The sequence below is a fragment of the Medicago truncatula genome, chromosome 2 (genome assembly GCF_003473485.1).
Source record: "Medicago truncatula cultivar Jemalong A17 chromosome 2, MtrunA17r5.0-ANR, whole genome shotgun sequence".
NCBI lineage: Eukaryota > Viridiplantae > Streptophyta > Magnoliopsida > Fabales > Fabaceae > Medicago > Medicago truncatula.
In genome coordinates this window covers 45,645,263-45,787,543 of record NC_053043.1, presented here as the reverse complement: position 1 = coordinate 45,787,543, position 142,281 = coordinate 45,645,263, and the positions used below count along the sequence as shown (strand labels likewise).

The 142,281-nt window shown below is 32.9% G+C and overlaps 9 protein-coding genes and 1 long non-coding RNA gene across 26 annotated transcripts in view; 5 read left to right on the top strand and 5 right to left on the bottom strand.

Moving 5' to 3' along the window:
- The first annotated feature begins 5,700 nt into the window (after positions 1-5,700).
- LOC11413241 (uncharacterized) lies at positions 5,701-6,558 on the top strand. The gene is made up of 2 exons (XR_003009246.2): positions 5,701-6,309; positions 6,405-6,558. It is a non-coding gene; the product is annotated as an uncharacterized lncRNA (long non-coding RNA).
- Positions 6,559-18,185: 11,627 nt separating this feature from the next.
- On the top strand, positions 18,186-27,149 carry LOC11417361 (uncharacterized). Of its 4 annotated transcripts, none has more exons than XM_024776720.2 (14): positions 18,186-18,343; positions 19,441-19,540; positions 20,471-20,598; positions 21,433-21,586; positions 21,685-21,794; positions 22,466-22,549; positions 22,630-22,678; positions 22,764-22,855; positions 23,239-23,365; positions 23,560-23,633; positions 23,715-25,141; positions 25,577-25,690; positions 25,766-26,503; positions 26,728-27,149. In XM_024776720.2, exons 2-13 carry the CDS (start codon positions 19,448-19,450, stop codon positions 26,332-26,334), a joined length of 3,021 nt encoding a protein of 1,006 aa, XP_024632488.1. In that variant the 5' UTR covers positions 18,186-18,343; positions 19,441-19,447; the 3' UTR covers positions 26,335-26,503; positions 26,728-27,149. The 4 variants fall into 4 exon arrangements, with proteins under 4 accessions (XP_024632488.1, XP_039686753.1, XP_003597140.1 ...); XM_039830819.1 differs by having other exon boundaries at positions 23,557-23,633; XM_003597092.4 differs by having other exon boundaries at positions 23,236-23,365.
- Positions 27,150-33,024: 5,875 nt separating this feature from the next.
- On the bottom strand, positions 33,025-37,162 carry LOC11417561 (AP2-like ethylene-responsive transcription factor TOE3). 4 transcript variants are annotated; one of them, XM_003597089.4, is made up of 10 exons: positions 36,494-37,162; positions 36,237-36,262; positions 36,096-36,126; positions 35,907-35,994; positions 35,539-35,684; positions 35,204-35,248; positions 34,987-35,090; positions 34,721-34,848; positions 34,264-34,377; positions 33,025-33,509 (listed from the first exon to the last, which is right to left on the bottom strand). In XM_003597089.4, exons 1-10 carry the CDS (start codon positions 36,946-36,948, stop codon positions 33,240-33,242), a joined length of 1,407 nt encoding a protein of 468 aa, XP_003597137.2. In that variant the 5' UTR covers positions 36,949-37,162; the 3' UTR covers positions 33,025-33,239. The 4 variants fall into 4 exon arrangements, with proteins under 4 accessions (XP_003597137.2, XP_013465270.1, XP_013465269.1 ...); XM_013609816.3 differs by having other exon boundaries at positions 33,025-33,506; XM_013609815.3 differs by lacking the exon at positions 35,204-35,248 and having other exon boundaries at positions 36,494-37,160.
- A 14,741-nt stretch (positions 37,163-51,903) lies between these two features.
- Positions 51,904-59,395, bottom strand: LOC11419094 (DNA repair protein RAD51 homolog 2). Of its 5 annotated transcripts, XM_039830814.1 has the most exons (14): positions 59,217-59,393; positions 59,029-59,142; positions 58,658-58,810; positions 58,171-58,274; positions 57,967-58,030; positions 57,783-57,838; positions 56,512-56,592; positions 55,302-55,361; positions 55,130-55,221; positions 54,941-55,060; positions 53,888-54,031; positions 53,007-53,193; positions 52,230-52,279; positions 51,904-52,078 (listed from the first exon to the last, which is right to left on the bottom strand). In XM_039830814.1, the coding sequence occupies exons 1-12, from the start codon at positions 59,352-59,354 to the stop codon at positions 53,153-53,155; spliced, it is 1,167 nt and encodes a 388-aa protein (XP_039686748.1). In that variant the 5' UTR covers positions 59,355-59,393; the 3' UTR covers positions 51,904-52,078; positions 52,230-52,279; positions 53,007-53,152. The 5 variants fall into 5 exon arrangements, with proteins under 5 accessions (XP_039686748.1, XP_039686747.1, XP_039686750.1 ...); XM_039830813.1 differs by having other exon boundaries at positions 51,904-52,279; XM_039830816.1 differs by lacking the exon at positions 52,230-52,279.
- Positions 59,396-68,577: 9,182 nt separating this feature from the next.
- Positions 68,578-72,642, bottom strand: LOC11422134 (uncharacterized). 2 transcript variants are annotated; one of them, XM_039830811.1, is made up of 4 exons: positions 72,035-72,642; positions 69,794-70,665; positions 69,155-69,697; positions 68,578-68,858 (listed from the first exon to the last, which is right to left on the bottom strand). In XM_039830811.1, the coding sequence occupies exons 2-3, from the start codon at positions 70,652-70,654 to the stop codon at positions 69,416-69,418; spliced, it is 1,143 nt and encodes a 380-aa protein (XP_039686745.1). In that variant the 5' UTR covers positions 70,655-70,665; positions 72,035-72,642; the 3' UTR covers positions 68,578-68,858; positions 69,155-69,415. The 2 variants fall into 2 exon arrangements, with proteins under 2 accessions (XP_039686745.1, XP_039686746.1); XM_039830812.1 differs by having other exon boundaries at positions 69,155-69,694.
- Positions 72,643-74,871: 2,229 nt separating this feature from the next.
- LOC11420108 (paramyosin) lies at positions 74,872-79,381 on the bottom strand. Of its 2 annotated transcripts, XM_024775853.2 has the most exons (5): positions 79,149-79,381; positions 76,845-78,861; positions 75,868-76,326; positions 75,199-75,330; positions 74,872-75,102 (listed from the first exon to the last, which is right to left on the bottom strand). In XM_024775853.2, the coding sequence occupies exons 2-4, from the start codon at positions 78,841-78,843 to the stop codon at positions 75,206-75,208; spliced, it is 2,583 nt and encodes an 860-aa protein (XP_024631621.1). In that variant the 5' UTR covers positions 78,844-78,861; positions 79,149-79,381; the 3' UTR covers positions 74,872-75,102; positions 75,199-75,205. The 2 variants fall into 2 exon arrangements, with proteins under 2 accessions (XP_024631621.1, XP_013465267.1); XM_013609813.3 differs by having other exon boundaries at positions 74,872-75,330; positions 79,149-79,380.
- A 2,642-nt stretch (positions 79,382-82,023) lies between these two features.
- Positions 82,024-109,133, top strand: LOC11408882 (serine/threonine-protein kinase EDR1). 3 transcript variants are annotated; one of them, XM_013609809.3, is made up of 17 exons: positions 82,024-82,280; positions 84,036-84,440; positions 85,963-86,166; positions 86,551-86,739; positions 87,020-87,264; positions 88,420-88,527; positions 93,285-93,374; positions 94,112-94,207; positions 94,765-94,863; positions 96,598-96,718; positions 103,382-103,613; positions 104,491-104,614; positions 104,716-104,735; positions 105,165-105,321; positions 108,313-108,601; positions 108,692-108,764; positions 108,856-109,133. In XM_013609809.3, exons 2-17 carry the CDS (start codon positions 84,186-84,188, stop codon positions 108,936-108,938), a joined length of 2,385 nt encoding a protein of 794 aa, XP_013465263.1. In that variant the 5' UTR covers positions 82,024-82,280; positions 84,036-84,185; the 3' UTR covers positions 108,939-109,133. The 3 variants fall into 3 exon arrangements, with proteins under 3 accessions (XP_013465263.1, XP_003597130.2, XP_013465265.1); XM_003597082.4 differs by having other exon boundaries at positions 82,025-82,280; positions 103,325-103,613; XM_013609811.3 differs by lacking the exon at positions 88,420-88,527 and having other exon boundaries at positions 82,025-82,280; positions 103,325-103,613.
- Positions 109,134-110,724: 1,591 nt separating this feature from the next.
- On the top strand, positions 110,725-117,090 carry LOC11413989 (uncharacterized). Of its 2 annotated transcripts, XM_039830810.1 has the most exons (12): positions 110,725-112,030; positions 112,091-112,317; positions 113,987-114,269; positions 114,353-114,559; positions 114,640-114,888; positions 114,970-115,587; positions 115,669-115,922; positions 116,004-116,168; positions 116,254-116,358; positions 116,450-116,516; positions 116,611-116,706; positions 116,793-117,090. In XM_039830810.1, the coding sequence occupies exons 1-12, from the start codon at positions 110,765-110,767 to the stop codon at positions 116,895-116,897; spliced, it is 3,642 nt and encodes a 1,213-aa protein (XP_039686744.1). In that variant the 5' UTR covers positions 110,725-110,764; the 3' UTR covers positions 116,898-117,090. The 2 variants fall into 2 exon arrangements, with proteins under 2 accessions (XP_039686744.1, XP_024632484.1); XM_024776716.2 differs by having other exon boundaries at positions 110,725-112,317.
- Positions 117,091-119,928: 2,838 nt separating this feature from the next.
- On the bottom strand, positions 119,929-124,333 carry LOC11419093 (protein LIGHT-DEPENDENT SHORT HYPOCOTYLS 10). Of its 2 annotated transcripts, none has more exons than XM_024776079.2 (2): positions 123,633-124,333; positions 119,929-120,277 (listed from the first exon to the last, which is right to left on the bottom strand). In XM_024776079.2, exon 1 carries the CDS (start codon positions 124,147-124,149, stop codon positions 123,646-123,648), a length of 504 nt encoding a protein of 167 aa, XP_024631847.1. In that variant the 5' UTR covers positions 124,150-124,333; the 3' UTR covers positions 119,929-120,277; positions 123,633-123,645. The 2 variants fall into 2 exon arrangements, with proteins under 2 accessions (XP_024631847.1, XP_003597127.2); XM_003597079.4 differs by having other exon boundaries at positions 123,627-124,331.
- A 15,145-nt stretch (positions 124,334-139,478) lies between these two features.
- The window catches only part of LOC11413239 (phosphoenolpyruvate carboxylase 2), a 5,141-nt gene continuing 2,338 nt past the window's right edge, over positions 139,479-142,281 (top strand). The window contains exons 1-7 of the mRNA XM_003597076.4: positions 139,479-139,646; positions 140,166-140,560; positions 140,999-141,083; positions 141,373-141,595; positions 141,742-141,845; positions 141,946-142,033; positions 142,185-142,281. The exon at positions 142,185-142,281 is cut by the window's right edge and continues 58 nt beyond it. Coding sequence (XP_003597124.1) covers positions 139,479-139,646; positions 140,166-140,560; positions 140,999-141,083; positions 141,373-141,595; positions 141,742-141,845; positions 141,946-142,033; positions 142,185-142,281 — 1,160 coding nt within the window. The remainder of the gene's footprint in view (positions 139,647-140,165; positions 140,561-140,998; positions 141,084-141,372; positions 141,596-141,741; positions 141,846-141,945; positions 142,034-142,184) is intronic.

Genomic DNA, 142,281 nt, shown 5'->3' with positions numbered 1-142,281 from the left:
CCGGTGAACTTTTCAATATCCCACTTCAAACCCATGATACCTGGCTATTGATTTGACCTTTGCCCCACGGTGGGCGCCAATTGTTGTGAATTCGTTGAGAAAAACCACACCAATAAAAACTTGATGCGTGGAGCAAATTAATACCAAGTAATCAAATCAAGCGGGTAGCAAATAATCCAAACAAAAAACAGCAAGAGTTAAAGGAGAGAGAGAGAGAGAGAACACAAGATATTTGTTTACCCAGTTCGGTCTAATGATGACCTAGTCTGGGGGAGAGAGCAGCTCTCCGTTCCACTATAATGAATGAGTTTCTTTACAAAGAGATAATGAGTTTCAAGAATCAATCTTCAAACCTAATTCTACCCAAGTCTCAGCCTCTTCTCGTGACCAAGAGACTCAATCCTAATAGTGTTTTGTTCAAGGTGAATCAAAACAATCCCAACCCTAGAGTTGTTGCCAAAAGAGATTCTCTATAAACCCTAGTTTGTTTGTTGGTTTAAACCTTGTTTTTCTACACACTTTTATCATCTGATACAAGGCTGTATTTATAGTGGAAAGTAAACCCTTATAAAACTGAAACAAATCTAACTGAAAATACGTTTTATTTTTATCTTCAGCGCGACCATCGTGGCGCAATGAGGCTTCATCGTGGCACGAAAAATCCAGTATCTTCCCAGGAATCTTGCTTCAACCATCGTGGCGCGATGCTTCTCCATCGTGGCACGATGCTCCAGATTTCTGATTTTAAGTTAACTCTCACAGTGTCTAACACATAGATTGTTAGCAAATGAGGTTTCGAAAATTATCTTATGTGTTACGACTACAAAATAGTTCTGGTAAATTGAGGGACTTTTAAACAAACATGAGGGTTCATAGTGAAACTTCCACAATCTCAAATTACACCACCACAACAAATACTTTAAACCATAGTTTTAAAAACCGAACCGGTCCGACCGTGAACCGGTGGTGTGGCCGGTTCGAGCTACAAGATGGATCGGACATGCATTTAACCCGGTAAGAACCGGTGTGACTCGGCCAAAACTGATCAAAATCGGTGACTCGGCCGATTTGGTGAACCGGACCGGGTCAATGCATCAATCTTGATTTAAAAAAAAAAAAACTGAAAAATAGAAGAAAGGGAGACAATGAAGAGCAGTGCAGCGTAGATCTGAAGCGGTTGTGTGAATTTGTTTGATAACATCAAATTTAATGGAAGCAACTCAATCCAAAATATTAAAGAGGTGATGAGATGGGTAGAAATTTAATAACAGAAACTTAAAAAATGAGTAAGAAGTATGTGAGATGGATGGGAAGAAGAGAGAACGGCGGCACGGCAAGATCTAATCCTTCATGTTGTTGTTTTCGGGTCAGCATACAACCATGAGCCAAAAGCCCATTTGCTTTTGTGAATTCAGCACACAAGTATCTTCTTTTTCTTTCTATATACACGTGCCACTAACATATAATAATAATAATAATAATATCATCTCTCCACTAAAAAAATACACATTGTATGTTTTTTTTAGGAAATCTATAGATTATGTTAATATTAATATTAATTGATATCCAAAACAAAATTTATTTCATGCAAACAAATATAACTGTACTCTTTAAAAAAATATAGTTATATATTTATCCACTGTGTAGATCTTTTATTTCTATCTTGCTTCTCATCAATTATATATAATAATTGAACAGTTTTTTTAAAGGGAATCAAACACTCTTTTTTATTTTAAGGAACCAAGCACACTCTTATCATTTAAATATTATTGTCCGACATCTCAAATATTTTAATAAATATTTTTGAAAGAATTTTTTTATTTTACTATATTTATTTGAATATGTATTACTCTATTCGTCCAAATATTTAAACACTCATTTGATTTTACTTTTGTCCTTAAATGTAAACCTTTTTTAAATTACAACACTCATTAATTATTTTAGTTTCTAAAGTGACCGAGTCACCGATTCAATCCGAGTTAATCCAGTTAAATAACTATATAAATTTAATCTAAGGACCGAGTTATCTAACCGAGTCATCCGAGTGGTTCCGATTCAGTCATGCGGTTCGACCAATGACTCAGTGATTCGACCATTGACTCATTGACCCAGTACCTCTGCCGAGTCGATGACAGAATCGAATTTTAAAACTATGTTTTAAACCAAAAGCATCAATTGACATTTTTTTACACTGTTTTAATAACTTTTCGAAAAAATGATAACAAATGTTGTTGGGGTATTATTTAAGTAATCAAAAGTAATATTTTTGCTAAACATTCATTTGGGATGACAAACTTCAATAGTGATCGATAATGGCTACAAATTAGCTCACGTCACCGAGGATGAGAACAATTGCTCAATTCATTTGGTTCATTCTTTTTGGGCAATTATATACCACTCTAGTGTACAACTGAAAGCAGAACAGTATATATGTTGGACCTAAAATGGTGGTTATAATAGTTGAGATAAGTTTACTTGATGCTTGATATGACCAAAAAAAGAAATGTTACTCATTTTTCCTGTGGTTACGGTGGACTCACATGTCACCATCATTGTTTTATCAAGGCATCTGCCTGCATTACGACACAAGAGGACTCCATCCGAAATAATTTATAAGCTAAAGTCACATTGAGAAATTTAGTCAATCATATAATTTCATTTTAAAAAGTGTATAGTATTAAGTAGTTATCCTTCTAAGATATAAATTGAATCATTTGAAACAAAAATTAAGTAAAATGATAGGTTTCGGGAAATAGCTAGTAGTATTAATTATCACAGTTTTAAGGTCAGTTTTTTATTTGTCAAGAAAAAATATTAAGTTCAATTTTTCCTAAAAAATAATAAAGGATAGTTTGTTACATATTAAAATAAAAGTGATTTTGATAAAAATTATTTTAAAGTTTTCTTAATTGTTGGTTTGGAGTGGTGTGAAATTTCAATTTTTGGTTTTGAAAGTCAGTTTTAAAACTAAATATGTTCGGATAAAATGAGATTGAGATGATTTTTTTACTTAACTTCAAAACAACTTTCAACTAAAATTCAAAACCGAAAACAATAGGTTTCAAAAGTTATGTTTCTGTTTTAATTCTAACATGTCATCGCCAAACTCCACCACCTATGAATCGTCGACTAGTACACCAACCATCATTCTAACCACCACAGATCATCACTCTTACTACCACAAGTTATCACTCCGACCATTGCTAGCCGCCACTTCAACCACCACCAACCACAGTTATGACCACCTCTGATCACCACTTTATCCACCTTCGATCTCTAAACTGACCACCACCAGCTCTAACCACCAATATGAGCATCGTCGGTCATCACTCCGTCTACCTTTGATCACTATTTTGACTATCATTGACTGCTACTATAACTATCATCAATCACCACTTTGACCATCGTCAACCACTACTCCATCAACCTATAACCACTACTTACTACTATTAATTGAGATCTTACCTCTACTCTGACCACCACTAGTCACCACCAACCATCACTCAGGCCACCACCTATCACCATTCTAATAGACGTTGGCCAACAACTACTATTATTAAAGTTTGAATTCATAAATTGTTGTGAGGACATTTGAGATGTTAGGACATAAGTGCGAGTTTGATATTATTTACTCCTCTACATTTAATGTGTATGAGTTTTGACTCGATTGTTTAAAATAAAAATCTTAAAAAAAATAATAAATAAAATAAAATAAACAAGGCCATTGCAATTCGTAAGGTATATGATTCAAAATCCATGTTAGATTCATGGATGAGGCAGGTAAAGGGTTGTGGGTAGTTTAGGTCGAGTTAGGCTTTATAAGGCGTAAGTGTGATCTTTCAAAAACATTAAGGAATTCTTTTTCTAGTAATATGTTGACACTTTGATCAGACCAACATTTATCCTTCCCTCGATATCAAAAAGATGTAGTCTACTTCAAAAAAATACTTGAGTTGACACAAAGATGTTGAGTATAAAATATAGACACACATAAAACACATATCGTTAAATTATTTGAAAAATACATATTATTATTTTTTCTTTCTACATTTTTTAATTAAGTTTTTTATAAATGTGCTCAAATCTTACGTTCAAAATCTTCTAACCACTATTCAGGTGGATATGTGATCACACAATAAATCTTCTCTATTTCTCATCACTTTCTCTCTTCACAAACTCTCTCTTACCTATTTCTCTCTTTCCAACTTCTCTTCTGAACCAAACACACCCTAAAAGACAATTAGAAGAAATTTTCCTATTAAAACAAACACTTCATACTCACTCTACATAAAAAAAATAAAAAAAAAAGTAAAAAAAAGGAAAACTTATAGTCTCACTCCCACAAGGACACAATCATATCCTGCATAAGTCTATGTTGTCATCTCTCATGCATTAATCCAATGGTTGAGACTATTTAATTACTTTGGCTCTATTTGGTAAAAATAGCGGATAGCTGATAGCTTATAATTTATAGCTTATAGCTGATGACTGATAGCTTATAAGCTCATTGAGGTGTTTGATAAAATGAGCGGTTCACCTAGCTGATAAATATAAAATGATATAAAAGGTATTATTAATTCATAATATAATTTATATAAATTGATATGTAACTATAAAATAAAAATTGATATTAAAGTATTAAGGAATTCTTAGTTTAACTTTTTTTTAAAAAAATTTATAAATTTAGAAAAATACTTAGCTACAATGCCTATCTAATATATCTTCTATATTATAAATCAAATTTTATTCACTAAAATTTTATTTGATATTTATTTTTATTTGAGTGTTTATACTTTACCCAACAATTGAAGGTTATCAAAATTCTTAAAAAAAATTGACAGTTATCATAATATATATTATTAATAACACAAAAAAAAAAGTATTATTAACAATAATTGATAGATATAATGAATGATATCTTCTTGATTTTATTTTTTTTACGGGACCTTCATGAAATTTATTTTACTGAATTATTAAATGCATTATCAATCAAGTAAGGTATAAATAGACATAAAACTTTTTTTTTCACAAAAGACTTGAAACAATTTTATACGGTTCAAAAAAAATTATACAGTTCAAAACAAGGAGAAAAAAAAGTGAGGTATATTATCATTTAGAAAAAATTCACACAGCGGAGAGGTATATATATGTCACTGAAATGTGCTAAGCTAAGGTTAAAGATATTCGTCAAAACAAAATATATAAATGTAACTAGCATTAAATAAATTATAAAGGGGTATAAATGGATTTTAGATAAATTAAGAAGTGTAAAACTGAAATTAAAAGTAAGACGCTATAAGTTATAAGCTCAAACGCTACTTGAAGCAGCTTTTGAAAAATATCTTATAAACTCTTGAAATAAGTTATAAGTTCATTGTAAAAAAGTTTTACCAAATAGAGTTTTTTTTAGGCTAAAATGCACTTTTGAACACCTATGTTTTTCATGGTAGCAATTTTGACCCCCTTTTAAAAAAATCACTTTCCAGCCCCCTAACTTCTCCCCCTTTTGCAAATCTTAGGCCCCTTCTGATTTTGACCGGGTCAAAGTTCAAGTGGCCACTCAATGGACGCCATGTGGAAAATTTTTGAATTAAAAATATAAAAAAAAAACTCCACATATTTTTTATTGAAATTAAATAATTAAAATAAATTAAAAAAACACCAAAAAATTAAAACAAAAAAACAAAAAACTCAAAAATTAAAAATTAAAAAAAGCAAAGCCACATGTGTATTTTAAAAATTAAAATTAAAAATTAAAAAAAAGGTAAGGGCAAAGGATGGAACGTGACTAATTCCAGAAACAACATATTCATCCCCTTCACTAACATATTCATCATTCTTCCACTAAAAATTCTAGAAACACAAGACACTACCTCCTCCACTCTCTTCTCTCAAAAACACAACACAGGAATAGCCATCGTAGTCATCATCTTCACCTTCAACCTCATATTATTCATCCTTCACGAACCAATTAACGGTGTCGTTAACGGTCACGGTCCAGATTCCGATGACAGTTTTGTTAGCGGTGAAGAGGAGTCTGAACGTTCCAGACCAATTCTCGTTAATCCAAACGCCGTCAAATCCAGCGTTGTTGAAGAAGAGAGTATGGTGGCGCCGATTCTGATGGTGGTTGATGTTGATGATGTTGATGGGTTTGAATATGTGAAGATAATGATTGATGGTGGCATTGACGAGTGCGGTGGCGCCGGAGGTGGAGAATATGTTTGTGGTTGTGGTGTTGAGAACAAATTCAGAATTCATAGTTCTGGGAAGTTAATTTGGGATTTTTGTGGGTTTTGAATTTTTTAGGTTTGTTGATTTTTTGTAGATTTGTTGAAATTGTTGAAACCGTTGTTGTTATTGGGTTTGTTGGATTTGATTCTCTTTTTGTTGTGTATGTATAGAGGAGAGGAGATTGAAGAACAACATGAATAAGAAGGAGATGAAGATGGTGTTGTTGGGTGAAAACTGAAAACCATGAGATATTCACGTGGCTGTACCTTTTCCATTTTTTTTTATTTATTTAATTATGTAAATAATTAGCTGGTTTTTTTTTAATTGTAATTCATTAAATGCCACGTGGCGTCCACCTAAAGGCTACTTGGGCTTTGACCGGGTCAAAATTAAAGGGGTCTATGAGTTGCAAAAGGGGGCAAAGTTAGGGGGTTCGAAAGTGGTTTTTTTAATAGGGGACCAAAAATGCATTTTAATCATAGGTTATCAAACAGACCCTTTATACAATTTTGGTTCGAAAGTGGTTTTTTTAATAGGTTATCAAACAGGCCCTTTATTTTATGTTTTCTCTCTCATTTGTGTGATAGATCCAACAGTTGTGATTACCATAGAACAGACTCTAGGATTCACTAAAGAGGATCCCTCCCATAATCATAACATATGAAACCCACTCTCAATCGTCTCCCTCCCCTATCACTTTCAATTCTTATATCTATAGCTTTCTTCTCCTTTTATTCTTCTCTCTATTCCTCCATTTTAATTTGTTTATTAATGTAATTAGTGTGAACATCTATTGTCACCGTGTTGAGTTTGAATTTGTGTCAATGGTGAGAACTTTAATGCTCAGGGTTGTTAGTGCTTATTCGGAAATTGGGATTATTGCATATGATGAGTTATGTAGTGTACGTATATGAGTATGATTTGACCATAGTTTTTTTTGTCAAGTAGTCTACCGGTTAGAAAATCACCTCTTAGGTTAGGATGAATAGGAGGTGTTCTCGTTCAAACTTTTGCCCATATATAGGGATTTTTGAAGTCCAAGACACTCAAATCCAGAACACTCCTTGTGGCAGCTACCCTAAAATATATTCATAAAATTATATCCCTATGGAATATGTAAAATTTCTCAAGTATTGTTGTCACAATGTGATTAACTAATGTCTCTCAATTAAAAGTATTTTCAAATATTACGTACAAGAGTGTGACCACCAAAAAGAGCAGCAATGTCTTGATCACAAGCCCCATTGTGGTGCCGAAGACATCCCTCAAATGATCATAACTACAGATTAATTTACTTTACTCTAAGCAAAAGAAAAATAACAGCATTCCTACGATTCATTTAAACTTCAAAAGACCCTCTCGTGGTGGCTCAGGTTTGTCCTAATATAAGAAAGAAAGAAAGAAAAAAACAATTTGAACAAACCACATTGCAAGGTATAGAAGTATAAAACCAACCTCTAAAAAAACACAAAACCAAATCAAATTATATAGGCTTAATTGCAGTTTTGGCCCCTATGTTTCAAGAAGTTGTGATTTTGGTCCCATAACTAAATAAACTACAAAATCACCCCTTAAGTATTGACTTTTTTGCAATTTTGGCCCCCCATGCCAATTTTTACCAAGTCAAAGCTAACGTGGACGCCGCATATGTACAACAGAGAAAGTCGTAGGAAAAAAAATACAACAGAGAAAGATTGATGATGTTCTTATATATGAATCGAAATTAGTTATTCCACTCCAACATTCATTGGTCCATCCTAACATATAGATCATGAGAAAAATTAATCCAAATTGGAGCCACAAGGAGTCATGGCAACACGTGAAATCATTGCAACGGTGACATAGTATTTTTTATTCGTCTTTAAACTGTAACCGCTCATCAAATTAAACTATTAAAATCAACTAAAAGATCTTTAAATTATTCTCTTATTCAACTATTTAGTCATTTGGTTAACAAAACTTGTTGTACTTCAGAATAGTTTGTGCATTAAAGTGATGCTGCATTTTTCATAGTTTAAAGATATTTTAGTTGATTTTAGTAGTTTAGAGACTGAATTTGTAAGAAGTAATAGTTTAAGGACAAAATTAATATGAGAACCTTTTTTTTGAAGAGTTAATGTAGGAGAACTTGTTAGTTGTTACACTTTAAGATGAAAAATATGTGAAAATAAAAATGATGGTAATAATTTTAAGCAACGAGAGTTGGTAAAAAAAGCACACTTAAGTTTTGTCCTTTTTAAATTTACAGGACCCAAACAAAACAAAAATACATAGATTAAAGCTAGAAAATATTATTACCAAAAAAAAAAAAACTAGAAAATATTATAATTAGGTACTTTCTTTTTTCACCTTATTAATTTCTCACGAGTCTTATAAATTTTGAATTTTATAAGTCAAATAATGTAAACCCCCTACAAATTCTTCCGAAACACATTAAAATATTTTTTATTTTTCAGATTTTATAATTCAAATAGTGTGCACGAGAAGAGAATACGGTGGAAAAAGTATTGCCATTGTTTTTGGAGTGGCTCCAATAGCACAACTGGCAGTATCAATCCCATTGTTAGCTACATGGGCTTGTTCAGAAACGTACCACATTGTTCCAAAAGTCCCACTCCTTTTCGTTTTCACCATCTACACCCAAAGATCGAGGGGTTTAAATAGAAAAAGGTGAAATTCAACTCATAACTAAAACTATATTTCTTTTTCAAATTTTCAATACAAAACACCAAAAATCACCTCAAACAAAGTCTAATATTTTGTGGCTTCAAGAAAAGGTCTAATATTTTGTGCTCTAGCAAGGAGCGGACAAACAAAATACAGAAATTAGTAGCTTGAAATATACCAATATTTGATTTTAGAAAATACAATCATTAAAGAAAACTTTTCTTATGATTTTTTCGTTATGGAATTTTTTTTACCCATAGTTTTAGGATTTTTTTTGTTTGATTGGACATAATCTTAGGATTGTAATTTTAATGTTTTGTTTGTGAGTTTGAAGGAGAAAGGAAGACTTTAAAGAAGAAGAAAAAAAGGAACAAATGAAAGAAATAGAAAACGAATTTTGGAGGTTAATTTTTCTTCATAATACAAAATAATTCTCATTTGGGGGGAGCTAAAAAATTGTATTCAAGGAGGGTTTGAGGGTATTTGAGTGTTTATATGAATTCTTTGAATTTAATCTAGGGTTAATTAAGTTTTTAGTCCCTATTAATATACCGAATTTCGTTTTTAGTCCTCATAAAAAAATTTGACAGTTTTTGTCCCTATAAAAAAAGTTAACACGTAGTTTTAGTCTCTATTAAATTAAAATTTGTTTAATTATGCTTAAACTTCTAAATTTTGGGAAAAAAATTTACATACATGTTCATAACATCGTAAGACACTCTTTTATAAAATCTTTTAGTTTTTTAACATTAATAAATTAAATATCAATTTTTCTAAAAGCCAATTTTCAAGATTATATTAATGAAAATTTGGACCTCATAACAAAATTTTGAGCTACTTTTGTGCGGTGGAACTTTGTATAATGTTCTAAATAAGTATGTGAAAAATATTTGAAAAGTTTAAGCACAGTTAAGCAAATTTTAATTTCACAAGGACTAAAAGTATGTGTTGGTCCATGTTAAATTAAAATTTGTTTAATTATACTTAAACTTTTATATTTTTAAATGATTTTTAGCAGACGTGTTAAAAACATTATAATAATCTCTTTTACAAAAAATTAGAATTTTTTAACATGTAATGAATTAAATATAATTTTTTTTAAACGCCAGAAATTCAAGATAAAACTAACGAAAATTTGGATCTAAAAATAAAATTTTGAACTAACTTATTGCGGAGGAACGTTTTATAATGTTTTAAACAAGTGTGTAAAAATTCATTAAAAATTTTAAAATTTTAAGCATAATTAAACAAATTTTAATTTAACAGAGATTAAAACTACGTGCTGAAAAATTTTATAGGGACCAAAAACTGTCAAATTTTTTTATGAGGACTAAAAACGAAATTTGGTATATTTATAGGGACTAAAAACTTAATTAACCCTTTAATCTGTGTTGTTGTAATATTCTTAAAATTAAAAATATATTGATCATAAACATTAATTTATCATTCTCTAAATAAACCTTTTAAAAAATGTGAAAGATTTCTCCATGTCCTTATATTTCACACGCCTAAATTCATCTCTTACCCACCCCTCCAAACTCTCAAACAAAGCATAATGAGAAGTTATGTTGAGCGGGAAATTTGGGGGTGGAAGAGAGGGATTTGTTATTGGTCTCTTGACTTTATCAATGGTCTTTTGCTAATTTAGATGATTGAACATGTGTTGTCGGTATAAAATTATTTTACATCGACAGATCACAAGTTGTCCATAAAACAATAAACTAACATGTTTATTTAAATTACTAGATTTAAAGTTATTACATTTAATCAAACTCATGACTTTATCGATGGCATATTGCTAGGAGTGATAATTGAGCATGTGTTTTCGATATAAAATTGATTTACACCACCAAATCACAAGTTTTCAATAAAAAGTTAAATTAACATAATTATTTAAAGAAAAATACCAACATGTGCCCTAAGGTCACGTATTAATGTACTAAACATAGAAATTTTATATTGAAAAGTAAAAATTGTGTTAGTTTCTTTCTCAAAAAGCTAAATATTTTATGTGAATTAATTTTTCTCAATAATTACTTGCTACTTTTATAAGGACAACTTACAAACAGTTCCTTGTGTGCTGTTTTTGTTGTTGCCAATAAAAGAATGACATGTGGATTAAATAGTGTACACCACAATCAGCAGTACGCGGGAGATAATAATAAAAAACCTAAACCTTCTTTAGTTTTTTTATTTATTTGGGAAAACACCTCCCTCTACTTATCTGCACCTCTATATTTGTTATTTATTTTTGAACCAAATCTACACTCCTCATGTTATCTCTTTTGTGAAACAACGGCGGCTTATAGTCTTCTCCTTTTTTATTTTTGTTAAACTTAATTGAAGTTATGAATACCCTATCATACCCGCACAACATCTCTATATTAAAGACTATGCACTGTTAGCACGTGTTTAGTGGGTTCCACTGTGTGATAATAGATCAAGTCTCGATGTACATTAGTGGGAAAGAGAAAATATGAAATTATTTTATTAAATTGGTATGTAAAACGTGAGCGTGGTTGAGGTTGAGTGGAGATGGGTTAACGCAATGAACTGGGGATTGTATTATCCGTTGTGTACTGCTAGTTGTGGTGTACCTTATTTAATCCACGTGTCATTCTTTTAATGGGAAACAACAACAACAGTGTACAAGGAACTGTTTATAAGTTTTGTCCTTTTTATAATCCTTAACATATGTTCTAAGGACCTCGATGCATGTGGTACCAAGTTGGATTTCAGAGATAATTTTACCGAGTTATCTCACCAACGTAATAAACACCGACAATTACATTCTTCATAAAAGACTCAACATGATTATGTATGAATGCATGGACTTTCAAGTAAAGACTCGACAATGCACAAATCAGCAATTCCATATTATACAATTCACACCATCATATAATATCTTCATCATATTCACCATTTGCATTATCAAGCATTTACATCCATACAATCAACAGGTCATAATTAACAAAGAGTCATCACCAGCATTCATCGCCACAAAGAAACAATATCGTTTCACACAACACAATTCATAAATAGACGACAATCCACCAATCATGATAACCATACATTATACACCAATCAAATCTTGATTCATTCTTATTTCATCATGTAATCATGAATACAAAACCATTTGCTAGTTATTCGATCTTAAAACCTGATTTTGAAAAGTTAATCTATTTTCACAAAATCGCTTATTTTCCCTTTTTCTCAACAAAAGTAGGATCTCAAGTTCTTGCACATCATTAAAACCTCCCTACATATCATCTAGCACTAGGTTAATCAACCATAGCATTTTCGTTTCACAAAGTTCCTCCATTTTTCCAAAATCTCAAAGTTCGTATCTTTTTCATCATATTTCAAATTCAATCATTTTCCAAAGCAACACCATGATAAACTACTCATAAAAGTTCAATTACACTTCAATTAGATAGGGTTAAGTATTTGGGACTCATATGGATGCATTTGGATCCTTAAAAATGCAAAAAATCGAGTTTTCGGGCACCTACTCAGGTGGCACGGTCGTGCAGACCAAGTGAGAACCATGCACGGTCGTGCGGACTTGACAGCACAGAATTTCCGATTTTTCAACTTTCAAGTTTTCGCGCGTAAAATTCTGATTTTCGACCCGTTTTCGATCTCGTTTTCGCCTACATGTCCCCATCACTTAAACCATTCAAGTTTCACCATAAAACAATGTTTTCCCATCTCAAAACAACTTAATTCAATTCTTTCAAAATAACTTAAAACGACTATTTACTCAAAAACCCATTTTTCTCCCTGTTGGTTTATATGGCCAATAAGGTTATAAGTTAGGGGGTGAATAACGCTTTTAAAAAAAATTGGATTTTTAACAAAAAACGATTTGAATTGATTTGACTATTGGGAACTAGCTTGAACAATCACAACTATAAACAATAAAGCTATGTGCTAATAAGATTCAACATATAATTGAAAGATTCACAATACAAATCTTATTACAATCAAAACTTAATGATTCTTGAACAAATTACAGAGCTTAAACAATTTAAATTCCAAACCTACAGTGAAATAAAACAAGCTATCAATCAAAAATACAATGTATATGCAATTTATGAATTGTATAGGAATTGAAACTAATTGATCCAAGCACAATGGTAAAACCTAACTCAAGGAGTTAGATCAATTTTTATCAAAATCACTTAGATTAATTATCAATTTTATATACTATCAATTAACATATATTATACAAATCTTATATACTATCAATTTTATTATACACTAATATTTTTATAGTTGTTCACCCGTTCATCCACGTTTCGGGCTACGTCAACTCTTCTTGGTAAAAAAGCGTCTCCACCAAGGTCATATACTAACAGTAACAATGTTGAATACAAATGTGATTACAAGAGATCCTTGAAACTACCCTGGTTCTTCACCTCATATCTAACCACTCCCCCAAACTTCAAATACCCTTTGAATTTGGTGCTTCTTGAATCTTCAAATCCTTGATTACCTATGCATCCCTTCGAACACTTCACTCAAGTCTTCGATACTACGTCTGGTAAACGAATCCCCTTGGACTTGCAAGAACAAATAGAAAGACCCCCAAGACCTTTGGAGGTGGAATGAGATTATTCACTTCACTTTGGAGTCTTGATTAAGCCCAACCAATCTCCTTGAAATAACCAACCGACAATCCCTGCTAGCACTCTAGCAAATCAACGTGACTCAATGTGCAAAGTGATTCTAAGAAAAAGTGTTTAATCTTGAAGAATTTATGAACAATGAGTTTTTGAGACCTAGAGAGAATAAATGCAAATGATTCAATAATTTTGGTGTTATGAGAAGGTGAGTATATGTATAAAGCGAGGGCAAGTGCAAATCTACATAAATCGATTCACTAAATGTATGAATCGATTCAGACAGCTAATAGACAAAAATGAAAACAAGAAGAATGCTATGAAGATTGAAGCATATCATGTGACATTTAAGTTAATTCAAAGTGCCCATAATGAAGGTTGATATGACTCAAAAAAGTTTGAATCGATTCATGGAAAGTCAGAAACATTTTGTGATACGATTCACACATTTTTTAGTCGAATCAAAAGTGAATCGATTTAGAATTTTTTTGATACGATTCATCCTAAGGCAGAGACATTGGGTGATACGATTCAGGTGTGTATGAATCGATTCAGCCTGCAAAAAACACAATTTTGACAATAGAAATGACTAGCCTGAGTTACAAGAAACACATAACATAGGACAACTAAAGGGATAATGAATCACAATGATTGCTAGATGCCTTATCAAGAAACTAATGAAAATCAACAACTCACTAAGACATCATCAAAACAAAGACTATTACTATTTCTAGGAGCAAGCTTCACTCCCAAACTATCCTACACCCAAAACTTACGATTCCAAGCAGAAATTCTAATCATCCTAACTCAACACAACAACATCATCGATCCACTTTAATTCATCAAAATCGTTTTTTTTTTCTTTTTTTTTTCTCTTCATTCTTGACCTATTTCACAAAAGTCATAAGTAACACCACAACTTAACCAACAACACATTTATCATCACCTAATTCATGATTTATCATCACCAACATGTACCCAACAACATTCATAGCATACAATTCATGAATTCATCATAAATCAACAACAACATTAACATTTTCACCAATTTAAGCCAAAACTTCAAATTAATCACTTCAACACACACCAAGAATGAAATTTAAGCATCAACAACAAATTTCACAAACCCAAAGTCATCACTTAATCATGAGCACGAAAACTAAGTAGATTATAGCTTATTAAGTAGAGCAAACCTATCCACCCTTACCTTGTTTCCTCAAAAGCTAAGCCAATCTCCAAGAATCTTCACCCTCTCCAATGAATCCTAGTTTTGTCTACACTTTTCTTCAAATGAGTTCTTTATTTTCTCTTCTATTAGTCTCCTCTTTAACTCTCTATAGCCTCTCTTTCTATTTGTGAAATGTGTGAATGAATGAGTATAACCCTAATTTCCTCTCATGAGTTACGTATATACACTCCTCCTCGATGGGCTATGTTACTACAATTAATAATGAGCCTTAAAATTCTTACCACTTAATTCTAAAGTTACTACACATTGGAACTCTTAAAAACATCTCATTATTACCGTCTCAAAATAATTACCACAGGTTACTGCTAACTTAGTGAAAATAACTATTCACACTAAAATAATCCTCATTCTAAGATTACTAAAATAACCTCATCCAACAAATGACACAAACAGGTAATAAACACAGATAAACACACATAATAAATAAATAAAATAATCCTAACGAAAAATAGGCTATTACAGACCACACCTTGAATTTTTCAAAAACAATTTATATAATTGGTATATATCTATTAAACTAATTTAGTAAAAAAGATAGTAACTAAACTTTTTTTGAAAAGGTAATTAAAGAAATAAAATATTTTTGGAATTTATTATAACAGGCATAGAGTTTAAAGTTTTTTCCTTCATAATTTTCAGAATTTATAAATATATTTAATTTTTAATATTATTTCTTATTTATGATTTTATATTATTATAAAAACAAGTTTTTTTAATTATCTATGTTTTTAAAACACTCCCAAAAAAATTATTATAAATCAAGTTGAAATAAATCATGACAAAAAAAAATGACTAATACCTCAAATTCGTCCTTGAATTTTAAAAAATCGGCCAAATTCGTCCCCGAATTTTACGAAATATCTATTTAGTCCCTGAATTTTACAGACGTCCATCAAAATGGTCCCTCCGTCCAAAAGCTCCGTTAGTGGTGATGATGTGTCCTCTTGCTAGCTGTGTTGTCATGTACACGTGTCAACAAGGCAGCCACGTGTACAAGGACTAATTTGATGGAAATGGTAAAAATTCGAGATTTGACTTTTCCATGTAATTTTTCATGTGTTCCAATTATACCCCGCTATTACATAAGGATCGATTTGAGACTTACTGCATAATTTGAGGACTAATTTGATGGATTTTGTTATAATTTAAGGGCTGATATGATTGATTTTATTTGCAGAGAATGAGTACAAGGAGATATGGCATGAGAGGACCTGCGATTTCAAATGACATAAATAAACAAACATTATTGAGGGTCCTGCTCCACAAAATTCAACTGCTCCTAGAGTTATTAGAGTTCCAAATCCAAATTACAGGTCATCCGCTTCTACTCAACCCCTATACATGGAGTTTATCCCAACTCTAGGATTTCCAAAGCATTTATGCTTGTTTAAATTATGCTTTTTGAACTTGTTTAGTTTATGCTTTTTTGGATATATAATCACTTAAGAACATCAAATGATTTGATGACTTGATGACTATGTAATGTTATTTTTTTTGGCTATGTAATGACTTATGAACATCAAATATATGATTTATGATGGTATGCAGATGTCTGTCTTTTTATAATCAAAGTGTCTGTCTTTTAGTTTTTACTTTGTTCAGCAAATGTATGCACCAAGGATCACAGTGATATATGTTGTGAAAATTCAAGGACCTATTTGATGGTATTTTCACTAATTTGAGGATCGACCAACACCATTGTTTTCAAAATAACCTAGTTCTTCAGCTTCATCAACCCACATAAAAAATTTACAATTTTCACTATCATCCTATACAATCAAAAGACAAAATCAGTACTATTTAAACAAACCATTCGCACATCACATAACCATTGTTAAACAAACTTTTGGCAGAGGGCAGACATAGAAAGGCCTTCCTAGATTATTGACGGTGTTGGCTTTTCTTACAACACAAATTCTAGGACACCAACATTGAAGCTCTCTCACCTCATCGTTGTACATAGAGCTTGAAGATGAAGACTGACTGTTGTAGTTGTTTTTGCCCATACGCCCACCACTCATCATTTCTGAGCACCGAATTTTCAACAATGACCACTGGTTTTTGAATTTCGAATTGAATAAAAAAAATAGGGTTTTAAGTTTTTTGAATTGGGGAAGAACATTGACATCAATTCATGTAAGAAATTTAGGGGATTTTGAATTCTATGCAACAAATTATAACATTAGGGTTTCAAATTTTTATATTTGGGGAAGAAAGAGCCGTTAATGAGGAAGAGGAGAAAGAGCTATTAATGAGAAAGAGCCGTTGGCAATTTTATGAAAATCCATCAATTTGGTCCTTGGCAATTATGTAAATCAATCAATTTGATCCCTGCTTGCGTGACATCTGACGTGGTAAGCCATGTAAGAGGTTAACGTTACACGTCACCTCCGTTAACAGACCAACTTAACGGAGGGACTGATTTGATTGACATTTTGTAAATTCAGGGACTAAATAGCTATTTTGCAAAATTCAGGGACGAATTTGACCGATTTTTAAAAATTCAAGGACGAATTTTAGGTATTAGTCCAAAAAAAACATTGTTTCTCCCTAATTTGTTTTTCTTTATCATAAAAAACAGTGATCAACAAGATTCTTTAACCAATACTAGTTACAAAAATAAACAGACAGATACCTTTTTTTTGTTTTGAAAGATATACAGGCAAATACTTGACTTCACATAGTTTCCTAAATACATATTAAACGGTAACAAGAGTTTATTATGAGCTTTCTTTTAAAAAGAAATTCATAATGAAATTCAACGCTTTTTAATGCTCATGAATCAGGAGAAAAGATAAGATATCATAAACGTGCCATATCTTTTGTCCAAAAAAAATATCTATCTCATCATGTCTCAATTCAATGTTTGACACGTGGTATGGTGATCTTAAAACTTATTGTATTTTGTCTCTTTAGTTACTATAGTTATTTTAGACAGAGTAAAATTATCCTTAAAATAAAAAGACACGAGTAAGATTTCAAACAACAAGATGCAATAAAAAATAATTTCTTCAAGGGTATTTTTGTTATATACACATAATATAACATACACTTATTTTGCTTATCTGACAAATATAATATAATTGTTTAATAAATCGTTGTATGAACAATACATTGTAAATTCTTTTAAAAAACAATACATTGCACTGTAATTCCTTCAAAAAAATAATACATTGTACTGTAATTGTAATATGTAAAGATTTTTAGATTAAATATATTTTTTGTCTTTAAAAATAGCAAATTTTAATTTTATTCATAGAAGTGTATAAAATGAAATAAATATACTGTAAAATAAATAAATAAATATTGAAAGTCAAAGAGGGGAGAAGAAAGGGCAATCACAGCAATTAACCCAAACTTGAAGGGCAATAGATTATGACGAAAACGACGTTTGAAGAGGGAGAAGCAAAAGCCAAAAAAGTGACATCCAAACAAAGCCTTCTCTCATATTTCTCCTTATAAAAAAGCCAGCTCGTGCAATTCTCTTACCCTTTTGTTTTGCTCTCTCGCTCGTAATCGAACAATCTCATCCTCACAGTTTCGTATTCTTCCCGATCTCACCACCACTGTAAGTCTTCATCATCCACTTCCAATTCCTAACCCTAATTTCTAGATTCAATCCTAATTTCACAGATCCCTAATTCTTTTGATTTCATCGATCGTTTTTATACCGAATTATTCAGCTTTTTATTTTTTTTTATGCTTAGATTCATAATCGAGTGATTTATTTTGGATTTTGATTTTGTTAGTTTTTAACTATTAGGATTAGGTATTGGATTTTCATTTTTTCGCTGTTTATGTCATCGACCATTTTATAGTTCGTTATTCAGTTTGTTTTTACTGTTTTTTTATGCTTAGATTCATAATCCAGTGATGTATTTTGGAAGTATTGAACTCTTAGGATTAGGTGTTTTGATTGTTAATTTTACTGATTTTGATTTTGTAGGATTTTGATTTTGTCAGTTTTAAATAATTAAATAATTTCGATTAGGTTTTCGATTGTTAATTTTATCCGATGTGTGATTTTATGCTCTGATTAGTGTTTAGTTGATCTGATTTTATGCTCTGAATAGTGTTTAGTTGCTCTGATTTTACGCCCTTCAAGTTTGGGTTAATTATATGTGATTTTGTAATTTTATCCGATGTGTGATTTTATGCTCCGATGGATTTAAGCTCTACTTTACTCCTCTAATCTATGATTTTTTCATGAATTTTTTCAGAATTATCTTAAAGTGACTGTGGCACAGTGTTAAATTTATGGATTTAACTCATATGCACTGTCGGTGTAAAGATTTTTTTTTTATATTATAAATGAATCGTAATCGTTAGATCTTAAAAACAGCTTGACTTTTATTATAACTATGTTGAAAGTCATACATATTGATTCTTGTGATTTGTTGACAGCATATCAATTTTACACAAATTTATTTGTTTTTGTTGCATTAGGGTCTAGATGATTGTTATAACTCATATTTGTGATTGGATTCCTTGGTAAAATTGTATTGTCGGTTCACCGAGTGTAGGAAGTTCCTTTTATATCAAAAAATTAGATGCAATAAATTAAGGATTAAGTTTGTGGTTTATATTGTTTATAATGTCCCCTTGTCCATAATATTTACTCTATAGTGATGATGTGTGTTTTCTGATCTACTGATTTTTTTCCAGAGCAATCATGAGTGATGAAGGAGAAAGGACTTGTCCTCTTTGTGCTGAAGAGATGGATTTGACAGATCAGCAATTGAGACCATGCAAATGCGGCTACCAGGTTTGATTTTATTTCTATGTTCTTTTTATTAGGCATTAATCTGAAGGTTTTTATATAATCTGTTGGATGCTGTGTTTTTTTGAGGTTACTTAAATTTCTTTAGCAATTGTGTCACTTGGTTTTTTGGTCTCTGATTTTTTTTTTATATCTATTGATTGATGTTTTAAAATTTGGCATTCTTCAATGCTCACTATTGTTTGCGGGCTCAAAATCAAAAGATATTATTGTCTGTCAAACCGATTGGTCATAGGATCCTAGAGGTGGTCCAGTTCAAGCCTTGGAGTTAGCCAAGCGCAAGCCGCCTGGATTCATATAACCCAATTTCATTGTGGTTCAATAATCGTTTGGATATTTTGGGGGTAACTTTGTTGTGAAACAATTAGTGGTGGGATCTATCATGTGTCCTGGGTTATAGTTTATGGCTTTGCTGTTTTTTAAGTTGGGTGAGTGCAATTATCTTAACAAAAATGTTGGGTAAGTGTGATGTTTTTTATTTCTTGCTGTTTCAGGCAGGACAACATTCTCTCTTTTTTGTTGCCCGTTTTTGAGGCTTCCTTGTTAAAATATTTTTGTGACGGAATAAATTTTTTAGCTTATAAAAACACTTTTTATCCCTTGCTGGCAATTTTTATTCTTAGTCTATTTTATGTAGCATGTAGTCATGCAAGGTTGGCTTTATTATTGAATCAAATAAACATTGTTTTATTGATTATTACCACTGAAATGAATTTTGTGGTTACACTGTACACTGTTTGGTATGAGTTAGAATTTTTACTGATTAGAATAAAATGCCACTCCCTTCATTTTGTCGTAAACCAATATGTATTTAAGATACAGGTGCCGTTGTTTGTGTTTTGTTTCCTGAGACATGCTTATTTTCTATATTCATGAACAATGAGGAATGCCGATTGTATCTGTAATTGGTTGCAGATTTGTGTCTGGTGTTGGCATCACATAATGGACATGGCTGAGAAGGACGAGACAGAGGGACGGTGCCCTGCATGTCGATCTCCATATGATAAGGAAAAGATTGTCGGGATGGCTGCAAACTGTGAGAGGTTATTCTTTTAACAGTACATTTCTGTAGGCTTGAATTGTTAATTCTTTTCACATCCTCTTCTCCCCCTTTATAATTATGTATGCATGCATTTGTATAACTATCTATCATATCATATCTTTTTAAATAAGTTATAATACCATACTAGCATCCTGTTTGGATAAACAACTTATTTGCAGCTTAGAGCACAAATGCTTATCATGATAAGCGCTTATGTATAAGTTTGGATACACTATTTTATAACAAAAGATACAATAACGTTAAATTGTTTTTGTCTATGTTATAACTTGTTTTTATAAGCTATATTAGAGAACTTATGAAGATAAGGTGACAAAAGCTTAGAAAATTTGTCATAAGCTGTTTTCGTAAGTTCTCTCAGACAGCCTCACGAAACTTATGTCAGTAGATAAGCTCAAGCAAGCCAATCCAAACAGGCTCTATATGTATAGGATTTAGAGCTTTTAAGTGTTACTTTTATGTTTCGGATAGAACAAGGTAGATCTCAGTTATTATGGGCTTGTTTGGTTTTATAAGTATTGTTTCAAATATTCTCCTTTCATTTTTAATTGCATAAATTTCATCTTGTTTTTGATTTGTTTCCTGTTTTCAAAGATTGTTTAGTCTATTATCTGTTCAAAACATTGAAAACTGGAAAGAAGTGAAAACATGGTGTTATTTTTGTGATAAAAATCGAAGCTATAAAATGATGGCTAAACAGGTTTTACCTTCAGTTTCTTAGATCTCGCTAGTTAGAAGTTTTTTTTAATGCTTCCATGCTTGAGTTATTTTTTTTATTTTTTTGTAATTTTCCCTTGCCGATAATATCTTTGCTTAGATTGGTGGCTGAAGTTCATATGGAAAGAAAGATGAAGAGCCAGAAAGCAAAGTCGAAATCATCTGATGGACGGAAGCAGCTCAGCAATGTGCGAGTTATCAGGCGGAATCTTGTTTACATAGTGGGATTGCCTCTCGATCTGGCTGATGAAGATGTAATATTTGTACTTCATCTGCTTCCAGTAGTTATGCCTTTCAATTTCTCCCCTTGTTCTAAGTGGAAGATTTAATTTTTTTATCGACATTCATGCAGCTTCTCCAGCGGCGGGAGTATTTTGGTCAATATGGGAAGGTCTTAAAAGTTTCAATGTCTCGAACGGCAGCTGGTGTTGTTCAGCAGTTTCCGAACAATACATGTAGTGTGTAAGTTTGTGTTCTATTCAGTTGTGGCTTAGCTTTTCTTCATTAGTGGTATTTGCATGATTGTCATAACAGCCATGGCATGATGGTAGCCACTATAATGGGCATAGCAGAGTTGCTCTTGGCAACTCCTGAAAGTTAGCGGCGCTACTCTATTGGTAGCCAAATTCTTTGTTTAAACCTCTCTGAAACCCACCGCAATCTAGTAGAAAAAGTTATCAGCCTTGGCCAGTTTATCATCTCAGTTGAGGTACTGAGTCCTGCACAAAGCATAATTTTTAAATGCATAAATTTTTATTGAATATATATGTTAGTCAGAAGAATTGAATATATATGTTAGTCAGAAGATATATAGTTCATAATTTGTTGGTCTAGTGGAAGTGATCCTTACATGTAGTTTGGTTTTTGTGTAGCCTTACAAACTAGTTTATAAAGTTTATATTAGACTATTCTCCATCTTGTCAATCATCCTTACTAGTTCTCCTATGGGTCTTCTCCACACATATTCAAAACCATTTCGGACATGATTTTCACTGTGGGAGCTACCCAATTCTCCCCGAAAACTGTATTTGTAATTATATCTTGTCTTGGTGACTATTAATACATCTTGACATTTTCATCCCTCATAATTTTATTAAAAGTTGCAGCTCCTAAGGACGGGTTTTTGGTTTCAGATATATTACTTATTCAAAGGAAGAAGAAGCAATTCGATGTATTCAAAATGTACATGGGTTTGTTTTGGAGGATAGACCTTTAAGGTATCAATGTGCACTTGCTGAGGTCTTTTTCGTATGGGATGATTGACCAGTTCCTTATGTTATTGTTTTATACATTTCAGGGCTTGTTTTGGAACAACTAAATATTGTCATGCATGGCTCAGAAACATGGTTTGAAAACTACTAATTCCTACATAGATTTTTACCCTTTCCTTGATTAGTTAAACTTTTAATCGTGGATAAATCTGATGAACAGCCTTGCAGCAATCCGGATTGTGTATATCTTCATGAGATTGGCTCTCAAGAAGACAGTTTCACAAAAGATGAAGTAGTTTCCGCATACACTAGGTATTTCTGTTAAATTAACTTATTAATTTTGATGTGGAGCATATTATGATTTGGTTGTAAAAATAAAATCATATGTTGCAATTGGTTCAGGTTCATGCCCCTTGTCATGTTAGCATTTCTCATCAGCATTTAGTTTTTAACTAACAACGATAGATCTACCTTACCTTTTTGTGATACTAAACTATTTGAGCATAGCTGAAATTTTCACTGTCAATATCATGTTGAGTATGGTTAATTATTTGGAATCTGAAACATGATGACTGTCATAAAAGGGAAGGATTTTTTAGGGCAATTGGCATGCTTGAGCTATTGCTTAAATTGTGTTCTCGTAATTTGTGCTTACAATGGTTTAGTCATTTTTTTGTTTTTGGTTTTTTAAGAAGTCATATTCAACAAATTACTGGCGCTGTAACCAATATGGAACGGCGGTCGGGGAATGTATTGCCTCCTCCTTTGGATGATTGCACAAGCAACACTTCAGGGAAACCCACTGTAAAAAATTCTTCAAGTGTATGCATTTCTTTTCGTGCTACCTTTACTTCTTTTCTATTACATTTCCTCTGTTTTTGGGTGTTGGCCGTTACAGCATCACTTCCCTGTGCCGATTCAATATTTTGTTGCTCTGTCCGGATTGACTATGCTGCGAAATTCACTTCACAGCTGAACATGTGAATCACTAACTTTTTATTTTCATTATGGAGCAGAACTCTGTTGGCACTGCAAGAGGTTTGCCTCCTAATGGAATTCCTGCAAAGCCTATGGCTCCCCATGCTGCATGGTAATAGAGTCTTGGATTTAGATTGGAATGTTGAAACTTGAGATTTTTGAAGTTAATTAACATTTGAATCTGTGTTATTAGGGGTTTGCGGGCTACAAATTGTCAGCCAGCTGCTGGCGGTCCAACCGGACTATCCAAGCCCAAGCCTGATTCAATCAGCAGCACTCTACCTTTCTCCTCGGCTGTTGCAGGCACAGTTCAAGTTTCATTGCAGAGTGATACAATGAAGAGGCCTTTGTCAAGTGATGGGCGTCATAGTATAATGCCTGGAGCCAAAAATAATTGTGTGGATGTCCTGGCGAATGTGGGCGAAAAAACACTGGCTTCTGATGTTTCTTCTGCTCCCGTGAATTTGAACACCCAGCTGTCATTAGCCAGAGATAGTTGCCGAGGGTGTTGTACAACATCAAACACAACAAAGTCTATTGACGTCACAACAAATTCAATTGGCAGCTTTAGCCGTAGTGAAGCAATTACTGCTACCAATGAAGAGATTCAAAATTTGTCCAGCGAGGTGTCTTCTATTGACCTTGATAGAAATGCCCAAAATGAACATTACAACATAACCAAACCTAGCAGCCCAGCTCCTGATGATGCATTGGTTAAGTCTATGCAATCTCAAGGATCAGAATATAATGTTGACAAATATAGAGACGAAATAATTACAAATGCAGACAGTAAAGCCTCTATATCAGATAATAAGGTCTGTAATTCAAAGGAACAATATGATTTGAAATTGGATTCTCAATCTGAGGTAGCATCAGGTTATGTTGAACTAGAGGATGATGTGACATCTTTTGATAGTCAGAGACTTAAGGATCCAGAAGTTGTTTGTAATTCTTACTTGCCCAACTCATCTTTCCCTCGCGTCGCAAGTCATAATAATCCTCATCCTCTGTCGCATGGTGAACCTTGTAATGTTGTAAATGCTGGTTCTTTAGCCACAGATAATGAAGTTGGGTTTCAACCACTGTTACATGGATCTAAAGCATTATGCAATGGCTATTCTGAGAAATTCGACAGCACCAGCTCTTACAGGTTGCTTCGTGATGAAAGGAATGATCATCACATTGGAAGATTAATTAGTGAAGCAGTTAATATTGGAGGTGATGCTGCTACAGATAAGGGAGAGAGTAGTATAATTTCAAATATATTGTCCATGGAATTTGATGCCTGGAATGACTCGGTATTATCACCCCATAATTTGGCCAAGTTGTTAAGTGAAAGCACTGAAAATCAGAATGGTACGCTAAAGAAATCTAATTCTTGTGTTCAAACCAATCAATCGAGATTTTCTTTTGCAAGACAAGAGGAATCCAAAATCCAAGCTTTTGATGTGAATCCATCTCATGGTGCCAACCAACAATTTCTAAAAAGCGGTTCACTTATCCAAGATTTCGTAGAAACGGACAAGATTGGTATTGCAAATGGCTTTCCTGCTACTAATAACTTTGAGGAATCTGAAAATATAAGTGGTCAATTTGCTGCTTCTTTCAATAAGATTTCTGGTGAGTATTAATAATAACTTACATAAACTAGCCACTGTAGATTTTTATGTAGCATTTCTTATGATTGGCTTCTTTTTCTGATTTCCTACTAATGTTATTCTATTTTGTACCTATTTTGGCTTGAAATTCTTCTTTTTGAGCAATCTGAATTTTAAAAAAATATCTTGCTTTTTCGTGGGATTTGCTAGAATTTACTTTTGATAAGTATGGCCACTAGTGAAAGTGTATTCCTGATTGAATAGAGTGCCTGTAGAGCATCAAAATTTGTGTTGTCATGGTTGAGAGAATAACTATTCCTCAATGAAATGCATTTACTCTTAAATTTCTGGATAACATTGCCTTCCAATTGCGTGATGATTTACAGTAGAGTAGATAACTGGTTATGATAATGCCTCCAAGTTGGAAGACATGAAATGATTTTCCTCTATTTTTCAGCTGTTCCAAAAACACAAATTTCAGCGCCCCCAGGATTTTCAGCTCCAAGCAGGCCACCACCTCCTGGTTTTTCTTCTCATGAGAGAATGGGGCAGGCTTTTGACTCAACTTCGGGTTAGTTATTGCTTCGTTTGATTTGTACCTACTTCCTGCAATATTGGTTGATTTTATTTGTTTTCCTTTTGACAGGGAATTCATTGCTTGACCCTTCTTTCTTATGGAGAAATTCATATCAGACACCATCAACTGGGAATTTTGGTGGTGCTGGAGACATTGAGTTTATGGATCCTGCTATTTTGGCTGTTGGTAAGGGGAGGCTTCAAGGTTCACTAAACAGCCCAATGCTAGACATGCAATCCAATTACTCCCCACAGTTAAATTACTTTGAGAATGAGGCCAGACTTCAGTTATTAATGCAAAGATCTCTCTCACCACAACAAAACCATCGATTTTCGGAAATTGGGAACACCTTTTCTCATCTTGGTGATTCTTATGGCATTTCTTCACGAATAGATCAATCTCAAGTCAGTAATTTGGCATCATTTCCTCAATTGGCTCTCCAGCAGTCTAGAAATGCGGTCTTGTCAAATGGCAATTGGGATGGGTGGAATGAGATGCAGAATGGAAATAGTATGGGTATGGCTGAGCTTTTAAGAAATGAAAGACTTGGGTTTAGTAAGTTTCATAGAGGATATGATGATTCAAAATACCAGATGCCAAATTCTGGGGATCTATACAACAGGACATTTGGGATTTGAATTAGTTGGCTATACTATCTTTCTCAATTTTTGCCATGGCAAAGCTAAGGCACAAATGGAAAAGCTCAATCTTTCCAGCATTGCTAAAGGTGGTCGAGCTGGCTCTCGACATGATTTGTCTAATGGACTACCTATGGCTATGATGATACTCAAAAGAAAACTGCAACTGGTAATTTTTCAAGCTTTCTCTTGATTTAATTTTTGTTATGGTTTAACTGTCTTTTAATAGCATAATCTATAATGTGTGCATGAAAATATCTTCCACTAGTTGTCAGCCACGAAAATGTCTTCATCTAGTTGTCAGCCAATATATATTTGAACACGGCAACTTTGACTTTGATGTTACCTTTTGTAAAAAAACAATCACTCAGGTTTCCTCCCTTTTCTGTCTAGTTCTGGATTTGGTGAAGCAAGCTGCGTGGGATTTAAGAAATCAACGATGGATTGGAACAAGATCATTAGCACAAAGACCTTAGTCAAGCGTTCTCTTTATAAGTACAGACAATGGAAACTTGATGATTGACAGTCAACTATCAGCTCTACATTTATTAGTATTGTAATTTTCTTTACTGAACTTGTGGATATAAATAGAGGTTTGGTGGGAATAATTCAATGGTGATAATTTTGGCAGCAGCTTTGCATCCTTCATATTTGATATTAAATTTTTCACTTTTAACTATTTAAAATAAGGAATTTATTCTGAATGTGTAAAACCCTATTGTCACTTGGGAAAGGTCTAGTGTCTTCTTTTACGAAGATCTTTTTTCCAATGTTTCTCTTTTTTTATGCATAATCATTTTAATGGCTGTTGAGCATTTTTTGGTTTGTACATCCAGGACGGGTATGAAGTCGAGCTATTTTCTGGTTTAGGCTAATTGTTCTGCTCTGTTGTGTATCATTATTCTGGTTTTGGCTAATTGTTCTGCTATGTTTTGTATCATTAAAATAATTGGTCGTTGGATTAAGTATCACTTGAAAATGAGTTTATAAGTGGGGGATTCATTCATCACTTTAAAAGTTAGTTTTGTATGGTTGTATTAGGTCCAAATGCAAATGAATTAAAATGAACCAGCATGTCATAACATTAGTGAATGAGAAAAGCTAGATTAATAGAGTTCGATATTGCACCCGACAGAAGATTAACTGGCAAAATTCTAGGAAGTACTAATTAGTTGTAATTTTTAAATGGTCGAGAAAAGGAGAAATAATGGACGATAGTAGAACACATGAAACGACGAGTCTAGTTAGACATTGTTGAAAACAATGTATGTAATTAGATATACTAAGTAGAAATAATATCTACAGCCTCTGCAATATCAGTTTTTCGTAACCTCCAACTACACATGTCAGCATCATCAATAGGAAGTAAGCATCATTCACGGAATCTGGGAAAAACAATACCAGTAAACTTTCGACAAAGGCATTTGTGGTTGCCATGGCGGTGCAGACGTTGCCTTAGATAGTTAACGTCCACTTCATATTGTCCCGTCTTTCACCAAATAGGAAGCATTGAAAATGAAATCATAATGAGACACTCTCTCTTTCAATTTTACGTTATTTTCAAATAAATCATTAGTTGAGTTGATTTCCACGTTTACAAAAAATATCTTTTATTAATTATATACTTAGTGAAATTGTTAAATGATTTGAAATTCAATTGAGACGGAGAAATTTCAACACCGACGCTTTATGTAAGTGGCGTGGCGTACATAAAAAAGTAATTTAATAATTTCATGCGTTAATAATTTAATAATTAACGCAAAAAGATATGATTGGAAAACAATTTATGAGACAACAATAGGACTGCGAGTCTCAATGTTTGGTTCATGTCGTTTGATTAACTTTTAATTTTTATTTAAAATTATTACATTCAATTAGATAGTTTTTTGAGATGTACATTCAATTAAATTGGTGAAAGTATTTGATGAGCGGTACCAAAAGTGTTTCTTGGATTGTCGTTCCATGGTTACCAGGTTTCTTGGTGCTGCCTAAATTGGATAATAGGTCCGACCATGAGTTGTGTTCCCTCCAGACATATACCAACTCGAAGAATGAGAATTTACCTGCAAGGTTCTTGACTATATCTAGGTACTTTACAAGTTGAAATGCTTGAAGAATTGTAGGATATCCACATTCGGTTGCATACTCGATTTGAAGTGAGAATTCAAACCTTCATTAAGTTGTGTACTTCGCATGTCAAGTGTTAACACTTCCTTCATATAACATGCAGCCCATTTATCTTAATGGCATAAGTTGAAATGATCCAAGTTTTATCATGAAGATAATCATTGACCAGTCGAACCATTTTTTCTCAAAATCCGCTTCAATCTCAATATCATACATGCACTCTTTGATATCTCTTAGCAAAAAACTTCCTCCATTCATCAAGCTCCCAAGATGTTTAACTCCATTCTGAAACAAGTGCCATGTGCATAAACCATGATGAGTCTCAGGCATCACATCTTCAAGTGCCGTGGCCATTCCTTGAGCTTGGTTAGTGAAGATAGTTGTCGCGTCATTTTTCGGAGATCAAGGCTATTTGATTAGCTTTTGACTCACTAATTTATTTCACGACTGAACATTTAATTTTTTTAAGAAAAGGGGAAAAAAGTTCAAACTACCCCATTTTGAAAAGATTTAGGGTTCGGGGGTTAGTTACATAAAGGGAAGGTGTTAGCACCCTTTATGTCCGTAGTACTCTGCGGGAACCTCTTGGTTTTTATTTAATTTTCGTGTTATAACTTGCTTGCTTATTTTGAAAAGAAGGAATTAAAGTGGAAAATAAAGACCTAAATATTTACATTTTTTATTGTTTGGAAGGACATGGTCCTCTGCCTACGTACCCGTGAAGGATCAAAACCTCGTAGTTCGGGGTAGAAAACAACATTTGATTGGTTTTGTGTTTTTTATTAGCTTTGAAAAAAGGTTTTTAACAGGAAAAGCCAAGTGGCAAAATAAGAATTGGTTTGTATTTTTTAGGTTTAAAAGAAAATGACTTAAAGTAGACTTAAAGTTGATTGCAATTTTGATTTATGAAAGAAATAAAATAAAGACGATCACTTGATTTGGATCAAGGTTTGTTTATGAAAACGTTTTTGTGATTTTTGTTATATTCGGAATAAGATAGAACTAACGGAGCATAAGAATAAAAAGCGCGGCTACCCTAAGTTAGAAATATAAAATCTATGACTATTACATAAAAAGCCTATTTACATTCTAAGGTCTGCAATAAAAATTAGAATGCTAAAAAATAAATAAATACGAAAAAGAATAAAAAATAAAAGTAAAAATGGTCCAAACACACGGTGGGGGTGCAGTAGTAAACAGGGGTATTGCAGGAAGCAAAAAAAAAAAGAATTGGGCTTAAGGAACCGAATCGGGTCGTGGGTCACGGGTCGAACCAAATGGGTAGAACCGGTTTGAAGGATATATAAGGGTTGTAAACCCTAAATTCTCTCATTTCCTTTCCCTCCTTCTCTCTCTTCCGTCTCCTTCTCTCTCTAGCTCTCTGTCCTCTCTTTTCCCTCTTCTTCTCCGACGGCAAGGTGAGGGGTTCCGGCGGTGGTTGGCCGGCCAGTGCGGCGGCGCCACCACGCCGGAACCCTAATTTTAATTTTTTTGCATTTTTTCACTTATCTTCTCCTACTCCCTTTTCTTTCTTCGGTTCTTAAACCTAGATTTTTGAGAACATACACACAGGGACCTAGATCTAAAGGTAAAAGAAAGTACTACCTTTTTTTATCTTGTGAATCCGGTTCTGTTATGGTGCTGGCTTTGCGATGTAGTGTGTGTGTGTCCGGCTCCGTGTGTGTTTCTTCGTGTGTGCTCTGCCGTGTGTGCTCTGCCGTGTGTGGTTGTCCCGTGTTCTGTTATGCGATGTCGTGTGCTTCCTCCCCTTCTGTTGTTTTTCTTGTGTTGTGCAGGCTCTATATTTATAGTGCTGGGCTGAGGCTAGGGTTTGTTAAAAATCCGCAGAATTTAGGTGATTGGGATGGAATCGGATTTGGATGAAAGATGGAGACGCGTTTGTTTTACTGGATTTGCTTCAGATGAGGCGTGAACTGATTTTGGATTGGAATAGCATACGCGTGATGCTGTTATTCTGAACCTGGACACTTTTGGATTTTGGACTTTTTTATGGATATTAACAAATGAATAAAATAATAAATGAGAAAAAATAAGAATAAATTAAATGTAGATTTGACTTTTGGATTTATCTCAAAAAAAGGTAATTTGAATTAAAAGAAATATTGAGTTATTAAAAGAAATAAAATTAGGATTAGATTAAAATAAAAGATGGAAATAATTTAAAGACTGAGAGAAGAGGGCCCGATTCGGAACTTTATGAGGTATTTCAAAATACCTCCCTGCCGAATTTTCGCTGAAAATGTGAGTCTGATCCGAGTTCGGAGACGTGTGTCAGTGGGACCTTAGGTCAAAATTTGGGGTATGACAATAGTCTTTGGTTTTTTGTTGTTGTGTGCTTGTAAGAATGTATCTAACAACCATCTAAATGACTCACTTATCTCGTCAAACATTAGTGCGGCACCAAAAATGATTGTACCTCTATAATGGTTAAAACCAGAAAATAGAGCAAGTGGTCTATTGGCATGATTGGTACAATATGTGGTGTCCAATGAAACAACATCACCAAAATACACGTAATCCAAAATCATATTTGCATCACACCTAATCACATTTGTAATTTGTTCTTCTGTATCCATCTGATATGCATGAAAGAAGGATGTATTCTCCAACGACTATTGTTGAAAATATTTTGAAAGACATCCAACATCACCCGTACACCATACTTCTTTGTCTTTTTGCAGTGATGTAGTTTTTTACATCCACCTGCGTAAATCCAACATTCGCTCTATGCCCTGCTTGTGTAGTCATAAGCTGAAATGTAGCCTTCTGCCTTAATCCAGAGTCACCGGCCAGATCAATTTCATATGCTTGTACTTCAGTTATCTTTCTACGTGACCGAAGCATGTGTGTTGTCTCTTCTATTATTAGATCATGATTATATTCTTCTACAAAGTCATGGATGACCAACTTTCCATTTTTTAGTGAAAGTGAAATTGAAACTCTTGCTTTGCAATTCATTCTAGTCTCGGCTCTATGAATTTTTCCTTGATATGCATTTTCTCTCTCTTTATTCCGTAGCCCTTCCTTACAACAAACTAACCTAACTGACGATATACTACCGACTTTCTTCTTGTTTTCATTACGTATTCTAACTCCAAAGCCCACACGTAAACTATAAGCAAGATAAAATTGACAAGCCTTATCCCTATTGTCAAATTCCATTCCAAGTCTTGGCTTCCAATCAACATTTGAAGATGTCATGTTTGATCAAAAAAGGAACCTGACAAGTAATTAAAAGAGGACCAGACATTAAAAAAAACAAAATGTATATCTCTAATAAGAGTATAATCAAGTGTATAACCATTTAAAACAAAGGAGAAGTGTACGGTTTTTCCCTTTTCAACTTCTGTGATACGTGTTTTTGCGTTTCCCTTTTCACTTCTTTCTTTTATTTTATTGTTCCCTTTTTTTATTATTTTTTTTAAACAAAGAAGTGCCACGCGGCGGCTTTTTACTGGTGGAAAGACATGTGCCTTTCCCGCCACAATGGCACTGAAGCCTCCCCCAAATATATTATAGTTTGCCGTTTTTGAGGGAAACAAGCTTATAGCTTTTCTTTATTAATCAAAGAAGTTATACAATGTAGAATATTAAGATGCTACTCGAAACTAGCATAATATAGTGCTTCCTTAGCTAAACTATGGGCAACACTATTGGCCTGTCTCTTGATGAACTTCACATCTGAGTTCGCTAAATCAGTCATCAACAAGTGTCTACAATCATGAATTATGGCCATAAAATCAGAGACACCATCCCCTTTGTAAATACTGTCTACTACAACTTTAGAGTCTGTTTCAAAATTCATATTTACCATATTATAGTTTGTTGTTAAAAAAAAAAACTTATTCAAGAAGTTTAAATTTCTTACCACTTAAACCAATTTATTGTTTATTGATTTTACCAATGCTATATGTAAACTGATAATTAGAAGTTACAGCCGAAATGTTTAGGTAAACGAACTTTTTTGTGATGCATTTGTTAAAAAATATTGTCACAAAATTAATGACCATTTACTTTCTTCACTATTAATTAATTGTTTTTCAATTATACTTTATGATTAAGTGTCTTGTTAATTAGTGCTTACGGAACACTCTTTAAACATTCTAAATTAAGTAATTATTTTTTAAAAATATTAAGACTTTTGATTTCCAAAACGTTGATTGCACAAAATTTTATAAAAAATTGTCAATTAAAGTCCTTAACTAGGGCACCGAGAACACTTGTTAACTTTTCCCTGTAATTAATATCAATTTCATCACGACATATTCCACCATGATTATACCAATACATAATAAAAGACACTTTAATGAAAATAACATTCTCTCATTTATTTATACATTTTTCTACTGGAAAATGTTAACGAGTGTCTGCGAAACTATTTAAAGCCCCGAGACACTCGTAAACACGACCATTTTCTTTAATAGGTGTGAAATGACTAATTGGGTCGTGTTAAACCAATGTTTACAAGGCTGTTGCAACAGTGTCTACTATTGATCTTAACAAGCAGAGTTGTCGGGTAATTGACGCAAAAAAAAAAAAATATCAAAACACGAAAAAAATATGATCAAATCTCAATATTTTCAAGGTTGATACACAATGTGCGTAATTAATGGTTTAACCAAGATAAGCAATTAAAATGTCATATCTCAGTAGACATCAAATCCTAACTGAATTATACAATTGAGTTTTAACGCAAATGCTTGTTGCGTCATGCCATTCATATATCTTGTATTATTATTACAAATACAGAATATAGGCTATGGTGGTGCCTGTGAGGACTTAACCTGGTAATAGTATTGAGATGATGCATTGCTACCAGGAGTGAAACAGAGTGACTGGGGAATTGAGTTGATTGGTTGTGTTTGAAAGATTGCATTTGGTGGAAAGGTAGCTGAAATGGAGAATCCTGATGATGCTGCAGAAGAGAATTGTGGTACTGGGGAAACAGTGCCTTGATTATGCCCTTGCCACCCCCAGTTGGGGTGTCCTTTTGAAGGATCAATGCCAATTCTCTCTGCCCTTTCCTGCTAAATATTTCAACAAATATATATTAATTAATGCAAAGTCAAAAAATAAAATTAATGCACATTGTACATCCCTAAGAATTTAATTGTTTAATGTCAAAAGTCAAACTTCCCACCTTGTTCTAATGCCAACACTGAGAAGAAAATAATTTTGAAGTGTGTGTTTGTTTTTCAGATAAAAAGCCAAAAGTGATTTCAAATGCATAAAATTGATATTGACACGTTTGGATGGTATATGGACTGATTTTAATTTCTAGTTAGAACTCTAAACATGCTTTTTACATTCAAATATACTATTGTTCAAAGAAAACACACACTTGTACTGCTACCTCCGTCCCTCAATACTTAGCTATTTTAAAAAAATATTTGTCCCACAATATTTGACATTCTCAGATTTCTAAATAGAATTTGACAAATTTACCCCTTATAAATACTTTTTGTGGTCCTCATGTAAAAGTTTGTAGTGGAACAAAAAAGTAATCATTACTTAAAAGTGAAGGTTTCAAAATAATAAAAGTGAAGGTTTCAAAATAATAACAAGGGCAATTCAGTAAAAATATCATTCTCTTTCTTTCATTTTTACATTTTTTTCTTAATCTGTATGAAATGGTCAAATATGTCAAGTATTAAAGGACGAAGGTTTATGAAACGCTGGGCAAAGAAAAGCAATTTACTTTAGTCAAAGGTCAAAACTACATAATAGGTAGTGAACAGATTTATCAGAGGTAGAGAGAGATAATAAGCAGTGAATTCTTACCTGATTGGGAAAGAAACTAGAAAACGTGGCATTCCACATGGGAGGACGCTGTTCAGTTACAACCAGCTTTTTCAAAGACGGGTCACCAATAACTGAATTAACATTAGTCTCCATCTGCAAATAAAGTGAACCCACGTTATTACCAAACGTGACAATTTATGAAGAATCTGAGCCAAAAGTTTCACAAAGATTAACAGCTTTCAAAGGAAAGCTAGGGGTAATTAGCTATGAGGTGAACCCACAAAAGCCAAAATTACACTGAACCCACACAAAAAATTCTGCTCTATAGTTATAGTGTCCTACAAAGAGTGTTATGTTATGGAACTAGCTTGAGTGCAAATGGGGTGAAAAATAACATAGGAAATTATGATGTATTACTCTGGACTTAAATTTAGACTAATACATGTACATTTTACGAATATATTAAATTTGGAAGTAGTAAAATTCAATTATATACCTTTAAATTCCTTCCAGGATGCATGTTGTAAGAAGGGACGGTCTGAAATTGACAATATCCTTTGTTTTCTTTGGGTTCATGTCCTGGAGTCGCCATGCCCAAATTAAGGTCAAGATTGTGACTGCCACCTGTGTTTAAACAAACATAAATCCCTTTATATATTGAGCAAATATTAATTAATAGGAGTAGTTTGTACTTTGTTTAATGAATTAAAGTATCTGGTCTCGGTCAAATATGTCAGAAAATACTTTGGTATGAAGTACTACCTTCATTAATAGCTCCCGGTTTCATCTCATTTTCATATGTACTTGGCTCGAAGTTAGTCACAGCCTCTCTTCCATTGCATTTTAGAGCTGCTTTGTCATAAGCCCTGATTTCCGGAAAGAGAGAAACGTATTGGTTAGAATCCTAATGAGCTTTGATAATTTAAGTGTAATAAATTCAAGACATTATGTAAGAACATAATTTATGTATCACAAGGACCTTGCAGCTTCTACTTCGCTGTCGAATAGCCCAAGATATATATACCTGCATGAAATCATTGCAATATCTATAACAACAAAAACACCTTTGCCAATTGTTTCTTTGAAACAGGCATCTTACACATGTTTCTCCAAACATGGAAAAAGCCTAAAGATTATAGAGCCCATTTGAGAATAAGCTGAAAGTGAAATCAATTTCATTTCCTTTTATAGGCCAACAGGAACTTGAATTGGTACTCAGAGCATATCACATATAAAATCCTATAATACAACAAATTAAACCAAACTACTATTTCAGTTTAATTGATTTCAGATTAAATAAAAGTAGGTCCTCACTTTTTGCCAAGGAGTTGTCCCATTCTAGCTTCCCAACGACCACATTTGTGAAGTGTTACTCCTCTGTATTTTGAACTCCCCCTTGAGAAACCGTTACTGTGGCGACGGAGAATGTGCACGAATTCCTCCTTTGAAAGATTCTTCATCTGTTCATCATCATTAATAATAATTAAAACTATGAAAAATCAATCATACAATCCATCTATGTGTGCATATTTGATGTCACTATGGATTTGCCGAAATCACAATGAGTCCCCGTGAATTTGCAAAGGCCACGCTAAGTAGTTTTTACAAAATCACAGTGGTTCACCTTGATTTCGATAAATCCTCATGTATACACTCATCTGCTAATCAAAAGGTTTACAAACCTGATTCATATCTTCCTCATACTCAACTAGATTGAAATTAATGTCAGCATCAAGTCCCCTAAACTTTATAGCAGCTCGATCATAGGCTCTGTATTAAAAAATTCCAAGTCAATGATCTATAATCAAATCACTATCTTAATATCTTAAAGTCAATGAAAGCAAATTATTAAATTTGTGCAGAAATTTTACCTAGCAGCAGCATGAGCCGTGTCAAATCCACCTACAAGCCCAAATACAAATTTCATAAAACTTTCCAAAAATAGCAAAGAAGCATATAATAAATACTTCAACATAAATGAAATGAAATTAATCAAAATACAAATTCATTACCTAAATAAACTTGCTTCCCACAATCCCTACATAAAAAAAAAAAAATTAAAAAATACAAAACACAACCACCAAATAAAACAAGTTAGATATTATTCAACTATCCAAATTCAAAATTCTCACAAAAATTATAACCACTTTCCACCATAAGAGTAAGTACAACTAAGATGATAAAATGCAGAGACATTTTATATGATCCGGTGCGAGTAAAAAAATACGAGAAAGGCTAAAATAGTAAAATGAACACGAAGTGCACGAACCAGATATGTGATTCCCATCTTCCAGTTCTCCGATAAAACGTGACTCCTCTGTACTGCGAACTCCTCGACCTTGGACCTCTCCTACTCTTCTTCGCCTGAGGCTTCTGCTGAACTTCAACAACTCCATTTTCACCGCCAAGACGACGATCCATTGTAAGATCCATCGCGCTCTTCCTTGCCGGAATCATCATCGTTGAAGTTCCGGCACTCACCGGAAAAAACTCCTTTGTCGGAACAACAACATCATCGTTCCCTCCTTCCACCTTCAGGATACCGAAGTTGAAAGTGAAAACACCACCAGCGCGTGTTGAACACGAGTCTTCATCACCGGTGATGTTACTTGAAGCCTCTGCATTCACTATGGATGAATTCGAAGTTCCTGATGAAGCTTCTGGAAGTTTTTCCACCAGCATGATCGAGTCTTCGTAATCTTCATTCAGATTAAGATCTAACATGATGCTTAATCTTCAAGTAATTAATTATTACTCTAATCTTGTTTAACCAAACTAATACTACTTCAACATCGCCGGAGATTCTCTTCGATCGAAAGCGCGGTTGAAAAGAACTAAAGAAACAGAATTTGTAAGTTCTCAAGTTTTTTTGAGTTCGCCGGAAAATTAGCCGGTGACCGGAGAGAGTGAGAGAGATGAAGATGGAAAATAACGGAATAATATGAAAGAGAAGAATGAATATATATAAAGATTTTCTCTCTCATGGATAGAACCGGTTGAATCGGTTACCGGTGAGTAACTAAAACAACCGTCCAGAACTGAGTTTCTTGTTATGGGGAAGCAATAAAAGTTTTTTTAAATTATTACACAAGAAATTAATAAGGGATTTTTGGTATATGGTGGAGAAGAGATGATACGGATCTATTGAAGAAAAGAAAAAGATATGATGATATGGTAACCCTCTATCAAAAAATAAAAGCCTTTTGGCCCTCTCTTTTTTCAAAAGTTGCGGTTATGGACCCATAACTAATTTAAATACAAAACAGCCCTATATGTTTTGATTCTTTGGCAGTTTTGGACCCCCAAGGCAAAAAAAAATAAAAAAATTGACACGTGGCGCCTCACTTAGGGTGACACGTCAGCGTTGACCGAGTCAACAATGGATTGGGGGTCCAAAACTGACAAAGAATCAAAACATAAAGAGTTGTTTTGTATTAAAATTAGTTAGGGGTCCATAACCGCAACTTTTGAAAAGATAGGGGTCCAAAAGTGCAATTAAGCCAAAAATAAATGGTGGGAGTGGGGAAGATGAAATTTTATATTATAAATATCATAAATGTTACATTGAATTGTATAAGTTAAAAATAATGTTTTTTATTGAGAAAAAGTTAAAAATAATGTTTAAATATGTCTTTTATCATTTATGTGGATATATATATATATATATATATATATATATATATATATAATGTTTATCTAGTGTATGTTTGATCTTAAGTTTTTTTTTTTATAGAGAATTTTGATCATAAGTTTGGAAGGGTCAAAATTGATTTTAGAGATGTATTTTCCTTAAAAGAATAAAAATATTTTAGAGGAGTATAATTAATTTTGATATGTTTGAATGTGATAAAGCATAATTGATTGTTTTCATGATTTTAACTCAATTGCTAGAGACATTTGATAATATATTTACCTTAAGAGTCGAATTATAGTTATTAGGCAGTTTGACAAAAAAAAGTAAAATTAATTTTGTTTATAGAATCGATTTTATTTGAAGTAAGAATTTGTGGTTTTCGATCGCACAATTCATGAAAACGAAAAATGACAGTAGATCATTTTTTTTAAGGGGACTAATAAATAAGTTAATTATAAGGGTTTTTTTTCTTCAACAAGTCGGCCATAGTTTTTTCTCTTTAGATTTTTTCTTTTAACTTCTTCGTTGAGGAGTGGCTTTGGATCAATTTTTGACCTGAAATCACTTATCTTCATCTTTTTCTCTCTATTTCAATTTAAATAAATGATTTTCACATAGATCTAGGTTTTTTTTCTTCGTGATTTCATCATCTGAATGTTGTGGTAGTTTGTTCGTCATCTTGTGCGTCATTGTTTGATTTCCCGTCTTGTTGCGGTATTCATTTAATTCATATTGAAAGATCAATTATTCAATCCAAAATTTGGGCATCAACGTTGCAGATCCGGAGGCACGAGTATTTCAGTCACTTTTATTTTATCATATATTTTTGGCTTAACTTTAAGTTTGACGTTTGTAACAGATAGGTCCTTTAAGTTTGTTTTGTAACAGATAGGTCCTTTAACTTTGTAACACTGTGCAACTAAGTCCTTCCGTTAACAAAACATTTATTTTCTTAAACAAAACACTTAACACATTACATTAATGTTACACTCAACAATGTTTCATCGTCTAACATGATTGCACGCTTAAATTAAACTAAAAAAAACAACATGTTACAAGGATTATTCACTTTACTTGATTAAATATCAAGCTTATTGTTGCAATAACACAAGTTAAAGCCAACAACATGCAAGTTACATCAGCAATCTTCAAAAATAATCATAACATTTTCCAATTAATAACATGTTTTTGCCTTTTGCATGCCACATCACAGACTTCATAGCCACGTCAGCGTTTTTTTGACGCTGAGTTAACGGAAGGACTTAGTTGTATACTGTTACAAAGTTAAAGGACCTATCTCTTACAAAACAAACTTAAAGGACCTATCTGTTACAAATGTCAAACATAAAGGACCCGTGGTGTAATTAAGCCTATATTTTTTATAGGCATTATGTCGTTATATGCGATTAACTTGGATGATGTGAGTTTGTTCGCAAATTCATTCTTTACGTTTTTAGTATTGTTGAATGATGTACTTCATCGAGTTGAATGAATGAATATCGTTTTGTTTTTGTTTAAAAAAAAACTCCTTAAAAAATAATGATTTTAAGGAGATTTGAACTCAATACTTGAGTTTACAAAACAAAGCTCTTATCACTAACACTGTGTTTGGTAGAGATTAAATAAGAAAGAGAGAAAGAGGGAAGAGAGAAGTTAGATAGAAAGAAACCTGTTCTCCTGTTTGGTTTAGAAGAGAGATTGGAGAGAGAGACCAAATCGTGTGGGACCCATGCCTGTTTTATTTCTCTCCTGGAGTGCAAAGAAATGGAGTAAACAGCTTAACTTTTTCCTCTTTTCCAAAATTGTCCCTAGTGGTGTCGGTAATATACATACAACTACCATTATTTAATTTCTTTGTAAAAAAAACTTAATTTCTTAATTAAATTAGTGTAAAAAATTATATCAATTTATATAAGAAACTAATTCAAATATAATAAAATTGTATATTAAAGCTCTTAGGGCAAGGATATTTTGGTCTTTTCATAAATTTAACAGACTCCTTTCTTCTTTATTTCTCTCCTTTCTCTCTTGTAGCAAACAATATGTCAATTCTACTCTATTTCTCACCTATTTCTCTCTTCCTATACTCTCTCCTACATACTTCTCTCTTCACAACTTCTCTTTTAAACCAAACACACCCTAAGTGTGTACATCAAGTGTACATGATTGTCTAGACTAATCAATATGGATGGCAAAACGAGTCCCACCCACTGGTCCGGCTTGTTTCACCCGCTATTTTTTGTGGATTAAGCCGAAGTTTTGAATTTGCTTTCTTTATTTTTTGCGGCCCTCCAACTTGCTATTGTTTTTATTGAGAAATATTAACTAGTGCCTTCATGGTACTCTTTAAGACTATAAGTGGTAGGTATTTCTGAAAATGCGTGTATTCAATATATTGAATGTTGAAATATTTAACTTTTTTAAAAAATAATTAATTATTTTGAAATGCTTAAAGAGTGTCTATCATATGGACACTTATTACTAAAACCCTTTTTTATTTTGTTCAATGGGTGAGACAAAATTTAAAGTGAAGCGGCCTAATAACCCATCATAACCCAGATTTATGTCATAAGCTTTTTTTTCTTCTTCTTTTCGGTGAATCGTAAGCTTGTTTTTTATCACATTTATTTTCTTCCCAATTTTATTTTATTTTTTGAAATAACAACAACATACTCTTTTATAACAACAAAATTATCAAAAATATGTATTAATTTTTTTGACGGGCCTTGCCAGCCTACCACTAAGCAAGGTAGGGGTGGAAGTTTAGGCTCGATCATTTAAATTGACTTGGCTCATTATTTACGGGCTTAAGCGGAGCATACGAACCCGCTTTGTCATCCCTATTGGCAATCAAGATTTCTTGCCACTGTGTGTCAAAATTTTCATACTTACATCTTGAATAATATTTTTGTAGAAAACAAATTAAATCAATCCGATTGTTGAATTAAAATTTTCCTTAACTAAACCAAGCCTATAAGACTGATAAAATTTTAAAATTATATGTTATTTTTATCAAATCATCTTATGTTAACAATTACTACAACATATACCAACAAATGTTTAAATTAGTTTAAAATTTGTATACAAGATAATCAACATAATATAAGATGATTCAACAATTGGATTAGATCAATTTTACCTTCCCTTTATATAAAGGGTTATTAAAGATGTAAGTATGATAAGTTTGATATTTGATGTCAACATATCTTAACTCTATACTAATTAAACAACACAACTCTTAAACCTAGACAATTATGGAAGAATGTGTTATATACAATTAGGCAAGATTAATTAAAAAAGAAAACAACAAATGCAATTAAGCATGAAGGAAATGTTGAGTAGAAAAAACATCTTTCTCTTTAGATTATTGTTATCTTTGAGTAAAAAACATCTCTTTAGATTATTATGGTTTACTTTTGTGTGACATGACCTAATGATGGCTTTAGTAATGTTGCTAGTGGCCCGCGTATCTTGTTCGATGATCTCTCAGTCAAATCAAACTGTACTCGTTGGGCATACTATTTAACCCAAAATCTATCTTCCCACCATCCAAATACCCAATTTTGTTATCTTTTTTGTAAGGGAACACACTATTTGTTATCTAGTATTTACTATCTTTATATAGGAGTGGTCCCCAAAATCAAGGATGAAATATCACGTGGTTGGGGATTCTTTACAGAAATGAAATAGTGGAGCATAACATTAAACATTGTACCCCCCAAAAAAAAAAAAGGAGCCTACAAATGAAATAAGTATAGGAAAATTACTAAATAGAGAGAGAAAATTCAACAATCAATTTATATTGGGAGTTAAATATTATAAGGAAGAACTCTAACCAAAAAAGAATAAGAAACCTGTGATAATACGAGTCTTAATAAATTTCCTTTCCTCTTTGTCCAAGATATAATTGCTATTGATCAAACACATCGTAAAAATACATATCATTTTATGTATAAATTAATAAAAAAGAACAAATCAATAAAGTTTGGATGCGGCAAGAGGTTAACTTCCTTCACCAATGTGGTGAACTAAGCTTCATATTTAAATGTCTAAATCACATCTTCTTCCTTGAACACATGACATGAACCTCCGTTGAAGCACTTCCACCGGTTCAATCTTGTGAGGCTAATCCGAATTTTGCTTTGAAAGAAGCTTAATAACACTTGTTCATGAATACATGGAAAGTGGATCATTTGATAGATATTCGTTTAATGAAAAAAAAAAAGGACCTTAAGATATTAAAAGCTTCATGAAATTTCAATTCCAAAGTTGTTGATTTTGGTTTGATCAAGTTTTGCATTTCAGAGAAATACTCACTTGATGGGAGGAAGTTATACCCAAGATGAATTTTAATCTCAACTGTCAATTTTGTTAGGCTATATGGAAGCCAATAATATCAAATCTGTTGACTTTCTACTAGAGTTTTAATTGTCATGCATAACAATTTCATATCTTATAGGTCCATAAATATTATGTTTATGATGATTGATTCTGTCATCTAAAAAATTCTAATAGCTTATGGTCCGCTTATTTTTTATTCATGTGTAAGTACTTCTAGATAATATAGAATCCACGTAATAGCTGGATTAAATATATTTTAATGGAGGTTTGTGTGTTTTGAGGAAGCTGCAATTTAGGGATTTAGATATAATGATGACTATATTGTCTCTTTTCAATTATCATCAAAGACTATATTGTCCTTAATTCAATCAATCATTCAACATGTGGGCAATATGGCGGAAAAAAAAAATTATGGACGTTCAAATAAGGCTAAAGTATCATGAATTACTCTATTTTTATTTTTTATCCTGAGGGATCAAATTGTATCTGATATATTTTGAGAGAGTAGAATTATTATTATTATTTTTTGAAAGGGTGAGACTAGAATTATTATTCACTCTATTTTCTATTTTGTTTTATTATATTAGTTTGGTTTATGCATGTCCCTCCAAGTTTATATATAATGAGACGTAAGACCTTAAAATTAGCCTTAACAAATATGCTTAGGTTAGGTTTAATCATAAATAATTAATTAATATTAGATTGTCTCTGTGAATTTAATTTAATTGATACATATATTATATAATAATATATACATGTGTCGATGTCGAAGTTCAAACCTCAAACACCTCAACTTTTTAATTTAAAAAAAAAATTATAATCATTAAACTACTTGAAAAAAAATGTTAATTTTATACCAAAAGTATAGATATTAGCCAAGCTCACACATTATGAGTTGAAAAATGAATAATCACATCTTTATCATCCTTTATCATATAAGTTTTATTACTAATGAGATCGATAATCAATTAATTTGGTATTACCGGTTCAACCATTAGAAAAATATCAAGGTCAGGCAAGACCTATCATATGATACGATATAAACTAAAGTAATATAAGGTGTCTTATCTAATCATTTAATTTTTTTTGTTGAGGTTAGGTGTCTTATCTAATCATTAAAACAAAATAATGTTGAAAGATGTGTGTAGGTCCATAATTGTCCCCACTTTTGTTTCATGAACTTTCCTCTCAAAGAATAAGGACGTAACGTAATATATAGCCAAACACATAAAAGGGACACCTAACAAACAGCAACTTGGCACTTTGCCCTTTGCCAGTGACCATAAAAATAGTGGCAAGAATAAGACAGATGGACCCACGTGAGAGAATAATCCATGGTAAATACTAAATAATCCTATAATCTTTTGTTAGTCACATAATTAAGTATTTCTTCTTAGGGTAATTCTCCAACCTTAAAAATCTTTTTGGTGAACATTGCTTTCTAAATCGGGTAACTTGACTATTACTAGATTTAGACCCAACTACACCATTATGATATGATTTGACATTCACACCTGCTATGGCCGGTTTAGAGAAAAACAAAATATGTGTCTTTTTCCATTATTCTCTCAACCAATTATGAATAGATACGTGTTCTCATCTTCTACACACATTCCTTACCCACTAACTCCTATCACTAGTACTCCACTTTCTAGTTTTAAGGTCAAAATTGGTATATTATTGTTCTTATCGATCTAGGTTTCACATAACTACCATGTGAGTTATGAAAACGTTGTATGTTTATGTTGTACCCAAAAAGTTGTCAACGGCATAGAAGCAAATGATAAAATGATTGGTGGTTTTTTCCTTTTCATACTACAACAATGACAAATGAATTGTTTGTTTGGATGAACGATGAGAATGATCAACTACTATGAGTCAGTCTAGTTTGTAATGCTACATAGTGAGGTTTTTGCAATCTTGAATTTGTCTACTTCGTCTATCATTCAAACATGCCTCAAATAAAATTTCATGTGTTCAATGTACACTTGAGTAGTGGGAATAAGGCCATGTTTAGATAAACAGCTTATATAGATGCTTATAGCATTAGAGCTTATATCATAAGTTCTTATACTTGATAAGCTATTTATGTTTGGATATGTACACTAAAAAGTACTTACATAAATTGAAATGTTTGGATGTGACATTACATAAACAATTATCAAAATTTTAAATATTTTTATTTTAACAAAAAAATCAAAGAATCGAACCACAATTATCAAGATGTAAAAAAAAATATTATAATATATTAATTATAATTATATATATATATATAGTATAATCAATATTCGTCCTTAAAAAAAATATTAATATTTATATAAGACAAAATTAACATTAGAGGTGTAAATAAACTTACCATATATATAGATATTAGTGTACATTTTTTACCAAAAAGGGACAAGTTAAGTTTATTTTTTTTATTCAGTTTAGTTTTGTTACGTAACAAAAAAATAATAAAAATCTTCCTTCAAAAAAAAAATAAATCTTAGTTACATGTGTTACTTTAGTAATATAATTAACTAGCAATTTTGTTACTAATGCACCACCAAAGATAACTAACATTATAATTAAAATATATGTTTTGAAAAAGTGAATCTAGAGAGAATCGAAGGAGGTTACATAAATTGATAAGCTCGTTGTTAAGCCGGAGGGTAAGCTGAAAATTTAGGCTTATTAAAATATGACATAAGCAGCTTATGAAACTATGATAAGCTATATTTATTTATTTACCCAAACACCTTTAAAAAGGCTTATGGGAGTAGATAAGTCCACATAAGCTCAAAATAAGCTAATCCAAACGGGGCCTAAGTAACAAAACAATTTTTTTTTTGTTAAGTAGTCTAGTGGCTGGAGATCACACATTTTAAATGTGGAGAAGTGGAGTGTCTGGAGTTCGAACCCCGACCCCAACATATATTATGCAATGTTTTTACCAATTGAGTTAAGCTTACAGAAACATAACAAAACAATATTTATTAAGAAGATAAACAAATTAATCTTCTTACATATTTGAATTTAAATATATTATTCAACCATAAATACTTTATTTACTTAAACCATTTACTACTAGAGAAAATGGTTGTTATAACATGGAGTTTGATTAAGAGGCAAGTAATATCTCATTAAGAATTATTTTAGTACGGATTTGTATTGTGTTCTTTTAAACGACGAATTATTCCAGCCAAGATTCATATTTAGGTTCTTTCATACGACCCGTCCTTAATTAAAGTTCATTAACCACTTAATTATTCCAACCAAGATTCATATTTGGATTCTTTCAAATGACCTGTCCTTAATCAAAGTTCATTAACCACTCGAATTCAATTTGAGTTTTGTCTAATTCATCCTTACGAACTTACTTGCAAGGTGGAGACAACCCTTATTTATAAACACATGCTTAGACCTAATCATCTCATCCAATATTGACCCCTTAATACACCACTCACACCCAAAACCGAGCATATGGAGCGTGACTAAGTATGTCAATAGCAATGACCAAATGGCATGTAAGCTAACAGGTCTTGGATGTGATATGATGTTGTATTAGATTTTTATATTGGATATACTCATTTTTTTTTAAAAAAACTTATAAAATAAGACACATCGCTCTTTATAAACTCATTCCAAACTTTATTTATTCTATATGAAACCTACGATTTATAAACTCAATTCAAACTTTATATTTATTCTATGTGGAACTTACAATATTAAAATTGTTCTTATAATAGGAACTGGAGAAAGGATGACTAAATTGAAGTTTAAACATCTTTAATGGACATTGGTCAATGTGAAAGTAGAGTTTTATCTTGAATTTTTGCAATTTTAATTTATACTGCAAATAAAAAAACGTGTAAGAACAGCAAACTAACAAATATTGGTTGATAAATTCTTTCAGGTGTGGAATGATACGGCTTTTGATGTCGGTAGAAAATTAACAAGGCTTATAGTAGACTTAAACTAATAATATTAGTATCACACATATAGCCACCAATCACACTGATGTCTAATATACATAATGATGATGATGCTAATGAATTTTTTAAATGATGTCTAATAGAGTTGAACGTGAAAGGAAAAGTGGGTGGTTAATTAATAAGTAAATTCTTGACTCGTTTGGTGCACGAGAGTGGAGATCAGTGAATTAATCGTGATGTATAAAAATCTTTTACCCCCTTAATTTTGTAAATTACAAGGAAAAATAAGTTTTGGTCATTCGAGTTTTATTAAAAGATATAAAGTCTGATCGATAATTGAAACTCAAATATTTTTAAAGGATTTTGTTAATTTGTGCATAAATGTACGTGTTAAATAATTTTTTTTTTTGAGAAAATTGTTAAATAACTTAAAAGGTATAGTTATACATTGACAAAATAATATTTTAATTTTTAAAAAATTGAATATAAAACTTTTAAAATAAAAATTCTATATCAAATCTCTTAACATGTGTGCCCTTAAGATGCATGTTAACATACAATGTCTTAAAAATTCATTTTTTTCATACAACACTTATGTTTTAATTCCTTCTTTAAATTTTTAACTTATGTTCTTACTATAACCCTTGAAATAATTCATCTTTAATCCAAGTTCATCAACTACATAATTTCAACTTTGCAAACCATTTATTTTGTTTAGCTGATAAATAGACATATGAATATGAAAGTAACATCACTAACAACAAAATAGGCATAGTTGGCCAATTGGGCAAGTTGTTATTGGAAGGACCAAAGTGTGTATAATAGTACAAAGAACACGAGTTAGTTACTATTGGTTTTTGAAAATGGTGGTCCCTCTTCTTTGTAGACAGGAAACCTCGGTGTCTCCCTTCATATATATTCTGCCGGTAACTGTAAATGATGCCTCACGCGCCATTTATTCGTTGGTCAACTCACCTATTTGTGGTATTTTTTAGGTTAAATAGATATTTGATGTTTTAACTTATTTACCATTTTAAGTCTTTTACTGCACTTCTGTTAATCAACATAATCTTACTATAAAGTGTTGTTGTTATCATCTAGGTGGTGAATATACATCAAATAAATTCTATAGTTACTTGTTTATGATTGTGTTTTTTACCATAGTTCATGTATTGATACGACAAAAAAAATATGTTGTTGAAAAGAAACATCATCATATTGTTGAAACTACTCGATACTTTTTGTTGTTTAAAATAGTTTCAAGCAATTTTTTAGGTTAATACATAAGTTATAACTTAAGTTAGTGTGTACAGGGAATTTTTTCCTTAAATCATAGGGATTTTTGTGTACAACCACTACACTATGAGCCATATATAATCTCAAATCCAATGTTACATTCACATCACTTAAGAAAATCAGATAAATGATTTAAAAGATATATTATGGCACATTGTAAAACTGTTTTATTTTTGGTGTTGTTTTTAGAGGATGTTTATTAAACTTATTAATTAAACTATAAATATTTAATGGAGTACTATTGTACAAACGCACTTTGTTTTGGCAAGAAAAGACTTTTTATTTTATTTTTTTTATTTTTTATAGAAACAAAGAATACACATTTAGGCCAAAGCAAATCCCGTGTTAGGTGTATAAATGTGCATGAGTACCGCTATCAAAGTAAGAAGTGTCTTTAGGGCATTTGTTAAGAAGTTTAAAGTATAAATTTTATCTTAAAAATTGTATAATCAATATATTGGAATATTAAAAAAAAAAAAACTTTTTCTACATAATCAATATGGTTCCTTTGAGCTTAGTTAGAGACGATGCAATATATATAGGGTCAGAGTTCGAACTTCAGACACCTCACTTAGGTGAATTTCTAACCACTAAATTATTTGGAAAAAAAATACAATAATCACCAAGTTTTAGATTTGAATAATTATTTTTTCCTAATAAAAAAGATTAGGTTTTCTTTTGGATGGATGGGTACGTTGTCGGCAAGATGTACGAGGTTTAAGGTTAAGGAGACGTGGTTGCTTCTTCTCCATTCGTGGAAATATGCCCTCTTTAATAACTTATCCCCGTCGGTTTGTCAAACTTTTAAATTATTTATTATTTTAATCGAAATTATTGCTATTTTTTTATCCTCATTTATTTGCACTTTGAGATAGGTAGGGTTACAACCTTATTATTTGAACAATATTTTAACTTTCCTCGATTCCAATTATTGGTTTAAGAATCATATTGTTTATGTGTTTGTACTATTCCTAAATATAATAATATGAACAAAGTTATATTATTGATCCATTGTTTTCCATAAGGACGTGCCTTTTGCCGTGCAGTGAGGTGAAGATAAAGCCAAGTCAGTATCAACCTACCAATAAAAGTAAAGGACACCTGGCTTTGTTTTCTCAAAATATAGATAGGATTTAGGACAAACATAATCAAGTAAATTAAATTAAATATGTTAAGCTTTTATTAGCGAAAAAAATATGTTAAGCTCTTTATTTTATTTAATGTCAACTATCAAAATCCACTAACAAAATTACAATTTATACAACAAAAAAAAGTTAGGTATAATTGCTAAAAATAGATTAACATTTCACTTGAATACAAAATCATTGTTAATGTGATGACTTTGTTGATCATGCCCACAGAATATTATGCCACTAGAAATATTAAAAAAAATAACAATTTGTTTGAATGAGCTTTAACATTTCGGGGAGATTAAGATGCCACGTACGTTTAATCAATAAACAAAAGATGATCAGCCATCAGTAATTTAATCAATTATAGTATTAAGATTAGTTGTACATACCTTAAGTTATGAGTTAAACAAGTTTCAAAGGCATATATTGTCAAGGTTTTGGAAATCTTTTGCTCCCTTTTTAATTCTGAATAAGTCAGAAAGATTTGAGTGGTATCATAATTCATTCATATCTGGTGGCAGTCATAGGAACAAATAAACTATAGAGTCCAATTTGTCCAACTGAAATCATGTGACATACTTGTAGTTGTAGATATACTAAAAATCAAGTGGAATCTTTGGCTTGTTGTCTCCAGTACTTTATTTCAATTATGAAACCAAAGAAAGTTTAATTAATTTATATCCTATAGTTGTGGACAAGCAACCAAGTTCCTAGTACTTATTTCGTTATTAGGATTTAAAAGCTTCGTTTCCTCGATTCTTTAAGCAAAGAAAAATGACTTGTGAACTGAATCTGGATGGAGTACATGACAAAATATTATTATTGTCATCCTCGTGATGCATATGCATTTTCGAAGATATTTTAAAAACAAGATGTGGTAGATATGAGACTTTGATCTAATTGAGAAGCACATGCACTGCAGCACCTTTTTAGTATAATAATGTCATTCTCTTCTATGTTTGGGTATTTGAAACTCATCTTTAACAGCCTCAAATTAGATGGCATTGATTAGTCTTCATAACCAATTATGCACATGTTAAATACTAAAATAGACCAAATGTTGATATTAAAATGGAATTAAGAATTAAGGTAACAGTCGCGAATCATGTCACATGGTGGTTTCTCTCGTACCCTTAGAGTGTGTTTGGATGAGGTAATTGAGAAATTTTAAAAAATTTAAAATTCTAGGCAATTTAAATGATTCAATTAAATTACTTTCATTTCTCAATTCTTTTATTTGGATGAAGTAATAAAAAAATTCATTGTCATCATTTTTGGACAACTTTTATAAATTTTAATTTTTTTTGGATCAAATTAAAAAATTGAAATTAGGGGTCAAAATGTAAATTTTAAAAATATGAGGGGTCAAATTATAGTTTTTGAAAAAATTGAGGGACCAATTTGCAATTTTTTGGAAATTTATTGGGGTCAATTTGAAATTTTTGGAAAATTTGAGGACCAAAATGCAAAATATGAAAAATAACAACAATGAAGAAATTTGAAATTCTTAGCTTTTAGGTGTCATTTGAAATTCTCTAAATTTAACTTGAACAAAATACTTCATAAATTTCCATCATTTTGAAAATAGTTCAAATTATTATCCAAACAATAGAATTCCCCTCAAATATTTGAATTCCCTCAAAACAATACATTCCCTCAAAACATTTCTCCATTCAAACACACTCTTATTCTTTTGAAGAGTACCTGTATCTAAACCAATTGTACTTTGTCTATAAATATACATAAACAGATTACTTTCATATGGTTGTAAGAGTAAAACTAATGACATCTTGTTGAAATTTCAATTAAAAACCAAATACATGCATTTTTAGAAAAAACTCTATAAATCAAACTAATCTTTTTAAACTATTTATCATTTAATAAAAATGGTATGCAAATATAAAATCTTAAAATTTTATATTTGTTACCATCAACTCATCGATAATCTTCGTTGTAAGAGTCAATATCATATGATCGACCTTTGAAGACTTGTTGTTATACTCTTTTGTCCCTCTTATATGCTCTTTTTCCACGAAAAAAAAAAACTTTTGGACTTTTCCATTGAAACTTTTAAAAACAAAAAGAAATGTCGTTCATAATTACAAACCAAACGATTTTTGTTTTTTTTTTTGAAGGGGGGGGGGGGGTCAAAATAGCACTTCTCTTTAAATACTGCACACCGTTTGGGTTGGACTCCAAGCAGATTTGAGTTGGATTAATTTAGCAGATTTTTTACGCAGCAGATTGAAGAAAATTCTAGCTACACCTCCCTTATCATTTTATTCACTCGCTCTTCTAGCTTTGGATGTCTACAATATTTGAGTTGGTAAAATATATTGGGGATATGATCAAATGACACCAAGGTGTCAAATTAAATTTGACACCAAATTCTAGCCATTAATACAGTTTTAATCTAACGGCTCTCATCAATTCATTAAGTGCTCACATGCTTGATTAAGTGACCCATCTTTTATTTTTAGAAATAATTTATTCTTTCTTCTTTTGGTTAATTCCTTTCCAAAAATTCTCTGATTTTTTTTTTTAAAAGGATTCTACATTTTTTATTCTTAAGTATGAATTACTCACAACATTACATAAAGAACTTACATTAGAGAATTAGTCATTATTCATTTTGTTCATGTTTTTAGCATCCATGGCCCTTCTTTAAAACAATTTTCTTTTGAGGCTCTTCGAAAAAATAGTTAATAGAAATAAACTCAATAAAGAAATAAGGTTGTTATAGGATGAGCAAAACGATAATTAAGTTTTGGACAGCAGCCACAAAATTAAGTTTTCAACTAGCATAGGAAAAGAGAAGATGAAAGGTGTAATGGTGAATAGCTTGGGAAGTGAAGCATAAATCAGTGGTATAGCAAAAAAATTGGCAATTAGGTTTTGGAGTAATGAAATAGGGGTAAATCATGTGCAAAAGAACCCTAAGAATAAACGATGTAGAATCCTTCATAAAAAAAAAATAGAATATTAGAATTTTTGGAAAGGAATTAACCAAAAGAAGAAAGAATAAATTATTTCTAAAAATAAAAGATGGGTCACTTGATCAAGCATGTGAGCACTTAATGAATTGATGGAAGCCGTTAGATTAAAACCGTATTTCAATGACTTTTTTGATCGAGTCACAATCGAAACAATTACATTTTATTATTAATCAATCAATTAGTTTTAGTTAAAGTCTGCATAACAAGTTCGTGTACTTAGTTACCCAATAGATATATGTATAGGTATTAAAGTTGCTATCCATGATGAACATTATATTAGCCTATCAAAGTTTCATTATTTAGATGTATATATTTGTTAAGCTAAGAAAGCTTTGTATAAAAGTTGCACTTCTGTAACCCAAATGGACAAACAAAATTAGAAAAAACTTACATAACAAAAATTACTAACTAACAATTTGTCTATCCAAAAGAAAATCAACTTTGATTCAGCACTCCCAAGAACTGGATATGAGCTCATAAATGTCTTCCAATGATATAGGTGATGAGAAATTAATCATCTTTGCTTCAGGGCATTTTGACCTAAGAACAATTTCTTTATTTTACTAGATGGTAACACATAGATGCTTATAAATATTACAATTTGTCTAAAAATTGACTGATACTCAAGTTTTTGCGAGCATATCCAAAATTCAAAAGAATCAAAATTGATACGTGTAGTCATTAAACTTACGTATTCCTTCAAAATCATCAACAAGCCTAGCTCCAGGTATGGTCGCAATGCTATAAGATAATAATATTTCACTTATTTCAGTAGTTTAATACTTTCCAGAAATGCAAGCAAAAAACAAACACAAAGATAAACCTTTGCGCCACTCCTACATAAAGTTGTATTTATTGACAATGTAGAGTCAAGAAGACATTTAGGCCTTTTCATGTTGTTAAGCATTATATCAAGGCAAATGCTAGATTATCGCCAACATTTCAAAACTATATACTGTTCAATACATCCCTAGCAAAAGTTTCTAGGAAGATGTTTGTTTCATAATTCATAATAAAGCCTACCGACAATCCACCCATCCAACTAGGTGACACAGAGATGGTAATCAAAAGTACAAGCAAAATAGAGAGACAGATATCACGTGCCATACATAGACGAGAAACATAGCTGTAAGTGGCGACGATAGCAGGGCAAGATACCAGCTATACTCCACAACTAAATATAAGATCTAAATCATTTGATAAAATCTAATCACAGTTCATCTTCATATAACAGTAGGTTGTAGCTGCAAGACACAGGAAAATACTTTCGACTAAACAACCATAAGTAATCTCATGATAACAAAAAGAAAATAAATATGGACATTTTTCCGTATTATATGAACATAACCGATTTTATAAGTTATACCACTTGAAGCAAAAAAAATATGGAAGTTGTGGCTCATGTATAAAAGCTTAGAACAATAATATATATATATAATATACATCCCAATGACAATTACTAACTAACCTCAGAATATCTGAAAGAATACAGATTGTTGAAGGGAACCAGTTGTACCAACTTGTCTGCTTTCACTAGAAGATGAGCAAAAATTTATGGATAGTATGTCATGTCATATCCCATACAATTGTAAAAGGCGTACTATCAACTGAAAATCAGTGCCCTGCCATTTCCAAATTAAACAGAGCATTTTGGCCTGCATGTATTTCATAAAAATTTCAAAATTGGTAAGTCAAGGTTTGAGCTTTAATATACTTAGACAATCAAAGAAAACCATAAAAATAGCGTAAGTAGAAATTACACATTTCTCAGCAATGCTTCGAACAATGACTAAATTACAGGAGGGTGTGCTCTTAACACTAGGTGTAAGTATTCACTTATACCATCTAATAGTTTTTTACAGAACAAACTATTAACCAGTTCAACTGTTGAATCATGTGATTATCTTAATCATGCATATTGCATACCTATTTTCAGATAATTTAGTACATTCTATGTATATAATATAATCATAAATATTTACTTATATTATGAGTTAAATGGTTCGATTACGTAATAACAACTAAATTCTAAATTTATGAAATTTCACAGACCAGATCTACTTCTTGGAGCTTTCAATCCCATGGTTGATTTAATAAAACTTAACACTCATAAAAAGTTATTGAAGTGTTTACTCATGTATGCAAAAAGAACATCTAAAACCCATAGTTGTCACATTTAACATAGTCAACCAGAATAAGTACTTTTTCTCCGTGAATTCATGCTTATAATCTATACAGAACAACTAGTTGTGAATGTCCACCCATTACATACGCTACGGCTTTTATCTTTCCAAATAATTTTTGTACCCACTTAAATGCTCCTAAAAGCAAAAAAGCTCAGCGACAAACCTTGGCAGTGTATAGTGCTTATTTCTGGCCCTTTCATCTCTATCCCATCATTGTCAAGTAAAACAATCCCCGATGAAGTAATGTGAAAAGGGAAAGCCAACGGGGGTGACATTGGAGATTTTGCCAACTTAATAAACCTTTTACCTGCAAGAAATTGATCATCCGAAATTCAAATGTGTTATGCAAGCACAATCATTTATCGCAATAATTTTATAGTGATTGACACATTGGCATTTTGCATAGGAATACCATGTTAAATAGTATAATTGAGCTAAGTTATATACTTAGTTGTGTTAATTACACCTGAGTGTTTTTAGGTTGGCTTTTTACATATTATACTACACTTGTTCTTGACCCAAGCCCCTAGTGTGTATTTGGTTTTGGTTGACATTTAGGAAAAATCACTTTGTCCTGCCCAAGTTTGGTAAGATTGAAATTACGAGTTTTGTACCCAAAATGAGCTAATCCAAATATACCCGAAAAACCCAACAAAATAACAAACAAAAAAGTTTTTTTTTTCCATTAGATAGGATGGGCTAAATGATCAAGAGATGTCATAAAAAATCTGGGTATAAGGTCATTATTCAGACTTTCATTTGTAAATTATAATATCATGTGCTACATTCCTGTCTCTCTTTTACCCTTTACATCTAAATGCTAAATTTTCAAACTTCAAACACTAGCACGTTTTTAGCCAAAATTGATAAGAGTTTTAACCAAGAAGGGAGACATTTGTTAAAACCGTTCCACATTAAATTCTTATTCTAAAAGAATGTTCAATTATTTAACAATTGATATTAATTTCTGGTTTCACACTTTTTTGTGTTCAAACAATTTTTTTTTTAAAATAACAAGGTGGAAGACTCCAACCACCCTAGAACTTGTTATTAAGTAAATTATAACATTTATCTATGAAGTCAGTATCATGAGTTCACTCTACAACCTAAACCCAAATCGCCACCCACTCCAACTATTTGAGTCAAGTGGCATGTACAGAAACTTGTTACAGAAGAATGCATTTAAAATCAAGAAGGCAGCTGCAAATTAATCAACCTGATTTGGATTCAAGTACAAGACGGATGGTCACAGCATGAGCCCAATTAATTCCCAAAGCAGCAACAAGATGAGAATCAAACGTCACAGGAATGTCTCCTTTTGTAGAGCGGCTTTGTGCTGCTTAACATGCCCAATGATATGTTAAACCCTAGTTAAAGCTATCTGAAAATAATTTGTTCATCATACCTTGAAAGGAATACATGAGAGATTCATCACCAACATGAGATCTTACTTGATTTGTCAATACAATTGGAATGCGTGAAAATTCAGCAAGTGACCTGAACTGGTTCAATATCAGAACTTCCTTCAAGAAGAAACATGTAATTTCACTTCATAAAATCTCACAAGTGGTTCTTACTTGATGAAAGAAACGTGCCAACCCAATGCTTGTTGCCTGGAAGCCCCACAATCATGTTCACTGAATAGAAAAAGTGACCAATTTATATGCATCATGAGACATTATGAGTAGGAGTATAGCACGAGAATGATAAGCCGCAACATTCAATTAGGAGGGAGGGTCCCAATTTTTGAATTAGTTACAACAGTTACAGTGTTTCAAAACAACTAACCAACTATTAGTTGAGATGATTAGCCGAGCAGGGAAAAGAAGACAAGTGTAATCATTATTGCAGAGAGTCCAGGTCTATAGAATACCAAGGGTTCTACTGTTCATTGTACTTCTGCACTAACCTAGCTGGAAGAGATGACGAAGAACCTCACCCAACTGATGATGCCTTGAAGAACCATGCAGGGAGGAAGGCATTGAAATAATGAAATTCAGTCATAGTAAAGATGCACATTATGTTGGACGCAGAAAGGGATAGTTTCTAACTGGATGAGCATTGAAGAAAATGTTATTCCTTTACTCTTGAAGGGACTACGTTTCTTTCAAGGTTGAGGAAGTAAATCAGCAGAAACGGACGCAGCAAAGATGAGTTGTTGGTTGAATTGAGAAGGAACTTTCTCAAGGCTCAAGACCAATTGAGAGACAAGCAAACAACAAGAGGAAAGGAGTGAGACCAAGTATTGAGTATTTCCGAAGCCGCAGCTTTACATCTAAAAACCCCGATGAAAGTTCCCATTGTTATGGGCCTTATCAGAGAGGGTTGGACAGGTTTTATACAGGTTATAAAATTACCTCATCACAGCAGAACGCACTCAGCTTTTCAACTCTCCTTGTTGAAGAAAGCCTTGGGTCCAGATCAGAGGGGCCAACCTCTGCCGTCTGCCCCCAATGCTATCAAATAAAACAGGAGTTGAAGACACAACTCGTAGAAGTGGTTGACATAAAGAAAAATTCTGCAGGTGAATTCGAGGTGTTGATCAAATGGCTTCGCTCACCGGATTGGGAGACTGGTTGAGAACCTGTGGCCAGCACTTTTGGTTAGTTGTTCTGTTATACTGTAACTGTTTTCTTTAACTCAGAAACTGGAATCCTCTGCTCTCCTATTTCTCATCACATACACCATCCTAATTGGACGCAGCTCCTTTTCAAAGAATAATTATAACTTTGAAGCGGGCGTCTTTGACTACATTCTTCACAAACATTGCCAAAAAGTTTAGCTCACCCTAAAACAAGAGCAGCCATGCTATCAATGATGAGCAACTTCACTTGTTGCTGGAGGAGTGATACTTTGATCCGTTGCAAACTGGCAATGTTAACACATTATGTCATACAGTTATCTTATATAAACTTAGAATGAGAAAGCAGAGCAAAATAGGACTTGAGGCAGATTCTATATGCATAATCAGCAGCATGTTACACGCAGATCGGTTAAGAGTGTCGTGAATCAGAAACAGACTTCAAAACTAAAAGAAACACAATTGGCATATCCAGTCTAAGGTTTTAAAAAAATGTTTGTGACCGCAATTTAGACCACAACATCAAGATGCTTTGTGTCTTCACAACCACGGTTGAGGCTACATCAGCCAAATAATTTAAAACTTTGGTCAAGTCCACTTCTTAACTACTGATCAACGTTTGTATTCTTTCAGACTAGGGACAAGATGGTCTTGACAGAGTACGTGTCATGTAGCATGTTGAGATCTCAAAACACACCCTCATGCCCAGAACTGGTTATCTAGAGCATTAGAGGGTCTTAATACACCTTCTCACACCTAGAACTGGACATCTGGAGCGTAGACAAAATATTAGTGGTCCAATAACAGTGTCCAAGATAAGCTCCGATACAATCTTAGAATTAAGACTAGGCCTAACTCAACCCTGAAAGCAAGGTAAATTACCGAGGATTTCCCAAACCTTATACTGTAAGGACTAATTCAATCATATTTATAGTCGATCTGGAATCTCAACAATTCCATTCTGTTATGAAAGTGAAATATGACATAACATATCAGTCTGAATGAGATTTAGGCTAAAGGCAACTATCTCAACACATCATCACATGACTACAATAGTTAATAACCATTGAATCCTGTACAACATCAAAACAACTTGTTTTCTATCTTTTCCTTATTTTCTAAAGAGCAAAAATATTGATTTATCATTTTGTGTTTTGCATTACTTTTGTTCTTTCCTTCTGAAATAAAGCTTTGATATTTTTTATGGCCATCTTCTAGTGCCCGCTAGGTAGTGAATCGCGGCAATTAGCGGCGCGAGCACGGTGGTGCTTAGTGGTTAAACCAAAGGGCATTAGTTTCCTCTACAGCTATACATAACTTCATTGTACAAGAACAAGCATCAGTAAGTTCTCGTCTTTTAACCCATTAATATGGTACCTAATTCTCATGTAGGTCTCACGTATTGTTACATTAATTTTGTGTGCCATGGTTTCTGTTGCTAAGAATAGCTACAATTAAGTCATATGAAGATTCTCACCTCTCAGCAAATTCAGAAAGTGATGTAGGACGTAAGATTAGGATTCTACCAGCCATCTGTGACATGTCAAGTAAAAAGAATCCTTGTCAAGTTCTTAATTCTCAAATATTATCAAGTTCAGATGAGCCGGAAAACCTATACAATGAAAGACACTGAAAAAGCAAAGGAAAAGCAATCTACACACCTCCTGTGCCATTCCTTTCTTGTGAAATATTTCAGGAAAACTCTTTGTTCCAATCTCTATCAATCTAGGAAAAAAGTAAAATCACTAATAGAAGATACTACAATGTCTTTTAAAAGAAATAAAAATATTAGACAGTAAACAAATAGTATTATTATGATTGAATTCGCTCAAAGCAACAATGCAATGCACGTGTGCTTTAACTACCTTTTTGAACTAAATTTGGATTCAACGTCAATATATATCACTCGACCATCTAAGCCTCCATAATTTACCGGCAACGAAGCAAGCAATGAAAGCTTCAAGCAAAACTGCAATATAATAACCACCCGTCATGATAAATGGTTAATGAAAACATTCTCAAACATTACCATAATCCAAGGGCCTGTCTGGATTTACTTATTTGAACTTATCTACTTGTATAAGCACTTGCGACACTGTTTGAGAGAACTTATGAAAACAACTTATGACAAATTCATAAATTGTTTTCAGCTTATTTCCTTAAGCTTGTCCGGATAACTTATGAAAACAGCTTATAGATTATACAAAAAGTTTGACTTTATTTTATTTTGTGTTATAGAAATATCTTATTCATAAGCTGCAAAATAAGTTGTTTATCCAAACAAGACCATCAGAAAAGCATCCAGATAAGAACCTTCAAGTGTTAAATGTTACAAAGCCAATAATAATTCACCTGTGTTTTGCCAATTCCTGGTGGACCAACTAATTCCGTCACAACACCAAACGGTATACCACCGCATAAGGCTTCATCCAACCCTTTCAATTGAGTAGGAAGATGACCGGCCAAGCTCTCATTTCGTACTCGTTGCTCCATCAAAAGCAACGCCTATCACATTATTATCACAAGATTCAGTAACTCAGCAAAAAAAACTAATGTATGAAAACCTAAAATGAAAGTCAAACATGTTGACTTCAGTAGTAATTTAAATTTAAATAAATCACATAATTGAATGTAATCACATGTGTCAGTGTCTGTGTATGTGCAAGACAGTGACGCCTTCGATCAAAAGTGTGGGTGTTACAAAGTGAATATATATTACATACAGTTTGGCAAGGAGGACAAACGAGTTCACTGATGTGCGCCATTGCGGATGTTACTTCTGACATACCAACATCTAACAACTCCATCAATTCAAATTCAGTGAGAGATAATGCATCCTGCAATTTTTCAAAAAGGCGTTACTAATTAGGTCATGTAAAATTGAAAGGGGAAAAGGAAATAGTGAGGATACCTTGGCGGTGATGATGTTGCGAGCGGTGAAGATGTTAGCGATGGATTTGGGTAAACCTAATTGGTTGATGAGTTTGTTCGCCATCTTGCGTTTCTGTCCTCTGAACCAACTCTCTTTGTTGTTTCCCGCCAAAACCATACACGCTTTGTTTTTGGTGCAAAAATGATGAGCACTTTAAACACCACATATAAGTACATTTGTTAAACCCTTAAAAGAAAAAAGTACTTTTGTTATAAAGTTCGTTCGTTAAGACTTAAAATCTGTCATGAGTCTTGGTGATTTCACAAGAAAAAATGATGAGTACTACATGGGAACTTCTACGGTACACTAACAAAGTAAGGTGTACCGATACTTCTGCTTTATAATTTTATAAAGGCTAAATTGCACTTTTGGACCTCTATTTTTTCAAAATTTGCGGTTATGGACCCCTAACTAATTTAAATATAAAACAACCCCCTATGTTTTGATTCTTTGGCAGTTTTGGACCCCCAGTCCATTGTTGACTCGGTCAACGCTGACGTGGCACCCTAAGTGAGGTGCCACGTATCAATTTTTATTTTATTTTTTTTGCCTTGGGGGTCCAAAACTGCCAAAGAATCAAAACATAGGGGGCTGTTTTGTATTTAAATTAGTTAGGGGTCCATAACCGCAACTTTTGGAAAGATAGGGACCCAAAAGTGCAATTAAGCCTTTTATAAATTAACGATCATTTTTTATGTAACAAATAGCTATTTTTTAATATTTATATTTTATAGAACATTATTTCATAAGAAAAAACATCATTTCATTGTTTATAAGAATTATAGTAATTTTTTTTACATATTATCATAAAAAATAATTAATGTTCTCGATTATGAGTGATAAAAATTCAAAAAATAATAATTTTATTTTGTTGACATTTTTTATGAATAAGATTTAGTTATTATAATTATAAATGATAAAAAATAATATTTTTCTTCTAAAAAAACAACTTATTTAACTATTAATTTAAAGAGTGGGTGTACCGATACACTCAAATATATTGGGTGTACCATAAAATTTGCCCAAATATATATATTATTGGCTTAAATGCACTTTTTGTAGCCTTATTTAAAAAATTGAAGTTTTTCTCCTCTTATTTTAAAAATCAACTTTTTTGTCCCTCTATTAAATTTTTTTACTCTATTTCTCTCCCATCAAAGTTCTCTCATCGGTTTTCTTCAAATTGGGGGTTGGGTTAGCTCAAAGATTTAAAGTTCAAGTCTTAACAAGGAGAAAAAAACACTATTAACATTATCACTTTGAGAAAAAGAAAAAAAAAAAGTATTCTTCAAACTCTTAAACAATGTCTAAGAACATGGGTTAAAAAGTTAATAAAAAAAATCATTTTTTTAATTCATGCTAACATTTGTCAAAATAATAAATAAATTATTTTCTTATATATTGCGTCAAAAAAATTATTATTTTCTTACCTTTTTTGGTACAATTATCTAACGACACTTATTAGCATTTTTTAAACTCTCTTAAAAAAATCTCCTTTAGAAAAATCAAATAGTATAATTTCATATATATAACCTAGTAGTTAGATATGGAGAAGTGTGGAGAATATGGAAAAATCTCCTTTAAAACAATCCCTTTTAAATATGGAGAAGTGTGGTGTTTGAAGTTCAAACTTCAATTCTTACATAATACTATTATTATTGCGGCTACCAACTAAATTGTATTAATTTCATATACTATTACATTTGAAACATAAAATTATGAAAAATTATGAAATTTTGTCAGCAGCGAAATGAAAAAAAGATAAAGTCCCATCATGGATAATATTTTAGAAAAAGTGATATCAAAGAGAATTCATATTAAATATGAGTAAATAGTCAATTACCCTCCTGAAATTGTAGCTTTCGTCAAAAACCCCCCTGAATTTTGCAAAACTTTAAATACCCCCCCTGAAATTGTCAAGCGTTTGTCAATTACCCCCCTGAAATTGTCAAGCGTTTGTCAATTACCCCCCTCTGACGTGACATGATTTTTCTGGCCATGTGGCAGTGCCACGTGGGCAGTTAACGGCCACATCAACATGTTGAAAAAAATTTGATTTTTTTTTCTTTTCAAAATTAACATTTGTGTCATCTATTGACCTTGCAAATACCCCCCTAAAATTTAACATTTATGTGCAAATACCTCCCTCAAATTTAAAATTTATGTAGCAAATATCCCCCTAAAATTTATAACTTATATGCAAATATCCTCTCCAAACTTAAAACTTATATGCAAGTTACACCTTGAATCATAAAACTTAATTTGATGGTAAAGTAAAACTTATTCATAATCATAATTTACTATATCTCTATTCTGGAGGCCAAGCAGAACGTTTACTCTGCAATCATTGGGGAGAAAGTGTGCATGAAGATTGGAGATGGTTCATGAGCCCATCTAGGAGGGAATGGACACTCAACCAGTGGTCATAACTAGGTTGTATGGCACAAGTAGTGTTCATGTAGCTTGACCCTTCCTCTCCACTGGTTGTGCACTAAAATGATGAGGAATTATGTGCTGCTTAATAGTATGCTTTTAATTATAATTCTAACTCTAATACATGATGAAAATGCAACTCTTTTTATTTTGGCGGCTAGTGGGTTTTGTGGAAATAATAGCTGCTTCTTTCTGCAATGTGTAACAATAAAACAAACATATTTGTTTTATTTTAAAGTTGTGATTTTTTATTTTATTTTTTATTGTAATTAGAGATATAGTAAATTATATATCATGAATAAGTTTTAATTTAACATCAAAGTTTTATGATTCAAGGTGTAACTTACATATAAGTTTTAACTTTGGAGAGGATAATTTGCATATAAGTTATAAATTCGAGGGGATATTTGCTACATAAATTTTAAATTTGAGAGGGGTATTTGCTTAAATTTCAGGGGGGTATTTGCAAGGTCAATAGATGGCACAAATGTTAATTTTGAAAAGAAAAAAAAATCAAATTTTTTTTAAAAATATAGTCAATTATCCCCCTCTGACGTGGCATGATTTTTTTGGCCATGTGACAGTGCCACGTGGGCAGTTAACGGCCACATCAGCATGTTGGATGGAAGATATTAACGGAGGGGGGTAATTGACAGACGCTTGACAATTTCAGGGGGTATTTGAAGTTTTGCAAAATTTAGGGGGTTTTTTGACGAAAGCTACAATTTCAGGGGGGTAATTGACTATTTACTCTATTAAATATACTTGTCTTTTTTAATTTAATTTAAATTACAAATGAATTATAAATTTCCCAATAATAATGCCAAACTCAAGTGTCCCATGATATTGAACAAACTACGGTAATTGAACTGATCTAAGATCATAATGCGTTGAACATTGAAGAAAGTGATGGTTTGACGACAAAAGCATTTCTTCGAGAATGCTTGGAAGGCACACTTTTTGCTTATTACTAGTGTGAAAGAGGTTCTTAAGAACATAGTACAGCGTTGAAAAATCGGTGAAGATAGTTAGAACTTAGAAACCATTCAGAGCATGCATTACTACGTTGTAGATGCTTTAAGTCTCTATCAAAGACTCAACTTTATACCAATCCTATTGTTGTATTAAGTATGAAGAAACCAATAGATAAGATGGCAACAACAACAAAAGTAACATTAAGGAAGTTTTAGTTACATTGATCATTAATAAAAAATTAGTTACATTTAGACTCAACTTTAGATTATCTAAGCTTACTCTATCCAAAAACAAGAGATTAAGAGCAATAAAAATAATAACCACCACAATTTTAAGTAAAAAAAAAAAAATCATAATTAGAAGTGTTCAAATTCAAACTGATCCAAAATAAAATCAGTAAACCGATAAAAATTGAATATTATTTGATATGTTTGAATGTCCTTTTCTAAAAATCGCTTGGATCAGATATCGAATTACTTTTTCAAAATCGATTAATTTAATTTAATTTACATTTTTACAACTTCATATGTGTTTAAAATAATCAATCATTTTTTTTAGATAGATGAAATGACAAATAATCATTGTAACTCACACATGACACAATATAATTCATTTAATATTACATATGCAAAATACAATTGTAGCTTTTTTATTAATATTTATATGACATAAGTATGGTAAAATAATAAATTTGATGAAAATGATCGATTATTTTGATGTTAATAATAAATTTCGTCAAATTTATTATTTTTACCATATCTAAAAAATGATTCAAATTAAACCATATTAAATTTGATTGGATTGGATTGGAGTTTTATTAAAGAGTAGCCCAAACTGATGACAATGATAAAACTAAAGAGTCCTAATCATTTTCAAGAAAACCTTTAATCAAACATGAAAAAGAAATAGGAATCTTGGAGGACACGCCTGCTACAGTTGTCTAGTTAGTTCCCACACTCTCTGCCTTTTGTCTTTTTATAGCGCACCCTCACTCCCATCCCATTTTCACTGCAATTCTAAAGTTTCTCTTCATTTCTTCTATTCCTTATCAGTGCCAGTTACTGCATTAACAAAAACTCTAGTTCTTCAATTGTGTATTCTAATTATGCAATTTCACACCCCAATTTGTTCTTCAGCTTTAGCAGCAGAGTTTGAAGAAGCCAAACAGAGTAGTAAATCCACTCAAATGTTCCCACCAAGGAGAGGGCAAATCAAGTTAAGGATAATCAAAATTATTGCGGCGGCGTTTTCATGTTCGGGTCGTGGGAAAGGTATATAGCTCCACAATTAGAAGTTGATATATAGCCCAGAAGCTTAAAGCTGTTAAGCTTGTGTGAGCTTTATATCCCACTTAGGTTCTTCTACGGCTCTTCTCTGTTTTGTTTTCTTTCGGAATTTTGTAGAGTCCCTGAATAACTTGTGTATATATGTATGATGTTGTTGAATATTGTAATCAAATTTTGTAGCTGATTTTGTTACTTGCTTCATAGATATTCTAAAATGGTCTTTGACAATGCACAACATTGATCAAGTAAAGTTAAATTGTTAACATTTTAGTATACTTTATGTGTGATGTTATGTCTCGTTGTCACACATATAGGTGTCTTGTTGTCACACACACCGTTAAATTCGTCTCTGACTTCGCATTCAAATAAGTTATTGATATTATGATTCAAAAAGTTATTTGATTGTGTTAAATGTAACTCACATTTGTTCATCTAAGAGTATGTTATAAACTAAATTGATAATGATTAAATATAATAACCAAATTGATAGTAAATTGTTAAAATATAAAGATCTAATTGATTATGAGTAGTTAAATATAAGAATCAGCTTGATAGTTTGATAGAGTTGATAACTCTTTTGAAATACTCCTAATCTCATAGATTTATTTGAAAGCGCTCTATAAAATCATAGCTAATTTGATAATTTACTTAGGGTTAATAGTGTTTTTCACCTCTGTAATATATGTCATTTCCAGTTTTCGTCCCTATAAAATTTTCGGTTTGATTTGCACCCTCGTAAAATTTTTATTTTTCGAAAAACACCCTTAATAGGCCATTCAAAAACCAAAATTTCTTGAAAAAAAATTCTGAAAATGGCCTATTAGGGGTGTTTTCTGGAAAATAAAAATTTTACGAGGATGCAAATCAAACCAAAAATTTTATAGGGGCGAAAACAAGAATTGACATATATTACAGGGGTGGAAAACACTATTAACCCATTTACTTACTATATACTATTGTGAGACTCGTATATATGTAATGGACTTTTTTTGCAACCATTAAGGATTTTAAGTGGAAGAACCTACGGTGTCTTATAACTTCATAAGCACTTTTTTGCTACGTGAAACGGATGTAGTCAAAATGGCTTTTCCCCCAATAAGAAGGTTGATAAGGGGAATTAAGAAAATCATAAGAACTTTTCAAGTTAAGTTCCCCAAAATCTTCACCATTACACACAAGATGAAGTCTTGGGCCGTAGATTTTAATCTTTAACAATCGATGAAGATGCATGGGAATATGAGATAAATCAGTAACTGGTTCATCAAGCCATTTATTTGCCAACATGAGATTGTGGAACTATCACTAAAAAGCCAAGTTACGTTGTCCATAACTGAGCCTAGATAAGCTTTTAAAGAAGACCTAATAGAAGATTGTGCATGATGTGATAGTTTTGTTCCTCATAATAATAAAACAGACCTACTGATTTTGAAAAGAACCAGATCAAAGTGTTTAAGCATAACAAGATCATTAAAGACATGAATCGATAAAAAGGACAAGACCCTTTTTCGAGAGGATTTGAATTTGTTGCGGTTAACAATTTGCACTTTCACGCACACATTTTAATTTTTCTTAAAAAATCAAAGTTATATTTTTGTAACTCACATCACAAAAGAAGAAAAATTATGGAGGCTCAAATTGAAGAATGAAGATAATAGGACTTAGGCTTCAAAGTTATATTTTTGTAAGGATAGTTCTTATCTTTGATTTATCATTCTTAACTTATAAAACAATTTAGAATAGAATGCAAAAAAAATAATTATAAATTTTTTTCTAAGTCCCCATATGAAATAATGTCTAAAAATCTCTTGAAAATAAATCACACACTTACAGTTATTTTCATATAATGTGATTTTGCATGAAAACCATAATTGCTTTTGGAAAATAACATATTTAATAAAATATTTTTGGCATGCATTTGGTCTTTGAAATCATGGCACGCATGAATTGCAAACACATGCATTATAGTTTATTTTAGTAAAACTAATTATGATGCAAATTAAAATCAACATGTTTTCAAATTTCTAATAATAATTGATCATTTGTGTCAAACGGCTATTTTTCTAAAATGCATTTCATACACTTATTTTATGAATAGGTATCATTTTAAATAAGTGTCTATTCATTGGTAACTCTTTTTCGAAAAAGTGTATTGTTTCATCAACATTATTTTAGCCTCTATAAATACAATTGAGAATCAAAATAAATATACACAACAACTTTCATTGTCTCAATTGACATTTTCTATATCACTTCAAACTTTCATTCAAATTGTTTGGAAAACTTTGCCTGCACTTTAACATTTATTTGAAAGTTTTCTGAGCACTAAGTCCATTTGTTAGAAAGATATTGATAAAGATATACAACCATACATTTGCTATTCTTCAACTACTTTATAAAGTTTCTTGCCATTGTTGGTTAGAATTATTGTTTAAGATAGTGGGGGTGCTATCTTGTAAAAGGTTCTTTGATTCGGGAAGATTCAAAGTCCACAAAAAGTGTTTGATGTTTGTGTTGTAATGAAGAGAGAGGGTTTATTTCTTGTGTTTATGTTAGAAAGATTGTTAGGGGGTCTTGGGGTGAGATTGCTTGTAACAAAGATTCTAACATAGTGAATTCCTTCGCGGGGTGTGAAGGGAGTGGACTGACCCTAAGATTTAGAGGGGAACCACTATAATTCTCTTGTGTCTTTTCTTCTTTCCTTACTCTTTTATTTTTCCGCATTCATACCTTCATATCAAGAACGCTAAACTTACAAAAATTAACCAATATTCCTAGAAACCTAATTCACCCCTCTTAGGTTTCAATCTGAACTTACACTTTCTTTTTTGTATTAGTATCACATGACCAAATAGAGTTTCCCAACATGAGTAAGAAAATGGGACATGCCTACCTCCACATGGAATATGTACAAAAGCATACCATAAACCATTAACCATGGACTTTACTAACCGAAACCGTCCCATGATTGATGATAAAAGCAATAGGTTGAAGATAAATAATTTTTACTTTTAAGGTTACCTTTGAATAAAGGGAACTCTTTGTTTTCTTCAATAAGATATATGAAGGAAGGAGAACAGAATATACTCCTTCAAACTTTTATGTGTTTTTATTGAACATTTGATATTAGCTAAAGCATATTCCACACATATCTAGTATCTGGGCTTCTTATCCCAAACCCAACTAGCATTTCTACATTAAATAATTGCAATAAGATTACAAAAAACATAAAATTCCACATATAAATAATTACATAGACATTCTTAACAGGAAGAAAAACAAAAATGAAATCAGGAATGCTTTATCCATGTTTACAAGAAAACAGAAAAGAAAAAGAAAAAAAAAACTAACATGTCAAGAATTTCAATTACCTCAGAAATTAAAGAACTCTATGAACTAATTTAATTTTCATTTATACATGTTCATACCAATGTATATTTGTGTACAAAAGATAATTGATCTAGCCACCACCTCCGCCTCCACCGCCGTCTACTCCTCCTCCACCACCATGGCCTCCACCATCACCACCAATTCCACTTATACCACCACGTCCACCTCTTCTTTTTCGATGCTTGTGATGGTTGTCATCACCACAAGAAAATATGATGATGGATAAAACTGAAAGAGACAGAAAGATAATTCCCAATAAATATAAAATTCCTGAATTATAATCTCCCTGGCCACCACCAAGTATAGCATGAAATTCTCTAGCCATTACTCAGAATAATGTGAGCTTATCTTTCTGAAGACATACACACTTTGCTATACGTAATATGTGGGTACAAAAACAAATTCAGATCGGGGTCCACTTGACTCCTTGATTATCTCAATGTTTTCTACCATATATGAAGTTATAAACTTGGTCAAAAACTTCCAGAGTTTTTTTACATGGAAAATTGGTTAAAATATTAAAAAAACAATTATTTCAACTTGTCAAGCTATAAAATAGGGATTGATTGTAATAATCATATTGTAATAATCTGTAACGTGTCCAAAATTAGTTATTGTTCCTTTTTCGGTCAAATATTTTAAGCTGTCGCATAGCAACCTGTCGGATTAAATGTTAATTTAATAAAAATTAATATTTATCAAGAAAAATATAAGTTGACTTATTTAAAATTGAATTCGAAGTTTTTTTTTTTTTTTTAAGGAAAATTGAATTCAAAGTTGTTCTCTAAAAAAAATATGATATGTTGTGATGTTAATCAATCGATCAATTGATTGAACTTTAGTTTAATGAGCTCCATAAATATTAATAATTCAAAATAACTTGAATTCAATTTATAAATTAATTTTAGGTTAGACTTTACTTGTCTCTAACAAAATTCTAAATTATTAGACCCCTTCGTTTTTGTCACTACATTTTATTTTTATTAGAAAAAAAAATGAAAGCTATTTTAAAATTAAAAATAAAATAAAAAAAAGGGTCTAGACAAAAGAAGAAACAACCGGCCCAAGAGTCGCAACTCTAGCCAAATCAGCAAAAATTTGCTTCATACAAATGTTTTTGTTTTACATTTTCATTGTGGCTTACTAGTGTATTTTAAAATCAAAAGATGATTAATACTATATTTCACAAACTCAATATTAACATGATTAAATTTGCATCATTTTAAATGAATTTAATTTGACACATTATATTTTTAGAAATAGGCTCTGGCCTAGTGAAGTTGCTATTATATCACATGAACATATATATCACCTTAAAGAATGATGTAATTTACAATGAAAATGACAAAAATACTGATCACATTTACAAAGATACTAAAAGGGAACACTGATTTACAGTTATAAAGTTACCAAAAGCATGGCAACACAAAGTGATCCAAATCTTACACTACCAAAAATGTTGTACATTTGAGCAAGTAGTCAACTTATAAAACCCTTCACTCTGAAAAATTCAATCTTCTGCAATCGGTTTTAGCCGTTCCTGAAATTTTTTGAAGACTCAAGGCATGTAATTGTTACACAAAACAATGCACAGACAAAAATGGTACTCCATCCGCACTATATAAAGTGTCATTTGAGGTAACACATGCGCCTTAAGAAAATCGTTAATTACAGTCATTTTCAAGTTCTTAGGGTAATTACTAAAGTTTAGTAGAAGGACTAATTAATATATCAGAAAAAAGTAATTAATCTATCGATATTCTAAAATGACAAAATTTGACGCATAAATATTCCAAAGATGACACTTAATATGATAACGAGATAGTACTGAATTACCTCATGGAGCTGCACGACACCATGTTGCATATTAGAAGAATTAACAATTGTTTCCCGCTTGGGACACAGTGACGCTGTCATGAATGAATACTTGCAGCAAGGCTTAGACTTTGAAGATGTGTTCTTTGTCGAAATGGTAGGCAAAGTGCGCTTAAGCCAAGACTCTGATGGAGCTTTCAGGGGAGGAAGGACAAGAGGAATCTCAAAAAAGTTTGTTGCATCAGATAGCTCCTGATAGCCTAAATTCACACCACATTCACTTTATAAGTCAATCTTCCCATCATTATCTTCCACTGCATGTTCTAAATCAAGAGATTGCAAAATTTTAGCTTCTGATGCTGCCTTCACATTTACAACATCCAGCCGTTGGCTATTATCAAGCGAAAAATCTCCTTTGTGATTCATTTGGAACTTTGTCTTCTGTATAGAATCAACATATAGAATTTTCTCAACTATAGGGCTTTCATAGCTAGTTTCAAGTTGAGTGCTATCACGGGCTAACGGCTCGCCACATCCCCTTTCAAGTTGAGGTCTAGCATGCTGCTGAACAAGAGAGATGAAATAAACATAAAGGCTTATGAATTGAAATTGTAACCAAAACCAAAAGTGAAAGAAAATTAGATAGAGGCAAATTAGTACCTCTTTTTTAGTTTCAATTGGAGAAGCAGTAGAATTACAGCCTGCATTGTTTTGAACCTTATTCTCCGTTCTTACTCCTGGCATTGGATTCGAAAGGCAAAAGTGAGGAAATAGTCCACAAGCTGTAGTATTAGTTGGAAAGTTTTGTGAACCATCACTTTCTAATATGCCTCCTTCCTTATGCCGCAACGATTTTGGTCTATGCTGATTAAGAGGAGATGACTTTTCAGCACTTCCAATTTTCCAAGGCTGTTTTTTTTGTCCTTGTCCGATAAGTACCGGCTTCTTGGAAGCACGTTGAGAATTTTCAGATATAATTGCCTTTGCAGCAGGCAAAAACCGATCAATCATGAAATCGCGAGCCTTTTCATCGCCTGAGAAACTTCCATAGGGGTTGACTTGTGCCTCATGATCATCATATACACTCATACTGCAGCGTGTGACGAATGATTCAGTCCTCGAAAGTGTGTCACAAGCATCTTGAAAACTCTCATCTCCGTCATCTGAATCAGAATCAGAATTTACCTTCTCCTCGATTCCATCTTCTTCACTCTCATGTTTTATTACTTTTTTATCCAAACATGCAGTATTTTGAGGATTGGAAACAGTGCTTCCAATTCCCTCCTCAATAACTGACATATCTTTCGGTTTTCCCGGTGTTTTCTCCCATTGAAAAGGAATAGCGCCGGCATTTCTAACTGGACCTGAATTTAACTCTGATTTGTAATAAGGAAGAGGATTATCAGTACTTTTCCTTTTGTTGTCTGATTCAGAAGCTATTTTTGATGTGACTCTCCTTACTGATAAAAGTGGCCGGTTAAGGTTTAGCTGCTTTTTTTCCATTAAATCTCTGACTAACATGAAATTAGTTTCTGCAAAACAATAAATTGAAACTCAAACTTAGCATTTTCAATAAAATGTTCAAGAAAAATCAACTGACATTATTGCATATGCTAGTTCTAAACATATTACAGTGAAACAGAATCTGTTTGGTTCTACTATGACAAATATTGAACAAATGAATTGAAATGTGAAATGAACGATAAAATTGATTATAAAGTGATGTAATTTTTTGATACATTCAAGTAATAATGAAATGAACAATAAAATTGAGACTATAAATCATGTTTGGATTTAAAAATTCCAAATCAAAATTTCAAGTTAGAGTTAGTACATGTTTGGATTGACGATGAGTTTAACAAAATCATGGTACAGCCGTGATTTCGTCAAACTCCCCGTAATTTCAAACATGCACTTAATTTTGAAGCCAAAATCAATTCTACTCAACAAAACAAAAACATGTCAAAATCAACTTTAAAGTGAAATGAAATGAACAATAAAATCATGGTACCGCTGTGATTTCGTCAAACTCCCCGTGATTTCAAACATGCACTTAATTTTGAAGCCAAAATCTATTCTACTCAACAAAACAAAAACATGTCAAAATCAACTTTAGCCAAAATCATGTTCGGTTCTACAATAAATTGAAATGTGAAATGAACAGTTAAATTGACTATAAAGTGATCTATGTTTGAATAAAATCGAGACTATAAATCATGTTTGAATTTAAAAATTCCAAATCACAATTTCAAGTTAAAGTTAGTGCATGTTTGGTTTGATGGAATGATGGTGAGCCACCATGATTTTGGCTAAAGTTACACTTTAAAGTTTCAGTTTAAAGTTTCAACAAACCCACGGTGTCAAACTCCTCATGATTCCAAAAATACACTAAATTTTAAAGCCAAAATCAATTCTACTCAACAAAACAAAAACATATCAAAATCAATTTTATGTTCCTAGAATCACTTTAGTTTCTCGTAAATAAAAGTGAATATGCAAACATGAAAATCAAAGAAAACCAGCAGAGGCCAAGTAATCTGCTTGATCAATAGATAGTCGATCCACATTAGAAAATTGATTGATATGACACAAATTTATCATCATGCATTTTTTAATCTTATACCTATAATGAATCAAATATAACAATGATAATAACCAATCAAGAAGTCAAGAATAAATAATAAATGTTCCAAGAAAAAATGCTAGATATTTCAAGATTATTAATCCACACTTACAGTATTCTAATTTAGCCATGCATGCATGAACATCAAAGAAATGCAAATTACCAGTTTTGTTAGATAGAGCTACATTCATTTAACAGGAAAAGAGACAAAGAAAGTTATGATCATGGCATTAGAATATAGTAGAATTCACAGAAAGAAAGAGTTGAAGAAAAAGAACCTTTAGAAAATGTTGAACCAGGAATCAGCTAGCTTTCTTTATCTAGAGCACCCGGAGAAAGGAGTATATAGAAGCAATTTATTTTCTTGTACAAGAAAATGAAAGAAAGAAAGAAGACAAAGAAAGAAAGGAATTAGTTTTGAGAATAAACTATTTAATACGTTTGTGTTTATTGCTTGCTTGGTTGCAGAGGTGGGTTTAATATTTGGACTGTTGTTTATTTATTGTAGCATTGAATTTTGTATGGAAAAAAGGAAAATAAAATGTATACTACTACTCCTACGTTACGTTACATTCTGAATTATTATTTTTTTGAGAGGATTTCTGAATTATGTAGAAATATTTTAGTTTAGCATTTATATTTAACCGTTTCCATTCGGTGATTGAAGACATTTCTGTGATATCATGTGATATTGAAGAAGATGGAGAAAGCCATGATAATTGATACCGTTACCTGTTGATTTTGGTGACCATGAGTAAATCTGTTACCCTAATTTGATAAAAATGATATTCATGTCCTATCCATATGTGGGTATTTAGTTGGTGTTGAAATATTCGCGAGTATTTGCACGTCTCGATTAATATTTTTTTTAAAAAAGTATTTATGTAAAATAAAATAAAATTTGAAGAATGTAATTTCTTTTATTAAATTATGTAGATTACTTCATATTTGTTTGACAACAACATTATTATCTATCGAACATATAATTTCTTTATGCTTTTCTAAAAAAATAATAATAATTCTTCCTCCTTTCAAAAAAATGTCTTCGTGAAAGTACAAAAAAGATAGTTTCTTTCTTTTCTTACAAAATAATATTATCCACTAATATGCATTTAATATATTATATATAATACCTTGTCAAAAAATATATATATATATATATAATACAAAATAAATACGATATTTATTAAAAAATTATATATTTAATATGAAATACATAACTTCCAATACAAACTTATTATTTTAAATTTCTTAACATGTGCTATGTGCTAGTTAATAATTGGTGAGACTTGCTTAATAATAGAAGTCATTATCTACCATGGTGTGGTGTCTATATTTCACTAGATTGCATTCTCCATTTATATTTTGATAAATGAACAAGAGCTTAACCCATTGAGAGTATGTTTTTGTCCATTATATCCCTTTTTTTTATTTCCCTCTCTCTTTAATTTGTAAGTTTGGTATTTTATTTAATTTCTTGATGGTAAAATTAGGAATATACTAAATCAACATCTAATGGATAACTTGTAGTTAAGCAATGTTCGATAATGATGAGTTTGTAGTTAGCCTAAGGTCTCTTGCTAATTAAAAATAATAATATTGATATGAAAGGAGAAGAAACCGACGCACAAAGCAATTAACATATGCTTAAATTAGAATTATTTGGAGGCAAAGACAATACTCTTTTCGATCTTAATTATAAACAATTTTTTACTTTTTAAATTTATTGAATAAATAATGTGCATGATTTATATTTGAGATTACATAAATCATTTATTGAATGAGCCTAAAAATAAAAATTTGGTTATAATTAACACCGGCGGAAATAAGTTGAAATATGCCGCCTCAAAAAATACATTGAAATATGTAGGGTTAACGTTCGAACTTCAGATTTCCTACTTAAAAGTTAAAATTTTTAGAATGCTTTAAAATATATCAGTCATAAGGAATCGAAGAAATCTTAATTATATACACTTTTGATGTTTTTTTTTTTTTTTTGAAGAAATCAAAATGAGATTATATTAAACACCAAGAGAGATTCATCTCGCACAAGGTGTGCAGAGAGAACCTCTCGACAAAGTTACAAAGATAAGTGTCTAATGCCAACGGAAAGCACAACAAAAGAAACAAATGTGAGGAAAGCTAATCTCAAACACCCATACATAAAAGAGGGTCCCGCCACCGGTCAGTGTAACTAAAAGCGGAAGTAAGCTTGTTCGCTTTCAACCATAAATAAAAAAGACGTTAACTTAACACTACCCAACAAAAGATCAACTTCCTTGGTTTTGTGATTAAAATTCCTGCTATTTCTTTATATTTTAGAGCATTTTAGTTAGTAACTTTTATTAATTCATGATTTTAATCCTCACTCATAAACACCCTCGTTGTTGACGTGTGAATGTTTATTTAGATTATCTCTAATTTATTCACTATCCCCACAGACTCATAAACTCCTCTTGTTGATATTACAGTGGATTTGACGAAATTCACTACCCCAAAGTGTAGCTTTTAAAAAATCATCATGGCTCACCTTAATTTTATCAAACTCACTGCAGTCTATGAATCCAAACATACACTTATGGACTAAAATTAACATGTAAAATTAAACTTATATTTTAATAACTTCGTAAGATTCTCTTATTACATTCAATTTCTAGTGCAGAATGTATAGGATTTCCAAACACATATAATGGTATTCTCTCTGCACAATTGCAATTCAAGAAAGTACTAATAAGAAGATTCATCATTTAACTTCGAAAATTTGTCTTTTCCATCACATAAAAGATCCTATTTCTTTCTGCAAATGTCTGGTAAAAGAAAACACCGCTAAAATTACATGCATCATCTTACAGCGTACAAAACGAGTTTCACAGCAAATTGAGGCCAAGTTCATTTTACAGTTCGACTCAACTTAAAATTCAAGAGGGTTTGTTAGTTTTACTGTTTAAACACACAGTTGGGGGCTCCCTACCAATAATCCAACGTAAAAATTGTTTAAACATGTTTTGAGTCTATTCTGAGTTAATTTCCAAAGCACAGAATTCATCCATTCTGAGGTAACAGTTTCAAAATGCTTTTACTTATGTGTTCTAAAAGTAAGTTAATTCAATTGTAGTATACTATAGTAAAACTTTACTGCATATCATACTTAAGCCTTCGAGAAATATATATGCATTAAAAAATGCAAAATACAAGAAAAAGAAAGGACGCGGACCAACAAAATTGAGATAACCCTGTTTGAGAATCTTCTCATTCTTTCTAACAATAACAGACATTTTGCATGGATCAATAAAGAGAGGGAGATTCTTGCTAATTCATTTGCACATTGAACATTAGGAGGATGGTCCTGATTTCACAGTCCACGTATTAATTTACAACCAACATGCAGGTGCATGAAGATGGGATATTTCATAAAATAGAAATAGAATAAAGATAAAATAACCTTGATTTCAATGGAGACGGTTTTCTTGGTTGCAAGAGATCGTTTGTTTGATTCTTGTTGGCATTATATAAGCACGAATGAATCTAGCAGCTTCAATATTTTGTTTCTTCATGATAAGTTTCTGAACAAAATCTGCAAGGTGCACCAAAATTTCACTTCAACAAAACTAACTAGTTATGCCATCAAGTCAGTCCCAATTAACCAAAACTAAGCAGACTGGGCTGAATAATAATATCCCAGAATTAATAAGAAAAGAGAACACCTCAAACATTTTAAGAAATAGAACAGATACATATAAAGACTAAAGAGCTATGAAGCCAAGACTCTACACGGACACTGACGCATGTCGGACACGGGGACACGCCTTACCCGAGACTCTACACGGACACCAAATCTATGTTGGTGCTTCATAGATAAAGAAAGAGATATTAATTGAAGTCTATTTCATTTTCCAAGCATCAATTGTAAGAAGCCAATTACATATCAGTTCAGCTTCCTACCAACAGATAATATCTTAATCTTAGTAATTTGTATTATATATCATGCAGAGTCTCTAGGATATTTACACGTTTGATGAATACACGTGTAACCTGCACTTGAAATTTAAAGTGAGAAAAAAATAAGTATAATAGCTGGTATCTGAAACAAAACATTTCTAAACTAACATACCAGAAGCTTTATCGGCAAAACCCAGAGTTCCAAACAGCTCTACAGCTATCTTGTCCTGAGCAGCAAACTCGAAAAGCTTTAAAACTTCATCTTCATCGAAAGAAGGAGCCAATCCATAAATTGACACAAGGAGTAGAAAACCCAGAACTGCCACCAAATTTTCGGTATTTTCACTTATGTTAGATTTCAAATTAAGTGCTAGCTTCATTGCTTCTTCTCTTACACGAGGTTTAATATGTGGTTTGATTCTCATCAGTTGTTTGAGCAGAAGAATGTCTCTATCATCAATAATTACAGCATTGTCTCCCATCTTATACTTTTGAATAATGGGATTCTGTATTATATCCAAAACAACTTTTGATGGATCTGATGATCCTTGCAGATTATCTAGAATTTCAGTTTCGTCACTTGGGAGCAACTGCAAACTTCTTCCATCAATGGTAGGAGTTGATTGATCATCTGTGTAACATGTAACTGCATATTTAGCTGATATATATTTAAATTTTAAGTTCCCATTTTATAGAAACATGAGTAAATCAAGGTGACTATAGAAACACACACACACACATTTAAATGCCTGGGTAAACAGAAATCAGTTGATACTAACAGTAACAGTCAATATCATCATAGCACCGCAACTGAATCACCAGAAGTTGCATAAGATCAAAGAATAGACAATAACAGAAATGGTTGCACTAAAGGACTATTAAATGCCTCCATAGTTTGTCAGGGTATTGAACCTTGAAACTCAGTCCTCTCAAAAACAAAAACAAAAAAACTTGAAACTCAGTCATATCATATGCCTATTAACAGTGTTTAAAATATAATTGAAAGTTTAGACTACATTAATCTACTAATCAATCTTATGTTGTATAGTATTATAAACAAACCAATTTGACAAGAATAAAACCTAAGATATTAAAAGATAAAGTTGAAATGGAATTGTCTTAATAAACCAGATGATGAAGATCGTTTACCTGATTTAATTTCCTCGTCAAATGATTTTAGTAATGCTTCATATTGATCCTCTCTTAACTCAAGCTTCTTCAGTTCTCCATCAAATTCATTCTGCATTGACTCAACATCCTTCACTTCTCCTTCAAATTGATTCTCCTTTGACTTTAGCTCCTTCAGTTGCACTTCCAACTGCTTCACTTCAAACTCCCTCACTCGATCTTTAAATTCAACCTCTTTTGATTCAAACGCTTTCACCCTGCTATCAAATTGCTTCTCTTTGTACTCAAGTTCCTTAACTTGTCCTTTCAATTGCCACAGTTTTGATGTGAACTCCTCCACTTGGCTTTCAAAATGCTTCTTTTTAGATTCCAGCTCCTTCGCTTGAATTTCAAATTCTCTCTCTTTTGATTCATGCTCCTTCGCTCGGCCTTCAAATTCATCCTCTTTTGATTCAAATGCTTTCACCCGGCTATCAAACTGTTTCTCTTTGGATTCAAGTTCCTTAACCTGTCCTTTCAATTGCCACAGATTTGATGTGAGCTCCTCCACATGGCTTTCAAAATGCTTCTTTTTAGATTCCAGCTCCGTCACTTGGCCTTCAAACTCTCTTTCTTTTGATTCATGCTCCTTCAACCGACTTTCATGTTTCTTCTCTTCTGACTCGAGCTTCTTTATCCGGCTTTCGAAATGTTTTTGTTTTAATATCAACTCCTTCTTTTGGAATTCAAATTCCTTCTGTTTTGATTCAAACTCCTTTACTTGGCATACAAGTTGGTTATCTATTGACTCTAACACATTCAATTGGTTTTCAAAGTGCTCCTTTTTAAATAACATCTCCTTCGTTAGGCCTTCAAACTTCTCCTCTTTTAATTTAAACTCCTTCTCCCGGCCTTCAAATTGCATTTCTTTTAACTTTAGCTCCATTGCCCGTCCTTCAACTTGCTTCTCTTTTGATTCAAGCTGCGTCGTACGACCTTCAAGTTCCTGCATCTTAGATTCAAACTCCTTCATATGTCCTTCAAGCTGCTTCTCTCTTGACATCAACGCCTCCACCTGTTCATCACATTGCTTCTCTTTTGACTCAAGTTCCTTGACCTGACCTTCAAGTTGCTTCTTTATTGACTCGAATTCCTTTATTTGAGCACGACCATTCTCCTTTTCTGATGTTAGCTTTAGCAACTTCTTCCTTTTGGACTCTAATTTTTCTGCTTGCCCACCAATTAATCTGTTCATTGCATCAAGCTCTATCTCTTTGGCCTTAAGTTCCAAAGTAAATTCAGCAATTTTTTGGGAAAGAGCCTTGAGTTCCTCTTCCTTCCTTTCACGGTCCTTATCAATGTTATCAATGACTCGACGAAGTTCTATTTCTTTTGAAATGTTGCCCTTGACTTGATTAAGTTCCATCTCCTTCGTTTTGAGCTCTAGCTTGCGCTCTCCAATCAAGTCATCCATGAAATAGAGTTGCCCTTCCTTCACTACAAAATCCTTAATACATTCTTCAATTTTTCCCTGCATTTTCTCATGAGCTTCGAAAATTCCTCTAAAACAACTAATTTCCTTTTTCTTATTTTCAAGCTCTTTGCGGCACTCCTGAATATCTATCTTTATGGACTGCAATCTATTCTCTTCTAATTTCGTCTTCTTATTGCCTTCCTGAAATGAGTTTTCTAACAATGCAAGGCCTTTCTTCAGCGAGGAAAATGATTTATCAGTTGATTTGCTTGGCCTTTTAATTAAATCCAACAAAGGAATATCATCTTCATCATTGTCGTGATCATGATATAGTGACACCTTTGATTTCTTAACAGAAATAGGCAAGGAATTGTTGTCATGAAACTCAAAATCCCTCTTCTTAACAGAAACATCATATTTTACCAAACTCGAAATCCGGGTAAACCTCGGTAACAAAGGAACATCATCATCTTCAGATTCAAAGTGTTCACAAGAAACAGCTTCCCTACCTTCATCGTCACCATTACCACAAAACTTTGGCTTATCAGAAGCTTCAAAATTCATCATTCAAGTAATTTACACTTCCTGGGAAATTAAAAAAATAAAAAAAACAAGAAGCTTGTTCAATTGAAAAATTTCTAGGTCAAAATGAATCACCAAGTAATGCTACATTACGGTTCCAGACGCAAAATGAAACAATAAACAAGTACAATGACAGTGTAAATAAACAGGGGGGTAAGCATTTCAACATATATAAATAATATAGGCATTCGATTAATTAATTAGCTCGAAGTCTCTAACATTGCATGTTGTATGAAAACAAAAATGCGAAAGAAAGAAAAAAAAATTAGTTACAGTTGAAATATGCTTACAAGTTACAATCCAAGCTTGATGCTGTAACAATGCTAAAAGAGAAAAACGGACGATGAAATTGAAAGGTAAAGAGAGAGAATATCTTTGGCATTTACATAGAGTGGCGAGAAAATAAAAACAAAAAAACAATGTGAGAAGGAAATGAATAAGAAATCACTATAAGAAAAAATTAATGTGAGATTTTGTCAAATTGTTATTGGGTTCTGGCATAAGAGTGGTGTCCACAAAATCCTTCTTAATATAAGAAAAAAAAGATGTTGTGGAAAAAACAATTTTTTTGAAGGAAGGAATGGAGAAAAACAATTTAAACCCATGCTATCCTTCTGCCACATCCCATTTTAAGGGTAAAACATGTCTCGTGTAGGGACCAAAAATATATTTAACATTAAATAATTGAGATCCACTAACTGCCGCATCAGCATTTCATTCGAGAATTAACCGCGAGATTAATTTTGATAACATTTAATGAAATGTAAAGACTATTCTTTCAAGAGACGCAAAATGTAAGGATTAAAAACATATTTAACCCTAAAATAAATAAAGGAAGAGTGGTATATAAAGGAAGAGTGGTATACGAAAGATATGGGACCAAACCAAACCCTCATAAAAGAGTTAGCAAAACCTATAGAAAGGTAGACCTGGTCTATTCTGGACAAGGTCCTCTCTAATTACAATCGGAGTAGTGTTCCATCAAGTAAGTTCATTCAAAGATAAACCTGCGGAGACAATTTTATCTCCACAAAGGTTTCCTTCCTTGTAAATATGAGATATAAAACAATTCACTGTATTCATTTTGATCTTACATTTTAGCCACTTATTTCTAAGTTGCCAAGGAACAATCAATGGGGATTTGACTGGTAAAGTGGCTAGCTTTGAGTCATATCTAAATATTTGTCAGTTTCTATCAAAAGCAGCTTTTATAGCAAGAATTACTCCCATGATTTCAGCAAATAGAGCATTTAAGTTTCCCATATTAAAAGCAAAACAATCAAGACTTTCTTCTCTTGAATTTCGCACAAGTTGAGGGGCTAGGACTTCCAATAGATGTTCCATCAGTGTTGCATTTGATCCAATGAAGAAAGGGAGGCTGCCTGATTACCTCAAGTATCTTTGAAGCCTTTGGGTGATGAGTATCAACATTGAAAGAGTTGGTGTTGCATTTACTTCAATATTATTACCAACTTCAAATCTATCATCTTCTCCTTCATTATGGCCTTCAAAATCAACCCTTTCCTTTTACAGGCTGCGATTTTGATCTCTCTCTCATTTCATCCTTCTTCCTTCTGTCCCTCCTCTTTCTTCTTTTTGTTCGCAGAATTCGTCCCTTCATCACATCAAATAGAAGTATTCATTAAAGTAAAAAATGGAACATAGTTATGGTTATTTGCACAAAATCAATCCACCATGAAAAAAGATCCAAATTTCCAATTGTTATAACAAAAGGATGCGATTAATTAATTAATATTCTCTTACTAATAATATCAAACATTCCAGCTCTTAATTAATTAGAGGAGTTTTTAAGGACATCCACTTCAACAGTAAACATTCCAGCGATTAACAAAAGCAATTAATTAATTAATCTTCTTTCAATGATTCACACCCGTATCTTGGAAAGAAATATAAGGAGTCTGCACAAATTTTCTCAAAATAAGAGTGGGTATAATGAGAGGTATGAAGGCGGCGGCAATGAAGCTGAAAATTACTTTTGTGCATCATAAAATTTTATATGAATAATAACCATATATGTTCTTTTTTTACTTCAATCGATACTCCTATTTGTTGCGATGAAGTAGGTTCTGCCAACAGCAAAAAGGGGAAGAACTTTTTTTGGAGGGAAGAACTTGTGCGATTGAAAGAAGAAAAATAAAAGGAAGAAGAGAGAAGGAAGAGGCAGTATTGAACAACACGCGCGTAGAAGAGAAAAAGTGATGCATGGTGCAATTTTTAAGGAAAATATGATCTCAACCGTTGAATCAAATCTAATGGCTGTTATTTACTCCTCTCATTTAAAAAATGCTCTTATTTGAAATGCTATATATATATATATACCCGAATAAAATATTTATTTTTGTTTACAAAATCCATTAATTTTTATTGAAACACATAAGATTACTTTCTCTTATATACAATAGATAGATAGATTTGATGAACATTAATGGTCACATATTTGTTCATATATTTAGAGTTTATACATTGAATCAAATAAAATCAACAATAAAAATCCACACCATAAAACTTAAAGATTAAATTTAAGTGATTAATGAGTTTACAAATTGTTTAGCCGAATTCAAGTTTGATTCCAAAACAAAATAACTTTTAATCATATTATATTTACTCATAGTCAAAAAGTTATATTTAAAAATCTCATTTACCACGACAAACATACCTTCTTTTGGTGGTGGCCGAGTTTTAAATTACATATCTAACAACTCAGTTAAGCTCACGAGCATTGACAAATAAACCTTTAAAGAAGGGAAAAAAGGTAGGAAGAATAGTGTAATAAATAGAGGGATATTAGTCACTTTAGTCCCTCAATAGGAAAGAAATTTTCATTTTAGTCACTGAATGCAGATAAATTGCAAAATAGTCCCTGAATGTAGACTTTGTTGGTCAATTTAGTCGCTGAATGTATACTCCGTTAGTCAATTTAGTCCCTGAATGTAGACTCCGTTAGTCACTTTAGTCCCTAAAATTGACTAACAAAGTCTACATTCAAGAACTGTTTTGTAATTTTCTTTATATTTAGAGACTAAAGCGAGTATTTTTTTTTTTTTTTTTTTTTTTTCAGTCAGGACTAAAGTGACTAATTCCCCCAATGAGGAAGAATTTTCCGCGTAAGAAGTTGTGGATGTTGTTGAGCCAACCCTTTTGCTAGCTGGCTGTCGGGGAGAGGTCCCTAGATCAAGATCCCACTGCGCACGTGACCTAACCCACTCACTCACTCCCTTCAAAACGCACATCGCTTTCTCTCTTCATTCTTTCCTTCATTCATTCCACAAAACCCAACACACAAACAAACTCTCTCTCTCTCTCTCTCTCTCTCTTCCACGGTGGTTTCTATTCAGATTCAAACGGTTTTTGACGCGAACTCAGATTCCGACTCAAATGCTTTGATCTACTACCGCACCACGGTGAATTCACTTCTCCGATCATTCTATTTTCGCCTTTCTTCTTTCTTGCATTTTCACTTCAAGCATTGTTCTATATCCCTCGACATTGATTCTTTGATTCGCATTTTGATGATTTTGAGTGAAATGGAGTTCAATTCAGTTGAATCCGTGCGTGATATGAATATGTCTTTTTCTTGTTTGATTCAAATTTGTAATGTAATTATCGGTTATCGAATTGGAATTAGGATGAGGATTGTTGAAGTGGTTGAACTATGATTTTTTTCAGTTTTAGGTCATTGAATTGAATTTTGCACTGTAAGAAACAAAAGAGGTTATGATTTTTACTTTCAAACTGAAGAGGTTATGATTTATTAGAGGATACTTCTATATTAGGCAGTTTCTGTTTTTAACATTTGCGTTAACACTAATTGAATAGTGGATTGTGAAAATTTCGCTACGCAATAGTGCTACGGCGCCGTTATAGCGGCTATTTCACAATATTTTGTCCTAAATAGTGTATTGTGGAACAATAGTGATTTATTCAAATTAGTGCTATTTCACAATATTTTGTACTAAATAGCGTATCGCGGAACAATAGCGATTTATTTAAATTCCGCTACGCAAATTGTGCTACAGCGCCGATATAGCGGCTATTTCACAATAGTTTGCACTGAACAGCGTATCACGGAACAATAACAATCTATACAAATTCTGCTATTTAAAGACTGGTGAAGATTGTAAATGGGAGATAATATTTGAACAAAATGAAGACTGGAATGAAAAGTTATTCACTGGAAGAGTGTAAGCGTGACCTTGAGTAAGGATAATTGATGATCGGCGATTGCATTAATACACTACAAGTCAAAATGAAGTTACTTGAAAGATGACGAATATATACTACAAGTCAAAATGAAGTTACTTGAAAGAAGACGAATAAGGGATTAATACACTAAACACAAAGTTGTCAATGTCAGTTATTTGTCATTCACAATTATAGTTTTTTCATTTGAGCATTTCGTAGTTACACATTATAACTCTGCGCATCTCGTCTCCAATATTAAAGAAAAGTTTCTGCTCATTAACCTTGGCATTCTAGTTTCTTCATGTGTGTATAGTGCATAGTGTATGTGTCACAATAGCCGCATCGTTGATGTGGGGTTCTTTGCCATGATTCCTTTGTGTGCATTTGTTATTAATGGGAAAGTGTTGAGCAGAAATGGTCTATAGAAGGTCTTGATAGTGAGCTTTAATTTCACACAAAGCTCTATTTCCATTTGAGACTGATGATTAAATACATCTTGTTGGAAATCCCGCTCCGAGCGTGAGGGAGTGTGTTGGTAATCCTGCCTTTATTGCAATCTGCCCCTAGTTGCCTTGTGTTGGCTTTAGTCCCACATCGGCTATATAGAACTCTTGATAAGAGTTTATAAAGAGGAGGCACTCCTCGCCTTACAATCCGGTTTTGTGAGGATGAGTTAGGCCCCCAATTTCATCTATACAGGTTTAGTATTCTGAGTTATTAGGTGGCATACCAATGAATATGATATGTTGGAAATGAAACAACTTGCACAATGCACAGAGAGACTCACACTTGTGGTACAAATGATTTGGACAATTTTAACATATTTTCATTTTTTTTGGGTGATTTTACTGGGAGGTAGTGAAGGCATCAGTTTCACATTATTTAATGTTTTTTGAATATTTTCATCCCTTTACATTGCTGGTTTTGTTTTTTCATTCCAATATGCTATAATACCTTATTGTTTTGTTATGCAGGTTACATGGCCTCCAGCCTGAAACAGTTGGGTCTACTAAAGCATATATTTTTCAATAATTTGTACATTAAGAACTTCCTTTAGTTTGAATATGTTTCTTATGGGTTGACAAGCGTGGCGAAATGGTTTGTCATTCCAAATATATAAGAACATGGAGGAGACACGAGAAGATGCAGGGTCGACAGAGCAAGGGCCATCAAATGCTAACATATCATGGTGGCCTTCGGATTTTGTTGAAAAATTTGGATCTGTCGCTTTAGATTCTCAAGACCAGACAGTAAATAATAACGAATCTCCTAGACACTCTGACAAAGATGTTTTGTCGCCTCTGAGAGCATCACAAATTCTCTGGCGCACTGGAATGCTTTCAGAACCAATACCAAATGGTTTTTATTCACTCATTCCGGTGAGGATTGATTTATATATTACCTTCTTATTGCAGTGCAAATGTCTATTTAAATTAATATTGTGCTGTGCATTACGATTTGGTGTCAAAGATTAACCCGATGGTCCAAGTATTAGTTTAGTATTACTATTACAAAGCCCAAACTCACTAATTATAACGAAGTTAAGAAACACCTCCTTAGATTTCTTTCTCAATTAGATGTTCAATTGATTTCATAATATATACCGAAACAATCTAAAGCTAATCTAAATATGTTCTAACATAACTTAAATATTTTTCTACAACTGAGAGGGTTCATAGACCCCTCACAGCCTCACCAGCAACTATTTCAAAACTAGCTATAATGTCAAAATGACAAAACCGTAAAGGGATCTTCTTTGTCCTCTATAAATAATACTTGTCAAGGGCCATCTCACCTAAACGCTTAAGCTATTAGATGGTGCTTAGGTCCAGTTGGAAGTTATTTTATTTAACAATTCGTCTTAGAATTTGGGCTTTAGGCCTAGCTCATCCCCACGAAACCGGCTTGTAAGGTGAGGATTGCTCAAACCTTATAACCATTGTCTATGTCATATCTCTAATCAATTGGAAACTTTCTACACATCCACGCTCAGGACTAAACATTTGAAGCTTGTATTAATGCACGTGGAATACCAGGGATCTCAACCCCCCTTCCACTCACAGAATTGCACATCTAGAGCATGAACAAATTTAGGTTGAGTAATAGAAATCTTGGTTTAATAGCATAATTAAGATGAACTCTGTCAACAACTTAGAATTGGGCTTTAAGCCTAAGTCATCCTCATAAAACTGACTTGAAAGGCGGGGATTGTCCAAACTTTATAAGCACCACTTAGGCCATATTGATAGTAAAAACAAGACTCCACAATTATTTTTAACCAAATTAAGAAAAACCAAAGTTATTTTCCCCCGTCTGTGTATAAGTCTTATAAGAACAGTGGTTTTGTGAATATAGATAGGGGTTGTAAAGTGTAAACGAGTCTAGCCGAGTACTTAAATGAAAAAAAATGAATGACTTGGACTTGTCTCATTTATTTAAACGAGTTTAACTAAAAGCTCAGGCTTGACTTGTTAAAAATTAGTCTTGTGCTTGGTTTATTAAGGATAACATAATTTCCAACGAACAAGAAATTATATATATTCTGGAATTTGGCTCTTGTCACAAAGTATATTTTTTGTGGAAGCATCATTCTGCAATTTTTGAGAATATGGGCCACAATAACAATGACATTGTCAATCAGATGAAGGTTCTTGATGGAAGTTGATCATATTTCAGCATGCTTTGTTAAGTTTATCTAGTTTGTAAAGTGATTTTTCTGCTGTCCAGCCATTTTTACTAGAGTTTTACAATGCTGTTCAATAACCTCTAACTCATTCATAGATCATATCATGTGTTGTTTGAGTTTGTTGGTGGTGACTAGTGTTCTGGCTCTTGATGTGTGACTATAATGATTATTCCATCTTGTTGTATCTTCACTAATTAATCTCTGCTAATGTGTAGGAGACAAGACTCAAGGAGCTTTTTGATAGTATTCCTAGCTTGGATGAACTTCATGCTTTGGGTGGAGAGGGTTATAGGGCTGATATCATTCTCGTGGATGTAGAGAAAGATAAAAAGCTATCCATGTTGAAGCAACTGATTGTGGCATTAGTTAAAGGATTAAATTCAAATCCAGCTGCAATAATTAAGAAGATAGCTGGATTGGTATGTATTTACTATATTTTATTGTGCAGCTCATGTTTCTTGTTCAAGTATTCCAACTGATTGTTGTTAATACTGCATTTAACTAATTATGCTGTCAAATAATTTCCCAAATAGTCATTGCATTAGAATTTTCCAGAACATTTTTATTTTAGATTTTTTTGACTGGGCTGTGTTATTTCTTTGCTTTCGGAGTTTAGCCAGCTACAATTTTGATTTGAAGAAATCATTTCATTGTAATTATTAGTGCCAAGTCTGTTGGTGGGAATTACAGGGGGTAGATAATTTGTATGATAACCTTTTAATTGCCTCCATCTATTATATAGTTTATTTTCTAAACTAATTTAAAGATGATTTGCATTTACTTTGACCTCTATTTTTGGACAGGTTTCTGATTTTTATAAGCGACCCAGTGTGGAAAGTCCAGCAAAAGCTGCGTTTGATGAAACCTCTCATATTCTTGAGAATCGTGGTGTTCAGATGCTGGGGCAAATAAAGCACGGTTCATGTCGTCCTCGAGCTATCTTATTTAAAGTATTAGCTGATACTGTGGGTCTTGAAAGCAGGCTCATGGTGGTAAGCTCTGATTTCTGTTGGTAGACTTAATTTCTGTGCAATACTGAGCATACTCTTGCCTGCTTGTTTGCTATTGTTTCAATATAGTTACATATTTACTATGCGTTTGTCAAAAGATTTATTAGAATTTTTTTAATCTTGTTTATTGGTTTACTTCTCTCTTTTCACCTAGGCAGATAAGGGAGCTATTTGTTGTTGTTGTTCAATTTTGTTCATCATCATTATTATATAACTTTCCAAGAGTATGTCTTGTAAGTTGTACCATGATTTTCTTTAACAGGGCTTGCCCAATGACGGGGCTGTCGAATGTGTAGATTCATACAAGCATATGTCTGTGATAGTTGAATTAAATTCAGTGGAAATGCTGGTTGACCTTATGAGATTTCCGGGTCAATTGTTACCAAAATCAACCAAGGCAGTTTTTATGAGTCATATATCCGCAGCAGGAGAAAGTGATTCAGCAGAAAATGATTCTTGTGATTCGCCATTAGAACCAAACAGTCCTCTGTTTGGAGTTTCAGAGAGGTTAGTTCCTAACGGGTTTGAAAACTGTTGACATTGTTGCTTCGGCTTACTGTAGTTATGTTCCTCTTCAGTTCGATTTTTGTCCCCCTAAGTTCAATTGTACAATACTGTTGTAGTTTGTTAGAGTTGTCTTAAAACAGATACCTTTAAGTTCATTGTAATGGCTTCCTCTAGAAGCTTCAGAGTTAGTTAGATTCCTCTAGAAACTTCAGAGTTAGTTAGACTCTTAGTTCTGTTTCCCTAAATATGCATGAGTTAGTTAGAGGGTTGTAACTAACTGACTCAGGTATAAAAACTACTGTCCCTTACAGTGTAACTCATTTTAACAATTAATACAACTTGTTTCTCTCAAATTCTCTAGTTTCAACATGGTATCAGAGCTTCTTCTAACAACTAGCTTTTAGTTCATTGCAATTGCTTCCTATTGAAGCTTCAGAGTCAGTTAGGCAGTTAGTTCCATTTTCCTAAATATGCGCTGAGTTAGTTACAGGGTTGTAACTACCTAACTAACTCAGGTATAAATACTACAGCCCCTTACAGTGTAACTCATTGAAATAATTAATACAATTTCTGTTACTCTCAAACTTTCTAAAAAACATAGTATTCCTCCTAAAAAACATAGTTATTCTATTCCTGCAATCAAGCTCTCTTGTTGATTAATGTAGATGCATGTGACATTATGCTACAAATTAATGAGTTGGACCGAAACATGGTTTATGATAGAAATTTATGGCCGGTTTGGATTTGATCCATGTAGCCGACCCCACTTAGGGCCCGTTTTGAGCTTATGAAAAATAGCTTATGCAAAGAAATAAGCTTTTGTTTATTCATAAATTCTCACTAAAGAAAATTATATCTTCTTAAGCTTTATTTTCATAAACTACCTTGACAAGCTTATGAATAATGCATAAAAGTTTCACAAATCCTTTTGCTTTCTACTTTTGATTTCAATTTCTAATGACACATTTACCATGCAATTGTCAAGTTGATCTTACACTGAACATCAGATAAACAATAACCTTCCTGTATTCTCGATAGGAAGTGAATTGTGAGATTATTGGTACAAAGCCATTAGGCTTCTATCATTATAGCTGTTATTGCAGCTACTAGAGTTGTCAATTGATTGGTATTGGTTTACTTTGTCCCCTCTTACAGTGCTGAGAAAGAGGAAAGCCTTCAGTTCAATAGAAGATCTGAAGTGTCTTCAAATGTAACAAGCCTTTCCCTGAGAAATATGATGTTACGATCAAATAGCAGTTTGAGGTAATACTTATTAGAACTGAAAATATGTTTATTATGCGGTGAGAGTGTACATTTATATAGGTAGGAGTCTCCTAGTTAACCCCTAATTAATAAGGAAGATTAATCAATACAATCAATACAATGACTAGTGGAGTTAAAACTAAATAGTTACAACTTTTCAATATCTCCACTAAGTACTTGATTAATTATTCTAACAGTCCCCCTTCAAACGGAGGGTGTCACAAACCCTCGGTTTGTCTCTAAGATAAAGGAATCTGGCAGTGGACAGAGGCTTAGTCAAGACATCTGCCCACTGGTCTTGAGCAGGCACATGCGAGACATTCAGTTCCTTCCTTATAACCTTTTCTCTCACAAAGAAAATATCCAATTCCATGTGCTTGGTTCTTGAGTGCAGGACTGGGTTGTGAGCAAGAGAAACTGCACTGAGATTATCACAATAGACATGAGGAATTTTACTCTTAATTTGCAATTCATTGAGAAGAGACTGGATCCAAATAATCTCAGCAGAAGCTTGTGCAAGGCTTCTATATTCAGCCTCTGCACTAGATCTAGCTACAAGGGTCTGTTTCCTTGCCCACCAGGAAACTAGATTGGGGCCCAGAAATATGCAGGCTCCTTATGTGCTTCTTCTGTCATCAGGATCTGAAGCCCAATCAGCATCACAAAAGCCGGTGATTGCAATAGGTTCAGTAGAGCTGGCAGGTGTAAGCATTAACCCATGGTGTAAATTGCCCTGCAGATATCTAAGTATCCTCTTGACTGCCTTCCAGTGATCTTCAAGGGGATTTGATAAGAACTGACAAACTTTGTTCACAGAGTAGGATATTTCAGGTCTTGTTATGGTTGCATATTGCAATGCACCAACAATTGACCTGAAAAATGTAGGATCTGAGACAATACTTGAACCAAATTTAGACAATTTTGTGATAGATGCCATTGGTGAGGGCATGCTATTAGCATTAATCATGTTAGCTTTCTGAAGAAGGTCCTTGATATATTTGGTTTGAGAGAGAAGTAAAGAGCCAGATGGTGAGTGATGCACCTCTATGCTGAGAAAATAATCTAGTATACCCAAATCTTTAAGGGAGAACTCAGAATTTGAGCTGATGAACTAGATTTTGAATAGCCAGTTTTGAGTTTCCAGTGATGATAATATCATCAACATAAACCAATATAAAAATGCAGTGAGCTTGAGTGTGCAAAGTAAACAAAGAAGGATCACATTTGCTTGACTTAAACCCAAAGCTAAGTAAAGATGATTTCAATCTCTCAAACCATGCTCTGGGAGCCTGTTTTAACCCATAGAGAGCCTTGTGTAGTTTGCATACAAGGTTCTTGTCAGAAGATTCAAAGCCAGGAGGCTGCACCATGTAGACTTCCTCAGTTAGCACTCCATTTAGGAATGCATTGTTCACATCCAACTGCTGAAGAGTCCAGTTATAAGTAACTGCAAGTGTCAGAACTGTCCTCACTGTAACAGGTTTGACTACAGGGGAAAAAGTCTCATTGTAGTCAAAACCTGCTTGTTGATGAAAACCCTTAGCCACTAAACGTGCCTTATACTTGTTTACACTGCCATCTGGATTTTCTTTTACCCTGAATACCCATTTACATCCAATGGCCAATTTGTTTGTAGGAAGAGATACTAGAGACCATGTCTGATTATGAAGTAAAGCATTATATTCTTCTTGCATTGCTAAATGCCACTTAGGATCCAGAAGAGCAGTTTTATAAGTAGTGGGCTCAACATGAGTCAAAAGGAGTGTAGGGTTAATTCTTGGCTGCACAATTCCATGTTTACCTCTGGTTTTCATTGTGTGACGGTTTTGAGGATGAATTCTATGAGGAACAGGAGGAGGAGACTCAGAATTAATAGACTGAGAGCTAGTAACACTAGCAGATGACTCAGGTGAGGAATTTTGAGATGCAGAGGGAGATAGAATGGTGATGGGTGTGGGATTTAGGACCACATTATTTCCGTGTGAGGACTCGGAGTGATGAGAACTAATAGATGGAGTCTGAGGGGTGTTTGATATGAGAGTAGCAGGAACAGACTCATAATGAGAAGTTTGGGGAGTAGGTGAGATGGAAACAAGTCAAGATAAGAGAATTTTACCTCATTAAACACAACATCTTTGGATATAAAAATTCTACCTGAAACATCTAAACATTTATATCCTTTGTGACTGTTGGAATATCCCAAGAAAACACACTCCTTTGAATGAAAATCAAACTTATGAGAGTTATAGGGTCTCAAAAAGGGAAAACATGCACAACCAAAGCTTTTAAGGAATTTATAGTCTGGAAATTGAAGGTGAAGTAAGAAAAAGGGTGATTTATTTGCTAAAACTGGTGTAGGTAACCTGTTGATAAGGTAAGTTACAGTTAAAAAGGCATGGTCCCAAAACTTTAATGGCATTTGTGCATGAGATAAAAGAGTGAGACCATATGTCTATGTTTCCTTTCAACTGAGCCATTTTGATGGTGAGTGGGTGGACAAGTGAATCTGTGAGTGATGCCAAGGCTATTGAGATATTTTGTGAAAGGTAAAAACTCACCACCTCCGTCAGTTTGGACAGAAGTAATTTTGTGATGTAACTGCAATTCAATCATGGTTTTAAAATTCTGAAATGTAGAAAGTGTGTGAGATTTGAGTTTCAGAGGATATATCCATGTGTATCTAGAATAAGCATCCACACAAGTAAGAAAATAGGTATATCCACATGAGGATTCAACTAGTGCAGGTCCCCAAAGATCACAGAAAATTAATTCAAGAGGTTTAGTATATGTCATTTGAGATGCAAAAGATGGCAGTCTATGAACCTTACCATGACAACAAGCAGTACAAAAATCCGACAAGCTCTTATTTGGTAATTGTATATTACAAAGTTGGATAATACTTTGGAGCACCTTATGATGAGGATGTCCAAGTCTGCAATGCCAGATACCATACATGGAAGGAAAAGACTGAGTAGAACTAGATGTTGAACTACTATGTAAATGTTCAACATTATTACATTGAAAATTATTGAAATTGAAACCAGTTGGGGACCTAAATGAAAAGAGGCAGAATTATCAGTTTGTGCTGGAGTTTTATTGCAAACAGTGTTGACACTAGAATTTTGAGAGACAGGAGCAGTGGTCTTGAATGAGTTGGTGTGCTCAAACTGATAGAGACCATCATGTCCTAGAATACCTCTTAAAAGCACCTTAGAAGAATCCTGAGATTTGACAAAACAATGATTAGGATGAAACTCAAAGTAAACATTGTTATCTTTAGCAAACTGACTCACATTAACAAGATTTTTGGTTATAGAGGGAACAAGAAGGAGATTATTCAGTTTTAGAGTAGTTTGAGGATGTAAAGGAGAAGTAAATTGTAAGGAACCAACAGAGGAAATAGCCAAACCTTGTCCATTTCCAATATGGACCTGATCAGAACCTGAAAGAGACGTGGAATCCATGAGGTTGGATGCATCAATGGTGACATGATGAGTAGCACCTGAGTCAGGGTACCAGGCATTGTTGAATGAATTGTGTGGATCTGAGCCAGTTAAGAAGGCTTGGGGAGCTTGACCTCTCTGATTCCTAGCCTGAGTGGGAGGCCTAAAAAACTGTCCAGAATGCTGAGGACGTGACATGTTCTGCATCCATACATTTGGAGGTGCACCATAGCCTCCTGGTGAGCCATAGGGACTGTAGTAATCATACTGTGGGGCAGAGAAACGGTAGTGACAATAGCTTGCATCATGACCAGTTTTTGAACATATTTGGCATTGAACATTGGATCTTCCACCAAAACGGCCACCACGTCCTCTGAATTGGCCATTTCTTCCTCCAAAATTAGGGTTAGAGTTAGGAAACTGATTCTTTTCGGTGCCATCAGTATAATTGTGGTTTTGAGAATTAGGACCATGAGATTGAGATTCTGAATTTGCAGTTTCGGTGAGATTAACTGAAACAGGTTCTTGTTCACTTATAGCAGCTTTCTTGAACTTCTCATTTCTAGATTCTTGTGTGAGAAGCTGAGATTTAAGTTCATCTAAAGAAACAACCTCAGATTTCGCATTCACACTAGCAACAATAGGGTCAAACTCCTCAGGAAGTGCTTCAAGAACAACTTCAATTAGGTCCCTGTGAGAGACTGGATCTCCAATTGAAGCAAGAGACTCTGAAATTGCGCGAATTCGAGCAATGAATTCAGCGACAGTGCGTGAACCTTTCCTAATGGATCTAAGTTCAGATCGAAGTTTACGCGAACGCGTCTTCATCTGCGTGAAGCAGTAATTATGGATCTCATCCCAAACCTGCCCTAAGTGGCGAATGAGAACGAATCGCGAAAGTAGCGAAGGCGAAATCGTTGAAAGAATCCAGGTGCAGAGCAATGAATCTTGTTCTTCGAATCTTGTTCTTCCCATTCAGTGTAAGCAAGATTCTCCGTTCCAGCTTCGCGCGCTGCATCTGTGAGATAACCAATACAATGACTAGTGGAGTTAAAACTAAATAGTCACAACTTTTCAATATCTCCACTAAGTACTTGATTAATTATTCTAACAATACTTTCCATTGCATATCCTGATATGTTTCATGCTCTTTTCCCCTTTGTTTTCATCTCATTAGAATATGTATTCACTTATAGTTTCACTTTTGTTAGTGTCAATTTTTTTATTTAATTGTGAAACTTTGTTTGACTAGAATATCTAAGACATGCACTGTACCAACTCTTTCTTGTTAACTGATTCTGTCAATTATCTCAGTTTGTCTCATAGTGAACCCAATATTGCAACTGCATTTGGTCGCCGTAGTCGGAGAAAGGCCATTGCTGAACAGAGGACTGCTAGTTCAAGGTTATTCTTAATTCCTTTTATTTTTAGTTTTGGAATGATCGGTAGGCCTATGTTCGGTTTAGGTTCAGTCATGTTTTGGAATGATGCGTATGCATATTTTTGTTTTCATAATTCCTTTTTCCCTCTCTCTCTCTCTCTCTCTCTCTCTCGTACATGAAGTTTTATACTGTTGATGGGTCGAGCCTAGGGTGTATGACACTAGAGGGCATAGCTGTAGATATTGACACTTAAATTGATGCTAGGACACGTCACTTTTTTCTTTTTAACTGATTTCTGTTTATGTTATCATTTTATGAACTCTGATTTCTGTTATCATTTTTTGAACTCAGTGGCAATGATATCTAAACGATCTCCAAGTCATACATAACAATTTAAATTTATTGTGAGTTCTTTGTTTTTCACAAATTTGGGTAAGCCTTCTATAAAAGGAGTTTATCTTAAACTAAGCAAGTAAAGGTGCATACACTGTGTACCATTAATTTGATTTAATAGGCATCATGATCGTGACTCACCAAAGGGTTGATAATACCCTTACTTTCTCTCTTCAGTGTAGCTTTGCCCCCAAATATTTCTAGTTACCACATGGCAATTGTCTTCCTAATTTTTCCATGTACATGTTATCTTTTTGCACATAGAGGCAAGGGTATTTAAACGACCTCTGAATTGTATGCATAAACTTAACAATTGAAATATTCATGGTCTGTCATCTTATGTTTGAAATATTTCTGGTTTTGCAGTCCAGAACACCCATCATTTCGAGCACGTGCACGGTCCATGCTTAGTGGTGATAGGACAGAATTTAGAGATTTTGCTGATGACCAGGCTACATCAAGGTTTTTACTTTAAGGGTCCCTTAATATTTTCTTATACCCTATTATGTCTATATAGTTTATAAGGCCTTGCATGTTTTTGTCCGCATCATATGCATTTTTTCTAGATGCCACAAAATATAGTAAAGTTGAAAGAATCTTGCTTAAAAACTTGTGTATTAATCTTTAATATCCTCACATTTAGTGTGTATCAGCTCAAGTCTAAGCGCTGCTATCAAAGCTGACAAGGCCTAAAGCTAAAGAAGTAAACAAAAGTATAAAAAAGATAGACGTAAATTGTAATCATCTTAATTATCATCACTCTAGACTTATTTTTCTCTGCTCATAGAGATTTGTTGTTCAAGTTGTTGCTTTGAGATGATGTTTTCATATTTATGTTTCTTGACGTGAGTGTTCCTTTCCTCTTCCAATAGATTTGTTAAATTGGATGGGATTTTAAGGAATATAAATATTGTCTGCTATAGGCATTTGTGGAATAATGTACACCATATTTTTGTCCTTTTTCCTTTATATCTCATTATTTAATTAGATGATTTATGAGGTGTTCATCCATTTCTCAGATCCAGCTATAGATCAGATGGTGCATCCTCATCAGAAGCTCGTAGGATACGACGAAGAAGCATCAGCATTACGCCAGAGATTGGGGATGATATCGTAAGGTTGTTTGTTGTTCCTTAATGCTTCTGGGCTTGTACTTGCTTCTTTGTGGAGTGTGTTGTACTTGGTTTGCATTGTGTGGTCTTTGGAATGTTAGTAAATCACTGCTTTTTCATTTTTTTAGGTAGTTGTATTCTACATTATTTTTTATTTGGACATTTGCATGCTCATGCCAGTTCCTTGATGTGTTAAAGGTGATAATTTCCCTGGATCATTCTGTTAACTAAATGTGCTCTTTGTAATATCTAGTTGATCAACTTTTGATTTATCAAAAACTTACCTTCAAGCTTAAGAGTTTTGTTTTCCTTTTCTCTTTTAGTCAATTGAGTTTTTTTGTTGGGTTAACAACATATTCTGCTAGTAATTTCAGACTGTTACTCGCTGAATCTTATTGATCAGTATATATAAAAAAAGATTCTGTTGGCTCTCATGCAGATGCTTAGGTCGGGAGACTTAGGACTATTTATTTGTATTTATCAGGTAGGTTCATAAGATTCTGGCCACTTGGAGGCTGGATCAAACATATCATATGAGCAAACATAATGTATTATGACATTTGAAGTTAGGTATCATTCATGAGTATTGCTTGGAACATTCAATTTAAAACTCAATTTCCAAGATTCACTATTATCGGATGAAATCATGCGGGTCCCACCACTTTATGTTGGCCCTATTCCCAAAATTGTGGTACCCACATGAATTTCACCCAATTATAGTGTTGAAAAGAGATTGTTAAAGTGAGTGTTCCTAGCAGTCATATGTTGTTCATTTGTGGTTTTTTTTTTTTGTTTGTTTTTCTTTCTGTTCTTTGGTAAATGAAGTTCCTTGTAAATCCAAATGTTTAAACTTGCCCCGTTAAAAGTGGAGACTTTGTGCAATGATGCTGCTGCTTGCTTGTGACAGACAGGTTTTGTTCACTGTTCTGTCTCTCTACTTTTGGGGTATGGTTGCATAGTACATCTGTCCTCCATAGACCCGTCCAGTTTTTGTGTTGGGGGTGATATGGTCCCTATTGGACTGAGCTGCCCTTTCTTATCTGTTTCAACCAAGGCACTTTGGTGCTTGCTTTTTGTGATGTGTGCGATGCATTTGGCTTGAATGCAATACAAGAAATTTTAGCCACAAATATTTATCTCCCGATTTATATGGAACAGACTTGTTTTAGTACATTGGATGTGCAAGCACCTCCTGGGTAGGTCATAGGGGAGGGAGATAGGTGACCTAGTAGAGTATCAAGTATTTAATATTATTGTCACACCCAGGTAGGTCAGTGTTAATTAAGCTAAAAGCTCATTGCAAGAGTTTTCCTTACCTGATGTGAAAAGAATGTTTGTATTTGTTTTTCTTTATTTCATCTCTGTTTTTAGAAGATTCCTTATTCTTGTGCCATGCACCATTCCTTAATCTTGTGCCATGCACCCTTCCACATTTTCTATTAACACTTATTCAAAATCGAAATGCTTTGGGTCATGATTGCATGATCAGTTTATCTTAGATTGTAATTCAGCTCAACTTCCAAATGAACTAATTCGATAGGTTATCATGAGCAGAGGCTGCTATTTTATATTGCTTTATGCTAAATATCTAATGCAAGTGCATGATTGTAAATTATAATACATACTTATGTCAGTTGCATTAACGTGCATGGTTATTTGCTGTATTAGTTATGTATTGTATATTTGTGTAATTGAATTTAAGTATTTCAAATACTGTAACTCTGGATCTATTCATTGTAGGGCTGTACGTGCAATGAATGAAACACTAAAGCAAAATCGTCTTATAAGAGAACGAGGGGATGATAACTCATTCTCCCATTATCCGAGCAATAGAAGTAGTGATGCAGATCTTCATAAAAATGTACGTCTTCTCTATTTTGCTAACAGTGAAGCATGCTTTTATTGAAGTCTTTTTTCTCTGCCTGTGAATCTTCATCATCTTATCAACCATTTCTTTTATCTTGTCTCTAAACTCTTAGAATTTGGGTCGGGCCTATCTCAATCCTGCAAAACCGGCTTGTAAGGCAAGGGCTGCCCAAACTTTATAAGCACTAGGCATGCCATTTCTCTAGGCAACAAGGGACTAAATCCACCTCTTCACACTGAACACAATGGAAGTGTTGGAGACTGCAATGAAGGCAACCCAAATGCCGCAATTAGGCGGTTAGAGACGGGCTGCAATGAATGTGGAATTTCCAACACACACCCTCACGCTCGGTCCCAATGAGCCTGAAGCCTGGATGATGCAGGAAGCCCAACAAAGGATCTAGGATTGGCACTGATGCCATCTTAGGTTTTATATTGGGCCTAACTCATCCCTACAAAACCGGCTTGTTAGATGACGGGCTGAGGGCTGCCCAAACTTTGTAAGCACTACATAGGCCATATCTATAGGCAATGTGGGACTAAATCCATTCCTAAGGTGTTTGAGGCTGCAATGAAGGCAACCTAAATACTGCAATTAGGGACGGACTGCAATGAAGGCATGGTTTCCAACATAAACTATACCTTTGACCTATTGTTTGGATTCGTGATAGTCCCGAATCTCCTGATGACATCTGCCAATTGATAAGTTACAAACTTCAGTGTGTGAACAGTACTTGAAAGACTGATTTCAATCTGATTGATTTCAGGGCCATTTGAAGGATTTATGGCATTGATTTGGTGATTAATGATGCCATATATAAAGTTTGAAGGAGTAGAAAGAGAAATATCTTTGCCAGGAATGTGAACAACAGAGCGTTGTTTAGCTAAAACCTTCTCCCTAACAAAGAAAAGATCTATCTCCATATGCTTGGTCCTGGTATGAAGGATAAGATTGTGTGCAGCAAAACTGCTGATTGGTTATCACAAAAAATGGTAGGAGAAGTGAAGGGAACTGTGAGTTCTTGCAGTAAAGTCTGAATCCAAAGTACATCAGCAGTTGCTTGAGCAAGAGACCTATATTCAGCTTCAGTGCTGGATCTTGCAACAACTGGTTGTTTTCTAGACCACAAGGAGATAAGATTTGGACCAAAGAAAATAGCAGCACCAGAAGTAGATCTTCTGTCATCAGGGTCTGCTGCCCAGTCAGCATCACCAAACACTTGGAGAGGGAGAGGTTTATGAATAGGGGCAGGGAACAGCTTCAGACCATAGTTGAGAGTACCTTTGAGGTATCTGAGTATCCTTTTAACAACAACCTAGTGAGATTCTAGAGGTTGAGACATGAACTGGCATACTTTGTTGACTGAGTATGCAATCTCTGGTCTGGTAATGGTGGCATACTGCAGGGAACCAACCACTGATATGTACAAAGAGATGTCATGAAAAGTATCTGAACCCTGTCTAGATAGCTTGCAGCTGGACATCATAGGAGTATTTATGGGATTACGTTCAAGCATGTTAGTTTTTGAAAGCAGATCCTTGATATATTTACTTTGAGTAAGAAGTAAAGAGTGATCATCAAGGTGTTTGACCTCAATTCCAAGAAAGTAGCTTAGAGAGCCAAGATGTTTTAGGCTAAAAACGGAGTCCAGTTTGTGAACCAAAGTGTTAACAAGATCAGAAGAACTGCATGTGATGATAATATCATCAACATACACAAGAAGATAAACCACTTGTTTTTGTTTAGCATAGGTAAATAGTGAGGGATCACACTTACTAGCCTTAAACCCAAACTGAATTAGAGCAGTTGTTAACTGGTCAAACCATTGTCTAGGAGCTTGCTTGAGGCCATAGAGAGCCTTATGAAGCTTGCAAACTAATTGTGTCACTGCTTTCAAAAGCTGAGGCTGTTGCATATACACTTCTTCCTCAAGGATGCCATTTAAGAAGGCATTATTAACATCCAGCTGTTGAAGTGGCCACTTGTATGAGATAGCAAGAGTAAGAATAATTCTGATAGTTACAGGCTTCACAACAGGAGAGAAAGTTTCATTAAAGTCAAATCCTTGAAGTTGATGAAAGCCTTTAGCAACTAAGCGTGCTTTATACTTGTTACCATCGGAATTTTCTTTTATCCTAAACACCCATTTACAACCAATAGCTTTTCTGTTGGGTGGAAGGGGCACAAGTGACCAAGTATGATTGTTCTGAAGGGCATTAAATTCTTCCTTCATAGCAGCATTCCATTGGGGATCTGCCAGAGCTTGTTTTACATTCTTAGGTTCAGTGTGTATAAGTTAAAGGGTGGGATTGAGACGAGGAAGAACAATACCCGATTTGGATCTAGTTTGCTTAGGGTGTTGGGTTGACAGGAGGGGCAGTAGTGAAAGAGGAACTAGAGGAAGACTCAGAGGCAGATTGAGAGATAATAGGAGATTGGGAGGACTCTGCAGAAGGAGAAATTGATGTAGATGCAGGGGACAAGATAGTGGGAGTAGGTGAGTTGGGTAAAGTTGATGTAGGTAAAGTTGATGTAGATGTACTGATAGTACTGGTGTCTACGGGTAAAGATGATAAAGAAACATCCTTGATAGGATTTAGAGGGTCATAGGGAGTAGTGGTGAACAATAGAGGATAAGGGAACCTTGACTCATTAAAAAGAACATCCTTGGATACAAAAATACGACCACTAGGAGACAAGCACTTGTAACCTTTATGAGAAGGAGAATAACCCAAAAAAATGCACTCATGAGATCTGAAGTCAAGTTTATGAGCATTATAAGGTCTAAGTAAAGGGAAACAAGCACAACCAAAGACTTTTAGGAAATTATAATCAGGTTGTTGGTGAAATAAGACTTGATGAGGGATTTTAAATTGAAGAGATGAAGTAGGAAGTCTGTTAATAAGGTAAACAGAAGTAAGAAAGGCATGGTCCCAATAGGTCAAAGGTAAAGAGGCTTGAGTAAGGAGAGTGAGATCAAGCTCAACTATGTGCCTGTGTTTTCTTTCCACAACACCATTTTGATGGTGAGTGCGAGGACAAATGAGTCTATGAGTAATTCCTATACTCACCAACCTAGTTGAAGTTCAGCCATAGCTTTGAATTGTTTAAAAATAAGAAAAGCATCAAATTTGGTTTTTAAGAGATAAATCCAAGTATATCTAGAAAATGCATCAACAAAAGTGATATAATAATTGTATCATAGAGAGGAAACAGTGGGAGAGGGACCCCATAGGTCACTAAAAACAAGTTGTAGAGGATGATTATATGTAGTTTCAGAAGATGGTGGGTGTAACCTATGAGCCTTACCTATGCAACAAGCAGTACAAAAATTGGATACATCTTTTTCTTTATTGATAATGGACATATTACAGTGCTGTAGAGTGTGTGAATATTAGGATGTCCTAACCTTAAATGCCTCAAATATTGTGTAGTAAAGGAGGACTGATTATTACAAGTGCTAGAACTAGTATTAAGAGTGCAAACAGATACATGATACATTATTTGAAAGAGGTAAAGACATTGAAGACTTAGCAGATTGGAGAGAAACACTTGGAAAAGTATAGAGACCATCAGAACCCACTTTGCCATGCGGAAGAACCTCTTTAGTGGCCTGGGATTTGACAACACAATGATCAGCATGGAACTCAAAAAAGACAGAGTTATCCCTAGCAAATTGACTGACACTAATTAGATTTTTGGTTATTGTAGGAACTTGTAAAAGATGATTAAGTGTCAGTGTAGTTTGTGGTTTAATAGGTGAGGTAAACACACTAGAACCAGAAGAATGTATGTCCAAACCTTGGCCATTCCCAATGAAAATTTGCTCAGGTCCATCAAAAGCTAAGTGTTCCTGAATGTTCCTTGCATCACCAGTCACATGGAAGGAAGCTACAAAATCAGGAAACCATGTAGTAGAGGCATTAGAGGAGCCACTTGTTGATGGAGCATTAGTGATCATAGCACTAGGTAAACCATACTGAAAGGAAGGAGGTCTCTGTTGTTGAGGAGCTGGTGGTCTCTGCCATTGCTGAAAAGGATTGTAGGCCATATTAACACCATAACCAGTAGGTGAAACACCATATCCAGAGTGAGTAGGTCCATATGGAGACATGCCAGAGTTGTAAGCATGATAGGGATCACCAGCAGCAGGCATTGAGCCTTGAAAATTGGGAGGAATAGGGACCTGAAACTGCTGATTAAACCTGTGCTAGCATGAGAAAGCAGGATGTCCAAATTTAAAGCAGACTTGGCATTGAACATTAGTAAAACGACCACCTCTGCCACGGCCTCCTCTACCACGTGAGGATCCAAACTGATTGGAAAAATCAGAGCCAGTGGTGTTCTGAACAGAGGGTGAAAGCATAGAGGCATCAGGTTGAGGTTGAGATTTAGTATATATATATATAGGTGAAAAAACACTTCAAAACACCTTAATTACTTGATAAGAAAAATAAATTATTTTCTTTTAAAACACTTTATTAAATAAAAAATAATATAACATAAAAATTTCTTTTATTATTAATAATATTGTGTTTATGTGTATGGACTTTTTAAATCACATTATTGGTTATTAATTATTGACAACAAAAAAGAAAGCAACATGTATAAGTAGAAAATAGCGTGGAACAAAAAAAAAAAAGAAAAAAAAAAAATACCTCAGCGTATAACAAAAAAACAAAAGGCCAAAAAACATAAAAAAGGAGACCTCAGTGTATAACAAAACAATAGACCGCATGTGCCTTTCACGTGTTTTTTTTAAGGATTTAGTAATAACAACATCGTTTTAAGAAACCGGGTTGTAAATCCGACACACAAACAACAACTCTGTGCTGCATGAACAGAAACGGCCGACACTCACGATTCACAATTTTCCGCGGCGGTCCTTACCGCGTCTACCAGATCACAGTCGTACGATCCTACGAGTTGGATCGCGATTTTGACTACCTTGCATTAGAGTCATTTTTATAGACATTTTGTAATTTATCCTTCAAGATTGAAAAAATAATACCTGTTCTATAAGGATTGAAACTCTGCATTAATACTAAATTTGTGAGGGGGATTTATAGGTTATGTAAAGAGTCCTACATCGGATGAGAGAAGACTTTCACTTAAGTTTACAAGTGGTGGTAGTTCTCACCTTACAAGTCGGTTTTTTAGAGATCGAGTTAAGCCCATCCCAAATCGGTATCAAAGATCCACTGGGCCACCTGTTATCAGATTACCAATACCGGTTCACACTCCATATGTCCAGTCCTGGGCGTGAGGTGTGTGTGTTAAGAGTCTCACCTTGGATGAGATAATGCTTGAACATAAGTTTATAAGTGAGGGTAGTCCCCACCTTACAAGTCAGTTTTGTAGGATTGAGTTAACCCCAACCCAAATTCTTGTAGTAAAACCTAACCTAAGAAACATAACAAACGATAAATCACACCTTGTAACTATAATTCAAATGAAGTAACACTTACCTTTTGAAATAGTGTAAATTGGTATTTATGATTTGATTATGTGTTTAATATTAGTCTTAAATACCTTTTTCTTCAATATTTGTGGTCCTCTCATGAAAATCAGGTCAGAAGCAATATTAGTCTTGAATACCTTTTTCTTCAATATTAGTCTGAAAAGAATTTCATTTAAACGACCTCTATAAATTTCAACTCATGAATTAGTTGCTTGATCCAGATACCACCAAGGCCACCGCACGCCACTCATCCTCAACACTAGATAAAAAATATGGTACCCTGAGGTAGATTGTTCATCAGAGGGAGATCAACAACTGAGTAACCAATCACTTGGGGAAGACCTCCATTTTCATATAAACCTTGACCTGGATATCCTTTAACATATCTCAAATTACGAGCATTTGCATCCCAGTGACTATCACAGGAATGAAATTGAATCACTGCTGAATCAAAAACAGTATATGTATGAGTGATAGTATGATATTATAACCTACCGACTAGTTTTTAATACCATCCTTGATCCGTAAATGGCTCCCCTTGACCAGAGAGAACTTAACATTGGGATTTATAGGAGAGTAAAATGGATTTAAATTCTGACATACTACCAATATCCTCTAGGTGTTTAGGGTAATTATGGGTTTATTATGTGTTGTATATTATTATGTAATAGGATAATAACAGTAATCTTTGGATAACAGTAAGTCTTGGTATATATAGAATATCCATCGTTTTGTAATTGGAGATGGATTTCATGATATGCCTTTTGTTTCTCTTTTTTCGCAACACTTACTAACACTTACTAACTCTAGGAATTTAAATAGTTTTGGTATAATCCAGAAGTTGAGACAAGTTAATTTTAAACTTGCATTTTTTGTGTGCTAGTGTGTTGTGCATGAGGTTGGTATGTGGTTTTCCAAACCCAGCTCGATTATAATTCATGGTTGTATTGAAGTTGGTGTCTTGTGAATTATGTTTGTTAATCATTATTGATTATTATTGTGGTCAATGAAAAATTGAATTCGATACTCTTTTAAAACATGAAGTCTTTGCCCTTTTGTTTCAGAATAGGGTGATTTCCTTTTTGCAGTTAATTTAAATATCTTTCATGTTACATGTGATTCTTATTCTGCAATGGCAGGCGTCAAATTTCCATCTTGATGGTCATGATGAAAGGTCCACCTTATATTCTTTTCAGCGTGACCAAGTAACATCACAAAAGGCAATGTCATTACCATCTTCACCACATGACTATAGAAGTCAAGCTTCTGAGAGAAGCGAGCTATCAAGATACGGAGTTAATGATGAAATGGAGTCGACCTGGAATAAAGTACTTGAATCTCAAATGTTCAATGGCAAACCTTTATTGGCATATGAAGCATGGAATATTGACTTCTCAGAATTAACTGTTGGAACTCGTGTCGGGATCGGTAACTTTTAATTCTCACAGTTATCATAATGAGAAGTAATTTGCACATAGTGTGACTAGATATAATGTTCATAGCATGTGTCGCTAAATTTTTGGTAGTTTAACATTTGCTGTTGAATTGTAGAGATGATTTTGAATCACAGTTTCAGGTGAAACCACATGACACCAACATTCGGATGGGGGTGAATTTCAACATTTGCATGCTAGATTGAGACAAACCTATATACATTTATGTGTCAGGTCTGACAATGTAATAAGGATGTTAATTGCACACCTTCCCTCCCCACCAAAAAAACTCCAATTTCGGGGGAAGCAATAAATGAGCTTAAGAGGGGTTTTGCTCCGCTCCCCTTCTAAAAATTGAACCAAACATATCAAATTAAAAATATTACTTCCCCTCCCCTTCAAAAACCTTCAACCAAACAGACCCTTAAAGTTAGCTTTAAACTGTTATTTTACATTGCTGAAATGTTGATATTGATTCTAATAAGATTTGTTAGTATCCTTTAGGTTCATGATAGGATCTCATTCCTACTTAGATTACATCTCTCATGTATAAAATACTTGTACAAACCTTTTCATCGTGAGTAAGAATATTCATGTTCAAGTTACGTTTCAAAGAGATACAAAAGGGGAATATCTTGAGGTGATTTGCATTTTTAGAAAGTAGTTTAGTTATTAGTTGGAGTATATATTTGTGCCATGTGCAATTCTAAGCAGAACAGCTATTCAGCTTTTAAAAAATATATGTTATCATTTTGGTGGGTTTATGGTAAATGGCCAATTGCTAATTCAAGATTTTTTTCTTGAGGGATGATGTAGTAATGTGATGCGATAGTTAACCATTGCTTGACCATTTATGTGATTTTTCTTTTCAGGCTTCTTTGGAGAAGTCTTCCGTGGCATATGGAATGGCACAGATGTTGCAATCAAGGTTTTTCTAGAGCAAGATTTAACCGCTGAAAACATGGAAGATTTCTGCAATGAAATATCTATTCTGAGGTATTTGGTTGTTAATATGCAGTTTGTTAACCTTTTTCTGTTGTGTTCAACATGTTCTGACACTCTTTTCTTTTTGAACTTGTGTTCTTGTTTTCATCCAGCCGACTCCGACATCCTAATGGTATTCTCCAACATTTTAACTATTTACTTCTATAGTTTCGGATTTCACTTTGATCTTGCATATATGTTTTATACATGTAGTAATTAATATAAGGGAAATGCTATCAAGTGTCCTTGGGGACTTGTTTAGAAGTCCAAATAAGAAACTTTTTCTTGGAAATTGTGTATTTAACACATTGAAACTTCAAAAAGAAACTTTTTATACATAAAATTTATAAATTATTTCCTCTTTTGAATCCTTAATAAGTGCCCTAAGGGAACTTGTTAGCATTTTACCCTTAATATAATGGCCTCTGAGTTGTTGTCTTTAGTAAAATCATCTTTACTGATAAAAAAGTAAGATTATGTAAGCTAGGTTAGATGAATATATCATGCAGCATATTTCCTTTCAGTTTATGTGTTATTTATTTAGTGCTGAAATTGTATGCAGTCATCTTATTTCTTGGTGCATGCACAAAGCCTCCACGTTTATCTATGGTCACAGAATATATGGAGATGGGATCATTGTATTACCTGATACATTTGAGCGGTCAGAAGAAAAGGCTCAGTTGGCGGAGACGACTAAAGATGTTGCGTGACATATGCAGGTAAGTACTACGATTATGCATACCTTTTCATAATCCTATCTCTTCATTGGCATTTATGCTAAACAGTTATTGCACGTATTTTACTGCTTCATTGCCTTCCAATCAATCTCCTAAGTTCCCTGTCCATTCAATTTCACATGAGAAACAACCGTTATTGTCTGCGTTCCATGACCTACTTTCTTCCTTTTCCGAATAATTTTAAAAACATATCCTGGTTCAAATTGTGAACTGTAAATTGCAACAAATGTAACATGTAAGGATTAGTGACACAATGCAACATAGCTTGAAATCTATCAGATAAATGATGTAATGCTTAAGTTAATTACTTCTTAGTAGTAGTTAACAAAACACTTTACCATAAGGCTCAAAATGAAACCTCGAGTTTTATGTCATATAAGTTACGTAGATAGAGCAACGTATAGCCAAATAATGTGTATGTAGCGTAAACCAAGGTAGACAGGAACGAGTCCCAGCACGTAGGATCGTCCGCTCCTACGTGCCTCCCACACAAAAACGTGCCTCGTTCTTACCTGGGTTCGTTTTTTGCATCTTCACAGTCAAGAACGAGTTCCTGATACAGGAACGTAAGTTTAAAACGTGCTGGGCTTAGCTTAAGTGATTTGGGCTTAACGGACCGGGTCGGGTCAAAATATAACCCGGTTTTATATAAAAGATAAAACCCAGAAAATTTTCATTCTTCTGTTTCTTCCTCAGCCAAACCCTAAACGTGAATGGCGGCCACTTCTCTTTTCCGGCGAATTTCTCGCCGTCGTTCTCTCTCTACCCTCACCTATTACTCTGTTTTCGTGTTTTCTTTCCATACCCTTATCAAGAATTTCCTCCTGGCATGGGAATGAATGATATCTTAAACTTAGATGGGTAGTCTAGTTTCTATGGTTTGTCCATTTAGAAACTTATTTTGAACTTGGTAGTTTCTTTTTGTTGTTACTTATGAACTTGTATTTTGAGTACTTATGACTTATGACTTATTTTGAGTACTTTGATGATTATGACTTATTAATTAAGTTTGATATACTTATGATTTCTATGTTATTTTTTTCTTTTTATATTATATATGTATATGATTGTGTGCGCGTGTATAGGAAATTACAATTTTGCCCTTGAGTGGGTTCTTACGAACCGTGTTACGTTCCCCGACTTTACGTCCCTTCACCGGCCGATCGAACCTACGTAGAAACTCGTTCCTGACTACATTGGCGTAAACAAGTAACTATGTGCTGCCTTTATGTGCAATGTGATCCTTCGAGCTGTCAGAACCAAATAAGGTGTCGTTGATGGTGGAAGGGGTGAAGGCGTCGCAAATACAATCAGGGTAGGTTTCCGATTGATATGTCGGGAGGACACCACAACCGGCTATGAATGCCCCGGTCGATAAGCCGGCATGAGCGCCATGACAATGCCGATAAGCTCTCTATTTTTAACTCAATTAAAATTCAACATTCATTTCATAATAGCAAATTACAATATATATTAGAGCTCTAGCTCTATTTGACTCAATAAACCCTCAGTAATTCAAATTGAAATTTAAAACTAAAAGAAATAAATGACCATTTATGACTTATAAAGTAATTCCTAAAAATAACTATAGAAATCAATGCTGGATACCTACAAGGACTGTGAGCTTCCAAATTTTAATTACTAATCCTATACCTAAAATAGCTCACATATTTCCAAATCAATTGCAAGCTCCTCCTTCAATAAGGCATCATAGGAAATTAGTTGTAAATATCAATCCTTGATGGCTCAAAATCAAATACAAGTGTGGAACTGGTATTATTTAGAAGTGCACATTTTTTTTTATAAGACTCCTTCCACACGCTTAAAGAGTTTGTGATTACATCAATGTGGAATCTTCTGTTTTAGAAAAATGAAAATAGAGCAACGGAATAATTAAGAAGGTGTATTCAGTAGTAGTCATGAAGTTTATTTTAATATAACAATTTCAACTTATATATGACTTTTAGTGTCTATGAGAATGTTTAGAAGAATAATTTAAAAATTAACAAACCATTGCATTGTACTACTTAATCAGTATACATATATGAACCATATTGATTCATGCATACATCGTGTTAAGAGTACCACATTGGATGAGTTCACAAGCACTAATGGCCATAACTAGATATTCAACTTCTACACTAGATCTAGCAACATCACCTTGTTTCGTGTTTTTTAGAAACAAGATTCTCTCCAATTAGGACACAGTAACCTGAAGTTGAATGCCAACACCAGGATATTTAGCCTATTTGCTTTTGTATATGCAGCAACATTAGTATGAGCTCTGTTCTCATAACCCAAATTTGAAGTTGGTATTAGAGCCTATCCAAGATCCATTGGGCTACCCTCTATTGGGCACTCGGGTCACGCTCCAGATGTCTTGTCCTGGACACGAGGGTTGTGTGTTAAGAGTCTCACATTTGATAAAATATGGTCCAGAAATGTGTTTATAAGTGGTGGGTAGTCCTCATCTTACAAGCCAGTTTTAAGCCAGTTTTGTAAGGATTGTGTTAGGCCTCACCCAAATCTTAAAACAGTACAATTCATCACATGATATCAGTCTGTTTTGTCATCACATTATAGGAAGCACTGTCTTGACTCTTGTCGAATTGTAGCCTATCATGATATTCAAATTGTGAATAGAATAATTATAACTATGATTTCAATTGGATTAAGATGCTCGTATGTTTTTTTTCCCCTTTCCAAATTGCTTGGATTTACTGACAATAAGAAGCTTTGGGATTTACTTATACATCAGCATATGTAATCAAATGTCAGATGATCCACCATTTTAGTCAAGCCAATATTTGTTTAATTGAAATTATGTTTTGCTAGACCACTGGTGTCAACTAATTTAATCTATTACCTCTTTTTAATCAGAATTTGGTTGAGGTGTTACCTTATTCAAATTTTAATCACTCAATTGTTTACATTTGATGTCAACATTGATCTGAACACCTTGGTTATGTGCAGGGGTTTGATGTGCATACACCGTATGAAGATTGTTCACCGTGATTTGAAAAGTGCAAATTGTCTAGTGAACAAGCATTGGACTGTGAAAATCTGTGATTTTGGGCTTTCAAGAATAATGTTAGATCCTCCAATCAGAGATTCTTCGTCAGCTGGAACTCCAGAATGGATGGCTCCTGAACTCATCCGAAATGAACCATTCGATGAAAAATGTGATATCTTTAGCCTTGGGGTGATAATGTGGGAGCTGTGCACCTTGAACAGACCATGGGAAGGCGTACCACCTGAGAGGGTATATTCAACTGTTAATCTATTCATTTTCCAATGTTTTCTATTTCTATTGTGTTTCATTGAATAAACTATAATTATTTCTTCTGATCAGGTGGTTTATTCTGTTGCTCATGAGGGTTCCAGAATGGAGATTCCTGAAGGCCCACTAGGCAGGCTAATTTCAGGTCCACACTACAGTTCTTTTATCACATTTTGATGACAACTTAGACCCATCCGGTTCAACTTTATCATTTATTTTTTCATTTCTGTTCACAGATTGTTGGGCAGACGCACATGAACGGCCAAGTTGTGATGAGATTCTCTCTCGTTTGGTGGACATGGAGTATTCATTGTGTTGACACAATCTTCTATCTTTTGTACATAGAAAACTTCGGGTAGAGTTGTTACATTCTGTAATCTATCGGCTGAAATTGTGGACTACTGTAAATTTTGTTCTCAGAACATTTCAAAATATAAATTAATGATGCTCTTCTTGTCTTACCCGTGTTGCAAATTTTTCACTATTTGAGGCAATGAAATAAGGATGAATCCAATACATCTTGCATATTTGCCGAGCAGAGAAAAAAACTAAAATATATTTCTGATTGAAAGTAGCATGATTTAGCTCAACTTCAAAATTGGACACGATCTCGTATACAGATAGAAAAGTAGGTATCAAGTTAGTATCATGGGATAACTCCATGGTCTTGCATGATATTGGTATCAAGTTCTACGCCCAGACGTATTTTTATTTTATTTTTATGCACATTTTATTTTGCTTCTATGTTTCGTGAATGAGAGTATCACACATCAGTCATTTATTTCACGCCTATTTAAAGCATCTTCAAAGAAACTAACACGAACTGACCCTAATTGCTGTACTCATGTCGCTCTCTGCCATCGGGTAATAATCCAACCGCAGTTACACCTTAGATTTTACATTTCATTGAGAGAAAAAAAACATGAAAAGCTCATAGTTATTCCACGGATAAAAATGTTCCTGCATAGTATAACATAAGAAGTGAGATTCTGATATAGTTCACGTCTTCGTCATGTGGTGGCCAATAATCAAGTTCATCTAGACGCATAGCCTCTCCTAGGTTCATATCCATTTCATTTGCCATGAGGAGCAGTCATTGTGTAACCTCTTGTATTAGTATAATATAACTTCATCTTAGATAACTTACGATATCAAGCAAGAATTCTAAAGTTGAGTTCAATCCTAGTTGGTTTTAATTTCTCTGTACAATACCCTTCCATCTGTATATGAATGAATATCTACCCATCGGAGTAATCCTCTTGCTTACCCTTGTCATTGGAGACAGTTATACATTTTTTTGAAGAATTGGAGACAGTTATACATAACTATCCTAGGAGAAATATATTAAAATTCGTTGTAATTTTTGTTGCATTGGCATCCATTCTCATTCCCCACTCCCACAATAACCTCTAATTCATCAACAATCAGACTAGGATAAAGTTGAGGTCAAAACTGAGAAAAGTTGGTCTTAACTTTCAAGTCATTCCACACAGTCCACATGCAGCCACTCCATTCGGTCTCAAATGAACTCTAAATCTCTCAAAGTTGCCACTTCAAGGATAAAGTTCACAAAACTAGATCTAACAGATATATTTGAACATATCTATCTATTATCATCTCAAAACTAAATAAATAAAATAGATCTTTCAAAGAATATTGCTAATACTATTGTACATGTGGATTTGCAAAAATAAAAATAAAAATGTATCACCCTAGTCTTTTGTTTGATCAAATATAGTAGATAACCGATAAAATAACTTATAATGAACAATCATCTGATTAAATTTATAGTGTTTGATAAAATTAGTGATTGAATATTTTATGAATATAAAACAAAAAAGAATATGTTCCATAATTTTATTGTTTTACATTTAGCATAAGCAAAATTCAGTGAAAAAAGTTATCTTTTAACGCAAGAAAAATTTATTATATACTCTATCAATTTAAATAAATGAATATTTATTTTCAAATTAATTATTGTTTTTACCAATTTTAAATTTATACTACTATGTACCAATCAATTTAAATAAATAAAATATCGTTTATTTTATTAAAAAAAAAAAAAAAAAAAACAGCGCTTCCCCACTTTTAGATCGTCTAAAGCCTAACGTCATAGAACATTAGCAATGTAGCATAATTTCCCAGATGAAACGAATTCACACCGCTAACCGATTTGAAAAGCACAAACCCCAAGAAAAACAAACAACACCACCACAAATCATGAAGTTCGTCACTGAAGCTCAACCATCTCCGTCTTCGTCCGCCGTACTCGAAGACGGTTGGTCCAACGATGCCACATTCACACTCATCGATGCATGGGGCAAACTTTCCAAAACGCTTAACCGAAAATATTTGCGTCAGTATCACTGGAAAGAGATAGCAAAAACCATCAATGACCATCACGGTTACTCTAGAAAAGAGCGACGCACTTACGTTCATTGCAAAAATCGATTCGAAGCGCTTAAGAAGAAGTACGCGATTGAAAAAGCTAGGGTTTCGGAAAACGAGCTTTACGATGATGAATGGTTGTTTTTCGAGAAACTTGATTCAGTACTTGGAGATGGTTTACCGGCCAAGAATGTCTCGCCTCCTGTTGAACCTACGGCGGATGTTCCGGCATGGGCGCTGGCACCGGTAGGTCGTAGATCAGGTGCTCAGAACACTGAGAAACAACCTGTGCAGGTGAGAATGTCGTCGGAGAGTGAGGAGGAGGGGTCACGTTTTCGCCGGAATGTAGCATCTCAGAAAAGTTTGGCGCCGATGACAATGACATCGTCTCCGGAGAGTGTGGAGGAGTCACGTTCTCTCCGGAGTTTATCTGCTCAGAAACGATTGTCGCCGGTGATAACAACATCGTCTCTGGAGAGCGCGGGGGACTTACGTTTTCGGAGAAATTTATCTGCTTTTGCTGCAGCTGCTGCTGCAGCAGCTGAAGTGGAGGTCGATAATTCGGATTCCTATAATTCGGATTCCGATGATTCAGATTTCAATTACGAAGGATATGATTCAGAGGTAAGCAATGAGAGCAAGAAAAGGAAGAGAGGAAGAAGGGATGTGGAATTAGGGCACAGAGAGGTTGCAGGAAGAAAGGATAGGGAATTAGGGTATAGAGAGGTTACAAATGCTATGGAGAAGCTTGGTGAAGTACATGAAAGAGTGGAATCGTCGAAGCAGCGAAAAAATGTGGATTTGGAGAAGCAGAAAATGCAGAAACAGAAGATGCAATTTTCAAAGGATTCTCAGAAGGTGCAATTTTCAGAAGGTTCTCAGAGAATGGAATTTTTAAAGGATGCTCAGACTCGGTGGATGCAATTTTTAGAGGATCAGACTCAGAGGATACAATCTTCAGAGGGTTCTCAGAGGATGCAATTTTCAAGGGATTCTCAGACTCAGAGGGTGCAATATCCAGAGGATTCTCTGAGAATGCAATTTTCAAAGGATTCTCAGACTCAGAGGATGCAATTTCCAGAGGATTCTCAGAGGTGGAGGGTGCAATATCCAAAGGATTCTCCGAGAATGCAATTTTCAAAGGATTCTCAGACTCAGAGGATGCAATTTCCAGAGGATTCTCAGAGGTCGAGGGTGCAATATCCAAAGGATTCTCAGACTCAGAGGATGCAATTTCCAGAGGATTCTCAGAGGATGCAATTTTCAAAGGATTCTCAGAGAATGCAGCAGCAGAAAACCAACAACTCAAAGTGAGTCTCTTCTTTTTCTTTTGTTTGTTTTCTTTTTAAACATACAAATTTGTGTTTCTTAGGAGTTATCAGCTTATTGTGAGTGAATCAGTGACTGCATTGTTTATTGTTTGTTTTGTTCATTGTCTTGTTAGGGCTTGTTTATTTTGCCTTATTTGAGCTTATCTACCAGCATAAACACTTGTGATTTGTGAGACCTGTTTGGGAAAACTTATGAAAACAGCTTATAGCTTATCTTGAAACAATTTAACTTTATTTTATCTTTTGTTATAGAAATATCTTATACACAAGTGCTTATCATGATAAGCGCTTATGCAATAAGCTGTGAATTAAGCTGTTTATCCAAACCGGGCCTTATTGTTACTTTTGGGTTGATGTAGAATTGTAGGTTGTTTAGATAGAGTAGAGAACATTTATAGTTCTTGCTTGATGTGGGATGTTGTTTTGTATATGTTGTAGATAAAAATGAATTATTGAATTCCGCATAACATTACCTGTGATGACCATTTAACTTGTAGGTTCTTTGCTATGCTTTATTTCATTTGAAATATATGAAGCATAAATTTTGATATCTGATCATGGTTCTATTAGGTGTATAAGATATGTTTTAGAAACAAGAGTGTGTGATTCAAGTCATGGAAAAACAAGAGTGTTGATTCAAGTCATGGAATATGGTTAGCTTATGTTAAGAACTCACTGCAAAGAATAATTATAACTACCTAAACTGATGACAAACAGGGGGTCGGAAAGAACGACTTTATTGAATGATTGAAACAAACGAACAAATCTCAAATGCATTTGGGAAAGAAACACTTCACAAAAGTTTTTACTTTTGCCTGCTTCTTCCATTCTCTCCAAATTTCTTTTTCCTTAATGCGTTGTTTCCATTATTTCCCTCTTATATATAATAAGTGATGTTATTTGAACATACAAAATCCAATTCTGTACTCCGACACCAATGACTGAAAGAAAAAAGAGAAAAAAAAAGCAATAAAAAAGTCAAAACATGTTGAACAACAATTTTTTTCTCCTGTTCAAATAACATTTCTCTTATCTAATTGAGTCTGCTCTTGTGAATCTTATATACTTTCATTCCTCTTTATTCTGCCAGATATAGTTAATTCATATGGTAACTCAGTAGTAACTATAGTTCATGCCTCGTTCTCCTAGTTATCTACAACCTACCTACTTAAATTTGCATGAAGCGCAAATTCATATTATTATATATGATGATTTCGGGCCTAAGGCAGCCAAGAAATTACTTAGGTATTTTTCTAAGTCTCTTGATTGAAGAATGTGTTTGATGGGTATTCCTGTGGTTACCACTCGTGATGATCATAAAAAGAAGATATGAGAGAATATTCAAACTTGACCATCTCAGAAAATTAAACCGTAGTTTTTACTTTGATTACTCATAGTAGTTTTTATCTATATGTGATAGTCCGACAAAAAAATCCACATATGATAGTTTTATTTCAATAATTTTTACTTTGTTTGCTTACAATGGTTTTTATCCATGAGTATATCTCAATAGTTTTTACTTTACCAATAATATATACTTTGATTGCTTACAGTAGATTTTATCCGTATATGATAGTTTTTGTCTCGTGTTATTTGTCCATCATTTAGAAGAGCTACTGACTTATGACTATTATTATTGTTTAAATAGACACATGGATGATGTATCAGCTCCTTCCCGAAGCAGGTTAGATTCTCAGTCTACCAAAAAGAAAGTTAGAGGTCCCACACTGATGAAGAAGTTAGCAGACCGTGCTGATGGACAGAGGATACCGATTGAATTTGATCAATCAACTGGGAAATCGATAGGGGAAAACAAGACAAAGTTCAAGAGTTATTTGGGTTTCCTTGGTCGAAGCAAAATCAGTATTTTGATAGAAGATTGGGATTCCGTAGATGCGAATGTGAAGGATGAAATTTGGACAGAGATCCTGGTAATTGTAATTATTTTTGTAAATGTTGTACTTAACTATATTATTGTCCTTCACTAACTCCTCCATCTTGTTGTGTACTATAGAAAATATGGGATGTTCCTAATTCTGGCTTCTTACGAAAGAAATGGATTGCATATGTGGGCGAGCGTTGGAGGGCATTTAAGACTAATTTGACTTCTAGATATATACATGGGGATCTTAGGGGACAATCGCCTCTCGAGGCCTATAATTTTCTTGATGAGGAAACATGGCAAGCGTTTGTTCAGATGCGACTGGACCCTGCCTTTCAGGTTACTTGAACTTATAATTTAGTTGGTCAACCAAATTTATTTTTAGTACTATAAATTTAATTCACGTGTATGCATAATAGGAGATAAGAAAGAAAGCTCAAATGAGTTCGGCTCATCATACAACCCCTCACAGATTGTCTCGTGGGGGATATGAGTTGCTCCAAGAGAAGATAATGCAAGAGAAGTTAAAACAAAAGCAAGGTTCATTAGGTGATTCGGTAGCTGCACCTCCGTCTCCACCAGCACGTCATGAGCAATGGAAGAGAGCCCGACAAAAGCCATCAGGAGATTACACATCAGAGGACTCACGCATTATTGCGGAGAAAATTGTAAGTAAATACGCAACTCTAATTTTGTAATTATACAACCAACTCACAATTTTCTAAAATATTTTTTAAATTATGTTTTAGGATTCTCTGGTCGAAAAAACAGCTCAAGGAACTTTTGTTCCACAAGGACGTAAAGATATTTTGGCAGAAGCCATTGGCAAACCTGAGCACTCTGGTTTTGTTCGTGGTGTTGGTCGAGGTGTGGGTATTCGGCAATACTTTGGACCACTTGAACGTGACTCCACCCCACCTGTTTTTAGTAGCGAACAATTAAGGACCATAAAAGTGGAGCTTACTCAGCAAATTAAAGAGGAATTGATGCAGGATCTGGAAGCTATGGGTTTTTCTAAAAAACCCTCGAATTTCCCAACTCACTCTCCTAATACCGTTGTACCTGCGAGCACAAAAGGTAGTTCTTCCGATGTGCCTCCTATACCAGAGGAGGATGAAATCCCAGAACGATGTGAATTGTACGTTGATGATTTGCTTCATGCAGTGGCCTATGGCAATATTTACAAGTTGGGGCCTACCATACATAATCAGATACTAGAAAATGATATGGTGAGGGTGGTTGTTAGTGAGGTGTTAGATGCTAACGCTCAAGTGCCTATGCCCACTGATGAGGTGGAAACGGTTGGGCAGGCCCTCAACAATTTCGTTCAATGGCCAAAAAGACTAGTGGAGATTGTTTCTGATAAGGTATTCATTACATATGTCTCTCACTATTTACACTTGAAACCTCTTGAATATGTTAATTAATGTTCAATCTCAATTGTTTAGGATGTTGATGGATATGAAAAAGATGATGTTTCACCCAAAAGGTCGGACCCTCATGATGTTTCACCCAAAAGGTCGGACCCTCAACTAGATTCTGTTCAACAATTGGTTTTAAAGGCGATGTGTATGTCAGAATCTATAAAGCTTGAGTTGGAACACGATAAAATGAAGTCTCTTTGGCTCTCACAGAGAGATATTATGGAGTTGTGTATGGGTAAACAAGAGTTATCCATAACTATTCTACGATTGTGGTTAACGTATGTTCCTTTTTTTATAAGCTTACCTAACTAATTAATTATCATTTATACTTAATATTTACTTCAATTTCAATATTTTAGGTATTTGAATCGCCTCTCAATTAATGTGGGTAAGAGTGACTTATATGGATTTATTGATCCATGTTTCATTCAAAGTCAACATGATCCAAGTAATGCTGAAGCCTACATACAAAATAAGTTATGCGATGATAAAAAAGAGTGTTACCTAGCACCTTATTATAATAAGTAAGTACATGTTCATTGTAGTTCATCGCTTATAATGGATACAATTGTATGCAATATCTATCTAACTGTTTGTTCTTCAATGTAGTCGTCATTGGCAATTGCTCATTATTTGTCCTAAGAAGAATAATGTAGTATTCCTATGTTCGCTGGAAAGAAAGCCAGATAAAAATATTATTCAAACTGTTGATTCGTAAGTGTTTAGTTTATTTATTATACATGGACTTTTTGATATGTTTTATGACACAAATATATAACTTATTGTTAAATTAATACCATCATAGAGCTTTGGATGAATATCATAAGCTGCAAGGTGTTCAAAAGAAGAAGCCAACATGGATTGTCCCTGTTGTAAGTTGTTTTAAATTTCATTTATAATTTATAAAAGCTGCTTTATTATATATAATTTTTAATTACTAAATTAACCTTTGGTATTCAAATTTAGTGTCAAAGACAACCTGAGAGTTATGAGTGCGGCTACTATATTATGATACATATGTTGAAAATTGTATCTGATGGGATTATTGATTCATGGAAGAAGGTAATATAATTTTTTAACAAGTTATGTTATTTAATTGTTTTTTTAATGTTGATGTGCTAATCTTATCTTATTCAATATTTATTCAGATATTTGGAAATCCTGAGCCATTCGATGAGGATGAACTTATAAACGTCCGACAACGTTGTGCAAGTTTGATTCTTGAATTTATTCAAGGAACTAAAAATGTTTGATATTATATCTCCTCTCTATTCTGTTAACTAACAATAGAGTTTGGTTTTGTTAAAACCTTTTTTCCTCTGCCTGTGAATCTTCAGCATCTTATTGAACATTTCTTTTTTCCTTTTTCTTTTGTTGTTTCTAAACTATATTTTAACCTATTGTTTTGACCCTTGATAATACTGTTGACATCTGCCAATTGATACACACCAAGTTTTACTTTTATGCAGTATTAGTAATATTTGAGTTGTGTACGGCAATACACGAAAGACAGATTTACATTCTCTCTGATGGATTTTGGGCCATTTGAAGGATACATGTCACTAATCTGGTAATAAACGGTGTCTTCCATTAAAGGAAAAAAATAAAAAAACTGGTACCATGGAAAAATTAAGTTAAACACAGGGAACATTTAGAACAAGAAAAGACCTTTGGCATCACTTTCATCATACAATCAAGTAAGAGCAATATGCTGTCATAAATTCATAATTCTGTAGGCTGGTTTCTTTTCTTTTTCTGGAAAAGAATGCATTACAACCACTTTAAAATAGACATTTTGTTCAAGATTGAATAATGTTACTAGTTCTATTAGGTTTGAAAACCGACCCTTGCTCGGGTTGTCTATTTTCATCGGTGTCGGGTTTTGACGTCAAAGTAACAGCTATTATTCGATAACTCATTTACTTGTGTATTATGTCCATGTTAACAACCCTTGTATTGATTCAATTTCAGTAGAATTGTGAAGTTATTTTGCATAATTATTCATCTCGTCTCTCTTCTTTGAGTGAGAATAAACATTCTTGTAGTATTCGACGAATTTAGTGAAGTACATCTTTGCACTGGATTGAATTGTTTACTTTAGAAGAAACAAATTTAGCAATTATTTAGTTTGAACCAAAATTAACTTGGCAAGAGTTTTTTATTCGCGTGCTCCTCTTTAAAGTCTCAAATTCAATTATATTCGGTGTCAATTTAAGTGAGTTGGTTTAACTTCTTTAATAAAAGAAGAGTTTTTTATTCGAAGAGAATATGTGGATTTTTACATCTATTGCTATAGGTAATTTTGTTTACACATGAAACAAATGAAGGGTATATTTCCATTCATTGAGCCTCACGTCCCACTATATATATTTGGATCATATTTTTTTAAAGAGAATAGTAATCTCCCGAGTTCGATCTTATATATACAGCACATGGTATACGATAACCCAATAATTAATACTGCTTTATTTATTTATTTTAAATTGGATATCCTCCGAGCACAACTGCGGAGATTAATCCTTCGAATATTGTGGGATTCAAATGGGTGACAAACTAGTTTTAACTTTGCTGCATGTATCTATAAAGATATATTGATAAAATATTTTTTTTTGACAAAATATTGATAAAATAATTAAAAAAAGTACTCCCTCCGTTTCATGATACTTGTCGCTTTTAAGGAAATTACACATATCAAAAAATCAAATAAATTTTGTTATTTTTGAAGAAATTATTTTTGTTTTTTCTAATACCCTTAACCATTTATTATTGTATTCTATTATTTCTCTCTACAATAAATAAGTAAGGGTATTATTGACAAACCAATAATTAATGTTGCATTGAAATTTAAAAGTGACAAGTGAAACAAAATTATTCTCCAAAAACGACATGTATTGTGAAACGGAGGGAGTACAACGATTAATAAATGTATTGGTTTTGACATTTGTTCGTTTTTCTTAAATTAAGGACCATAGCGAGTATTAAAAAATTTCAGCCTCATATATAGTACATTAAATGATAGACTACTTATTTTTTCCACTTTATCTATTTCTCGTGCATCTACTTTTTTTACAAAAATGCCCATAAAATTTCGGATTATATAAATTTATAAAACTACACTTGAGGTGTTAGCTGATAAGATAACTTTATCTTATAACTTTAGAGGCTAAACTCAAATCCCTAGAAAATTGTTGTAAAATAACAACATAGAATGAATTTATTATTGTGTGATATGTACCCTACTTATTATGATTGATTCTTTATTTTTGTCTTTATCAAATATAGAATTAATTTATTTTTGTTGGCATTTATCGTTATTAGTTAGGGTGCTACTAATTCATTTTACTCTCTCATAATAGAGTGATAATTAGCCTGTCCATTAACTGAATGTTAATCATATTTTCTGCCTAAGATGTGTTATATATATTGATTAACAACCAATATGTTTTAAAATGTAATGTGTGAATTAAAATTCCACGTTAAATTAAAGAGTTGAGGTTAAACATCATATAAGTGAGATGACTTATAAACTTAATATTTTTAAAATTTAAGGTAAAAATATAGTGTCTAATTTCACTTTTTCAATCGTTATTCATAATTAATAAAAGTATGGATAATATCATAGTTATTCATGAATCGATCTCTTAAAGATTACACAAGTAGTAATACATATTTTGAATATCACAAACAAATTTCACATGCACCATAATTTTTTTAATTGAAGAGAAACATCCTCATAATTTTCTTTAAAACAAAATACAAAACATCCCCGTGCGCGGGTTAAAATCTAGTATAATTTATTTGGAGGAGTTAACATAAGGGTACATTTTTTTTTTTGGACAGAATAACATAAGGGTACATGTTTGTTGGTTATAATTTATTAAACTAAGTAGTACTTGGAAGCGCAATATGAGAAAAGCACTTGCTCAAAATATATATATATTTTTTTATGGCGTCAACATTTGGAAATTTTAATTGAGGGATAATTAATTTGTTGAGAAATCAATTAGAATTTTCAAACAATAATTATTATGAATGCGATTGGTTTGAAATTCAGAGATACATTTGAAAAAAGTGATGAGATGTACTATCTAGAATCTTGAAGAACTCTTAGAAAGTGAAGATTCTTGTAAATGCGGGATAATTAATATCTACTATGCAACATTCACGAACCCCCTCTATAAATGGGGGTCTTTTGAAGTATCGTAGCATCTTAATCCAAGATCAAGAGAGAGTGAGTCTCTCGTGAAATATATGCATGAGAAGGAAAGAAAAAAAAACTAAATATGCTCACAAAGTTACAATATTTGGAATATATGAACCCAAATAGTTAAATGGAATTGGGTAAAAAAACACTTACATGGAACCAATCCCAAAAATATGCATGCAAGGTAAACTATACTTATATGACTTGTATTCGAATGCAACATAGACCAAGGCATAACCAACGGTTATATAATGAGTTTAGACTAGGATCTTACAAATTGCTGAGTAAATATATATAACAGAAAATACATTAAAGAGTGGCATGCCAACACTTTTACCCATCCAATATAGAAAGCCAAATTAACCTCCATTAGAGTGCCTCTTGTAAAGAAAGAACTCCAATTTGATTATACATGTTACATTAATTATCCTGCAAAAGGAGATATGATCATGGCGACATTAGTTGTTTGTTAGGCATTTCAATATACCCACTCCATTAACTCCTCACTCTCCAACATAAATTGAGCTAATGTGCATAATACTCTAAACATGTAATAAGATATTGAAGATTTCTTCTCCCCAACGTATTTTATAAAACACGCGATTTGTTTGGATTACACTTTTCAAGCTTGCAAGAAAACAAACTTTTTTTACACATTTGAATTATGTAATCCAGAGAGATCGTGTGTTTTTAGAAAAGCGTGTGCGTGGGGAAGAAATTATCTTCTTGAGTTCAAGTCAAGAATGAAATAAGAGAGATGGCGAAAAAACTAACCGGCCAGAGGAAAATCCTACATTTAAAAAAAAATATCTTGCTTTTTGCTTCGACAAACCACTTTAAGAACTCTAATGGATATCCCAACATTTACATACTCCCTCACTCAATTTTTTTATTTCTTCAACGGATTTAATTTGTATATATCAATAGTGTAAAACTTTTTTACACGTGCATTTATCAAATCAAAACTCAATAATGTCACTTGTTTAAGTTCGTTCCTAAAATATAGCTATCAATATCTCTTTATAACATATTTTGATCGGATGTATGTGCAAAAAGTTTTACGGTATATAGAAAACAATCTCTTCTTTTGCATGCATTTCCTCCTAGAACCAATGAGTAAAAATAAACTCTTACTTCACTCAAATGCAACATGTTCTTAGAAGTTTTTGACAATAAAGGACAAAGCATTGAAGATGCTCTAAGTTTGTCAATATGCTCACCAAACACAATGGGTGTAAAGTTTTACCTCACTCAAATTGAATTATTGGGATTAATATGATTCCCAGATCCTGTATCTAAAGATTCTATACCAAATCATTACAAACAAGAAAACCCTAACTGACACAAGAACTTAATTGTGCAGACAATAATTTGCCCTGCATGCATGGCTTGTTTCTGTATATTCGTATTTTATGGTCTATAGAAAACATTATATACTGTGTGCAGAAGAAGCATTGACAAAACTTATACTGTGTGTGTGAGCCACAGAATCTTAGGCCAGACACATGATCTAATCAATCAAAGTGTACATGTCATCATGGTAGAAAACAAAATGCTACATCTCAATCACCCTTTGCATGGATCTTCTATTTTTATTATACATATATAGTGGGGCATAATAGATAGAGGTGAGGATGGTGGGAATTTGTTGTATAAGGTTAACAAAATATTTAATATTTCATCTGTAACATAAGGTTGTTAATAATTTGTCCAACATTTACTCCAAAGAGATTCCATGCAATCATGAATCTGTTATTATTAAATTTGAATTATCAAAAAGTATTTATCATCTATAGTTTTAAATGTTAACGTAAAAAAATGTTTGCGATCATTTGATGCTTAGTAATTTAAGAAAGAGTGTATATGTCATCTCACGAACAATCATGCATGGGACACAAAATCTGCAGAATCTTAAAAAGGCTAAATCAGGGGGAAGCTACCATGCAAATAACAAATATATTTAATTAATAAAGTAATACAAAATAGTGTTTTAGTTTGCATAGTTTGTTAGTCCTATGTCTGTGATTATTGTATCGTGTATATGGACGACAAATTAAGCAACTCAATCTTCTCGATGTTACACACATTTTAATTTAATTTGGAAAAGCTAATTAAATGTTAATAAAAGTTTAATTTTCCTGCATTGTTAAAGTTTTACACACATTGCAACAAATATCATGTTTGAAGTGGCAATGATAAAAATCAAACATTTTAATGACGAAAATGTTATGATTGATTGTTTAAAAACTCTTTACACAAAACCAAGTGATTGAGCTCAATTCAAGTGGTTAATGAACCAACCCCTTATAGCCCTGTCGAACTCCAAATTATTAGAGGCTTCTTTCCGTATAACCAAAGGGTTAGAAAAAAAAGCCTCTTTACACTACTAGTTTACGAATTAAGTTCATTTTACATATGTTTTATTGACGAAAGTTCACAATTGAATTTGATCTGAATTTACTAATCTAGTTTTTGTATTAATTATTACCTTTATGTTAATCTAGTTCATTAATTCCATACTTAATAGCATTTCTCTTTATTAATGCTTTTGCAAGTTTAGCTAAATGATTGGTCTCAAGCGGTTAATGAGCTCCACAAAATGACGAATCATTGATGCGAATATGGATTACATTTTTGGTCAGGTTATACTTATACCTCACGACCTAACTTCGGATTACCAGAACCCTCTTCCCAGAACCACAAAAAAACTTTTGCAAGTGAAGCCATAGAGGGTAGTTCTAGCTATGACTTGTTTGGATAAACAACTTATTTTGCAATCAATAGAATAAACACTTGTCATATAAGTGGTTATACATAAGCTATTTTTATGACAAATGATAAAATAAAGTCAAACTATTTTTCCTTTAATCTATTAACTATTTTCTTTAGCAATCATGGAAAGTTTATCGAAATAAGCTGCAACCAACTTCTCATAAGTTGTTTTCATAAGTTTTTTTTTTAAAAAAAAAAAAATAGTCTCACAAGTACTTAATCTGTCGATTGGCTCAAATAAGTGAATACAAACAAACCCCTAATATGGACCTATCTAGCTATAAAAGTGAGTCTAAAAGTAGACCCTTGAGGTTAATTACTTAACTTGATATAGCTAATTAATGTATATGTTTTTATTGTTATGGAGCAAATTAACTAAATATTATTGCAATTTAGTTAATGTCTGTTCTTATTTGGCATTGTGTAGTTTTAACTATATGTAGCTTGAAAGTGGGTTAATTATATTTTCTAACTCATCTCCTGATGTATTGATGTTGGTTGATCATATGGAGGTAGTATTTATTTATTTTTTTTATAAATATTTTTGAGGAACATATGGAGGTAGTATTGTAAAAGTAATGTGAGGTCTTGCTTGTACTATAAGTGGTAAATTGTTCATTTGGAGTGTATATGTAGGGAGTAATCTGTCTAATGTGGGTCGACTATTTAGTGTGTAAAATTTGCAAATTATTAAATATATAGTTGGGTTGTATTTAATTAAGTTGGGAGTAATCCCTGTATTCTATTTTTTTTAGTGTATATTTTGCTATTAAGAAAAGGTAACGAGCCAATAACATGTTGTAATAGGTCAGTTTATGAGATCCACCGTCGGACCAAGATCATATTAGAGATTCATATATAGTAATAAGTTTTAGGTTGTGATAAAAGTAATACACAAGCAAGTCGATCCTAGCTAGCTAACACCTCATTTGAGTCAATATCATCTTAGTAAGCAAAGCATAGTACATAATGAGTGATAATTAAAGAGATTAAATTAATCAATTACCATTACTTGATATGGAAATTCAAGAAAAGTGCATGGTTGAGCTTGATTCATCATTTCCCTTATTTGTGCTCTTCTTTTTCTTCTTGTAAGGGATACCCCTAGCCTTAGCTTGACACTCCCTAACCTCTCTAAGATAAACGCGAATAGCACCGCTCGCGAAAGGATTAGTCTCTGGAGTTCCGCCGTTTTCCTCATAAGCAGCCCTTAACCTCCCAATTAGAGCATCAAGACTTCCCCAAGCTTGTCTAAGTGGACATGTACAAGGTGCTGGTGGCTCTGGCTGTCCATAAAACATACAACCTTGTAAATGAACTTTGGTTTTTCCAAATTGATCTAAATACCTAAGAAATTCCAACACATGGTTGGAATTGCAGTGAGAAAGTGGAACGGGTGGTCTTAGGTTGTTTAAGTATTGACCAAAAGTGTTCCAATCTCTTCTCTTTTGAGATTCATAGCGGCTAAGTGTGATTCCTTGCGAGGTTGATGATCCTCCTTCAGCTAAATCCTTTCCACTTGAAGACATATTTGGTTTATGGTGAATAATGAAGATTGAGAGAGATGTTTAATTGGCTTTTTGTAGGTAAAAGGTAGAAGAAAAAAAGGGAGGTGAAAGGTGAAACGAATAGAGGAGAGTGTGGAGTGAAGTGGAGGCATAGATGGAGATCATGTCATTGGGCTAATGAGTAGACATTAATTTTATGGGCCATCATAGTGCTTTCTCTTCCTCTTTTTCTTTGATAATTGCTTTTCTCCTATCTGATTTTGCTCATTCCCGTCAAATAGTCGAGTGTGAGTTAACTCACGCATGTGTAATTTTAAAGTGAGTTGACTCACGTAGGTGTATTTTTAGCGTAAGTTAACTCACGTAGGACATGAATGAACAAAAACAGATGTGAGAAGAACAATTCTCTTTTTCTTATGTTTAAGAGAAAACTTATTTTATATATATTAGTAAATCACTAAAGAGGTGTGATGTTTAAACAATTAAAATGGAGATGAATTCTCTCATGTGACATGCATGAGAGTCCACTAAAATCTTCACCATTCATTGAAAAAGAGAAAGAAAAAAAAAAAGAGTTTTAATGGTCAAGATATGAAATGAGGAAAAAAAATTAAGAGAATCCATTTCAACCAAAATGTGTCAACTTTAAAGACAAAATAAAAATAAAAATAAGAGAGAGAATCATTAATAAATGGACAACTTTATAAAAATGACAACTTTTCAATTGTCAAAATAATTTTTTTTTTATTATTAGTAAACTATATTAATCTTCAAATTTTGAATTTGAATCTTCAAATGAGCTCTTTTTAGAAGTATCTTTTTTTTTTTTTGTGGTGGTCGGGGTTCGAACCTCATACCATACATATATTATCATTCTCCTTATCAATTGAGTTAAACTTACGATGACTCTTTTTCGAAGTATTTTAGCACACCATATATGGTGCTGCTTGGGACATATCATATCATAGGTGCTTTTTGTGTTGTTTGCCACACAAAAAATATAAATGTGATTATAGAAAACTAAGGCACCCAGGTATTTTCCCAAATTATGATAGTTATGAAACTTTTTACTGAACAGTAGTACACATGCAAACCCTTCTAGTTAGAGTGGAGAAATGTCTCATAAATTATGGTGAACTAATACATAAAAATTGTTCAAAACCCTATAATGACTGTGTCGCTCTCTGTAAATTGAAGTTTATTGTCTTACTTGTCTTTCTAATTGAGATGGTAAAAGAATATTAGTGGCTCGCTCAATATTTAAAACTTATACTCCTATTTAAATAAAAAGTCGTAACTTAAATCATGGCGAAATTAGTAAATCACATGTCACTAAACTTTCTCACCTTAATAATTGTCCTTTTAGATAAGTTTTGTCCTCGTATTTATAGCAATACTCCTGACTTTTTCGGTAGTGATATATTAACATTATTTAACTATATTTTCCTCTATAATGGTACAATTATTGGTCGCTTTATTTGTCAACATACACATTAACTTATCACCATATTGTGATGCCTATTTACTATTATCGCCCTAACCAAATCAATAATCCAAAAGATAGCTAGGTCTAGCTTCTAACTACCACTTTCAAATCCTTCAACAAAAAAAAACTACCCCTTTCAATGTTGTAAACCTGGTTGGTTGAAGTACATATTTGAACAAATTAACAGATCAAAAGGGTTTGAGAACTTCTATTTGGTTGGGGGCCGGGGGAGACAAGGGCTAGGAGATGTGTGTATATATCAAGAGTCTATTTTTTGGTATTAGTGAATTAAAGGGGGTCTAGTCTAGCATTGGTATGACATTTTGCAGTTTAGCATATTTAAAAATTAACATGTAATCCTCTCAAAAAAAAAAAAAACATGTAATATGTTTAGTGCTCTTTAGTATCTTGTGCGCGATTGGTTAGGTTTGTTATTGGTTGATTCCCTTGATATTTTCAGATCATTTTCTTTAGTTTGTTCAATTAGTATATGTTCTTCAAACATAGAGATCTCTAATGCAATTAATTTGATTTTTGTGTGCTTGGGTGCTTTGGAAAGCAGGGAATGACATAATATTTTTAATAACAACAATAAACATTTAATTTCTCATTTTCTCGACAAAGTTAAGTTGCTTTCTATTTGGTGGTTGAAGGCAAAATTTGCAAACTTTGTTGTATGTTATCATAGTTTGTGGATGTGCCATTTTGTTTGTTTGGGCATTGGTTGGTTTTTCTTGTTGCTATTTTTATTTCTTCCGGATTGTTTTTGTTGTAAACTTTGGTGTTTCGTTCTGACACGTCTTGCGCTAGGGAAAACGCCATCTTTTCGGATCATTCATTCCATTACAGGCTCAGTCCATTTGCTTAATTAGGTTACAACAAATGAGATCTTTATATGGTCATGGTTAAAAACATTAATCATGTTTTGGTTCAGTTTGCTTCAGCTTCCAGTCAACAACTTTGCCTTCATTTTGTCCTCTAAGTATATAATACTAGCCATGATTAAAAGGGAGCAAGGTCCATGTCCACCCTCCCTTGGATCTGCCCCTGATCAAAATTGTGAATGGGAAAAGTCAGAGAGATCAAAACTGCATCTAATCCCAAAAAATATCATCCGATGCATAATATAACTTTTTTTTTTTACCAAATCCGATGCATAATATAACATATTACAATATCTTAGGTTCATGAAGGAATGATTCTTTCATATAGACATGATAAAATGTGAATAATTCATAACATGGCTAGTATTATATATATTTTTTGGGTTGAAAAGCTAGTTTTATATCATGTAAAAGTGATATGATCTTGACATTTAAGCCCGCTGATATGGTTGGTGTCATGTGTATCATTGTCAAAATGAGTGTCGGAATATCACATGATGTATAAACCCTAGAAAATTATAAAACAATAATTAATAATATTATTACATCCACTTTTACTTACATTTGTAACACCTAATTAATCATGTTTAAAAATATTGTTAATATTGTTGAATAGATGGTTAGTTCAATTTACGATCGAATAAGTGGTTTATTCACATAAAAAGAGAGATAAAACCAATTATAAACGCATAATTTATGTTATAGTATAATGGGAAATATAATCAATGAGTGTTAGTTAGACTCTCCCAATTATTATGAAAATGAAAAAGGGGACTAAGCCAATGGCCTACAAAAAACCGCAACTAAAAACCACCTGGTATAAAGAGATACTACAATACAACTTGTCTCATGCAAAAACAAACAAAACTTCATTTCATGCAAACAGGAAAATACTATTAATTTCTATCGATTCTTCTGGTCCATTAAACTTGTTGGGTACAAAAGTGATAAACATGGACTACTTATTTTGCTGTATATATGATTCAAGACATGGTACATTAATCAAAGCCTAAAAGCCCTAAAACTAGGGAGAACTGTCTGAAAGCTTGTAGCAAATAACAAGCATCTTTTGGACTTAAACTAGAACCGAACAAAGCACTAATTTGAACTAAGAAATAAGGAGTTGATGGTCTTATATTAAAATCCGGATAAAAGAATAAATATTAATCTAACAATTATAAGTAGTAAATACTAACATTTATCATTCAAAAGAAATTGATTTAGTACTATTCTAAAATTCATGCAATGAATAACTATGACAGAGAGAAATAAAAGAATAGCTAGCAAAAATGTATTTCGAAAACAATGAAACAATCTTAAGATATATTCACCTATCTATCTATTTGAATTTGAACACCCATAATTTACACTACATTTTGAGAATATTTTCTCTTGGCTTCAAGTGCGTAAGCCGATTTGAGACATTTAACAGGTTTAACCCCACAAATCTTTTTCCCTTTATATTGACAGTGAAAACAACAATATTTGGACCCCTCCCCACCTTACAAATACAGACATTCACCCTTTTTGATATATTTATACACATAATTGGACCTATTGAGGTTGTGATGACATGCCATGTTTCTCTCTCAGATGTGTAATGAACATGTCAACATTGCACCTAGCCTCTTTTTTCTTCTGTTTATTGCACTAGCTAGCTAGGGACAATTTTAAAGTTGTGTATCATGTAAGCTTAATTATTTGAGAAAATAAATTGAATGATTTGTTGTGCCTTGCAACAAGCGGCACTTGCGATGTCTTCGTGAACTTAGCTCAATTAGTAAAAACAATCATAATATATGTAAGGGTAAGGTCCGAGTTCAAACCCCAACCACCGCAAAAAGAAAAAAAAAGTGGCATTTGTGATGTGATTTTGTACATTAAAAAATAACTGCTGTATCATGTAAAATGTTAATATAACTTCAATCTAACTTGAATAGATGTTTAAAGTTTTTTAAGTATGTTTTACATTTATTTAATATAAAAATATGTAACTTTTTGAGATAATTGAGTTAGTTTTGAAAATCGTATATGAAGTAGAGAATAGTGAATTCGAACTTACACCCTAGAATATCAAATGTCACAATAGCAATCGTATGAGCTGTACTAACGGGATATTAAGGAGAAGTTTGTTCCACCAATTTAATTGATTTGGATGTGCACCTGAAAACAAAATTTAAATTTTACACCATTTAAGAGCATACTTTTTTTAAGAAATCAAACTAGTTTACCAAAATTAACAGGTACATACTTTAAAGGCACAAACCAACACCACGAGTTCAACCTAAGAGGGTGTTCTTCTAAATAAATGGTATATGCAATTTTTTACAAATGTAAGGGGTTTGAAAAGTAGCCTCACATATTAAGAGGACCAACATACATAGATCCACTTTAAAGGAAGCCCATATTGCCCAAATTTTGGCCCACACAATCTGTGGATGGGATTTACTTTTCCCATCCTATCCATTTCTTGCGCGTCCTATTTTGTTTCAAAAAATATCTTTGGGATTTTCAGATTATAGAATTCAAAATGAGTTTTTCCAATATTTTTGGGTGGAAAATTAGTTTTTCACCTATTCGGATTGTACAATCTGAACACAATAAGTAGTTCGGATTGAAATTTGAACACAATAAGTAGTTCGGATTGAAAGGAATGTTCCTTTTTTTTTTTTCGGAATATAAAATCCGAACACTCCATATACTCCCTCTTGTGCCACAAATTCAGGAGAAAATCAATCGAAATTATATAATCTAAAATGTAATATCACAAAGACTAAGCCTATTTGTAATATAACATGTATAACCCTTATTCTTGTGTTTTAGATTATTGTTAGTATGTTCCTGTCGTGTCTCAATCGAAAATTTGGTTTTTAGACTACTTGATCAAATTGCTTCGAAACTTGCTCAGAAAATCAAGGATCAAGACTCGAGTAGAAGTGATATCATATGTGATTCCGCCCCTCAAAATCAAAAATTCTTTCGTTCAGAATCATTTTTCATTTTTCCTGTTCTTTGAAAAATCCGATTTTTTTTTATTAGTGTTATTTGATGTTTAGAATTCGGATGTAGTATTTTTTTTATTATGTTTGACAGGTATTATCATTTTATACTTTGTTTTTTTGTTGTTTCTAAAGCAAAATGTGCAACCGCTAAAAAATAAGCATATTTCATATTATATAATCTGATCGTGCTCGGATTATACAATCCGAGCAAATGGTATTTTGGAGAAAAAAAATGGCGTGCGAAAAACACCTAGGATGGAAAAGGTAAATTCATGTGTGGATTTAGGTTTTATTTTACACACCTCATTGCCCAACCTTGATAGTGGACTTCTTGTAACTAACATTAAAAGCCTGTAAAAGGTTCTAAACCTGAATTTGACTACGGTCCATGTAAACTTGGAAGACATTGCTTGCTATGATCTTTGATGGTTGTTCAAAATTGCTCACTTGGTTGAAAAAAGTTGGTCATAATAAGTTACGACTTGATTGAATTTTACTCGAGAGTTATGATCCGATCAGGAGGAAGGGTGAAATGTCCATTCAACAACTTTCCTGATCTTTTGTCTCAACCCTATTGTTAGTTTGTTATGCTAGTCTTGTTTTACATCCGAGTGATGTGTTGTTTGGCTGTGTTTTTGGCCAGTTTTCACCTTCAACCAAATTTGTTTTCACTTTCACCTTTAGCTAAAATTCATTCCATCAAGAGTCTGTTTAATAACACCAAACTACTTAGTTTATTAAAGATAATTTTATATTGCTTGTGTATATTTATTTCTAAAACTCTATTTATATTATCAACTTAACAAACAAACCAAATTTGTACTATAATGCCACATCTTTCGAGCATAATTTGTTTGTGCCAGCAAGAAAATCACTTATATATACTAGTACCCAAAACAAAAACAAAAAATCACTTATAAATCAGAAATGGCATATTGATCAAGAAAGATAACAAGTATATTATCGGAATATCTTCTCATAGAAAATGCCATGGATATTATTTCCAAGATCATATATAATTCGTACGTATCAACAATGTACAACTTATATTCTTTTCAAAATTGATCCAACTCGTGTTAATTAGATGGAATATCGTTGATTCCCTTCTTTATTGTGCACATTTTCATTTGCTCTCGTTTCACTTTCTCTACCACTTTTTTTATTTAATGTCTGCCACTACCAATGTTCATATGCGATCCATAGAGAACATTGCTTGTATTTTATGGCTGCAGAGTGAGCAAGGAACAAATGAAACCAGGGGTGCTTGGGGTCATATTACAATTTTAGGTATAACTCATAACTCATTTATGAGACAACAAAATTATATACAAAGATAAGTACAATAGGATTTATATAGCCAATAAAACTAATTAGTTTAACCAACTAGTTAGCCTGGCAAACAAATGTGACCAAAATTTAAATCTAATAGGTCATTTCACACTTCATAATTTTTGCAATTTGGTTTCAGCCGATGGGTTTGGTGGATTGTGAACGTGATGTTTGTGTGTTTGACTCTGAATTTAGATTTATTTATTTTTTGTTTCTTTACTCCAGGGTTGTCTATAATACCCATTTCAATTGGGTTTTTTGTTTCATTGGGGTCAGACTCTATGTACCTCGATCGTACTCTTGATTAGGGTGTTGCATATTTATCTACATCCCATCTAGAAAAAAAAGAGTCTATAATTTACAATTTTATCATGCTTTATCTAATCAAATAATTGAATTCAATCATAATTTAAATTTTTTATTTTTATAAAAAAATAATTTTTTAATCAAATTCAATATAAATCTAAATTTAAATTTAAAATCAAATTGTTATACCAATCTTAAGTATCAACCCATAACCATACAAAGTTTGTATTTACCCTTAAGTAAAAAAAAGTTTGTATTTAACATATAAATTTGAATTGATACTACTAATAGTTTTTTTTTCCAATACAACCTAATTTCAACATACATAAATTATCCTTAAACAATTTTACTCTTAAATTCATTAAATATGATTTTAAATAACAATTCAATTATTTAATGAATTTAAGAGTAAAACTGTTTAAGGATAATTTATGTATATTGAAATTATGCTACATCGAAAAAAATGTGTATCCTCCCTCTATTAGTAGTATAGATTCAAATTTATATAATACAAACTTTTTCTTTTACAAAATGTTAAATATAAACTTTGTATGGTTGTAGGTTGATGCTTAAGATTGGTATAACAATTTAATTTTAAATTTAAATTTATATTTATATTAAATTTGATTAAAATTTAATTTAATCGAAAAATATGATTTGGTCACCATGCAAGCATCAATAAAAATAATCTATACACCCAAAGAATGAGAGTGATTTTCGTAAGGTCAGACGGGTGCGGTTATCATGCATAAGGAATCCTTATGCACCCTGCATAAATCCCAGCCCATTAACCATTTTGCAGTGGAAATGGTTTATGTGAGTTGTACTCCAAAACCATTTTGCTGTGGAAATGGTTTCTGTGAGTTGTACTCTAAAATCATTAGATGTACCTCCCCGGCCATAGTCCCTTCGTCCTCATCAATGACCACCATCGTCATTTTCCCTTCACATCCGTTCAGATCTAGAACTCATCGACGACCTCCTCCGCCACCCACCATCACCACCGTCGTTGTGCCTTATTCCCGTTTAGACCTGGAGATTTCAAGCCGCTACCGACCTCATCTTATCCCTTACGCCGCCAGAGATTCGTTCATGCCGGCGACCACCTCTTTCTCGTGACCGATCTGATGTCACATGGCGGCTCGGTGAGTGGTGAAAACATGATGTTGTTGTCTGATTCTTTGGAGAAGAGATGTGCGATCAAATTTGATGGTTGTGAAGTGTTTATGCAGGGTGCATAAGGAAATGACTTATGTATAATAACTTTGCCCATGTCAGGCGAGTTAAGACACACAAACAAACAAAAAAATTAACGAAGAAAATAGTTAAATACTTCCTTCGTCCTAAATTAAGTGAGTCATTTGTTCTTTTCATATTTATTAAGAAAAATACATAAGTAAAAGAGAAAGAAAAATAATTTTAAGGTTTCTTGTCAACTATTGATTCATTTACCATTATCATAAATGTAAATTGAAATATATTAATTAAAAGTGATGAAAATAATATTAATTAGAGTTACTTTTAGACGTCGATTGTCTATGATATTGTTTTATTCTTTTTTAGACGTAAATGATATTGGTTTACTCAACGTCGATTTTTTTTTTGTTATACTCGTTGGTAGTGTGTAAACATTAATTGAGCAAATAAAAAAGGTTAAAATGATTTTTAGATAAAATAATGAGGGTAAACTTGAAAGATAAAATAATAAGTTATAAACTACAATTATAATGTCAAACGTTATTTGAAACAACGTTTGAAAAACTATAAGCTTTTGAAATATGTTATAAACTCGTCGTCAAAACACCATTGTCAAACGAATTTTTTTATGAAACAAACTTTTTTTTTTTTTTGAGAAAATGAAACAAACTTATAAACTATCTGTTTTAAGTAACAAATTAATTTCTTGATCTTACCGAACAAAACCTAAACATATGCTAAAGAAACTTGATACATACATCAATATATGCATATCATAAAAGTTAGTCAACAGATCAGTGATGATAAGAAATTTCCTCCATATGGGAATTTGGAAACGTACGTGCTCATTTCATAGACCTCATACCTCATGCGTACGTACGACCAGTCAACAAAATGCTTTTATAAAGATTTAATTTTTTTATCTCCTAAAAAAGCAAAATGTTGTATATTTTTCAAAAGAAAAAGGAAAAAAAAATGTTCTTGTAACTTTTTCACAAAATTAAAGGTTTGATTTCAATTATAGTGATAATTTTTCCGCTCACCCACATAATTGATCTCTGTTTCAATTCATTTCATTCAATCCTAATTATATAAAATATTATCGAAGCAACAAAATATTGAATCAAATACATCAATTTTTATTAACTAAATCTTTTCTTATACTTATGGTCAAATGAAGTGTGGTTTTTTTATTTCAATTATATTTTAAATCCATAAGTGTGGATATGGCAAGTTTTTTAAAATAACTTTCGTGTAGTTACATATCCTCTGATTTCCTCTTCACCGACTCCACTTTTGTCATCTAAATGATTTCACATCAACCAGATTTATGTCACCACGTAAATAAAAGCGTATCACATCACCATTCTCGATCAAAAAATCTAAGTGAGAGACCATCAAACTTATTTTTAAAACAGGTAAAAATATGGAACCAAAATTGCAATTGAATTGGGATTAAAATATATATATATATATATATATATATATATATATATATATTTGTCATTATGAAAAAAAAAATTGTATAACTATCTAAGAAATATATGATAAAGTTCCAAGGCTCCTCAATCAAATTTCACAATATATAATATAGCTAAGCAATTTCACAATTTCTTTTTTAGCAGAAATTGTGGTAGCTAAAAAGGCACCTCATGGTGCTAGAAGACAGAGTATTAATGCTTAATAATATATGAGCATCATCAATACACCAAATGCAATTATACAACAGAATGAGTGAATCTCCATCGTTTGTAACTATTCACTTGCGGATACCAAATGCAACAACACATGTTAATGTTCATCATATTTGTCTCTTCAAAAGTTTAAAAGTCGTGTAAATGTAGCCAATAGAAGGGACAAACTCGTTAACAAAATTTGACCCTTGACATGCTCTAAGGACGATAACTAAGTGACACATGTTTTTGGTCCCAAGATAATGTTCCTGATTTTCTTTAACCCAAAATTTGATTATGTGTTGTATCCCATGTACACTGAAGTAGAGAAAAGAAAGCTTGATTGTGGGAAATGAAGAACCAAAATGCATGAAAAGTGGGCGGTAATGTTGAAGTCTTGTGTGATGAATTATGAAAAGGACATAAGTTTCGTACAATAGAAAGAACATAAATGTTTTGAGATTTTGACATAACTACTCGTGTTGGTTTTAAATTTGACAACTACATTGTGTTTTCTTCGTCAAAGTAATTTTTGTCCTGCAGTCTCGTCAATTTATCGTGTTTTATGTGTCATAGAAATTTGATTTTGTTTTTTATTTTATTCTAAGACTAAAAATTTAAGGGTTAAATATGTTTTTGGTCCCTATAAATATGTCAATTTTTCGTTTTAGTCCCTCTAAAATTTTTCTTCAACTTTTATTTCCTATAAAATTTTCAATCACTACTTTTGGTCCCTATTTTTAATTTAATTTTTATATTTTTTAATGAAATTGTGCAGAAATGTGTCAAATATTCTAAAAACAATTCCTAAAAAAAATTAGATTTTTTTAACAAAACACAAATTAAATATGATTTTTTAACCATAAAGAATATAAAAATTCATATTAAATTCATGTTTTGTTAAAAAATTCTTAATTTTTTTTGGAGTCATTCTTATCATATTTTGAATTTTTCTGGAAAATTTTATTAAATAATATGAATTCTACATATGAGTTTACTTTAAAAGAGGGACCAAAAGTGAAGATTGAAAACTTTATAGGGATTAAAAGTTGAAGGAAAATTTTAGAGGGACTAAAACGAAAAGTTAACATATTTATAGGGACCAAAAACATATTTAACCCAAAATTTAATAGCTAGGTAAACCAGGTAGCTGATCGACTTGCGGATTATGCACTTTCAATACCTATGAGTAATTACTATTTAGATCATTCACCGTTGAGTTGTGTTAACCTTTTATGGCAGAATGTAACCAATGTCTATTTTAATCGTCGTGTTCATCTGTAGTTTGGCCTAACTGCCTCCCTCGTATAAAAAAAAAGAAGAAGAAAAAGTTTAGCTAACAAATGTCTCATAAATACATATAGAAATACTATATTGATTTTTTAAAAAATACTTCATAGTTCATACCATCATAAATATTTGAAAAAGTTGAATCAAGTTGATGGGTTAATTCAAATTTTAAATCAATTGCATTAATTTTTATTTTATATGGAGGAACTATGTTAGTCATATGCCACTTTGAGCCATAAGCATGTAAAGCACATCATTGTACTTAATAAAAACGTGATTGTACTACTACCCAAAAAAAAAAAAAAACGTGACAAAGTCTTAAGTTTCATAGTATTAATTATTGACGTTTAACTTGTTCTATACGTAACAAAGTCTTATGTCCGAGAAAAAACGTAACAATGTCTTAATTTGATATATCTTTCAAAAGGATATAACATTTGATGAGATTGAGAACCTGTAAACAAAAAATTAAGGATTTAAGTCGAAATCTCCATATATGCAAAACGGTCATTAGAATTACTTCAGTTAATCTATATCAACGTATAAAGGAGATATGTCTTTTTAGGTTAGATCTTTTATTTAAAATTTATCTTCCATTTTTGCAATTTATATGGAATTAACATCCCGTGATTTGAGCAAATAGGTTTTATATTAATGGATATATGTTGTTGGTGTCATCGAAAAAGATAAACATGATTCATTACAAATTAAAAGTCACAAACATTTATACCTATAATTTTAATCAAAATCAAATTTTAATGAAAAAATATTGTTTATGATTTACGCGCAATATTAATTGGCTGGAGTGAGAGTATATTTTACCTTCAGATTTAGCATGCCTGCTTAGCATTATGTTAGACTTAGGTGGAGAAAAATGGAGATTATGAGTCTTACTAGTCCAGTCCTTGTAAAAGTCCCGTAATGCTCACATCATTTTGGGACATGAGACTTTTGTGCTCCACTTAATGGATATGATTAAATTCATCTCTTAAAAGTTACTATTTGTTAGAAAAATATTATGGTTAGACATATTTCTTAAATGAGTGTGATCATTAATCCATTATGTATTGAAAATGATAGTGTTATATGATGGATTTATCGAAAGATTGGTTGACCGTGGCGTTCCGTTCCTAATCAATCTCATGTTCAGCAAAGGTTGAGAGTTCCTGATAGAAGGTTAAATAGTATTACGATGTTGATTTAGTTTCGCTGGTAGTTTTACTATTGGGGGATCGTTTTATTTTATTTTATTTTGACTTAGCTTGAATACTTGTTATGGAAGTACTTACAAGAGTTTTGTAAGTAAATTTAGAATTGTTCGGTAATTATTATTATTTTAACTTAAGATATATATATTTTGACAGAATCATAATTTTTAATTTAATAGTAAGATGCATAAGAATATTCTTTAAAAAAAAAATATACATAAAAATATCAAATGTCTCCTACTTTAATTTAAAAACTATACTCAATACCTTTTGAAAAACTATTTATATATAAGTATTATATATAATGTTGGAACACAAGTTGAGTTTGAGTGAAAGTTGAAAGAATAAACACATGTTCCTTAGGAAAGAACTAATGTTGGTATGAATTGAAAAAACGTCTTATATTGGAAAGAACACTTCCGAAAAAATATATATTGCGCGCAGACGCAGCTATCTTCCGGGCGGGCGGGTTGGGCTTGGGTCAAAAAGAAATGTATTTTTTTATCACTTGAAAATGTAAAATTTTTTTTTTATTAATTTAATCATTATTTGAAAGCGCTTCTTAACGAATAAGTTTTGTTACAATCCGATCCAACAGAAAGCTTCAGATATATCCACTTGAGTGAAAACCGATCCGCAGATTGCTTAAAGACTAAGTTTTCTTAATCCGTAAGTTAGCTTAATCGTTAAGTCGCTCCAAATTTGTTACGAGCTCTGCATATAAAAGGAGAGTTCGCCTCACTTATTCCGTACTTTTCTTCTCTTCTCTTCTCTTCTCCCTCTTTCGACTTGTGTTGACGAGTCATTTTTCCTTTCTTCTAGTCTTTCTGTCCCTTCGATTTTGAGTGGTCTTCGTACCATATAAAGTGGTTTAATACCATACTGAGGGTGTTATTTCTTGAACGATTACTTATGGTGCAGTACGTAATCGAACAGTAAACTGGGCTATTTTATCCTGGAGGCAATGCGGTTGTTAGTCTTACCTTACACAAACTCATGTAGTGCCGTGAAACGTCTTAAAGAGAGCGACCTGATCGTGACTCAAACCGGTATTCTCTTCGGTGGTGATTTTAAAGGTATTTTTTATAAATCTGAAAACAACAATTTTAAGACGTTTCTAAAACCACCATGACTACCGAAGAAATTATCGCGTCTAAAACAGTTGTTGACTACAATAATCTGTTCCATGAAATTGAAACGACTTATTGTAGACAACACCTGTTCCAGACGCGCTAATTTCTTCGATAGTCATGGTGGTTTTAGAAACGTCTTAAAATTGTTGTTTTCAGATTTAGAAAAATACCTTTAAAAGGAAGAAATCATTACTGAAGAGATTACCAGGTTGAGTCACGACTAAGTCACTCTCTTTAAGACGTTTCACAACACTACTTGAATTTGTGTAAGGTAGACTAACAACTGCGCTGCCTCCAGGATAAGACAACCTTGTTCACCTGTTCGATTACATATTGCACCATAAGTAATCGTTGAAGAAATAACACCCTCAATATGGTATTAAACCACTCTATATGGTACGAAGACCACTAAAAACCGAAGGGACAAAATGACTAGAAAAAAGGAAGAAGGACTCGACAACACAGGTCGAAAGAGGGAGAAGAAAAGTACAGGAAGGATCAATTGTATGGGGAGACAAACTCTTTCTTTTATAGGGAGAGTTCGTTATAAATCTGGAGCGACTTAAGGATTAAGCTAAATTGCAGATTAAACAAATTTAATCTTTAAGCAATCCGCGATTTGGTTCTCACTCAAGTGTGGATATATCCGGAACTTTCTGTTGGATCGGATTGTAACGAAACTTATTTGTTACAAAAACGCTTTCGAATAATGATTAAATTATTTAACATTCTCATATGATAAAAATTTATATAATAGTGCTTTTATTTTATTTTTTTGACAAATAATAGTGCTTTTATATTTATCTTGTAATTCACAAATTTAATTAAGATAGACGATTTTTGTCAAAAAAAATAAGATAATATTGTTTTTTGGGTTAATTATGTTTTTGGTCCCTATAAATATGTCAACTTTTTGTTTTAGTCTCTCTAAAATTTTCCTTCAACTTTTAGTCCCTATAAAATTTTCAATCACTACTTTTGGTCCATACTTTTAAGTGAAATTTTGTATTTTTTAAGAAAATTGTGCAGAAATGTATAGAATATTGTAAAAATCGCTCCCCAAAAAATTAGAATTTTTTTTAACAAAACATGAATTAAATATGAATTTTTTACCATAAAACATATAAAAATTCATATTAAATTCATGTTTTAGTAAAAGTTCTAAATTTTTTTGGGAGAGATCCTTATAATATTATGCATTTTTCTGCAAAATTTTATTTAAAAATATGAATTCTACGTATGAGTTTACTTTAAAGGAGGGACCAAAAGTAATGATTGAAAATTTTCTAGGACTAAAAGTTGATGGAAAATTTTAGAGGGACTAAAACGAAAAATTAGTATATTTATAGGGACTAAAAATATATTTAACCTTTGTTTTTTTATCTTTTAAAGTACAACTGTTTTTCACATCTAGAACATTCTATTTTCTTTTAATCTAACTGAAAGAAAAAAAAATCAGCAAAAAAATAAAGCTCCTCTCTCTATAAATTAAATGTGAGAGAGTGTTCTTTTTGTGTGTCACATGACATTCTCTCTCTCTAGCTAGTTCCGTGATCAAAGGCGTTAGTTAGTTACTCAAGTTTGTTTGTTTTGTTACTTTATCTTTGTTGTACTTTCCCGTGCAGTTAGATAACACAACACAACACACAATCCTATTAACTTGGAACCAACTAGATTTTCCACCTAGGTTGTCACAAGATTTTCGTCTCTACAGTTTTTTTTTAATTATTATCTTTTTCTTATTTTCATAATAATATATATAATTGAACTTTCTACTACTAGCTCTAGTTAGTAACACAAATTTTATTCATCAACGTGAGTGGTTCAATTCAGAGAGAAAATATGGCTACTCGTAACATTGAAAAGATGGCTTCAATTGATGCTCAGTTGAGACTATTGGCACCAAAAAAAGTTTCTGATGATGATAAACTTGTGGAGTATGATGCTTTGTTGTTGGATAGGTTTCTTGACATTCTTCAAGATTTGCATGGAGAAGATATCAGACAAACTGTATTTTCTTCAATTCCTTTCTTAATTCTTTTCTTATGCTTATGAAAAAAATATTAGTTTTTTAGTTTAATATTAACATATTTTTGAAACCCCACTTCAATTTTTGGTCTTGAGTATGAAATTAGTTTATATTATAATTTTCAAAATTGGACTTGAGTATGTGTTTTAAGTAAATAATACTGTATTTTCAATTACTTATGCTTATGAAAAAATATTACTTTTTTAAGCATAATATTAACATATTTCTGGAACCCCACTTAAATTTTTATTGAAAAGAAACTGCTTTTGGTCTTGGATGAAAAAATAGTTGATATTTGATAATATAATTTTCAAAATTGGCTTTGAAAAAAGTTGATACTTGATAGTATTGCTTTAAAGTAAATGAAATCTTTGTTTTTTTCTTTAGACAAATGTTAGTATGTTAGTAAATTAGTGGACATAAAATCAATGTTTTTAATTTTTGACTGAGTAGATTTATGAACTTGTGGCTAAGAGTTTTGGTAATTTGATGGTTGATAGGTTCAAGATTGTTATGAGCTATCAGCAGAGTATGAAGGGGAGCATAGGCCAGAGAAATTGGAGGAACTTGGGAATATGCTAACTGGTCTTGATGCTGGAGATTCTATTGTTATAGCTAAATCATTTTCCCACATGCTTAATTTGGCAAACTTGGCTGAAGAAGTTCAAATTGCATATAGAAGAAGGATCAAGTTACTGAAGAAAGGTGATTTTGCTGATGAAAATTCTGCCATAACTGAGTCAGATATTGAAGAGACATTCAAGAAGCTTGTGACTGAACTCAAGAAGACTCCTCTGGAAGTCTTTGATGCTTTGAAGAGTCAAACTGTTGATTTGGTCCTAACTGCTCATCCTACTCAGTCGATTCGTCGATCTTTGCTGCAAAAGCATGGAAGGTTTGTCCATTATATCCGTTAATAATTTTCTGTCATAACTTAGTTGTGTTATGGCGGTCTCTTGTTGTAACATTTATTGTCTGGAGGCATGTTTGGATAGACTTTTTTGAGGTTATTGACTTACAAACATTTGTGAGTCTGTTTGGGAGAATTTATAGAAACAACTTATGACATGTCTTTAGCTTATGAAAGAAATTTATAGTTTATATATAAACAGTTATAACAGTAGTTTATAATAAGCACTTATGATGAATGCTTATAAGCATAAGGGCTTAATTAAGAATAAGATGTTTATCCAAACAGGGCCTAGATGCTTAATCAATGAATGTCCTGTAATTACAGGTCATTATAATTTATACAGTACCATTTATGGAATTGTGGCAATTTCTGCACCAAGGATTAGTCTTTGTGTTAGTAATCATATGTCTTCATGTGCAGGATAAGGAATAACTTAACTCAGTTGTATGCTAAAGACATAACACCAGATGATAAGCAAGAACTTGACGAGGCTTTACAAAGAGAGGTACATGCTTGATTCCATACTCAATATATGATGTTAGACGACTCTCTGAGTTGATTGATATATAAATTCTAGTGATTTATAAACATTTTGATCGAGGATAATATTTTCCTTAAAAAACTCGCTAGGATTTTGGATTTTAGACACAGTGAACAAATGATTGATTTCATAATTGACGTCCCTATTTTCTATGCTTTGGCTTAATTAATCTGAGTATAGTGTTGTGGTTAGAATTACATATGAGTTCTTTTAGACAAAACCTACAGCTCTAACGCCAATTGTACATACACAGATTCAAGCTGCATTTCGCACGGATGAAATTCGAAGGACTGCTCCTACACCACAAGATGAAATGAGAGCAGGAATGAGCTACTTTCACGAGACAATTTGGAAAGGAGTACCAAAGTTTTTGCGTCGGGTTGACACAGCTCTAAAGAACATTGGAGTAAACGAACGTGTCCCATATAATGCTCCTGTTATCCAATTCTCTTCTTGGATGGGAGGAGATCGTGATGGTATATTTATTTATTTTCTCTAAGAAACTAACAAATGAGCACGCCTATTATCTTTAATAAAAAATTGTAATATTTTCGCAAGTGTTCATGCGGTATGAGTTTAAAAAAAAAAAAATTCCTTACAATATGTCTGATGTGCATTACAGGCAATCCTAGGGTAACCCCTGAAGTTACAAGGGATGTGTGTTTACTAGCTCGAATGATGGCTGCTAATTTGTACTTCTCTCAGATAGAGGATCTCATGTTCGAGGTAAATTGAATGTGCCGATCTCTACTGTGATTATAAATTTTCATCAAGCATTAAGTACATACTCTTAATTCTTAATTATTTGCTTTGTCTGCTTTGGCAGTTGTCTATGTGGCGCTGCAACGACGAGCTTCGTGTTAGAGCTGAGGAGCTCCATGAATCCTCAAAAAGAGATGCAAAACATTATATCGGTATGCATTACTCTCTTCCAAATTGCACAACTTTTACATCATCATTGGAATTTACAATGCTGTACTATCTGTACCCGTGCATTTTTTTAGAGTTCAATTAATAATTCCAATTGGTCTAGAAATTGCTGTAATGAATTTTAAAATGTTGCAGAATTTTGGAAACAAATTCCTCCAAACGAACCTTATCGTGTCATTCTTGGAGGTGTGAGGGACAAACTGTATAATACTCGTGAACGTGCTCGCCAGTT

What these genes read in the sequence shown, in the direction of transcription:
- LOC11417361 (XM_039830818.1), top strand. Translation starts at nt 19,448, where the DNA reads ATGAGTGATGAAGGAGAAAGGACTTGTCCTCTTTGTGCTGAAGAGATG. An exon ending in GTAGTTTCCGCATACACTAG is followed by an intron (nt 22,856 to 23,235) that starts GTATTTCTGTTA and finishes TGGTTTTTTAAG; the next exon opens with AAGTCATATTCAACAAATTA. An exon ending in GGCTTTTGACTCAACTTCGG is followed by an intron (nt 25,691 to 25,765) that starts GTTAGTTATTGC and finishes TCCTTTTGACAG; the next exon opens with GGAATTCATTGCTTGACCCT.
- LOC11417561 (XM_003597089.4), bottom strand. Translation starts at nt 36,948, where the DNA reads ATGTTAGATCTTAATCTGAATGAAGATTACGAAGACTCGATCATGCTG. An exon ending in ACCGGGAGCTATTAATGAAG is followed by an intron (nt 34,849 to 34,986) that starts GTAGTACTTCAT and finishes GTTTAAACACAG; the next exon opens with GTGGCAGTCACAATCTTGAC. An exon ending in ATCCTGGAAGGAATTTAAAG is followed by an intron (nt 34,378 to 34,720) that starts GTATATAATTGA and finishes CTTTATTTGCAG; the next exon opens with ATGGAGACTAATGTTAATTC.
- LOC11419094 (XM_039830813.1), bottom strand. Translation starts at nt 59,354, where the DNA reads ATGGTTTTGGCGGGAAACAACAAAGAGAGTTGGTTCAGAGGACAGAAA. An exon ending in CTTTCTGAATTTGCTGAGAG is followed by an intron (nt 56,593 to 57,782) that starts GTGAGAATCTTC and finishes TAACATTGCCAG; the next exon opens with TTTGCAACGGATCAAAGTAT. An exon ending in TGTACTTGAATCCAAATCAG is followed by an intron (nt 54,032 to 54,940) that starts GTTGATTAATTT and finishes AATTTCTTGCAG; the next exon opens with GTAAAAGGTTTATTAAGTTG.
- LOC11422134 (XM_039830811.1), bottom strand. Translation starts at nt 70,654, where the DNA reads ATGTTAGTCAGAGATTTAATGGAAAAAAAGCAGCTAAACCTTAACCGG. An exon ending in CAATTGAAACTAAAAAAGAG is followed by an intron (nt 69,698 to 69,793) that starts GTACTAATTTGC and finishes TCTCTTGTTCAG; the next exon opens with CAGCATGCTAGACCTCAACT.
- LOC11420108 (XM_024775853.2), bottom strand. Translation starts at nt 78,843, where the DNA reads ATGATGAATTTTGAAGCTTCTGATAAGCCAAAGTTTTGTGGTAATGGT. An exon ending in TGACGAGGAAATTAAATCAG is followed by an intron (nt 76,327 to 76,844) that starts GTAAACGATCTT and finishes CATGTTACACAG; the next exon opens with ATGATCAATCAACTCCTACC. An exon ending in TTTTGCCGATAAAGCTTCTG is followed by an intron (nt 75,331 to 75,867) that starts GTATGTTAGTTT and finishes TGCACCTTGCAG; the next exon opens with ATTTTGTTCAGAAACTTATC.
- LOC11408882 (XM_003597082.4), top strand. Translation starts at nt 84,186, where the DNA reads ATGGAGGAGACACGAGAAGATGCAGGGTCGACAGAGCAAGGGCCATCA. An exon ending in ATTGGGGATGATATCGTAAG is followed by an intron (nt 94,864 to 96,597) that starts GTTGTTTGTTGT and finishes TATTCATTGTAG; the next exon opens with GGCTGTACGTGCAATGAATG. An exon ending in AATGAAATATCTATTCTGAG is followed by an intron (nt 104,615 to 104,715) that starts GTATTTGGTTGT and finishes GTTTTCATCCAG; the next exon opens with CCGACTCCGACATCCTAATG.
- LOC11413989 (XM_024776716.2), top strand. Translation starts at nt 110,765, where the DNA reads ATGAAACGAATTCACACCGCTAACCGATTTGAAAAGCACAAACCCCAA. An exon ending in AAATTTGGACAGAGATCCTG is followed by an intron (nt 114,270 to 114,352) that starts GTAATTGTAATT and finishes TGTGTACTATAG; the next exon opens with AAAATATGGGATGTTCCTAA. An exon ending in ATTCTACGATTGTGGTTAAC is followed by an intron (nt 115,923 to 116,003) that starts GTATGTTCCTTT and finishes TCAATATTTTAG; the next exon opens with GTATTTGAATCGCCTCTCAA.
- LOC11419093 (XM_024776079.2), bottom strand. Translation starts at nt 124,149, where the DNA reads ATGTCTTCAAGTGGAAAGGATTTAGCTGAAGGAGGATCATCAACCTCG.